General features: G+C 36.3%; 6 protein-coding genes, 1 non-coding gene and 1 pseudogene across 13 annotated transcripts; 5 read left to right on the top strand and 3 right to left on the bottom strand.

The window, feature by feature from the left end:
• Nucleotides 1-15,852: 15,852 nt before the first annotated feature.
• On the bottom strand, nt 15,853-47,607 carry LOC112044871 (protein decapentaplegic). 2 transcript variants are annotated; one of them, XM_052883655.1, is made up of 2 exons: nt 47,305-47,607; nt 15,853-17,131 (listed from the first exon to the last, which is right to left on the bottom strand). In XM_052883655.1, the coding sequence occupies exon 2, from the start codon at nt 17,112-17,114 to the stop codon at nt 16,011-16,013; it is 1,104 nt and encodes a 367-aa protein (XP_052739615.1). In that variant the 5' UTR covers nt 17,115-17,131; nt 47,305-47,607; the 3' UTR covers nt 15,853-16,010. The 2 variants fall into 2 exon arrangements, with proteins under 2 accessions (XP_052739615.1, XP_023936626.1); XM_024080858.2 differs by lacking the exon at nt 47,305-47,607 and adding an exon at nt 24,005-24,279.
• Nucleotides 47,608-48,910: 1,303 nt separating this feature from the next.
• On the top strand, nt 48,911-58,702 carry LOC112044859 (T-cell activation inhibitor, mitochondrial). 2 transcript variants are annotated; one of them, XM_024080848.2, is made up of 13 exons: nt 48,912-49,065; nt 49,146-49,266; nt 49,351-49,468; nt 50,459-50,594; nt 50,705-50,809; nt 51,398-51,515; nt 52,472-52,574; nt 53,798-53,889; nt 54,523-54,623; nt 55,361-55,507; nt 56,472-56,603; nt 57,160-57,304; nt 58,381-58,702. In XM_024080848.2, the coding sequence occupies exons 1-13, from the start codon at nt 49,043-49,045 to the stop codon at nt 58,465-58,467; spliced, it is 1,428 nt and encodes a 475-aa protein (XP_023936616.2). In that variant the 5' UTR covers nt 48,912-49,042; the 3' UTR covers nt 58,468-58,702. The 2 variants fall into 2 exon arrangements, with proteins under 2 accessions (XP_052739614.1, XP_023936616.2); XM_052883654.1 differs by lacking the exon at nt 56,472-56,603 and having other exon boundaries at nt 48,911-49,065.
• On the bottom strand, nt 58,566-66,347 carry LOC112044852 (kinesin-like protein costa). Its single transcript, XM_024080837.2, has 6 exons — nt 65,784-66,347; nt 63,736-65,663; nt 63,200-63,418; nt 62,452-62,585; nt 61,599-61,719; nt 58,566-61,044 (listed from the first exon to the last, which is right to left on the bottom strand). The coding sequence occupies exons 1-6, from the start codon at nt 66,058-66,060 to the stop codon at nt 60,925-60,927; spliced, it is 2,799 nt and encodes a 932-aa protein (XP_023936605.2). The 5' UTR covers nt 66,061-66,347; the 3' UTR covers nt 58,566-60,924.
• A 2,392-nt stretch (nt 66,348-68,739) lies between these two features.
• On the top strand, nt 68,740-87,354 carry LOC112044837 (non-lysosomal glucosylceramidase). 2 transcript variants are annotated; one of them, XM_052883653.1, is made up of 17 exons: nt 68,740-68,966; nt 69,053-69,240; nt 69,690-69,778; nt 70,296-70,476; nt 72,217-72,379; nt 73,127-73,253; nt 75,662-75,937; nt 76,829-76,949; nt 77,522-77,647; nt 78,493-78,603; nt 79,376-79,490; nt 79,958-80,087; nt 81,236-81,377; nt 82,071-82,286; nt 83,205-83,420; nt 84,317-84,546; nt 85,374-87,354. In XM_052883653.1, exons 2-17 carry the CDS (start codon nt 69,080-69,082, stop codon nt 85,604-85,606), a joined length of 2,637 nt encoding a protein of 878 aa, XP_052739613.1. In that variant the 5' UTR covers nt 68,740-68,966; nt 69,053-69,079; the 3' UTR covers nt 85,607-87,354. The 2 variants fall into 2 exon arrangements, with proteins under 2 accessions (XP_052739613.1, XP_023936584.2); XM_024080816.2 differs by having other exon boundaries at nt 81,236-81,563.
• Nucleotides 87,355-91,677: 4,323 nt separating this feature from the next.
• Nucleotides 91,678-126,518, bottom strand: LOC112044775 (phosphoinositide 3-kinase adapter protein 1). Of its 4 annotated transcripts, none has more exons than XM_024080741.2 (15): nt 126,331-126,518; nt 108,575-108,875; nt 107,152-107,399; nt 98,437-98,554; nt 97,449-97,675; nt 97,168-97,334; nt 96,530-96,674; nt 96,290-96,441; nt 95,760-95,892; nt 94,912-95,102; nt 93,503-94,346; nt 93,351-93,419; nt 93,173-93,270; nt 92,895-93,031; nt 91,678-92,781 (listed from the first exon to the last, which is right to left on the bottom strand). In XM_024080741.2, the coding sequence occupies exons 1-15, from the start codon at nt 126,332-126,334 to the stop codon at nt 92,592-92,594; spliced, it is 3,024 nt and encodes a 1,007-aa protein (XP_023936509.2). In that variant the 5' UTR covers nt 126,335-126,518; the 3' UTR covers nt 91,678-92,591. The 4 variants fall into 4 exon arrangements, with proteins under 4 accessions (XP_023936509.2, XP_023936501.2, XP_052739612.1 ...); XM_024080733.2 differs by lacking the exon at nt 126,331-126,518 and adding an exon at nt 114,387-114,542; XM_052883652.1 differs by lacking the exon at nt 126,331-126,518 and adding an exon at nt 109,446-109,485.
• A 3,677-nt stretch (nt 126,519-130,195) lies between these two features.
• On the top strand, nt 130,196-131,555 carry LOC112044827 (J domain-containing protein). Its single transcript, XM_024080806.2, has 3 exons — nt 130,196-130,354; nt 130,926-131,027; nt 131,206-131,555. The coding sequence occupies exons 1-3, from the start codon at nt 130,268-130,270 to the stop codon at nt 131,527-131,529; spliced, it is 513 nt and encodes a 170-aa protein (XP_023936574.1). The 5' UTR covers nt 130,196-130,267; the 3' UTR covers nt 131,530-131,555.
• Nucleotides 131,556-138,968: 7,413 nt separating this feature from the next.
• Nucleotides 138,969-139,173, top strand: LOC112045275 (small nucleolar RNA U3). Its single transcript, XR_002886795.2, has one exon. It is a non-coding gene; the product is annotated as a small nucleolar RNA U3 (small nucleolar RNA).
• A 1,757-nt stretch (nt 139,174-140,930) lies between these two features.
• LOC112045281 (small nucleolar RNA U3) lies at nt 140,931-141,153 on the top strand (annotated as a pseudogene).
• Nucleotides 141,154-144,179: the final 3,026 nt, after the last annotated feature.

The following is a 144,179-nucleotide window of genomic DNA, read 5'->3' as shown; positions in this document are numbered from 1 at the left end:
TTATTCAATCACAAAAAAACTCAAGTTAAAGGAAAAATAAACTATTTCTATATTAGTATTTTAATTAATAACAAAGTAAAAGTGGCAACCCTACTTGTACCTGTGCTAACGACCGCTATCTATAGTAAAATAATGCGCTTTGTAAGATCTATTACATTTGTTTTCTAAAATTAATAATTATATTTTCATCATCATCATCATTAACAACCCATACTCGGCTCACTGTTGAGCATGAGTCTCCACTCAGAATGAGAGGGGTTAGGCCTAGTCCACCACGCTGGCCCAATGCGGATTGGCAGACTTCACACACGTAGAGAATTAAGAAAACTCTCAGGTATGCAGGTTTCCTCGCGATGTTTTTCCTTCACCGTTTGAGACATGTAAGTAACTGAAAAGTTGGAAGTGCATGCCCCGGACCGGATTCGAACCTACGCCCTCCGAATCGAAGGCAGAGTTCATGTCCACAAGGCTATAAATGCTCCTTTTATATTCTTATACTTTCATTATTTATAAAATATTTCGGATTAAAAAAGATAAAACTTTACCGATTATATCATAGTACCAACGACTAAGAAGAGCGGTGAGAGCCCAGTGGATTATCTCTTGCTTCGATTCGGAGGGTGTTGGTTCGAATCCGGTCCGGGGCATGCACTTCGTACCTACTTTCAATTATGTGCATTTTAAGAAATATCATGTGTCTCAAACGATGGAGGAAAAACATCGTTAGGAAACCTGCATACGTAAAAATTTTCGTAATTCTCTACATGTTTCAAGTTTCAAGCTAGCAATAGCATTATTACCCTAAACATTATAAGAAGAACATTAGGTACTAACTTTAGGACCATCATGTGGAGCCGGCCTAAACTACATTACTTTGACATAAGTTTTTGCTTTTTAAATGGTTTTTTAGGAGTTATTCAAAAAATAAACAATCAGGATTTGCTTGAGTACACAGTTTTTCTTGATATATTAATATTTAGATAGCACGTTCTAGATTGTTTACTTCGCTACGGAATGCCTAATACACAAACATTGTCAAAGGCATCCATACTTTATAATATTATAAATGCGAAAGTGTGTATGTCTGTCTGTCTGTCTGTTTCTTAGTCCGTTTTTCACGTCAAAACAAAGCGACGAATTGACGTGATTTTTAAAATGGAGATAGTTGAAAGGCCTCTCTAACCTTTGTCTCTTTCTAACCTCCCACTTCCCTAAAATGGGGGGGTGGACATATGTATGAAGTATTCCACAGTTTTCAAGGTAGGGGTAGGGTAGGGTAGTGATAGGGAAGATGTGCACATAAATAAAAGCGAAGCTTGATCGGGTCCGCTAGTAATATATAAATGCAAATTTTTAATATTAATATATTTATAGAAATCTATACTGAATATTATAAAGCTGAACTGTTTCTTTGTTTTGTTGAAAGCGGTCACAGGAACTAATCGTACTAATTCAAATACGAGTATTCTTTTTGTGAAGGATGTGTGTTAGAGGAAGGCTACTAGGCTACATTTACGAAATATGGGAAAAAAGCGAGAAATAATAATTTATTGGGAATGACGGATATTATCAATATTTCGATCACGTGACCTGTCGACAGCAAATGTCATTCCTATACATTATTTAATTTTCGAAGCGTTTGCGATTGTAGAAAGAGAATCGTGCAACATGGCTATGTTGCACGAGTCTCTATAGATACAGGTCCAGTTATTTCATAATGGAAAGCTAAACAAAGTATTAAAATCATCTTGAAAACATTGCTGTTTGATATTTATACATAATAATATACTTACTTATAAATAATAAATTCTACGTTACACAGTATTTACGTACCTACCTGCTCTCGTAAGATTTCATTTAAAAAATTAAGTAGGATCATATATTAATTCAATTACGCTGACATGATTTATTACAAAATTATTATTAAACACCAAGAGAAAATTCATGTCACACTACTTTATATGTATACACCCAGGTACTCGTACAAAACTGTTTAATAAAAGTGTCGGACCACCTAATCATTGCCTTATAAATAATTCGTAAGTGAAACAACTTTAGTTGCGAACTGTGCTAAAAGCGAAGGAAGCCAATATCTATTAAATTTAATATCTGTGTCTATAGGTCACAACACTATCACGCAATAGGCCGAATACGCAACGCCGGTTTTGTGCCAAAAGGGACACGTCCTCTACGGAAGGTCGCCCACGAAACGATCAGCATTTTAAAGCCACACGTAAAAAGCTGGCAAGGTGAACTGTTAGACAAAGGCTCATCGCATACTGGACTAATTAGGCTTAACGTTCAGTGGAATGCCCCGCGGGCCACGGCGGTAATTGCGCGGCGCGCGCGCCAACAAGCGCATATGAATACTTCAAACAGAACTGTATTTTGTGGGATATTATTATTATTTATTAATTTATTTACAGGACACCAACAGGTTACAATAAAATATAAAGAAATAGGTATTTAACTTATGGCAATTGTTGCAGACCACTTAATGGTTGTTACAGCAAGCACTAAGGATATATAAGTAGGCACCTAATACAGATTTATAATAAATATAAATAAACTAGCGGACGCCCGCGACTTCGTCCGCGTGAAACTCGATGTAAACTTTCAACTACCCCTACCCAACTCTACCCCTACCCTACCCTTACCCTACCCCTACCCCTACCGTACCCCTACCCTACCCCTCCCTATCCCTACCTTTTCCTGAATTTTCTTCTGAATTTGCTATAAACCTTACGGAGCCCGATACCTTTCCAACGAATGCAAAACAGTGGAAATCGGTTCGTGCATTCTGGAGTTATAGCGTCAGGAAGGAAAACCCGACTTATTTTTATATAAATAAATAATAAATATACTTAAACAATACACATCACTATCTAGCCTCAAAGTAAGCATACAGAGTAGCTTGTGTTATGGGTGCTAAGATAGTTGATATTATAATATTAATGTACAATTATATACTACATATAAATACTTATATAATGTATAAATACACACAGACACTGGAAAACACCCATGCTCATCACACAAATATTTTCCAGTTGTGGGAATCGAACCCACAACCGTGGATGTAGAAAGCAGGGTCACTACCCACTGCGCCACGCGGCCGTCATAATGTACAAAGACGAACAATATTAAATTTAGATTAAAGTTAAACTACATGAAAACAAAATATATGTATAAGTATAAATATTTATATTGGAAATTGTTAAGCCAGAGTTTTCGAAAACAGATTTTTTTGGAAATTTTCTCTTGTTTATGGATCTCTTTATAGATTTACAATAGATTTTGTATCCAAAAAGCTGAGACCCTTTATAAAAATTGGAATTTTGGCTTTCAGAAGACAAATAATAACTATGACTTTTTAAGAAATTTATTCCGCTACGAATGAGCTATCGTTATAATTTTTCTTATATTCTTATGATTTCTATCAAGATCATCATCAGCAAATGACCATAGGGCTCTATTAGGGACCTCCAAACAACACATCCAATGCAACGTAGTATCTATGAAAATTTAATACATGTATTCTATCTATTACAATAAGTAGGTAAGTAAAAGTACATAATATTACACTGCTGGAGATTCCTATTCTATTTTCAAATTCAAGAATGTTCAAGCAATGAGACAATCCGGAAAATCCCGTACAAATGGCCACCACAACTAAGCCACAAGGGCCCGCAGGCACTATCGTTGCAAACAGAACTTTTGCCATAAGATTTATACATATCCGGATTCTCGCCGTAATAAGTATTCCTTAAATTTATTACTCAAAACAACTTCGGTTACCGCTAGCTTATAGCTACCCGTGTTCCTTGTATTTCAATTTAGTGGGCATGCGTAAAAAATGTACGATTTATTGTTTGCGACCGGCTCGTCTGGTTTTTTAACGAGAACAACTCATTAACTACCACTTTTATACGTAAAAGTGTCTGTTTTATGTGTTTAGTTTTTATAAAGACTTTTTTAAATAGAAAAAACTAGCTGACACCCCGCGGTTTCACCTACGTAGTTCCCGTTCCCGTAAAAAAACGGGAACAAAATATAGCCTATCACATCACATAAATAAGTGGCTTTTTTAGTGGTAAAAGAATTTTCTAAATCGGTTCAGTAGATCCAGAGATTACACCGAACAACATCAAAAACTTTTTCTATTTTTCCTATATTACGAGTATGTTAATTGGAAAAATCTGCCTCATCCAATAACTATATACTTAATGTACCGTTAACATTTATGTTATGTTATTAAGATCCAGAGAGACGATCGAAAATTATTTGAGCTCGGGTGTAAAATTCGATGATTAGGAAGATTTTTGTTAGTCACACACCTATTTCCAAATGCAAGTAAACATTCTATGGACAGAGCGTTTTCGGTGTTCATTATTTACGCTGAGTGCTCGCTGTCGGCCTTCGCTGGCTGCGAAGCAGGGGGCTTGCTGCCACTTTCACTCTGAGGGCGCCATGCAACTATGAAGAAACTACTTGCGTAGAGGTGGCATTGCATATGAAGTTGGTTTTTCAAACTTTTGTTTTTTTTTTCATAGGAGAAGAAAATCCTTAGCGTCTGAACCTGACTACTGATTAAAAACCTGCCTCAAATTAGACATTCTTACGAGTAGTACGCGGTGAAAATATTATGTATATAGGTATTCCGTCCAACCGATTTGTTGCAGTATTTTCTTTGACGAGATAACGTCTTTTATTTTTTTATTTTTAATTTTGTTGCTGATTTTTTTATTTTTTTTTATTTTATTTCATGATCAAACTACGCTACTATTATCTGTTTAGGTAAATTATTCGCTTGATACTAGAACAGGGAGAGATACCGCTATATGATTCGCTACGTCCTTCAATTTTAAATCGAATCCTGCGTTATCGCTGGATAAAGATATTTTTTCTTAATTAGAGACAAAAAGTTGTTGTTTCATATTGGGCATAGTTAAGAGGTAAAGGACCTTAAGATACAATGCCTGAAAACTTGATCAATCATTCGGGTCTTTCACCTTCAAGTAGAGGTTTTAAATATACCTAAGTGAACACCTACCGCTGTTCATAAAAGTACAGTATATACTAATATACTATTACTAGCAGACGTCCGTAACTCCGTTCACGGGATTTTTTTCCAGGATAAAAATGTAGTAATAGGGATCTATGGGGATTTTCACCACTTTCATAATTCGTTTATAGTAGGTTTATTTTATATAACTTTGACTATTTGTAGAGTCTCTATCACTGCATTAAAAAAAGAATATCGCGTGTCTCAAACGGTGAAGGAAAAATATCGCGAGGAATTCTGCATACCAGAGAATTTTCTTAATTATCTGCGTGTGTGAAGTCTGCCAATCCATTGAGCCAACGTGGTGGACTATTGGCCAAAACCATCTCATTCGAGCTCAGCAGTGAACCGAATATGGGTTGGTAATGTTGATGATGATTAATATGCCAGTATTATATTATAGATTTGTGTAAAACATGATTTTTCAAACTTCAGTAATATTTCTCTTTTTCCTCCAATTAAGTAGTATGACAGTAGTCTAAACTCAAGTAAAGCGCCTAACGCGTGCAATCATTGATACTAATCAAAGATGGCTGGAACTTTAAAAAAGTTACTCCGTTGTTACTTAGGTCAGACATTTTAGACGAAAATCTTGAGTTAAAATCTAAAAAAGACTTTTCTAGTTTGAAAAATTTTGTATACTCAGGATCCCCAATCCAAAGACTATATCATGATTCTCAATTGTGGTTGTATTTTATGAAATAAATTAAATCAATAAAAAATAAATAAAATCAACCATAAAGTAGATTGTTTATAGAATTATTAAAATCTACATAAAGGATAACGTATTTGTTTATTTTCTTTTAGTGCGCAATAGGAACTTATTTTAATTGAATAGGTACAAACGTATAGTACCTATTAATATAATGCTAACTAGCCGGACGGGATTCTTTGAAGCTACGTGCACGGACAGTGATTTAATTAAATGACATCCTAATTAATCTCAGACTAAATACATAAGGACTAGTATCGCATCGAAGTTCACGAACAAAATTTTCTGCCATTTTATAAGGAAAACGAGCTTAGATTTCATACATATCTTATACTAAACTAGCAGTTTTTGTTCGTTTTTTACACCATTTAACTACACAAAAAGGTATTTTTACGTAGGTTTTTAACCGACGGACACGATTGTAAACTATGAACCATCGATTCTATAGAAACAGTGTTTATAATCGCATAAGATCGTTGATCATATACTTTGACAGAAAAATAATGTCTTGTGAGGCAGGTCTTTATCTTATTAGTCTGAGTAATTAATACGTGCTATTAAAAACCTCTACATAGGCATGTCATCGCTTGTCATTTAAGTATTACAGGCGTACATAGAACATGCGTGAGCGCATATCAAAACCGGTATTGCGCAATATAAGGTCGTCGTCAAGGACGCAAGTTCGTTGCCAGAAATAAATTACTGTTTATGTCTGTCTAGTGCACACTGGAGCGTAGAGGTACTAAGCCTCCACATTCCTGCACGCTGTTTGGTACAGTTCAAACGATAAAAGCTTCCACTGCTGACTTGTTTGTTGAGGTGTATGAAGGCGTTTAGTTTAGCTTTTTTTTGCACATTTGCACCACGTTATGTCAAATCAAATTGACTTCCCTTTTTATATTTGTCATAGTTTTTAATGCCTGTTCTCCTCCAATTAGTCGGGAAAGATTGTGTTAGGAGTGGGTACAATAATAGTCCTGTGGCGAGTTTTGGACGGGGATCAGCCTTTTTTTAATTTTAAGTAGGCTTATTTTACACACATTTTGTTAAGTCAAGTTTATCTGTTTGTGACTCTATGCCGGTTTGGAAAGCAGAATCTACTGAGAGGAGGCAAAATCTTGTGGAGGAGTTGTGTGGGTCCTATCCGCTAAAATCCTCTCAATAACCTTCCTCGGCGCATTTTGGTTGTCTCTAATGCTCTTCCGAAAAAGGAATGATAACAATTCTATTACCGCGTATAACAGCTTGTGCCACTTCAAGCTGCTTTTCAGATTGCTATGATCATCATCATCACAGATTAAAAGCAATCAGAGATCCTATTCTCAATAACGAAGTTACACCTAGACAAACGTTTTCTTTCAAACCATTTCAAGTAATGGAAACCTATCTTGTGGGTCCATTGAGTAACTTGTTCGGATATAATGATAAATAGGTATAATCTGTAGTATGAACTCCTTTATTTAGTTTTCTTAAGATTAAACAGGGGCGTAGCTACCGGCGTATCAATGATACGGGGCCTCTGGTCTACAAGGCCCCTCACCTGTGAAACCAAAAAATATTAAATTTCATCCACAATCTCTCATAATCTGCTTCCATATAAAAACGGTCTTTTTCACTTCAGCAATGACAGTCAAAAAAAGCAATCTCGTATTTTCCCGGGTTAAGCAGACGTCTATAAGAAAGCTGGGAACATCCTACATCCTACATAGATCACTGACATGTTTGTTTTAAGCGAGCTTTTTGATTCTTTTGTGAGAAATCCTACTGATTTTGATACAGGGCGTGCCACTGAGATCAAAGAATATCTACTCGTATTATATATCTCTCTTTTTATATTAATCTTATGTACTGCATTCTATCGGAGCTTAATCATCAGATGAGGTCGTGGTCAAGTGCAATCCTGTCACCAAGAAATGCTATTTATAGAAGCTGTACGTAATAAGATTGTGGTTGAGGATAGAAATATTTAAATGCGGTTTTCCAGTAAATACTTAGCGTGGATCTCTCAGTCGCGGATCCGAGCGGCGGCCGGTTAAATATGTCACCACCGTTATACGAGCACGGCACCTACGACACGACAACTACCTACATACGAGCAGCTATCATAACACTATTTTTATTTCTTACCAGTGGACGTCTGCGCATTGAATTCGGGGTTTTGGGATAACTGTGTAAGCCCCCATTCGCACGAGAGTTTTTCTAACGGTCGTCAAAAAAGCTTTTAATTATAGTAGTCATGTTTGTAGTTAATAACAAAAAAATATTTATACCTTATGAAAATAAACGCGTCAATGATAAATTTAGATGCGAACAACATAAAACTACTCTGTATCATAATAGTTTATTCATTGCGGCAGTAAGAATTTATAATAAGTTACCAAAAGAACTTAGGAAAGAAAAGAATATAAATTGCTTTAAAAATAATTTATATAAATACCTAACTCAACAGGCATTCTATAGTGTAAATTAGTATTTAAGTTGATATTATTGTTATTTTCATACATATTTTAATTTTTTTTTTGTCACATGTTTAATCTTTTCCTATTATAATTGAATATTACATATTTAAAATGTACACACTAACTATTTTTAGTAATATAATTATAAAATGTTTACTTATAAAATTATTGTAAAGATGTAAATTTTAAATGTTATTTGAATCATTAAATACTTAATAAATAATTTGCATGCCAACTTGGCAAGATACATTTACCATCTACATCTAACGACCACCTGTATATATAATGCATGTATCTGCAAATAAATAAATTGATTGATTGAAGTTAAAAGAAGATCAATTTCCAACGCTCAAAATTTAAAATGCAACATTGCTCAAAACAAAAGTGTTTTAAAAACGTAGTCGTGTGAACACTTGTGAACATATACTTTGGAATGCATTTGAACGCTTTTTAACGTGCGTTAAAAAACTCTCGTGCGAATGGGGGCTAAGCGATAAATTATATACTGTACTAATTAATTTTGTTTTATAATTATAAACTCGCGTAATTATGATGGAATGTACTCTTATAATGTGTCATTTATGATTAATTAATAAACAGATTTTATTGTATAGTAGCAACAACATCTCTCGCAACTATGTCCGTGTATGTGTGAATTTCAGGTTTTCTCAAATCCCGCGGGAAACTATGATTATTTTACACTATAGATAAGTTACGTGCCTACAAAATAATCGCAAAAAGTGATCCGAATTTAGCGACTCCACTGAGCGCACACATGTACAATTTTGTGTTTACTTACATTATATAATCATGTATATCTAGTTTTTATACTTCCTAAACACACAACTCGACATTACAGACAATATTTAGGTATTAGGTAGGTGTGTAAATAACTTTCGTTGTTTAATAAGCGACTAAATGAAATTAAGACAATTATGCACATTCGTCCGCCTCAGTTTTGGTGAGCTCCATCTCAAGTATAAAATATCGTTGGCAGGAACTATGAAGTTTTTGGGCATGAAAGTATTCAATTACTTTCTATATTTTCCAGTCAAAGACCCATGAATCTCGGTCCAGCCGTTCATAAGATTAACCCGGACATACAAAAAGACAGACAGACAATAAAAAAAAAAGTTTTATTGTGTTGTATTTTATCGTGAAGCCTTGAGAAAACACAGTTGTATTTTGAAATACAAAGACAGACACTTTAATTTTATTTGTATATAGCGGACGCCCGCGACTTCATCCGCGTGACCTCTTGAACTCGATGTAAACGTTCCACCCCTATTTCACCCTCTCCTGTACTACCTACTTCCTTCCTACTCTACCTACCTACTCTAACCGTACTCTACCACTACCCTACCTTTACCCTACAAAGGAGATGGACCAAAATTGTATGGAGCCCAGGATCAGTCATTGTACCCTGGCGGAAATAAAAGAAAATATTTTTTTTTACTATTTTACAAATCTACGAATTTACTTTAATTCATTCTCCCCCAATGCAATTTAATACGGGTAACAATGGCGGATTGCTGACGTTTTCCACGCAGTAGTCGTTTTGACGTTTGCTGTCAATTGTCATATCATAGTTGCTTTAAGGGCGCCATCTTGATATAACTCAAAAACTTCGGTTTTAATTTTATTTATTTATTTTTATTTAGTTATATTTAGATTTTAACAAATACTCTGTATTTTTAAAATTTTAATGATACGGGGTACAAGAGTGTACCTGAAATGGACCATCTCCTTTCATCTGAATCAAATCTGGCTAACACAGGCTGTTATTCCACAACAGAAATGCTAAGTATTAGACATAGTATACAAAGTGTTTGTACAAACGGCAAATTGCCGATGTTTGTCGGAATTTTCCGTCAGTGGGTCTAACGAATTACCTGATGTGACGACGCCCTTACGGTGAAAGTAGATTGTTATTGAGGTGCGTACGAAGCACGTGGCGGCAGAGCGTGGCGCGCGGGGACTACGAAATTTTACTAAAATATTGTTTGGGCCGAAAGCCTACTATAGCCTGACATAACGTGACGGGTAGCAGCGACAGTGATTGTACGATTTTTGTGGTAGAGGAAACACCTCGAGCAGTTCTCAGGACTTGTGACCTTGGGTGTAGGTTTAAGGGATTCCTTTAGAATGCAACACTCACCTCCCCAGCCCGTCGTGATTTCCATGCCCACGCTAAACAATTTACGATAAATAAAATTTGACCACAAAACTTTATTGCACAAAATCACTAATGCGACTAGCAGCGTCACAGGTTTACGCTGCCTAACAAAGAACTGAACTCAAATCATCAAATACTCTTCAAAATACACCGAAATAAAGATTTTTTAAAGAGAATTTTGGTCTTTAGCTAAATGTTGCCATGAAGCTTAAGGTCTGGTTGGTTGACAAAATTCCTCGTGATATCCCGTAGAAAATATAATTTTTTTCATGTATATTTGAGGATCCCTTAAGTGTTATCAAGAACCCTCGTTACTTTAAATTTACGTTACCAATTATCACTATTAAATCATGACTTGATGATGATTGTAAACTATGCCTAATTGAAATATGTGAATTTTGACTTTGACTTTGTCTTATGACCTTAGGCGTTATAAGTCAAACTTGCTGCCTTTCAAAGTCACTACGGTCCAAACGCCATAATTGGCTATCGTACTTACCTATGTTAAGAGAGCATGGACTGACAGACTTTCAGCCACCATAAAATGAGAGAGGTCTGGCTACTTCAGGTTTTTGTTCCAAACATACTACATTACTACATATACAGTCGCATAATCGAAGATATGATATCTCCTTCGACAAACTATCGTCTCTCACAGGGACACAATATAAAGTTTTTGAACTAACTCCCATAAAAATCTTTCCAAGAGATTAACTTTTCATTTGATTTGGGCATTTTTTGTTTGCGTAATGTTCCATTTAAATAGTTAACACTGTCCTATTAAATTATTATAAGCCTCAACAGCTCTTCAAAGGCAAATGGGTCGAACTCATCACTGAGAAGTGGTGGTTCGAATCTCGTCCGCTGGACTATTGCCGTTCCCAGTTTTTCGACCAATAGGCTAGTTGACTTTTGGTCTTAAATATACTCAGAGGCACAATTATCCATCCATGACGCGCGATATGATGCGAGTTTAGAAGTTAAATTTAAAAAAAAAATAATTAATAACATTATATTTATAATTTATTTAAATAACTTTCGTTGTTTTATTATTTACATATAGAATGACAAATAAAATATATAAATTAAAACTCAGAATTACACAGTATATTAAATTTAAATTTATAATAAATAAAATAATTAAGTATAACAAATACACACCATTTTGTATTTTTTTTTATGATTTAAGAACAATTTCTTTTAATGTAATTCTAAAAATGAAGAACTCTCCATACAAACTTTCAACCTCTATTTCAGCCCCTTCTTTTTTATTCTATGGTCAAAAAGTACCCTATGTTTTGCTTCAAGGTCCCATTTACTACTACTAAAAGTCAACTTGATCGGTTCGGCCGTTTAACCGTGAAAAGGTAACAGACAGACATACTTACTATCGCATTTATAATCTAATATAGGTATAAAATTCTCGTGTCACAGCTTTCGTTGCCATACTCCTCCGAAACGGCTCGACCGATTTTGATGAAATTTTTTGTGCTTATCCGGTATCTATGAGAATAGGCCAACATCTATTTTTCAAACCCCTAAATCCTAGGGGTAGGGTAAAAGTAGGGTATGACTAGGGTAGGGGTAGGGTTGAGGTACGGTAGAGGTAATGTAGAGGTAGGGTAGGAGTAGGGTAGAAGCAGGGCAGGGTAGGGATAGGGAAGAAGTGCATCATAAGTCAAAGCGAAGCTTGAGCGGGTCCGCTAGTATTAGTATAGATATTATCATATTCAGACCATTATCCCATGTACTACGCGAAATTAATATTGTTTATATTACATTTGATATTAGTCAATTACCCTATTGGATAGGAATGGAAATATTGGTAATTTTTTTTTAATTTGATGAGATTTGGCAAATATTAATTAATAATATTTCATGCTTCGGTTGAATACTTTTCTTATATAGTTGCCTACTTATTTTCCGGCTACAAAATATTACCTACCGTGCTCTCTAATTTGGTATTTATAGTACCACCAGTAACTTTCCTTACAAAGTTGTGAACGTGTCCAACAATTTTATTACATAGGTTTATAACCTTTTATTGCCTTGGTTTCATTACAAAAAATATACGTAATTTGCGAATCATCTCTGATAGCCACGACTTGAAACGGTTTAATTGAATTCTTAACTGTGTAGTCGTTATTAAATCGTGTTTCACAAAATTATAATTTATATATAAAAGTAATAAAATAATGCAAGGAAAAACCAGTTTAATATGTGCATACTTGGAATATTTTGAGAAGAGGCCTGAGTTCATCGGCCGCGGTCGCCTCCTCCCGCGCTACATATGCGAGTGACAACTAATTATGCATTACACACGTTACCTTATTAACCAATCAGTATCACCATCAGATATCGACACTTTTTCTCAGAGATTTTAATAGACCTCATCAAATCAACACCTTTCACTTACATATTACCATATCAATGCATTCATACATTATTTTCGTCGCATTCCTTCTTACCGCTGCTCACTCGACGTTTCGTCGTAGACTTTTTTTTGGATAAAAACTTAAAATGTATAAAGAAATATTTAATTATTTTGCTTAATCTTAATAAACATAAATAAAATTGATAATGACGTTGGTAGTGCTAAAGTTGAAAAAGAAATCGTAAATTAATACCCTCCTAAATGAGCCGCGGCACAGTTTTTGGTTTTATTGAGAGGTTATTTATTTTAATTTGTGCAACATTGTTGTGACAGCATATTTAATGCACCGGCTATTATACTTGTATTGTATACATACGCGTGTGTGCCTACATCGAAAGGTATGCGGTATGCCGAGCATCGAAAGCTTGTGCTCGAGCTTACCTACTCCGATTCATTCGTAGCTTTTTGTCTCAGGGAATGCGAGTCGTCAGACTTTGGTCTGGTCCGTAAGACCAACAGTGCGGGGGGCCCGTGTCTTGCCCTTTTGTTTTTATACCCGTGCAAGAATGCAAAACAATTATAATTCCCCCGAGGATAAGTCGCCGCAGTCCTTGGGAATCGAGACCGTAATCACACACGATTTTCGTTCCCCCCGCTATCTCATTCGTGTTGCGGTTTTGGAAAATATAGGCTTAATTGGATTACAGTGGATTATTGTAGTGAGCTGTCAACGAAACCTTTGCTTAGTCCACATAAAACGTTAATGGAGGCGAGTGGTCGCGGAGAAGGACGCGGGCACTCAGCGGCACTGAAGCTGGCCAATCCATTTAGGTTAATTACGTCGAGATGGGGATAAATCGGCGTCCAGCCGTCCACCGTCGAGTTACGAGCGAGCCGACTATAAAATAAATTATACCCACTCCGTTCGCCTCCACTCGGTTTTTTGTTGGCGGCCACGGGAAAAAAAACAAAAGTAATACTTCGAGAGGACGAAATACGATGCAAAGACAAAGCTTAAATTTATCTACTGATAATATAGACGTAGGTCGGCGGGCGCGGCAGACGCGGAGTTACCGGGTGGCCGGCCAAATTATACAGGCGGCCATTCCTGCGTCCGGGCAAAAACATGATATATCGCCGCCTTGTGACGAAATATTTGAAATTTGGAGACCTGCCACACTCTAAATGGAATTCACTTTAAATATTATCTCCGACATTCTTTGTCGACGACTTTATAAGCGTTCGAGTGAAATTTTTCCCCGCAAGGTAGTCATTTCAATTTCAAATCTCGAGCACTTTGTCTTCATCGCTCGTACTTATTATTTATTTGCCGTTTTATTACGATTTCTTAGGGCATTCTATCAGTACTAGTAAGTACCTAATTTATTTCGACTACTATTTATGTAATCTGTGCTACGATTAGGAGCGCTCGAAGCTGTTAGCACAATGACCCATTTATAATTTTTAGGACGGATGTTGTGTCTAGTTGGTAGGTAGGTAGGTACGAGTAGATATTTAGTCATTCTTAGATCTCATTTTAATGAGTCGTGATCCTACTTACTTACGACCGTGGGTTCGATTCCCATAACTAAAAAATATTTGTGTGTTTTTCAGTGTCTGGGTGTGTTTATATACTACATAAGTAATTATAACACAGGCTATAAGTGCGCTTTGCGTACTTTGGGTCTAGATTGTTTAAGTATATTATATTTACTTTTATATTATAATATATTTATTTATTTACGAAAGGTTCCAAACGACTCCTTTATCTAAGTATCTAAATCTTGATGGTTTTAACAACTCGTTTACTCGAGTGAGAGTTGAATATAGATAGATACATGTCATAAACAGTGTTGCTGTAGAATAAACAGCAATACTCCATGAAAGAGAATATTTACCTCGTTTGCTGATTGCAGAGATAGTTTGCATGCAGAGATATGTCAATATGATGTAATCTTGATGTTTTAAGGGACAAAAGATCGGTAATTTACGAGAATTGAATAAAGCTTGCGACAGTCGTCTGCACAAGTCCTGGGAGCCAGCAATATTAGGCGGAATGTTTAACCCATTCTACTACCATAGATACCTATATGATAGCCAATTTTGAAGTTTGGAACGTTAGCTTTGGAAGTTAGCAGGTTTCAAGGGTCCAGATTCCCAACCGATCATCCCCAATCGTCTACCAGACCGTTCCGTGCAGGAGTATTTATACTTTTGGATACAGTTGAGGAGTACCTACTCTTCTGCGTAATGCGAGCATGAGTATTAGTAGGAGAGTATATTGTATAAACTCTTTACAAGTGGCATTCCTTCTTATAATTTCAGACATTTATGGTAGAGTCTTCAATTTAATAAGCCGCTACAGAACACGATCAAACGTTGAGGTGTTTTTCAATCCTATCGAATAGGATAAAGGAGTATCACAGGTAAATGTTGCTCATAACATCCTGCATAGGTACTCGTATTTTATATATGAATATCAACTACATTTATACCTTCATACAATCCTAAGATGATCTTGACAGACTTACATACTGACAAATCAATCCTGTTTTTCATTTGAGGTCGTAAAAAAGACCATTTTTGCGGTTAATTTTATGTGCCTACAGAGAGGTAAGTCTCAGAACTTTCAGTGCAGTACCATTTAACTAAACAATCTACAAGTTTTCAAGAATTCAAAATTATTTATTAGATTCAGTTTGAGAGGCAAAATTTATGAAAAATAGTTGGTATAAAACCCAGTAGTTGATCTATTCAACAAAATCATCATTTAGGTACATTTTCTTTTTATATACCTACCTACCTATTAAGGATGAGGTATACCTATAGCTGTTAAGCCTCGTGGGTCAAGGTGCTTGCTCTTCATTGTGGAACACACACAGCCATGCTGCTTGTCGGCAGAAATAAGACCTCTACCTGCTAGAGCTTTCTCAAAACTCCATCTACTGAATTTTTGCATATGTATTAGGTACTTAAATGAGGTTTCAAGATTAATTTTGTTTTATTCTTCATAATAGAGTTATCCATCTTGTATCTACTTGAGGTTCATAAATAATAATTCGTATAAAATATTTTAATCTTTTATTACATCGTTATCTTTTCAATAAAATAATAATTACACGAGTTTATATACAAATATATTATTTACAACTGTCGAGGCCACACCTATATGTACACTGGGTCCACGATATATCACTGGGTCCGCGCGACCGGTCGCGCCTTCGTCATCGGCAGCCACAGCCTACCACCATCATGTCCTGATAGTTTTTAAGCACCACATTGTTCACTTCGTCCATATATAACATAGATATAGATGAGAGTTGCGTCGGCACGCAGCACGCTTTGGGCACCGTCGCGGGGTTCACTGAGTTGACCAGAGTCTGCACTATCGCGTGGTTCGTGCCGTTGAGGTGGTCCGGCAGCGGGAAGGGGCAGTCGCCCTGGCAGTAGTACGCGTCGTAGCCGTGCGGGGCCACGATCCAGTCGCTCCAGCCCACGTCCGCGAAGTCGACGAACAGCGGGCGGCGCTGGCAGATCTCGCGCGCCTCCTTGCGGCGGTGGTGCGCGCGGTGCCCCCGCCGCTGCGCCGCGCGCTTGCTGCGCGTCAGCCGCTCGCTCGTCTCCCGCGACGCGCGCGCGCGCTCGTCCTCCGTGTACAGCATGAGCAGCGGCTGCGCCGTCCGCCACTCCTCCTCCTCGTCCGTGACGCGTCTGCGCACGCGCACGTGCGGGAACTTCGCGTCCCTGCTCACACTCGCGGCGTCTTCTTCTAACACTCGCACTAATAGTCCGTGATTATGTTTGGGCTCTTTGAGCCACCGTCGCGCCGCTCCCAGAGCGTCGGCGTTGACGATTCCCTCCCCGGGCCGGAGCGGCACGGAGTCCAGCAGCCGCAGGATCGGCTCGGAGTGGCCGCGGCGGCCGGGGCGCACCACGTCGTACAACAACAGTCTCTGTCTGCCGGTGGTGCCGACGGCTCGTTGGAACGAGAGGTCGGCGCCGCGCGCCACCTCGTCGGCCGGTACGCCGCTCACGTTGAAGAACAGGCGGAAGCGGTGGTCGCCGGGGAAGCGCTCGTCGAGCGGCGTGGGCGTGTGGTGGAAGGAGCGCGCCGTGTTGGCGGCGGCGGCGGGCAGCGCGCGCGAGTCGTACAGCACGCGCAGCGCGCGCGGCACGGGCGGCGGGCGGGCGCGCGGCGGCGGCCGGCGCGGCAGGCCCAGCAGTGCCAGCAGCTGCTTCTCGGCGGCGGCGCGCGCGGACTCGTCCAGCCGCGCCGCGCACAGCGCCACCAACGCGCACACCACCGCGCACGCGCACGCCCCACGCATAGTTCTCCGACACCCACCTGTAACCAAGGAAAGATAACGTTACATATTGTACTACTATCGTACCAAAAACGATAATTGTGTATTTGTCATTTTTTTTATTTTATATAATAAAAGTTTACTAATAGTAGAGGAATTTAGTAAAAGTGACAGTGTATCTACGATAACTTCTTTCGGAGATACAGGGACATCTTTGCAGCATTGACGAGGATCGCATAAAAACATACTAAATACGGTAGACACGTGACGTCACGCTCTTTTCAGATCATTACATTCGTATGGACGGGCAATCAAAATAGCCCATTGTTGTGACACGCCTCACTAATGGTAATAACTAATAAGTAAAGTCAGCAATGTTTCCAGAAACCGTTTGTCCGTTTTACCAGTTATTTAACAAAGGTCAACACTGTGTGCAGCCGGTAGTCGGTTTATCTCACTGCTCTGTTCCTAATAAATGCACCGTCACATTGTAATGTCGGCATGGCTACATACTCGTACACCGCATTCTAAATAAGCGAGCGAAATCACCATAACGGGCATTTACATTTATTTATGAATTGAGTTATTACTAACTTTAGTAGTTTCCATTTTGTTTTGTAATTACTGTAATAATTATAGTAATGTTAATTGTCAAGCATAATAGAAGCTACACTAATTTATACATGTTACATAACATGGGGTTATCTATACTTATAATAAATCTGTATTATCAATCCTGTACATGAAATACAATGGGATTCGCTGGATGCAGGTGGCTCAGTATCGTGATGTTTGGAAGTCCCTACAAAAGGCCTATGTCATGCAGAGGACGTCCATCGGCTGATATGATGATGATGATGATGATGACATGAAATATATTTCCAAAATAACTATCAGGGGGTGATTAGTGATAGGTAGATACTGATGCCAAAAATGCAATCAGTAAAATTGTTGTATGTCTGTCTGTCTGTATGTTCGTTATAGAAACAAAACCTACTCGACAGATTTTAATGAAACTTAGTGCAATTATTCTTCATACTTCTTGGCTGGTTATAGTAATACTTTTCATCACGCTACGATAAATAGGAGCAAAGCAGTGAAGGGAAATGTTTGGAAAACGGGAGAAATTACCTACTGCATTTTACAGCGATACTACTGTAAGGGCTGGATTAAAAAGGTCTAAGGGCGGACGAAGTCGCGGGCGTCTGCTGGTGTTAAATAAAATATCTAAATAAATATATTAAAAGTATAGATCTTTGACAGCTGAGTGAGTAATATAAGCGACAGTGGAAAAGTATACGTTTATACATCATCATCATTAGCAACCCATGTTCGGCTCACTGTTGAGCACAAGTCGCCTCTCAGAATCAAGTATGCAGGTTTCCTCACTATGTTTTTCCTTCACTGTTTGAAACACGTGATATTTACTTTCTTAAAATGCACACAACTGAAAAGTTGGAGGTTTATTCCGCGAATTCGAACTTACGCCCTTCGAGTTTAATGCAGAATATAGATAAATAAAGAATACCTATACATGGGTAGTTAATATGCGGTTCGTCAAAATAAAGCAATAACAATGAGATAAATTACATCATTCATTAGTATTTTTTCCTTGCGAGCTCAACAACTGGAGCGAGCCATATAAGGAGATTAACGACACTATGACATAAGAGTTCCTTATCCGTTCAAAGGAACCGTCGTGCATCATTACATCAATGAGTAATATTAGTCAGTTATGTGATAAACTATTTTCGGCAATTTTTTATGTATTTTTTAGTACTATCAAGTAACCATACAATACACAAGTTAACACCCTCTATATTCTCTCTAATCTATACTAAAATTTCAAAGAGGTAAAGTTTCTGGTACTGTAGGAGGTACTCGTAATCTCTGGATCTACTGAATCGATTTTGGAAATTCTTTTGCCACTAGAAAGCTATGTTATTCGTCAGTTTCGTAGACTAAATTTAATTCCCGTATTCTTATGGGAACGGGAACTGCACGGGTGAAACCGCAGGGCGTCAGCTATTAGAGTTATATAAGCAACTAACAGACGCCTCGCGATTTCACATCGTATTATTAACGTTTTTATGGAAACACAGGGTAGATTTACCCTATGACACTTTTTCAATTCAAAAAAATAAAAATAAAGAATTTTCCAAATCAATTAGAAGTAAAAAAAGTAGATTCAGTAGATGACTTTTTTGTCATAATATTAGTATAGATATAGTGTAATTTACATTATCTACATTGACTCAAGTCAGATTTAGGGTTAGGTTGGGGGATCATACCGAACAAAACGCTCAAGCGATTTAGCATTCCGTTCCTAAGCCGCGTAATAAACTAATCAGGACCATGTGTTGAATAGGAATCCTTTTTGGTAAACATATAGTCAATTAGAATCAGGTGAGATACGGGTATCAATCAAGCTTTAATTTCTAGATAAACAAATAAAACATTTGTAGCTTTCTTGATTTACTTATCTACATAATTATTATGGTGGTATGGGTTAGGGTTTTTACCCTATAAAGATACCTCTTTTATTGCTAAGAAGAAACATAAATCACCACAAAGGTTTGTTTGTTCGTTTATATTATACTTAATTAATGTTCTGATCTATACTAATATTATAAATAGATAAATAAAGTTTGTGAGATTGTTACAGTAAATCTTTGAATTTACTAAACCGATTGTGAACAATCTTTTACAAATAGAAAGCCACGTTATTTCTGAGTATCATAGGATATAATCTGTATTCCTACAGGAACGGGAACAACGCGAAATCGCAGGACTTCAGCTAATCCTACTAATATTATAAACGCGAAAGTTTGTATGGATGTTTGGATGTTTGTATGTTTGTTACACTTTAACGCCGCTACTACTAAAGCGATTTGGCTGAAATTTGGAATGGAAATAGATTTTACTATGGATTAACACATAGGCACATACTTTTTATCCCAAAAAATCCATGGTTGGATTTTGATGATATGAATGAATGCCTCGACTCCTGAACCGAATTAGCTGAATTTGGTATTTAGGTATATAATAGCCTGGATTAACACATAGGCTACTTTTTATCCCGGAAACATCCATGGTTCCCGAGGGATTTGTGAAAAACTAAATTCCACGCGGACGAAGTCACGGGCGTCTGCTAGTTTGACATAAAGTAAAAAAATGTCATAACTTGACTATACGACATTCATGAGGCGGTGGTGAAACCGACCCTTAATCTTTTAAGTTTTACGACTACAGAAATGTGAGAGTTATTTGTATGTAAACTTAACGAATGTGGAACGGGTGTTTGTTTGTTCGCTCCTCCGTATAACCTAATTGATTACACAAATGTGTTGTAACTTGTACCATTCACGGTCTGCTCATCGTCAAAGATATTTTTACTTGCAGTTCATTTATATAACGGTCAAAAAGCATGTCGTGGTCAGACCTTCGTTCTTTTACTAAAGTTGAAAGTTTGTTATGTTAGTTAGCGTCAGGGTTAAGTCTTATTAAAATAACTGTCTGGTTTAGGAGTGGAGATAACACTGACTGGGTACAGGTGGGAAATTTAGTTCCACGCAAGAAAAGCTTACACAGCGAAAGGGCATGACGGCTCGAAAGAAAGTTGAAGAAAAGCTCCTACCAAGCTATAAATCCTCCAATAAAGTGTACCTTTTGTTGTTTTCTTCCTTAATTTTATAATTTTACCAACTGACTCCCTCGTGGTTTTACCCACATAGTTCCCGTTCCCGTAGAAATACGGGGATAAAATGTAGCCTCTGTTACTCGCTGTTAATATAGCTTTTCATTTGTGAAAGAATTTTTTAAATCGTTTAGTTGTGAAAGAGTGTCAAACAATCATAGATATAATTTGGATAAGAGTATGCCAAAGGCTTGTCATGAAGCTAAATCTCTGAGTGTGAGAAGTGACTGAGAACTACGTATCTATTAAAGGAGTGTGAACTGAAAAACATTAATTGATTGACGAAGATCAGACTGTCACAGTCAAACTATAAAGTTTTTGCGTATTCCCGTTGGCTAAACACTTTTTACGCCGTACCGATACATAAACAAGAACTAATAATAGCTCCAGTATTGAATAATTTAAGGATAATGACAATTATTACATCATATGAGTCACATTTATTATACAATTGTTATATAACAGGCTAAAAATAATGAAACAATACATAATAGAAGCAGATGTACAGAATCAACTTAATGATTGTAAAATTATCGCACATTTGTTCAACATGACCTTTGATATGAACCACTAAGTACTATAGATATATGAACTCTAAAGCTGAATACACAATATCACACAAAATGTGTGTTAAATAATTGAAATGCTAGTCTTTACTTGATAGAAGTTACATATCGAATTTTAAGAAATTAAATATCACGTGTCTCAAACGGTGGAGGAAAAATCGTGAGGAAACCCGCATACCAGAGAATTTTCTTAATTCTCTTCGCGTGTGAAGTCTGCCAATCCGCATTGGGCCAGCGTTGTAGATTATCGGCCTAACCCCTCTCATTCTGAGAGGAGACTCGAGCTCAGCAGTGAGCCGAATATGGGTTGTTAATGATGATGATGATGACATATTGACTTTGACTTGACATATAATGATTAAATATAGATTGCACTTTAAAACATTAATTTAGTTTAATCACGGTATTCTTAAAGTTAACATTGTACTTAGATAATAATTAAAGATATTTTTTGTAAATCAAAACAAAACTATTAAACAATAACAAAAAGAAACAAATTGTTTGACGGCAGTAAGTTTATTTTGAAACAATCATTAACTTATTCTGAAAATAAATTACAAAAGCAGTTGTGTGGTTTCATAACTCTATGTCTCGCAGAGCATGTAGAGCCGTCGGTCATTCGATATGACATGAAGAATGAAGGGATAAATAGAGAATAATGCTACGAAATGGAGTTTGACTTGTGCATTATGACACTACAGATGAGATAATATAATAATTAGTTTCAAACATAATTACAGATGCAGAAGGAAGTTTTAAGCTATAAATAACAAAACTCCTACCAAGTCTCGCTACTCAGTTCTACTACCGTAAAAAGTTGTGTGATCATAAAGGGAAGTGAAGAAGAAGAACTGTTTAGTGAGATAAGTAGAGAATAAGGCGAATTAGAGACTTACACTTGTGCATTATAATGTGCACGAGAAGGGAAATAATCAAAAATAATATCACGTGTATAAAAATAATGGATAACAGGGAATAATGGGAAAAAGGGAATGAATGTCAATCTCTTTATGCTCTAGATATAGGTATGTATAGTCCCAGAGAGTGTGCATAGATATGTTCATATATCTGTATTAGTGAGATTTTGTTGTATGACAATTGGCTTAGCTTAATTCTTGTTAGTGTGAAATCAACTTAAAGGCTGCTATTTATACTTGAAGCCAACTACCTACGACTTCACGCCTTATAATTTGTTTATTTACTAACAACCGCAAAGCTTGTTTACTGTTTATATTGTGTACCTATTTACCATCTCAATAAACGTGTTTTATTAATTAATAGAATAAATTGAAATTTTTATATTTTTTTAACGGAAATGTAATATTGGCTACCGAAAAAATCAAGATTTAAATCTTATAATTCCCCTAAATCCTGAATGTGGTGAGTTAACTTAGAAACCACTGAATCTATTATAGCCATACCTTAGGCTTCCCTTTTAGTGTTCCTTCTATATGATGTTACAAATGAATTGACTAAAAAGGGTTTATTAATCCTTAATAGGTGCTAAAATTGCTTCTAAAGTGGGTAAACTTACGAGTATGTGACCTAATCCAGAGCACTTTACAATAAAATAATTTGTGTTCTATGTGTCCAATCTTGCTATACTTACCTATAAATCTACCAACATTTTACATACATACGAAATCTAGTTTTAAATATAACTGTATTTGAAAAGAATCCAGCGAGCTAGTTCAAAGCACACCTACTGTGAAAAGTGAAAATGGAATTTCCCATTAATTAATTGCTAAGGACATCCTCGCAAGTGGATAATATTTTCACGTTTTTTATAACTAGAACTCGTCATTTGTAAATAGGTGCATAATATGATAATCACAGAAAATATCGTTATTTAGTATTAATTCACCCATTTGTATTCATAATAATGGCACTAAGAAAATGCTAATCGTCGACATATAATTATTTTCTAAATATTGGAAGAAACTGAGGCTGCTTAAGTCAGCTGGTATCACTTGTGTTATTTATATATTCACGTTTATACGAGTAGTTTACTTATATAAGTTCTAGAAATCTTGTAAAATAAAAGTTTTTATCTACTAATTAATAAGAAATGATTTTTATTACAAATTGACGAAAGATGTTTTGCTTATCAAATGTAAATAAACATGAAATAAAAATGAACAAAATGTGTATAAGGAAAACAACACCGAAACTGCTATCAAGTATAGGCTCTATTATACAAGTAAATTAACGTTCAAAGGCACTTTCCAAAACTCTCAAGTAAAAGACATCAACGAGATGCGTATTCGTGAACTTACGGTGAAAATATTCAAAGTTTGTTTTGTTGTTCTCTGATTTATTGAAATTTTCTCTAACGTGTTTTATAATGATACTTAATAACAATTATTAATAGAGAATAAACCAGCATTAGAAATCAGTTTTATCATGATTTCACTAATAAAGTGGGTGCGACTATCTGCTCAATAGAAACTTCGTAGCAGTCATATTTTTTTGATGTTTACAATAATATCATTGATTAGATAGACGGCGAGTGGGTATATATCGAATACGTAGTTTGTTTTTATACTGTTTTGATCGCTCTAGCACGGTCGACCGGATCATGGCGTACGTATTTCGAAAATAATGCGGTCAAACCAGCCGCGGGCGCACGACCGCTAGGCTCTCTCACTCACCCGAAATTTTAACGCATCCAACGCCGATGGTCACACAAAATCCGCAATCCGTGATGCTGTGCGGACAGAAGCGCGCTGTCAGCGCTTCGGGAACAAATGGAAGCGCACTCGTTCACGTTCGAACCGTTGGCACATAACAACAGAGCGGACCGGTAACATAACTGGCGCGTGTTTTCGCGCGGGAGCGGTTGCGCGCGCGTGGTTTGGCGGACGGCGCTGCGGCGTTTGCGCGCATAGCGTGCTCACAGCGGCGCGGTCGCGGGTCGAATGAGAGGAGGCCAGACGCGGCGGCGTCGGGCCGAGCCGGCCTGGCCCCGCCCCCCCCGCGCCTCCCACTGCGCGCACTACCACCGCACTACCCCTGCACTACCCCCGGGCCCGGCTCCAGGACAGCGACATTACAACGCTACGTCATTTTCCTTTTCCCGAGCTACGAACCGGCAACTGCATTGGTGTAATTCGATCAAAACTAAGTATTGCCCACGAATGTGTTTCCATTATAGTAATTTTTTTTTATATCACGTGTCAAACGGTGAAGGAAAACATCGTGAGGAAACCTGCACACCAGAGAATTCTCTTAATTCTCTGCGTGTGTGAAGTCTGCCAATCCGCATTGGGCCAGCGTGGTGGACTAGGTATAGGCCTAACCCCTCTAATTCTGAGAGGAGACTCGAGCTCAGCAGTGAGCCGAATATGGGTTGATAATGATGATTGTAATTTTTGACAATCAAATTCTGTCAATTATCCAATTTTCCTGGTTAATGGTACTTTTTCTAAATGAAAGGAAAATTCATGATGAACAGTTGAGTAATTGAGGTATAAAAGGGTAACAAACCTAAATTCGCGTTTAGGTCTAATCAGTGGCGTGCACGCCGTAGATGCGAAAATGCACTGCGTATCCCGAAAGTTTACGAACTTTGACTGAAGAAGATTTTTTCCATTTTCTACAATTTGTACTATTAGTGCCTAGTTAAAAGCCTTGCGCACGCTATTATATTATGAAATGTAACCCAGAATAGCAGGAGCTAGACCCAAGTGGTAAATTTATCACCGTTAATTAATTTAACGTAAATTTATCAACTTAAGCTCTAAGCTTAAGTGAGGAAATCAAAAGCCATTTACAGAAAAGCGCGTCGCGCGGTTTTTGTTGAACAAGAGAAAATTATGCGAGATTTATATTAAGTTAATTTTTCATAGAAAATATTTATATAGATATAAGATAAACTAAGATTTTAATTCAATGCATTGATTTTATTTACAGTTTTTTAGAACAGATTTTAAAACAAGTACCTAAATATCTATCAGAAAAGGTTAAGCATCAAAAACAAAAAAAAAATTCAAGTTCTAGTTAAAAATGAAATAAGGTATTAAAAAAAAGAATACAAAAAATATTTTATTTTTATTTTTGAATGCTTAAAAGAGTATAGAGAGTAGAAATCTAAATAAATATTTCAATTAATTGAACATGGATTGTTCCGCGACTCTTAATAAATTAATAAATTTTACAAAAATATTTTAGAGGTAATTAAATCTTATATTACCTTTATAGTATTTTTTAAATCCATAATAAAAGTGAGTAACTCAGCATATAAAAAAAGAGTAGTATTTTTTCAAACATTTCAACTAACTTAGTAGATTATAATTTTAAAAAATATATTATTTTTTTATTATTTGAATTAATGGTACAAATTTTTACTTAAAATGCAAATTCGCCTTTTTTGCAATAAAGTTTTAATAAAACGAAAATAAACACTCATCTTACCCAAATAAAAAAATTGGAAAATGTCCAAAAAATCCAAAAAGCACAAAATCTTTTCAAATTCAAAGTCCATCAACACTAAACAATAACCGTAATGGTCACTTCGTCACAACTGAGGAATGGACTGACGGTTGTCACATTAAAGGCTTGTCGCAGAATCACTGAGCATTTTAAGTAAATAGTCGTAATTATAAGCCAGACTCTATGGCCCCGGCCCATCTTACCAGAGTGGGGGTAGGACTAAGATTTTCTAAGAACACCGCCCAACCGTTATGGCGTCGATAATGACAGTTACATAACTCACCCCCATCCCGTTGAGGGTGAATCAGCTTCTCATTTGGCTGGAATGACTCATGCATGACGAACTTTTCAAGGTCAAGGTATTTTCATACACAATCAGCATCCAAAACATACAAGTCCATTTTGTTGCGTAAGTTATTTAAATCGAAATGTTTTTTACGTATTATGTAGGTATGAAAACTCTCTAACTTGCAAAAACTATGAACATAAGCTTACTACCAAATACTTCGAACCATATAGATACGATAGTAACAAAGTATAAAAATGTAATATTTCTAAAATTACGAATAAGTTGTTTTTAACTAAAATTACTTATTTTGTTGTTCAAAGTTCTGTCGGTTATTTTATGCATTTTTTGGGTCTGGACATATCCTGCATATATAGCATATTCTGGATAAACAACAATGTATTTCTGTTTTTCACAAACCTCAAGGAAATTGTTTTTCCGGGATAAAAAGTATTTTCTGCCAAATACTTTCTATCTGACCATGGGGTCTAATAAATACCAAAATTAATTAAAATAGGTTTAGTAGGTCTGAAAGGTAACAGACGGAGAAACTTACAAACTTATAATAATAATGTATGTACCTAAATATGAGAGAACGTTTTTTTTTAAGATCATTTTTTGTATAGGTATATTTAAAACGTAAGTTAACTTGATTTGGCATTTTTTTTCAAAGTGTTAATTATTTTTCACAATCCTATTAGTCATAGCTAACCGTGTGTTAACAGATAAGAGAACAAAGTTACTTTTATCGCAAAAATTACAAAGTGTTTCCGTTTAATTTAATACCTTTGTTGTTAAGTTTTTCACGTTTTGTAGATAGGTAATGTACCCATCTAATTGCTTATAATCCCATTTCCTGTGTCAGGCGGTTTTGTTAAGGTCGTTTGTTTAATATTTTTCGATTTTGACCAACTTTTTAACCGACTTTCAAAAAGGAGGAGGTTCTACGTTCGGCTATAATACGTATATATTTTTTTATAGCGATAATAAGCGATAATTCCGTCATTTATGGGCCGATTTTGAAAATTATTTTTTGTTTTTAAAGGATTGATTACAGGGTGGTCCCATTTTGTTCATTATTCAATTACACTTCCGTAAAGTAACGTTTTAAGGTGCTGATAGACTTAAGCATTCACTTGTAACAGAACGTCGAGCGTTCGCCGTTTTTATATTTGTTGAACTGAACAACGAACCGAGCCAAGCATAAATAGAGACCTAATATTGATACGAACATCTTGATAATTCTAGCGAACGCTCTATTCGATGTTTCCATTCCAAACAAATCTGCTTGCTAAAATGTTCTCGTATTTTTCTGTGATGTAACATTCCCACGAATGCTCATTAGAAGTGCATGCTCAAGTCTGTCAGCACCTTTAGTATTGGATAGAAATATCCCATAAAAAATGAAAATTCAAAACTCGTTCAAGTAGGCATAGTTTACAAGCACTTTTAAAACGTCAAATACTATAGTAAAGCCTCTACCACCTATTTGTATATGAAAAATATAAATCCAGTACTTAGGACAGTCATTTTATATGTACCTAATTATCTATAGATGTATATGAAAGTATATATTTATAGAAAAACAGTTACCTGCGAGTCTTAACGATGAATGTTCGCTTTAACAATGATAGGAAGCTTCGTTCAGGTGGCGAGAGATTTTATTTTGATTATATCAACGCACGTGCTGCGAACAGATGGCTGAGAAAAAATATACCTAAGCCTCAGTTTTTCATTGAGCAATTTTTTTAGAATAAATGTTTCACTTTTTTACCACACCTAATCGTTGTATAACATCTTGAGCGGATGATTAATTTGCTCAAAAACTATTTATATTCAATTTTATTATTCGGTTTATATGAGCAAGAACTTTTAATGATATAAAATGATTATCCAAAGGGTACTTTGAGAACGTTACTTACGTATACGTACTACGTAGAGTTTGGCTAATGAAAGTAGAGACTAAAATCAACCGGCAAATTTAAAACAAAATAGAGGGCGTTCCTAAAACTATAGTGCAAATATTTAAGTAACTCAAGTTTGATAATTGCAGTTTAATATTTATTATATATGTGGTAATGTACACATATACGTTTTTTAATGATGATTAGTAGGTCTTTTTTTAATTTGCCGGGTGATTTCAGTCTCTACTTTCATTAGCCAAACTATAGTTATAGTCTGGCAAGTTCGTTGATGACACTCCCATGATATGCGGGCGACGAGGGGAAAGATTGCGCCGATGTGAAATCGTGCGTGCGGGAAAGTGAGGTGCATCAGTCGTCGGTTTTTCATTCATCGCTACACGCCCCCTGGCCCGCGCGGCCCATCGGGAGTGTTACGAACGAAGTTGCCAAGCTATAGTGATATTTATAATTAATTAGCTAAAGTTTATTTTAAGCTATACAAATTTAAAAATTAATGTTTTTTATGATTTTCATTTCTGTTATTTTCCTATCTAAGTAATGTATTGAAGGGACAATTTATATTTCAATCAAAAGTAAGCCTCCTGCTGGCCTATTTAGTATTTTGATCTTTATGATCAACCTATAAAATAAACATCAAATCAATTGACAGGATGTCATCTACTTACTGTATGATATATGATATGCATCGGATGACATTTGTTACATAGAATCTCAATTACGTATATGTTAACTAACCTACGTCAAAGATAGTGAATAAGCCTGCTGGTTTCCTTAATACACTAAAACACACCAATTTTGAATATTGTTGTATGAGATGATTAGCTAGCTTTAAAATACATACTTTCGAATCCTTAAATTTGTATAAAAGTTAATTGGAATTTGATTCATTAATAACTCAGTGGTAAGAGACTGACGACTAAATTTATAGAATTCGAACCCTGACCATTGGACTACTGGAGTACTTAGCTCCAATTCACACTTAGTTGAGAAAGAAAATATTAATCATGTAAATGTAAAAAAAAACAAAATATGTTAACCAGAAAAATGTAAGGACTTTAATTTCTATTTTTTTCGAACCCTGATGATATTAAGAGAAATACCATCAGCTATCATAAAAGAGCATTTAATTATAGAGCCTATTCACAGTATACACAAGTAAGTGCAGAACAAGTCATTGTAGGGACAATAAGTTGCTCTATACCCGCCTACGTCAGACATACCTAGTTCTTAAACCTCATATCCTTAAGTCTAAAAAGTATGGTGTCTTATACAGGGTGCTGAGTGCTGGCCCTCAACTAATTTTGATACAGGGCACGCTATGCCATGCTGAGCTCCAAAGCAGGAGGGGATCTTGGAACTTCTTATTGAGGTCATTAAAGTTTAGAGGAAAAGTTATAAATGAATATAAACGGAAGAACAATAATAACACGCGAAGCCTTTGAAACACCAAAGTTGTAAATATATAATGAGATTCTAACAACCCGTTCCAACAAACGAGTAGAGGTCAGATAGGCAATCGCTGTCAGTAAAAACTGATAATAATCTGTCAACTATATTGGTATATTAAGCGGACCCTGGTTTATAGAATTTTTGAATTATAAATCTTTTTAAAAAGCTGCTTCTAAAGACTAGGTAAAGGTAGTAAATATTTAAGGAAATGATGATTTTTTTAATTAGTTAAATATTTGCTATGCAGGCTATCCTACTGATATTATAGACGTGAAAATTTGTATGGATGTTTATTACTCTTTAACACCGCAAGGACTGAACCGATTTGGCTGAAATTTAAAACGAAGATACCATGGCTCCTGTGGGATTTGTGAAAAACTGAATTCCACGCGGACGAAGTCGCGGAGTATACATATAGTTACTTACTTGAAATAAATGCATATAAATATTGAATATTTTAAAATATTTATGTAGGTAGGTACGTACTCATAGTTTATTACTAGTTAGCTGAATACTTTAGTAGTTAATTGCCGTAACTTGCGTATAATTTTAATATCACAAAACCATACAAATGCGAGTCAGACGCGCTCACCGAAGGTTCCGTACGTATCTTTATAAATAGTTAAAGAATCGAACTTCGCAGTTTTGTGCCGAACTTTTCCCGATTTTCAGACCACCTGGTCTTTGAAATTTATTTACACATGGAACCCTAAAAATACCACAAACGTAGTAGTTCTAACATTGAAGCAAACATAAATATAATTTATCCAATGAAGGTAGTAAAAAATCGAGATCTGTCTGTTTTGCCCACTACCCATACTTTATTAATAATATATATCTATTATAGTCAAGGCGAAACTTAGTCGATGCAAGGTTATCTACATATAACATATACCTATTGTAGGTAATAAATAGCTATTACACACGCGTTTCTTTGTCTGGCTAAAAATTGTTACTTGACCAATATTTTCAGGACTACAGTTCGTGCGCATAGCAAGGTGCAGGTGACAGTTGTTTCACTCTTGAACGGTTGTCATGATTCACGATAATAGTACATATTATAAACGTTATAAGGCAACTGTCATCTGCACCGTGCTACAGCACATATAGTATATATATTAGTTAAGCAAAAACCGCGTTACGATCTGTCTGTCTATTTCTTCATTGAAATCACTAAAACTATACTAAAACCTAATTTTCTTGCGATTTTCTCAAATACTTATATTTCACAAGTTCTGCATAATAGCGAATCGTTGTTAAGCTACCAATGGTATAGCTACCAATATGAAAGTGTCACTGACTGATTCAGGACAGTTCAGTCCAGTAGTTCTATTTTTTTAACCGACTTCAAAAAGGAGGAGGTTCTCAATTTGTTACACAATAGTTTACCACTAAGGCAAGTTTTTAGAACTCCTAACCATCAAATGTCTTCTTAAATCAGTTTTCAATCTCGAGAGAAGCCGAGGCGGGTAGCTAGTTTAATATAAAGTAGGTACCAACAATGCGTCAAAATTAATGACTAATTTCACATTTAATGGAACTTGATAATAAAATTAAATTATAACGCCTTAAACGCAATCGCACTCGTAAATCTCAATATTTATTACAATCAAGCGTCCACACTGAAAACAAATTTATCGAACTTTCGAAGTACACAATAAAAATCCCGCATCGAGGGGTTGACCCTCTAAAAAGTAACTTAAAGTATTAATAATCCTTTAAGTTGCTGCATTTAAATTGCTGCAATTAAATTGCATATAAAGACAAACAACAGATTAACAGTGATAGGTATACTACCGTGCTAAGCGGTATCTTAAAAAAAAACATTTATTTGATTTTTTGTGCCATCGGTTAGAAAAATATACATCTAATGAACTAAACGTTATACCGGTATTTTAGTTTTAAAGTATAGAAAACTCCTTAAAAAAGTTTTTTCTTTCCCACTTTTACCTTAAAACTATGTACTTTTACATAACTTCAATTATTCCGAAACTTTCTGTCACTGAGATACCGCTTTTGCACTTAGCGCGGCAGTATAGATGATTGTTTTTGAAAATCGAACCCTCGGTGGATAAACATTAACGGCAGCAGATCCGTCACCGATACGATCAGCGATACGGCCAGATAAAGTCACCGTACGGCGCTAGTGCTTTAATAAATTCATGCTAAGTTGTCATAAGGCTGCATCCATTAAATTAAAATTACTGAGATTGCTTATCGCTCTTGTAACTTGCTACCGGGGCCGTTACGCGCGAATAAAGAACTGTTGTTCCTGTTTTTTTAATTCTTTTTTTGGCGCGTGTCTCTCGCGATCCGTTATACTTATGCCAGCGAAAGTTAGAAGTCGCTCGGAATTTTATACCAGTTTTTCTTGAGGTTCTAGAATTTTGGTTACTTATTACAAGTCAATATGTGCTGCGTCATTGCTGCAGATGGTAATTGCGGTCAGCTAATGAAATGAATAGCTTTAAATGATTATTTTCCAGAGTCACTTACTGATACATTTTTTTAATGATTAAAAACGAGTGTGAGTAATGAGTATGTTAAAGTAAATAAAATAAGTACCTACACACCTATGCCCTATCATTTGTAATATCCATGTCCTTAGTTGGTTTATTTTACCTAATTTGAGAATTAAGTTTATTTCTTTATGACAGTTTGTTTGTTTTCTTTCTTGCGAAAAACCGACGAATCCAAGCCACCCGACTGAAAGTTCTATACCTACATATGTAGGTAGGTCACTCCAGAAACCAGAGCAGCCTCAAGAGATGTTGTCTCCATAAGAATAGCAAGATAAATCACTATCTATACTTAATATTATAAAGCTGAAGAGTTTGTTGGCTTGTTTTTTTGTCTGAACGCGCTAATCTCTGGAACTACCAGTCCGATTTAAAAAATTCTTTCAGTGTTAGATAGCCCATTTATCGAGGAAGGCTATAAGCTATATAATATCTCAGTACTCTTACGGGAACGGGTACCACGCGGGTGAAACCGCGCGGCGTCAGCTAGTTAAAAATAAGTTAAAAAGAACAACAGTGAACATGAACAAGAACATGTTTGTAAAGTCAAGTTTTGACGGCCTCTGTGGCGCAGTGGTATGCGCGGTGGATTTAATGGCGGAGGTCTTGGGTTCGATCCCCGGCTGGGCCGATTGAGGTTTTCTTACTTGGTCCAGGTCTAGCTGGTGGGAGGCTTCGGCCGTGGCTAGTTACCACCTTACCGACAAAGATGTACCGCCAAGCGATTTAGCGTGCGATGTCGTGTAGAAGCCAAAAGGAGTGTGGATTTTCATCCTCCTCCTAACAAGTTAGCCCGCTTCCATCTTAGATTACATCATCACTTACCATCAAGTGAGATTGTAGTCAAGGGCTAACTTTTTTAAAAATAAATTAAAATAAATATACTTAAATAATACACATCACTATCTAGCCCCAAAGTAAGCATACAGAGTAGTTTGTGTTATGGGTACTAAGATAGTTGATACTATAATATTCATATACATTTATATACTACATATAAATACTTATATAATGTATAAATACACACAGACACAGGAAAAAATCCATGCTCATCACACAAATATTTTTCCAGTTGTGGGAATCGAACCCACGGCCGTGGATGCAGAAGCAGGGTCACTAACCACTGCGCCACACTGCCGTCATTAGTAAATTACTTGTCCTCCCTCCGTGAGTCGTATTCATCATGTGTGAGGGTCGACCAGGTCCGCACTACACTCGAGTCCACAGTTTACGATGCTCTTCGCGTAGCCGGAGATAGGAAAGAATGGCATACCATCCTAAAGACAAGGATTAGAGATGGAGGTGGTCACGACCCTCACACATGAGGAATACGACTCACGGAGGACTTGTAAAGAATAAAAAAAATACCGAGTAGGTATAAGTAGTAGTAATAGAGCATTACACGACGAAGTATGGCGGAGCCATGCCGTCTGCCTCCCACGGCCGCTCGCGTCCTGCGTTAGTCACCAATTCTCTCATGTACGTAATTAGTCCATTAGCACGCACGCACCGCTCAAATGCTCAATTAGATCAACGACCGTCGGGAATAGCTGCGACACGAGAGGATTACGTCCCCCGGTTTCAATGGAACACGGCAAATATAACATTCACAGATATCTTGAAATCAGCAAATTACTGACTGCCTTATCTAAACAATCCATCAAGGTTGCTCTTAAAAAGTCTTTAGGATCACACTCGTTTTAAAGGAAACATCAATTGTATTGACATTGCAGCAATGATTATTTTATACTATAGATATGTTACGTGCCTACAAAATCACCGCAAAAAGTGATACGAATTTAGCGACTCCACTGAACGCACACATGGACAATTTTGTGTTCTCTTACATTATATATTTATGTATTTTAGAATTTAAACTATCGTGAGTGTTCATATTAATTGATTATGAAACACGGCTAATACACGGCTATATTTATGTATATATTTTTTTTACACTTCCTAATTGTAGATAGAATACACTGTCGACATTGTAGACAGTATTTAGGTGTTATGTGTTAAAATAACTTTCGATGTTTAATTAGCGACTAAATAAAATTAAGACAATTATGCACATTTGTCTGCCTCAGTTTTGATGCGCTAGTGCCATATCTCTAGTATAAAATATCATTCCATTGCAGCGGTAAATATCATGAATTTACCACTTGGGAAAGGAATATCTAATTTATACTTTTACCATATGGATACTATAGATATTAAATTCTTCTTAGTAGTAGCCTAATTGAAGCATACCTTATGATATATATTATGGCCTAGTGACAAGTGAAACTAGACCATTTTCGTCACGCCCATATAATAGTTTGTCGTCTACGTTTCAATAGATTAGTGTATTGTTTAAAGGCTTACAATTAATAAAGCAACACTTTGTTGGCATATGTTGAGAAATACGAGAATTATACTGTTTATTATTGGTAATTATTTAACGTATAATTACTGGCATACTTACCTAAACGCGACTTTTTCGACGGTTACAACGTATAAATTTATTTTTATTTTTTTTATTTTACTTTATTCCCTTTTTAAAATTTTCTTCATTCATAAATTATGAGGGCTATATAAATGCATTATTGATAAATACGTGTGATTACTTAGAAGTTTTAAACAATACAGTACAATTAAGAAATAAGCATGTATGATTAGGTACACCATACTGCTTTACATCGTCCCAGGAAACACAAACTAACTAGATACTTATTCAGTGTCAGGAAGTGACCTCTGATTTAGAAAGGTGAAATAAAAAATCTGTACCTTACTTATACTGGATTAAAACGCGATGGTATTACTATAAATAAGTCGAACGGCCTCATTCGCGAATTGCCGGTTGGAAACAGCGTTTCCGGAGCCATTTTCCACTCATCCCGTCAGCTGAACACCTAATGTACAGCTATTTTATGCCAGTAACAGTTTGCCCGTCTTTCCCAACCCACTTACGTCTGTCTTCGTCAGAGACGTAACATAAAGGAAATCTGGGTCTTAGAAATTTTATTTAAATCCAATATTAAGTGTTTTACAATTTGTACTTTCGGCTTGAACTGGTTTGTTTACTTTTCAATGTTAGATAGTTTCTGTTAGCTTTTATATTACTGTTCGTTTTATGCTATAGAACCGTATTGAGAACAATTATTCATAAGCAATATATTGTCAATGCATTCCGACGATTATAAAGATAATATCTGATTGAGATTCTAACAATAAGTAGTTATGTCCATTGGAATTCTGTAACCGCAGATCTTTATAATAGAACATGATAAATGAAAGATGTTTATACTACTTATATAAAAATGTCTTTTACTTTGTATGTTATATAATCATTTCTTTATTTTTTTACAAAATATATATATTTTGAATCTGAAATTGTTTATTTCCCTCTAAACGTAAAGCGTTAGCTCGATTTATGTGAATTTTAAAATTTGTAAATCTCTTGAACTTTTAAGTTCAAGTTATATTGAGGAAAAGGTTTCCCCTCGTACCAATTCCAAACACTAATACAATAGGTACTTCTGCTTATTATTCGTGTAATAATAATCTAACTAACGATGCAAAAATGAATTTTCAGGTTTTTTTGAATTTGATATAACAGATAAGAGAAAATTAATTATTATTTAACGAAGCTACATTTCATTATTTGTTTTTAAAAAAACCTTGTTTTTATTATCTAAAGATACTTGATTATCATGGTTTGTTGAAATATATAAACAGCTATTAGTAAAAAAAGATTTTGTTTTTATAACACTCGTGCAGAAGTGTTATGTAAGTGCAGCCTAAATTACAAAGAACAGTTTAGATTCATATTTCTACCAATTAGGTTTCCATTTCACTTCCCTGTAACAGATTGTGGGTTTAAGCGTTTGTAATCTTTATGCAATTAAAAATAGAGTTCCCTTTAGGTTGTTTGTAAACTAAAATCGCATTGGTAGGTTCCGATTGCATTGGCAGAAGCCTACAAATGCACCGATATATGCAAGGATATCATTATGTGATAAAGTCAGCTCGGTTTCACGTTGAAGGTCGTGGACACATTCCGGGAGATCAGCAGCGAGATACGCGGTAATCGACGCATATTTATTGAGATTATAGATTTATCTGATTGGTAATACGCCATTCTGTTGATGCAGATTATAATTTATAAACGTCTGTCAATACGTAAACAACTGCTTCGTTGGACTAGTGGTTGTCGACTACTGATCATGAGCTCCTGGATTTGAGTCTTGGATTTTTCTTCGTTCAGGAAAATTCTCAGTAGCAGCCTGGAGTTGGAAAGAAAATAGTTTTCAAGAACATTAATTTAAGAATCAGGGGTCGAGAGTTTTATTCAATGAAAAGTTAGCTTTTCTAAGCGCATCCTACCGGTACGCTTAATGGCTTAGCAGTACCTAGGTAGATACGTCTTTATTAAATATAACTAGCCAATTAGACATCCAGCATAAGAAGTCCATACAAACGACAGTATTATAGGCAAGTAGACAAATATTGTAAACCATTTAAAAGAAAAAAGTTAGAACGAACACTTTTCTTACATTGAAAATTCAGCACCTCCCATACATTTTTAACAGCAACTTTGTAACTACAAAGAGTAGACACAAGTTTTCTAACTATTTACAAACCTCATTATAGTCTGGTCAATTTAAACATTCGAAGTTACCTAAATTCCCACCAAGCTGAATATCGGTAAGATTGTTATAAATACAAGTGTTTAAAATGTTATGACACTTCAGTTACAATACATTTTTTTACAGGTCATCTTATAGAAAAATAATTATTGCACTCACAGTTTCTTTTACAAAACAAATAAAACATTATTTATAAAAATAGTATCGTAATACATTGGTAATTTAATCATTAATGTTTAACAAAAATCAGATCTTTAAAATATTAATTACAACGGCTAGGGTTTTTTTCAAAACTAGTTAAATTTGTTTTTGATAATTAGGTGGTATATCTACAATTTGCGTTTTATCAATTAAATTCGAGGCACCCTGTATATTTCTGGGTTTACTTTATTTTATGGAGGCTGTTTGTTAGTCTAAGCTCTTACTATAGGTAGGACTCGAGCTCAGCAGTGAGCCGTATATGTTTATGATGATTATGATCAAAAATAAGTGCTTGCAATTTGTAAGTTGTACGTAGTATCTATTAGTAAGTACATATTACAAGTAGCTCAGTAAATAAGAAGAATAGGTACAAGCAAACCGAACATCATCAAAGAACAAACTGTTTTTGTACTTTACCACGAAAGGAATTTTGTGAAAGGAAGTTTTAAAATAGCGGTTAATAGGTAAAGTAATTATTATCTATCCTCCTTCCTTAAAAAGTGGTAACAGTAGTTCCATTATCATCGGCTTTGTTGACGTAATTAGTGTAACGGCTTAGTTTCACTGTTCTCACGGTTTAGGCAAGTGCTTGCCTGATCCTTAGTGAAATACTCTTACTCGTACCTCGTGACCTCGTGATAGCCCAGTGGATATGACTTTTGCCTCCGATTCCGGAGGGCATAGGTTCGAATTCGATCCGGGGCATGCACCTCCAACTTTTCAGTTGTATGCATTTTAAGAAATTAAATATTACGTGTCTCAAACGGTGAAGGAAAAACATCGTGACGGACGGACAAATTTGGAGGTGCATGCCGCGGACCGGATTCGAACCCACATCCTGCAGAAACGGAGGCTCTATCTATCACGGCTCTTCCCGATTGGTCCCATTTAATTTTCATGAAAATCGACTTAGTAGTTTTGTGTTAAAATCAAAATAACTGAAATACGTCTTTGAAGTCAGTTCCATTTTTTATGTTATTTTTAAACATCTTATTTTATTTTATTTATCTAATACTCTTTATTTGTACACCACAATGATTAAAAAAAGCGAAACGGAAACATAAGAAAAAGTAGAATACAAAAGGCGGCTTTATCCCTTAGTAGCGATCTCTTCCAGGCAATCTTGGGCTTAGGAACTTATTAGGACAAGGTGGTGTGTACGTAATAAAATATACATTAAACATACCAATAACTACACACTAATACATAAACCATATTACACAAATTATATTTAATTATAAATAACGTAAAATAAACTAATATATTATATATATAATATGTTTATGGCATAAATATTCTAACAAAGTAAAAAATAAATATAATATCCTTGATTAAAATTCACCAATTTTTGAGGAAAATTTTCTACGGCGGCAGATACATGGTTAGTTATTAAGAAAATCTTGTCGAAATAATAAATTCTTATTCCGATATCCAAGAAGACAAGACCGTCTGATGTACAGGGAGTCATCCATATTGTACCAATAATAACCTTGGAAAACTTGTTATGCTAAACATAATATCACAAACTAGAAATAAGTTTATCAGGTATACTCACTATACGTTTCACACACAATAATATTCACGTACCCCAAAATAAGTCGAAATTAATAGCTCTACCTACTTTATAATTAAAGGTTATATAGGTATATAATACTAGCAGATGCCCGCGACTTTTACCGCGTGAAAATCGATATACACTTTCGACTAAAATATTTTTGGCTTCAGTATCGATTGTTTATTGCCCTCCAGTAATGTTCAAAATATATTCAATGCACAGAATAACAATAAAACTGTAACTGGTCAACTGTTCAGTTTTATTATAAGTATAGATATATATATATATAGATAGATATAGATATATACTCCATCAATATATAAACGTTGAAGATAAATATATTATTCGTTGTTTGAATATTTGGCAAGATGTGTTGTTGCACAGAAATTAAATGGCTACAGTAATTGTGCTAGTTGACTTATAGGTACGAAATTGAGATTCTATAAAAAATGTCATCCGGTGTTTACTGGTGGATATCACACAGTAGGTAATTGACATTAAGTCAATTGATTTGATGTTTATTTTAATAGGTCGATAATAAAGACCAAAATAGAGAATATTCCATTAGAATTATACTGGCCACACACCCAGCCTTCAAATGAATGCATACCTACAGCTTGGCAACTTCGTTCGTAACACTCCCGATGATCCGCGCGGACCGGGAGACGAATGTAGCGATGAATGAAAAACCCACGATGCCCCTCACTTCCCCGCACGCACGATTGCACACCCGTGCAGTCTTGCCCCCCGTCGCCCGCATATCATGAGAGTGTCATCAACGAACTTGACAGACTATAGCTTCTACATTTGATCCCCGCCTGGGCCGTTTAAGGTTATCTCAATTGGTCCAGGTCTGGCCGTGACTAGTTACCACCTTACCGGCGAAGGCATACCGCCAAGCGATTTAGCGTTCCGGTACGATGTCGTGTAGAAACCGAAAGGGGTGTGGATTTTCATCCTCCTCTTAACAAGTTAGCCCGCTTCCATCTTAGATTGCATCATCACTTGCCATCAGGTAAGATTATAGTCAAGGGCTAATTTGTAAAGAATCACACTAATTATAAAGCGAAAGTTTGTGTGTAAGTGTGTAAGTGTGTATGTTTGTTCCTCTTTTACGCTGCGGCTACAGAAGCGATTTGGATATTTGTAATGGAAATAGATTTTACTCTGGATTAACACATTGGATACTTTTCATCCCGGAAAAATCCATGGATTCCGCGGGATTTGTGAAAAACTGATTTCCACGCGGCGTAGAAAATAAAGCTTAAAAAAATTGAAGTATTTGCCTGTGATTTAAAATGTGTTTTCTCACTATATACAAACATCCTTTTCTTATTTTTTTTGCCTGTCAGTTGGTCTGTTTGTCGGGGCTTATATCTCGGACGGCTAGACCGGTTTTAATGAGGCCTTTAATTAAAGATAGAGAAAGTTATTAAGTATCATACAGGATATTTTTATCCCGAAAAAATCAAAGGTTCTTGCGGGTTTTGTGAATAACTGAAAACACACGGATGAAATCGTGGACTTCCACTATTATTCTGGTATATATCTTTACAATATTATGACAGTTACTTAAATTCTTGTTATACAGCCTTAACTATTAAAGGTTGACGCTTAACATCGGGCAAAGTGGAGAAAGTTCAGTCGGAAAGAGGGCCCGGCTGGTACATCGGAACAACAATTAGAAAACAAGATGAAAAGTTGCTTGTTTATAATTGGGTTGATACTAAACCGAAATAGAAATAGGTCCATTTATAAGAAGCACTAAGTATGACCTTTTACGTCAAATATTTTGGAAAAATAGATATGTCACTATCGCATCCAACTTGAAGCGCATAAAAGTGGCTAATTGTCTTAATTCCATTTAGTCACCTTGTAAACAACGAAAGTTAATTAAACAACAATTGAAAAACAAACCCTTTCAAACAAATAAATAACTTTTCAAATCGGTTCAGGCCTCTTCGAGCAATCGGTTAACATACATGAAAAAAAGGATTCCGACGAATTGATAACCTCCTCCTTTTTTTTGAAGTCGGTTCAAAATTCAAAATTCATTTATTTCAAGTAGGCTCAGTTTACAAGCACTTTTGACACGTCAGTTGACTATTTGTAAAGATTCTACCACCGGTTCGGAAGGCAGGTTCTGCTGAGAAGATACCGGCAAGAAACTCAACAGTTGCTCTTTTGAAAAAAGTCATACAGTATTACAATTTACATTTGATAACAATTAAATTACAATTTCTTATAGTTTTATTTCCTGTGTGAAGGTGGAAGCTGATCCAATGGCCTCCAAGCACCTTTGTCGTTAAGGAACTCATCAATAGTGTAGTAACCTCGACTAAGTAAATGTTTTTTAACACATTGCTTAAAGTTGTGCATTGGCAAGTCCATCACAGTCTTGGGGATCTTGTTATAGAAGAGTACACCCAAACCCACAAAAGATTTTTTAACTCTTTGGAGACGATGTGCAGAAATAACTAACTTATGCCCGTGTCTAGTAAGACGTGGGTTTAGATCTCCTTTTCGTTTGTACAAATTAATATTTTGTCTTACATAAACTATACTGTTATATATATACTGACAGGCTACTGTTAAAATGCCTATTTCTTTAAACTTTTGACGAAGGGACTCGCGTGATTTTAGTTGATATATTGCTCGAATTGCTCTTTTTTGAAGTACAAATATAGAATGTATATCAGCAGCCTTGCCCCACAACAAAATACCGTAAGACATTACGCTGTGAAAGTACGCAAAATAAACAAGTCTAGCTGTATCAACATCAGTAAACTGTCTTATTTTTCTCACTGCAAAAGCAGCTGAGCTGAGTTTACCTGACAGTTTTTCTATATGAGCACCCCACTGAAGTTTAGAATCCAAGGTCACTCCCAGGAAAACTGTGGAATTCTCTATTTCTAGTGTTTCACCATTGATCATTATAGACTTATCTAATTTTATAACATTTGGTAATGAAAACTCAATACATTTAGTTAAAAACAATACCTAAATATTGTCTACAATGTCGAGTTGTGTGTTCAAGAAGTGTAATGAATATATACAACGTAAGTAAACACAAAATTGTGCATGTGTGTAGCTAAATTCAGATCACATTAGGCACGTAGCATATCTTATAGTATAAAATCTTTGTTTTACGTAGGTACCTAATAGTGACTGCGTTAGTTTTGGTTATTATTATTCAAATTGCCATAAAAAGGATTTCTAAGGTACATGCATTATAATCACCACTTTCCTTTATGGGTATAATAATGACACACCTATAACCACAATAAATAATTTATATTATCATGCAGAAATCTGTCAGAAAACAATATAGATAGAATAACGAAAAGCCTAATTTTGTCTAGATTGTCGTGTTGCTTTCTAATTATTATTTGATGTGTAACGAAAATTTAGCTGTTTCGTCATCTTTAACAGTTTTAATTGTGAAACACTGCACGGGGCTTCATCATTTATTTAAATTATGTGCTGGTATCGGTAGCTCGCGTCCGCAAGACCGGTCCACGCAACACACTCACACACACATTATAGACAAACTGTTGATAGAAACCTGCTGGGAGCCTGGGGAGGATTGCTGAGGCAAAGCTTAAAAAGGACTTCTAATCTATGGTTATTTTAAAAAAGGAATGATACTATAAATGGAATGCCCTGTGCAGGATAAAAATAGCTTGAGGAAATAAATGTACTGCAAGCAAGCGTCTATTAAGATTTTCAGTTTGAGGAAAACGTTGAAAGATCTGTTGAGTCGTAATTTAGCTTCCAAGATATTACCACACATACTAATGGGTAGTTAAATAAAATATGTGAAGGCCAGATCTTAGGAAATATGACCTAACATTCACAATAACGTGGCTTTCTAGTGGTAAAAGAATTTTCAAATTAGATTTTGTAGATCAAGAGATTACTTACAATACCCTAAAAACTTTACCTCTTTACAATATTGATAAAGATGGTGGGCAATTTTGGTGTATAAACCGTGGCTTTGGGAGGTTGTAGGTTTTGAGGGTCCAGTCCAGACCTTCAAATTTCCAAGTCCAAAACAATGTTTTTTTATTTTTCATGAATTAACTTAAATCATGTCCTCATTCGCCAGACACTTAGCTTTATATTAGTCTAAGCTAGAGATCGTTAAATTCTAATTTAACCTCAAATTCTAATATTTCTTAGCTTTGTTACAACCTTTCGCTATAGTTCCTTGAATTCTGATATTTAACCGTGTTTTCTGAAGGATTGCCTGATCACTGATGACTCATCGAAAATTACGGTTTATTCCTTGACGGTTGAGAGTTTAAATTCTGCTACCCCCAAATTCCACTAACTACTAACATAGCTTACTACAGTGCCCCCCCCCCCCCTATGGTAAGAGCATGTACTGACATAGTTTCAGCTTTATAGTTTACGTAAAATAGCTTATCGTGGCCGTATCTGGAAAGGGTTCACGTCTGAAAATCATTGCTGCATACTCTTTTGTATTTGGAGTTTTTAAGGCTGTCAACAACAACACAACATTTAAAACAAAACATTATTTTTGATTTAAGTAACTAACAAGTTTATAATATTTAATTGTTGTATTGGCAACACAAAATATGTGTGGCAAAACGTAGAAATAAAAAATAAAGTTCTAATAGGTAAAGTTTTAATCGTGCCGCGTTGCAAGAACCGGCTCATGACTAAGGGCCCCGTATAGGTTCGAAACTATACATACTCCGACGTTGTATCACGTTGTATCACGTGTTTATAATCAATTAATATAAATAATATTCACGATAGTTTGAATTCTAAAATAAAGTTCCTTCCTTTCTCCTTTCCTCATATAAAATACCGAATGTCTGGGTATCACAGGCTCAATGTATTGTAAGAAAAGAGCGCGGGGCGGCGCTAGTGAAATCAGCAACCGTGAATTTTAACAGCCTACTGATTGCATGCTTCGGTGGTTACCAATCCAACATAGCCGTGTCTACTTTGTCAGTTTATGTAGCTGCCTATTTACTTTACCCACCGATTATCTATTGTGCTCAATAGATTTTATTTTTATTTTATTCTTTACATGTTAGCCCTTGAATGCAATTTCACCTGATGGTAAGTGATGATTCAATCTTAGATGGAAGCAGACTACTTGTTAAACTTGTTAGGAAGATGGAAGATGAAAATCCACACCCCTTTCGATCGCCAAATCGCTTGGCGGTACGGTTTTGCAGGAAGGGTCGTAACTAGCCACGGCCGAAGCCACCTACCAGCCAGACCTGGACTATTGAAGGTATTAAACAGGTATGATCTATTAATACATACCTATCTAAATAAACTGTATGAAAGCCTGATATTTTTTAAAAGACCATAAATACTCGTAGTAACTTTTTCTAAGCAGGTTTTGTAATCTATAAGAACTTAAAACAATTGCTATTAAATTAACGATATGTTTGTTAGTTCAAGCAATTTTCAAAAACTACTGCCTGATATTCACGGAGTTTACCCACAGTCTGGAGAAGTCTTAGGAACCTACTTTTACTTCGTTTCGTCGTTATAAGGAAAATATATCAGGAATGCCTACACAAAAGGAAAAACATATCCAAAAATACCGTATCTACAAAATCGTGGAAGTATCTATCAGTATTAAATAAAAAGAGGTAGAACCTTGTACTATGGTGTACTCGTAGATATTTTGTAGTAGAACTTTGGATACAATTGAAAGATCAATTTCTTAATATTAATTATTCTATAAATAAAAAAAAATTTCACAAAAAAAATCTCCAACTATTATCATTGTCATCAACAAATATCATCGTCGTCGATCAGGGTCGTCATTTTAACACCTTAAGATACAGTTGTCCATCAGTTTTTACAATTAAAAGATGTGCCTGACTGCCTGCCTAATAGCTACTTTAGCTTAACGACTCGTTGAGCGTCTTCCATTGCTAACTTCGGTTCTTTTCCTCATTTCCAATTCAATCCCGTAAAGGTACCCACTCGGAGCATATCTCACCATCTCCCAAAGAATGCCTCTGAAATGACTCCAGAGCATAGCTTTCTCCATCGACCGCTGTGTGATTCTGAGACGACTCTAAGCTTTCCTAAAATGCCCATAGTTAAGGCACAATGTGGCTTTCTCATAATTTAAAATGAAGAAGGAATTATTAAAAGGGTTTTTCTAAACGCATTCTGGTTTGCCTACTATTACAATTAATAAATATAAAGTTTCTTCAGTTCCTCTAAAGATTTCCTCAAATCTGATTTAAGACAAATAAGTCTATGCATATGTTATTTTTGCAGAAAGAGATCAATTTTTAGCTCTCTCTGTTGACTATTAGTGACACTGGAGATGAATAGAATGGGAATTAGAATATGCTTCATTTAGTCTAATAGTCGGTAAATGTCGGTAAGTAACCTTAAAACCTGAAAATTTTCTGACTGCATTGGTGGCACATGGTCACCATGGTGGACTATTAGCCGGATCCATCTCATTCTGTGAGGAGAATTGTGCTCAAAAGTGAGCCGATTATACGTTGTTAATGATGATGATGATAGTGAAGATAGAAAATATTTAGGTATTTAAGCTTAAGCTTACCTCTACCCACAATTTGTATTGACGTATGACCACATGGAATGTTAATTTAGAAACATTAACAAACATGAAGCAGACGATGTGGTGCCCCCGTTCCTCCTATTAAACGTTTAATTAATGACACAATAAAGTCGAGATGACCTCTGCATGCTGTAAGTAATCCTAGAGACCGCAGAGGTCAAGACCACAATCTGATTTCAGAATAGCCTTATTATGTCGCGGTTTTACTGTCGAAACCTTCGTTTAATTTTATAAGAGGAACTACAATTTTAGTGTCCCAAAGTTAGTACGTCAGAAGAAAACGAAGTCGAAGTCTCTTTGGACTTAAAATCCATTGTCGAAACCTTTGCTGTAATTTTATGAGAGGAGCTAGTATTTTAGTCACGGAATTAATAAAAGTGTTAAATGTATATTCAATCTTAGTTTGAAATTACAAGAACAAGTAGAAGTTTTGTGTGTGAAACCGTTCAGTTTCTTTGGAATTTGTGATCTATTGTCGAAATCTTCGCTTAATGTTATGAGAGGAGCTGGTATTTTAGTACCCCAAAATTACAACGACAGAAGAAAACCGTTCAAAGTCTTTTTTGACTTTGAGATTAACTGTCCAAAATTAAATCTTCGTTTGAAATGATGAATTTGCATTTTAGTATCGCGAAGTTAAGACGACAGAAGAAAATCGTCCAGTCTCTTTCGACTTTATATTAATGAGAAGATTCAGTATATTGCTAGTGTCCTAAATATACGATGCCAGATGAAAACTGTTCAAACTCTCTGAGTGATTCACCCGAATAGATCGGTACCACAGAACATGAAAAACGCTAAAGTACCTATAACGACTAAGTACGCAGTTTTGTTCACACACCGACAATTCTGTGACACTTCAAATGAAATCGACATTATCAGCATACTGGAATGGCTCACTATGCTTCTGAAAGGGGGTCTCTCTTGGGTCCTTTCTCAAAGGGGGATTAAGAGTCAGATAACACCACCAACAGGCAACATCCGAACTCCACGCTGCCACTGAGAATTTCTCAGGAGATAGAAAAGCTCAATATTACGTAGCCCAACCCAAGAATGAAGGACTTCACTATCGGAAGCTACATAGTTATTTACTAGACCAACGACGCAAATTGAATCTACAAACTTTACTTTGTTAATTTGCTAAATACCATCTAGATAAATTACTACGATTGTGAATTTCATAAAAAATTCATAGTAGCGTGATGGGGCTTAAAGGAACATACAGCTTATCGTCTTTTCAACCCATATTCTGCTCACTGCTGAATTCGAGTCTCCTCTCAGAATGAGAGGGGTTAGGCCAATACCACCACACTGGCCCAATGCAGATTGGCAGACTTCACACACGTTGAGAATTAAGAAAATTCTCTGCTATGCAGGTTTCCTCGCGATGTTTTCCTTCACCGTTAGGTGCATGCCCCGGACCGGTTTTGAACCCACACCCTTCGGAATCAGAGGCAGAGGTCATATCCACTGGGCTATCACGGCACATAGAGCTTATAGATAACATAAAAGAGTAGCTTGATTAGTGACCATATTTTATTGGAAAAGTCAATTTTCTTCAGTTTGAAGGCACATAACATTTTAACAGAATTACCAAGTTTAAATTGATTAATAGCGTTTGAATTTTAAGGGTATTACAAAGATATAAGTATGTAAAAAATCGGTAGCTATAAAAATTTCGATATTCAAGCTTTGTTTTTAAAAATACGATAAGCAAGTAAAGCACTTGTAAAGATTTTTTTTAAATATAGAGTTATCTAATCTATTTATGATTAAAAACCAGCCAGTGTCCATGTGACGTCGTTAGGTTTGTGGAGACATAACAGGTTAGACTAGTTAAGTTGAGATAGAGCTAAGAAACAGTTTTAGCACTTACTATCAAGTTATTTTAAGTAGATATTTTCTTAAAATGGTTCCTACTTAAGTAAGTAATTATTATTCAAGATTTCTCTTTTTATATTTAGGTATGTGTTACCTACCTAATATAATTTGAGGTATTTAACCTGATAAATGGAAGGAATAATTTAAGTAAATAATGACAATGAACTTAATAAATGTAACATCTAGCACAAAACTTAGGGCAACGTTACTTGGTACCTACGTTGCCCTCAGTAAGATGCAGAAAGTCCGCGCACTGGTACCTTTAGTTGGTTATGTGATACTGACTATAGAAGATGTTTCAATTCTATGAATTTTCAATGAATCTATAAAAGCTTATATCATAGTGTTAGAGCGGTTGAATCTCAAGTGACGATTACGCAAGTAGAAATTCATACAAACGCGAACAGGTTAAAGCGTAGCAGGTATTCTGTCGCCTAGGCGACTGAGTCAGAAGACAGTAGCATGTAACAGAGTAACGTACGTGGATCATCGCACGCTGTGCTGCAGGAGAGCGCTGGGGCGGCGGCGCCGGCGGCTGCTAGCGGAGCGCGGTGGAGCTACGGGCGCAGATCGAAAGTTCGATGCGAGATCGAGCGCGCATATGTAAATATCGGCACATTTACAAGCGAAAGGGTTCACCAGAGCGGCGCACTAACGCAGCGTTGCGCGGGAACCAGTCCGGTGAGATTCCTTCGACGTCCGATAGAAAAATGTCGATGTTCCAAGAGCATCACTCGCACGAGTGACTGATGCGCGACGCGGCCGCCACTCGACTGCCGACTGCCGTCTGCCGCCCTGCGCCTGCCGCCACTCTGTTGGTATAATTATCGCTTAATTACTGAACTCGTCTCTATAACAATTATTACGAGGCAGCTCGGCAAGTGGCAAGCGCTGAAGGCTGGCGGAGGACGCGCGGCGGCGCTACCGCGTCTGCGCGCTAGCGTTGCGTCACCGCGCACCGTCGCACGCCGCACGCCGCACGCGCAGCCTTCAGATTTAATCTCGGCTAATCCAATGCTCACCTGTTACTCTATCAAACGTTAACCTCCAACCTGTGTTGAGGTGGGTTAGATATTTTGCTCAAACAGCTTCAGAACATAAATGTATTAACATAGCAAAATAAGTTGATTTTAGAATCTAAACGTACCTACAAACAGAACAGTAGATATGCTAGTAAATATCTATATCAGAATTCTAATTCTGTGACACATACTTACTACACGTGCAAATACGAAAATATAAACACAAGAAAATGTATAAACTAGATAAAATTCAAAATCTGTGTTATTAAATAAGGTAAGTATGTAAGTGCGTAAACTAAAATATTATACCTTCTTACTTACTAATAATGTAATAGTGCAAACCCTTATTTAATTTTAGGAGGGATGATTTCCAAGATACTTGCAAAGGGCTCTTTAACCAAAATAACTTTAGTTTGGTAAATGGGTAGGTACTCAAAATAGAATAGAAACTTATTTTCAGTACATAATGGTGACCTATTTTAGGTGGTACCACAAAAAACATAATTATGTACAAGTAGTGATTCTTACAAGATAGATCAATGTCGGTATTCCTTTGCATTATATCAGAACCTATTGTTCTGAAAAAGTTTCACGTTCTTGACAAGAAACAACAAGTTTTGTGTAGCTGTAACGTAAAGCTAATTATATTACCTAATTATTAGGACATTACTACCTTAAAAAAATAGTTTAATTTACCATCATATCATGCATTTTGATGTTTGGAACTGGCATTAGAAGTTTGAGACAAAATTAAGGCGTATTTCTACCGGCTATAGTCCCTTTGTACTACTTTAAACTTTTATCCTATTTGACCAAATCGGGTAAATTTTTGCAAGCCTAGGAAGTAAATTAAACTCACAAATTAGTTATTGCAATTAATTTCGAAATATCAGCCAGATCTAAATTTGAATTCGAGAGAATGAAATACTTTTAACTGAAGAACAAATAAAAATGGGCGGTAGTTTTAGGAATAAAAACATAATAATTCAAAACAGTAAAACAAAATACTCTTGTCTATGACTAAACGTCAAATTGTTTGTATTGTCAAGTGTCAGTGTCGCTGTCAACGTCAATTTGGCAGTTGGTAAATTGTCAAAGTACAGAAGAGAAGGCACACAAAATATACAAAACATGTTTTTGATAAAAAAATAGTGCGCAACTCGTTCCTTTCTAATTTAAAACAACACATTGTACAAAATGTATTGCCGCCTGAAGATACAGTATGCTATTTATATATAATAATCATGATTTATAGGTAATTTACTAGTTTCAAAAATATAACCAAAAAATTTCTTTTTAGATGTTGTTGTGTAGGAGGAATTCTTTGTAGATCCCTGAGTTCGGCAGAAATATCCACTGCTTTAAGACCTTTCTATTTTAGTGTTCACCCGGATTTATTTGGAAAATACCCAGAACAAAGGGTAAGTTAATTATATAAGTACCTACCTATATAGTTTTAGTGTGTGGACAAATCTATAAAGATTGTATAATATTCTATATTCCAGAAAATTAATGAAAATTCTCTGCAACAGCTAAGTGCTCTAATAGAAGCTCAGCAATCTAGTCACAACATGTCTGTACCAACTCTTCCATTCTATTTAAGACAAAAGGACAAGCCAGAAGGTATTTACTTTATTTTCTTATTTATCTTGTACCTTAATCCAAAAAATACTTTGTATGCAATGTATGCAGGTCTAAATTCTGTAAGTTTTGTATGACACTTGTATAAAATGTGGACAACAGATTGGATTTGAGTTTTGAAATATTCATAGATGGAACCGTCTTGAAATACAGGGTGCTGGATGGCATTTCCCATAACTCTGGGGTTCTTTACTCAAAATTAATTAAAATTGTTGTGTGTTCAAATGTCAATGTGTTCAAAGATCAAGTGTTCTAAAATTAATATTTTCAGAGTAGGTAAATAATATTTCTTTTGTAAGTAAATAGATCATAAGATATTACCCAAACATTAAAATGCAAGGATTAATAAAGGTGTGTGTTACGGAATTATTTGAATTACTTTGTATAAGAACATAAAAAGTTTTGTAGTTATGCAGTTTGGCCCCTATAAGTGGACTCATTAACACCTTGAAGTTATGGGAAATGCTCCCTAGCACCTTGTAAAATATAAATATGCACTGTGATGCAACCAATAATGGCCAAATCAAATCTTTAGCTTTATCTTTCTTTGTGATGCTGATTAGCAATATTTTCGACCCGCCGTTAATTGTCAATAATATGTTTTTTGTCTTTATGATACATCTCTTGGCACACCTCTTAGAGCGGGGGCTGATGATGCGTTGCGGCGGCGGTGCGGCACTGTAGCGGTGTTGCTGCATCGTCTTACATAGAAATATCTGTGGCATGTCACACGATGCGCTCCGGCGCCGCACCGGACTTGCAACCACCGAGACGAGGCGGGGAGGGGTGAATGCGTTGCGACGTCGGAGCGGCACCGCTCAGTTGTTTATGCGTCACAAAATTACTTTATTAACAGACTGTCCAACGCTACTACGGTGCCACTGCGACATAATAACGTTGCGGCGCCGCACCGTTCATGTGCCCTCACTCTTAAAAGATCTACGCACATAAATTGTGAAATTTAAATTTTAGGTAATTTTAAACTAGTTAACATACAACTGAACAGCAGAGACGTGAGAGAGACAATAGTGAAAATCTTAAATGCCTGTGATATATCAACAAGTTTTGTAGATAAACTACCAAAGAGTTCACCTAAACCACATTCCAGGTATTTTCAGCCATTTATTATAAAATAGAAGATTAGTATAATTTGTGCAAATATATTTTTTAATCTATTAACCAATTCAATTTTAATTCAAATTCTATTTAAATTTACAGAAATATTGATTTTTCGAAAGCCTATGAACAGTACACAACAGAATTTGAAAAAGCAGCAGAAATTAAAAGAAAAGTTGAAGAAAAAAAGGCCATCACCAATATTATGTATGTACACCAAAACCTACTCTTTTTAATAAATTATAACAATTTCATAACAATTGGCTTCACTCCCATGTAGCTTTTTCTTCTGAGAACAACTTTTTCTGGATAAAAATATAAAAATATACACCTTAAGTTCTTTTCCACTACTGTTTAGGCACAAGATGCACACCACGACATATCTCTGACAAGAGAAAGATGAACGTATATGTATAATAGCGGCATATACAAAAATATCGATTTCTCTTCCATTGCAAAGGGATGAAGAGATTGTGATTCTTCCACTGTTGGTCAACATTTGTCTTTCTCTCATCTCGAGATATTTCATGGTTATAGCACACATTTTAAGCTGAATTCCGATTCTCAGAAGAGACCCTCTTAGAGAGTTGTTCTGCCCATTTCTTCTACTTCTGACTTTGGGCCCAACAGGCAATGCTTCTGCGCTGAGGTCCCATTAAGGAGCCTATGACACACAATCAGAAAAAAAACACATCTTAAACTTATTGTTATGCAAAACTTTATGATAAGCTGCTGAGTAGTTATATATAGTCATCTGAGACTGAACAATCTTAATACATAAACTAAATGTTTCAGAGAATGGATCTATGAAAATAGTGATGTCGCGAAAGAGAAATATGAATCTACAAGAGCCACACGAGATCAAGTTAAAACCCTTATAAATAAACTCTGCAAAACATATGGTATAAAAGAAGTTGGTAAAGCCTACATGAGTATATTTTTATATGTAATCTAAACATTTATATAACTTAGTCAGTCTGTTTGCATCAATTATCTACTGAACAGATTTTCATGTAGTTTTAACCAATATATTGATTCATGAGGAAGGTTTACTTAAACATAATTTGTCAAGGTTTTGTGTAAACTGATTGTGATAATATGACAATTATTATTGAGTGTCCAAGAGCTCCAACAGGGCGAAGTCGCGGGTGATTGTAGCATATACTAATAAAATATAGTAGAAATTGGATCTTGGATTGGGGGACTTCTTTCATGAAAAGGTCTCTACTTATATTTTAAAATGTTTACCAAAATTATATGTCACAAACCATTCATCACGAAATCTCAAAATTGGCTTGGTGTACAAAGTTGAAATTTGGCAGGGAGGTAGTTTATAGTTAGTAGATGTCCGCTAAGTTAGTTTTTACAATTCCTGAGCACATTGTAGACAGTATTCAGGTATTATTATGCTAAAATAAGTTTAGTTGTTTGCTACGCGACGAAATGAAGTTAAGTCAATTGGACGACTTTGAAACCTATTTTTTGACGGCCCCCGTGGCGCATTGGTATGCGCGGTGGATTTACAAGATGGAGGTCCTAGGTTCGATCCCCGGCTGGGCCAATTGAGGTTTTCTAAAATGGCCCAGTTTGGCTGGTGGAAGGCTTCGGCCGTGGTTAGTTACCACCCTCCGACAAAGACGTTCCGCCAAGCGATTCAGCGTTCCGGTACGATGTCGTGTAGAAACCGAAAGGGTATGGATTTTCATCCTCCTTCTAACAAGTTAGCCTGCTTCCATCTTAGATTGCATCACCACTTACCATCAAATGAGATTGTAGTAAATATTAATGAAAAAAACCAAGTCTGGCTGTTACTTTTAATTCGTCCAAAAGCCCACAAGGCCTGTTTAACTATTCAAATTTAATTTTTAGGTTAAGTATGACAGTGGATGGAATATCAGTCACATTAGAGGTGCTCTTCAAAGTCTTGCGTCGATGGCATCGCAGCATACTAAACATATGGGCAATTTAAAAGGTTTGTGATACTTTAGTTTATGTTACTTTATCATCTAAATCACACTATAATTATAAAAGCGAAAGTTTGTGTGTAAGTGTGTATGTTTGTTCCTCCTTTGTTCCGCGGCTACTGAAGCGATTTGGCTGAAATTTGATATGGAAATAGATTTTATTCTGGATTAACACGTAGGAAACTTATATTTCATCACAGAAAAATCCACGCTTCCCGCGGGATTTGTGAAAACTGAATTCCATGCAGTCAAAGTCGCAGGCGTCTGCTAGTTAAATTATTAAAAATAAAATATTTGATTGTTTGTTTGTTCGTGGCTCGAAAACTACTAAACAAATTTTGAACATGTTTTCACCATTAGAAAGCTACAACTTCACCAAGTAACATGGGCTTTATACCCGTATTTTCACAGGAACGGAAACTGCGCGTAATCTCGTAATCGTTGTTTTCTGAACTATTACTAGTAACATTTCAAAATTCAAAAATTCAAAATTTAAAATTCATTTATTTCAAGTAGGCTCAGTTTACAAGCACTTTTGACACGTCAGTTGACTATTTGTAAAGATTTTACCACCGGTTCGGAAGGCAGGTTCTGCTGAGAAGATACCGGCAAGAAACTCAACAGTTGCTCTTTTGAAAAAGTCATACAGTATTACAATTTACATTTGATAACAATTAAATTACAATTTCTTATAGTTTTATTTCCTGTGTGAAGGTGGAAGCTGATCCAATGGCCTCCAAGCACCTTTGTCGTTAAGGAACTCATCAATAGTGTAGTAACCTCGACTAAGTAAATGTTTTTTAACACATTGCTTAAAGTTGTGCATTGGCAAGTCCATTCAGAAAACTACGTCTCAAAATAGCTTATGTAAACTAATCCTACTTGAAATAAACTAATTTAGAATTTTGAAATAGTTAGTATTATTAGTTTTGAAATAATACATTCACTATAATGGTTTTTAATTTAAATTTTTACATTAATCAAAATTCAAAATACCAGGTTAACAAAAACTTTTGAATGTCTATGTAAAAGTAAGGCTAAGTTTAGAAGAGATTGTTTTTTTGTTAAGTATTATAATTTTAATTTACATAGCACTTCTTTATATAACTTATAATTTGCTACTTTTATATATCATTTTGAAAATGAACATATTTCCTAACCCTTACCCTTCCGTAATTTTTTTTTTTTAATACTATGAGTATTTGATGTTGGTATTTTGTTTTTTTTTCAGCTAGAACAATAGCGTTAGGTCAATTCACTGGAGTCAGTTTAGATGGTGATGTGTATCTTAATATTATTGACGTCCGAAATGAGTGGCTTTCTGTGAGTTATCTATCTATCTTTTCTATGTTTTTATAATAAGAAAGCATAAACCAAATGTCTACTTATACATACTTATAGTCAGGGATCCCTAGAACATTTTGTACACCTGATTACTAACCAGGTAATTTTTCGTGAGTTCATCTTGATGATTAACTATATTTTTTATTAACGAAAATTCTTGATTCTGGTAGCTAACTGAGTTACCAAAAGGAAAATTTCTGAGCGTCGGAACGAGATAATGTACCACGCAATTTGTGGGACAATGTGGCTGTTAAATTGTATAACTATTAATTAAGCAACGGTTAACAAAACAGTTGATTAGTAACAGCTTTTAATAACCTCGTTATTGATACAAGTTGGGAGGAGGGTAGAGTAACAAAAGTTGTTACTAACCAGACTTTTTTTACACAAAAAAACTTCTGAATTTTTTTTTCGACCAGTAGTCTGTCGGGAACTACTCAATTGATTTTCTTGCGGTTTTCACAGGTAGGTTAAGTGAAGTCTAGGCTTTGTTTCATGAAAATTGCATATAAGGACAATGTTATTACTTATTCTGATTATAAATAAGTTAAATATTTTCAAGGATTACATTGTACAGTGATACTAAACATAAAACTGCTTTCTATTTTACAGTTAATAAAGAAAGTCAGTCAAGAAGACAGTGCCTTAATAGAGATTCCAAAATATGAGAAAGCCTTATCCAGTATACTAAGGGACATACACATATGTAGGAGGTAAGAATACAATGAAATATTAATTGATTATGAAACACGGCTAAAACTCACGTGATATAAGGTCGGAATATGCCCGACTAGTTTAGTTTAGTTAGTACAACCCAAATGGGGCCCTTAGTCATGAGCTGGTTCTTGCAATGCGATGCTTATGACAAAGGGCCCTGTATGGGTTCGAAACCATTACAACCATTGCATGTAGTATATAGTTTTATTATTGCTAAAATCAGCTATTCTAAGTATATGCTACCTTTGGGCTAAGTAGTGTGATTATATGATTATTATTTAACATACAAGTTAAAACAACGCAAATAAGTTACTTCATGTTTTACAGTGACATATCTATACTAATATTATAAATGCGGAAGTAAGTCTGTCTGTCTGTTACCTTTTCACGGCTAACTGGCTGAACCTATCTAGATGAATTTTGGTATTATGATAAATGGAACCTTGGAGCAGAATATAGGATACTTTTTATCCCTAAAATAAAAAGAGAAGGGGGTGAAAAAGGGGTTGAAAGTTTGTATGAAAAGTCATCCTTTTTCACAGTTACACTTTCAAAAATTTGTTTTGTAAATCATAAATAAATACGAAATATAATGTAAAACAAGAATTTTTGAAATTCAATTTCTGAAGTGGTGAAATAGGTATTGTAAGTTTACGTTGATTTCCACGCAGACGAAGTCACGGGCGTCCGCTAGTATACCTATAAATGTATGATAATTTCTTCGTTTGTTTAGGAAATTCATGCCGAAAGTGTCTGCAGCTCAATATTGCAGCCATCTTAGACAATTAATTACATCAATAGGAGACTTTTACGGGCATGGGAGGAAAATTCCGGAATCTGTGCCAGAATCTCTCAGCAAATACGAAATAGTTGTTGAGCCGTAAGTATTATCTATTTCTATACTACATAGATTATTCTGATTATTATTCTGATATTCTGACGACATCAAGCGAGCCGCAGTGATTCGCTGGATGCAGGTGGCTCAATATCGTGATGTTTGGAAGTCCCTACAAAAGGCCTATGTCCTGCAGTGGACGTCCATCGGCTGATATGATGATGATGATGATACTACATAGAGCCATGATAGCAGAGTGGATATAATCTCTGCCTTCGATTGGGAGGGTGGAGGTTTGAATCTGGTCTGGGGCATGCACCTACAACTTTTCAGTTATGTGCATATTAAGAAATTAAATATCACGTGTCTCAAACGGTGAAGGAAAAACATCGTGAGGAAACCTGCATTCCAGGGAATTTTCTTAATTATCTGTGTGTGTAAAGTCTGCCAATCCGCATTGGACCAGCGTGGTGGACTAGGCCTAACCCCTCTTATTCTGAAAGGAGACTTGTGCTCAACAGTCAGCTGAATATTGTCATAAGAGATGCTAAGATCAAGTGGTGCCAGAATTAAATTACTTAGTACGAACGTTCAAGACATGGCCAACCAGTCCTAAATATTCTTGTAGAGAATAAACCTGATTAGCCGTGATAGCTAAGTGGATATGAATTCTGCCTCCGATTCAGGAGGGCGTAGGTTTGAATCCGGTCCGAGGCATGCACCTCCAACTTTTCAGGTTTGTGCATTTTAAGAAAGTAAATATCACGTGTCTCAAACGGTGAAGGAAAACGTCGTGCACACCAGAGAATTATCTGCGTGGGTGAAGTCTGCCAATCCGCATTAGGCTCGCGTGCTGGACTATAGGCCTAACCCATCATTTTGAGAGAAAACTCGAGCTCAGCAGTGAGCCGAATATGGGTTGATAATGATGATAATGATGATGTAACCTGATTCTATAATAGTAGTAACTGTAAAAGAAACCTTGACCCAGCAGCTGATGATATTCCAGAGAGGCGGGCCCTCTGATGGTGTCTCCCACGGGGCAGTTCATCACACCCTCCTCTTGTCCAGCGGAGGAGCTCATCCCGTTCATGGCCAACCATCTCGACGAGGCCATGTTACTTCTCACAGAATATAGCATGTAAGTATATTATTTTTATCGATAGATACTAACCTCCGGCCGACGGCTCGAGCATTGGCGGATATTAAAATTTGCCATTCTGTTCCATTTTTAAATTCATTTTTATAAGTTGTCCCCTAATGACCTTTGAAATTTATGTCGATACCCTAAATCTCGAATCATTATAATTATTAATTCGTCGTTATCAACCCATATATGGCTGAGCTCGATTCTCCTCTCAGAATGAGAGGGGTTAGGCCAATAGTCCACCACGTTGGCCCAATGCGGATTGGCAGACTTCACACACGCAGAGAATTAAGATAATTCTCAGGTATGCAGGTTTCCTCACGATGTTTTCCCTCACCGTTTGAGACACGTGATATTTAATTTCTTAAAATGCAAACAACTGAAAAGTTGCAGGCGCATGCTCTGGACCGGATTCAAACCCACACCCTCCGGAATCGGAGACAGAGGTCATATCCACTGGGCTATCACGACTCACAAAACACAAATATACCCGTATATATTGGGTCATGTGATTTCTCTAGTCTTTGATATGGTCTCACATTTGTTATAGTAATAAACACGTGGAAAAGGCGCTCCATAAAGAAGTCAAGGAGAGATTTGGCCTGTTAGAGCTGCAAAAGGATGACAGCATCACTCCTGGGCTAATGATCATGTGCTGTCAGAGACTGCTCACTCGAATAGATAAAGTGGGAATGGTAAGTTGTTTTGAGTGTAGATCGAATTACAGAAGAATTAGTAACTCAAGAAAAAATAAATTTTTGCTTATTTTTCGATCGTATTTAATTGTCGATCGTATCTGTCATTCCCATACATTTTGTTAGTTTTCGAAGCGTTAGCGTTTGTAGAAAGAGAATCGCCGTGCCACATTACTACGGGTACTTTTCCACCAGAGATTGTGCTATGCTATGGATGCCTACTATCGATACATCGCATACTCGTAGCTCGAGCTGCGCGTCTTTGCTTTGCGCCGGCGCATCGTCCTCGCACACCTACATAGCTTAGTGTAGGTGGAAACAAAACGGTCACATATATTAATAATTTTATAACTTAGCATAATGGTGAACTCGCCATCCTCACAAAAACGTCAAGTTTATGAGGATGGCTATTTATGTACCTAATTATGTACACATTTTGTACAATAAAATAAAAAAAAATACTTTATTACACTTTTTGAAAGACATACCAGTTGCTTCATGTGGTAGTTTTTAACCGACTTCCAAAAAGGAGGAGGTTCTACGTTCGGCTGTATGTATGTTTTTTTTTTTTTTTTTTTTTTTTTTTTTTATGTATGTCCAGCGATAATTCCGTCAATTATGGACCGATTTTGAAAATTCTTTAAAATTTTTAAATTAAAATAAATTAAAAATAAATTCTTTAAATTAAAACATCACTGTTAAATTAAAATAAAATAAAAATAAATTCTTTAAATTAAAACATCACTGGCTTGGCACCGCCTTCAAACTGATCAGAAGGTAGCACATAGGTAGGATGTTATTTTTTGCTTTTTAGTTAAAGTTATTTTTTGAGTTGGAAGTCGGTTGAATTTTTTTTATTAAAATTTTTATTATTTATTATAAACATTTATGATTGCATTGCAACCAAGCACTAATTTGTTACGAAAAACCTCAATACAATTACAATAGCCAATAAAATAACCAATCGCGAGGGGGGGGGGGAGGCAGCTGCCCCTCTCCCCCTGCCCGTACCTACGCCCATGGAAGAGGACATTTTTCAAGAATTTTAATTTAAGTAATATATGGTTTTGTTTCAGAAACTACATGGAAACATTTTGTACGTCACACACTACTATTCCGTGCTATCAGAGGGTGTGTTGTGTATACCTTGGAATTTCAAGTGACAATAAAAACACCGTTATTATCAAGATAATGAGTTTATTGACAAAATCGAAATATTACTAATACATATTTACATCGTCTATACAAGAGAATTTATTACAATATTCGAATATTAATTAAGTTTATTTAGTAACTAGCAGATGTGATGAAATGTCTAATTCAATTAAAAACAAAATATTATGTATATAGCTTATAATATAACATTTACAAATAGGTACAATAAATCAGTCTAATAAGCTCCAATAGTTTTAATTATATTTCCAATTGATGCAATAATTACATTAAATATTAATCACATTAAATATCAAATTATTTTCTAATATTCAGAACTACACAACAAGGGTCAGTTTCACCACCTTCAGATAAGGGTCTGATATTGCAGTGTACGTGTATAGCATATTCACGACATTTTTTTTCACTAAAAGAAAGCTACATTATCAAGGAGTAACATAAGGAGGGCTATTTTTTATCCCCGTATTCCCACGGTAATGGAAACTGTGCTAGTTGGACATAAAGTAAAAAAAGTGACAAAACATCATTGACCTTTATAATAAAAGGACCCATAATCATGTAGAAAATTTCACTTAAAAACTGGCCAATTTTGCTTAGACAGTCTTAGAATTATTGGTAAAGAAAATTATACCTGAAGGCCTTTATAAGATAAAATATAGTCCAATATTCAATATAATCCCAAATTCAGAGCAAATTCAACCTTAAGGATTGAGTTTAAGGTTGAATTTGCAAATGCGATTACTTGAATTGAGTGCCAAGAAGTTGAGTTTGGCACTCATTGAATGGGGACGTTTTTTGGTCGCTGATTGTACATCTACTTTTAATTGGAGATCGATGCAAAATATAGATTATCTGACATTTATCGGAAGGTGAAACTGACCCTTAATAATTTAAATTCGTATATTCGATGATTATATTATGACTGGCAGTAATAACAAATGCTACAACAATGAGCATGACTTTTTTAATACTTTTTATTTGTAAAAATCAAGAAAATTAGATACTTTCAATATATAAATAGAATATATTTTGTATTCTTCTTCATTTACATTATGGCATAGATCCCAGTCATTATCATTTTAATATCTGAGTGATTGTTACACAGTTAAATATTATCGACCTAAAGAACCCGCATAGAAGCACCATAGTGGTTCTAAGCTCACCTTTTCTATTATGGTCCTGGGCTTGTAGTTATGTGGCACGTCGATTATCTTTCTACAAACGCTAACGCTTTGATAACTTAAAAAAAATATGCGAATGCCAGTCACTATCGACGGTCACGTGATCAAATTGTCGATCGTGTCTGTCATTCCCATACATTTTGTTAGTTTTCGAAGCGTTAGCGTTTGTAGAAAGAGAATCGAAGCACATGGCTAAGGCCCCTGTAATAGCCATTGTAAAAAGGTTAATGATAATACGAAAGCCGGGTAATTGTGTAACTTGATAGAGTCCGTTAGTTACGCCTAACCAAAGAAGACCGTAACAATTCTTTTAACTATCAATGTTCGTAACTCCACCATATATAATTTTAAATCGCCAATAAGAAGGGCCCGTGTTCTTTCAAAGAATACTAAGTACACAATTATTATATTGAAAATCTAAAGATTAAAATTTCTTTTTTGAAGGAAAATTGGAATTTTATTTTAAGAAATCTAATAAATTATGTCTCTCACATAAAATCTTTGTGTGATTAGAATATTCTAGTAACTTGAAAATTTCAATATAGCTGATCACAGAATGCCGAATGATTACAATATCGCATCAAACCTACCCCTATATAGTCTAAAATTTTCTACCCCTATATAGTAATTTTTTTCCTTGTCTTTATCAATGTCGTGCACTTCATACTTCATAGTTGCAAAAATGCTCTGGCTACCCTAAATTCTCGATTAAGAACCTATATCCGGGGAGAAGTTTGCCATTTTGTATAATCTGTAATTACAGTGCATACCCTAATTAAAAGCCTTGTGCACGCCACTGAATATAGTAAGAAATATTCTAGTCTGCTCTGAAGTTGCGACACACCGAATTGCGCAACTATTATTAATAGTTCCCCGCTGGAATATGGTTGTTGTACGGGAGCAATACACCTCGTATTCAAAGCAAAAATGCTCTGTCTACCCTAAATACTCCATTAAGAACCTATTTTGTATAATCTGTAAGTACAGTGCATACTCTAGTTAAAATCTGCCACCACGCCACTGAACATGTTAAGAAATATTTTAGTCTGCACTGACGCTGCAACACACTATTTTGCAACTATTATTAATAGTTCCCTGCAGGAGTATGTTTTTGTACGGGAGCAATACACCTCGTATTCAAAGCAACGAAGATTGCTGCATATTACTAGTAAAGAAATAAATCTGGTCGAAAACAAGAAGTAGAAATAAATATATGGTGAGAACTAAAATAATGTTGAGCGACAAACATAAAAAGATGAGCCAATATCAGTTTTTCTTGTTCTGTTGGACGATCACCAACTTGTTCTTTTCCTTTGTAACTTTCGCCACTGGTATGTTGGTAGCGGGCATGAGCTGTCTCAGGTTCTGTCTGGGAATTACCGGAGCCTGAAAGGATAAATATTAATTTTATAACTTATCTATCTACATCTAAATAAATAAAACTCAAAGGTACAGCCCAAACCACTGGACGGATCGGGCTGAAATTTGGCATGCAGGTAGATGTTATGACGCAGGCATCCGCTAAGAAAGGATTTTGATCAATTCTACCCCCGAGGGGATAAAATAGGGGATGAAAGTTTGTATGAAACTTTGTCAATTTATCGGCGATTTGACTGAAATTTGGAATGAAAATAGATTTTACTCTGGATTAACCTATAGACTATTTTTCATCACGGAAAAATCTATGGTTCCCGCGGGATTTGTGAAAACTGAATTCCACGCGAACGAAGTCGCGAGCGTCCGCTAATTAATACTATAAAGAGGTAAAGTTTGTGATATTGTAGTTGTAGTATAACCAATTCTCATGAAAATTAAATGGGATCAATTTTATACTATACTTTTACAAACAAAAAAAGAATTTTCATGATTGTTTAATAAAAAACATTAAAAAAATACAGTCGGTTTAAGTCGGTTAATGAAAAATAAAAAATAATAATTACCGGTGGATTCCTGGCGAGTTGCCGCACGCGATCCACCAATCGCATCGCGTCGTCCGACGTCTCCGAGTCTGTCGTCATGCCGAGCATCAGCGCCCGCTCCGCGTTGCCTCCATCTAGACACCTGTTCACCAAACCAATGTGGTTCTTTTATCTATAAATCTAAATATCGACGGCAGAGAGCGAAATTGTTGTTATCCACAAACTATGAAAAAAAAAAATATTGTACTGTTCGAATCAGAGAAAAAAACTGCTTCAAATGGTCTGGGTCACGTAACTCTACGATGAATAGTTATAAAATTAACATTAAAAATAGGTATTAATTTAAATGCATTCAAAAAGGTGTACAACCTTTTTGAATGCATTTAATCGTAAGTTACAATAAACGAGAGATAAATGTCATTAATTTACAACATTATGTTGGACAGCCCTATTTCAAGAGCCTAGAACCAAGTATAACTGATTACGTTTTTTGTTTTCCTTAAAAAAATGAATTTCCTTTGAACCAGCTCCATACAACTATAGTGCAATTACAGCGTTTTAACATTCTGTAAAAATAATACAAAATGTCATAGTCAACAAAATTTAGGCAAATAATAGAATGACATTTAAGTGTTAGACTGTAAAGCAAAAAGTGTTACGAACAGCTTGGCAAATTCTTTCGTAACACTACCGATGGACCGCGCGGGCTGGGGGTAGCGATGCCCCGCTCGCACAATTTCATACCCGCACAGTCCTTCCTCTTGCCACCCCGCGAGCACGACTTCACACCCGCGCAGTCCGTTCCCCCGTCGCCCGCATATCATGAGAGTGTCATCAAAGAACTTGCTAAGTTATACTAATACTGTGTTGTCACCTGTGCGGTAGAGGGCGCGCGCGCTGCGCGTGTCGCCAGGCGGCGGCGGCGCGCGCTCTCCACGCCGCGGCCTCCTCCGCGGCTTCGGTCGCGCCTGCTTCCAAGGCCGCACATGCTCCTCGCAAATCAACCACCTGAATGACAATTGACAGATCTATTTATATGTAAGTTTTACTTGATTATTATTTAGTATGTGTGGGTTAACGTTTTAAAGCTAACTTGAAGTCATTTCCTAAAGTGCATTTAGACACTTGCATACCTTCAATAACAACGAAAAAGTGCTAATCTTCAAGTCTGTTCTGAACATGATGCATTTGGTTGAGAGGTAAACAGAAACACATCCCAGCATGGTTGATAATTAAGCTGCACAGTACACATTAAGTAAAATAATAGTACATTATGATATAAGTGAAAATTACAGCCAAGGCGATATTGCAAACTCGAGCCGTAGGCGAGAATTATCAAGGAGCACGTATGTCATACGATGTTCTTTCTATAACACGTTAAGAGGAAACACACTTTCTGAAAATGAATTTGCATCTTTGCCTGATTTCCATATGATATTGAAATTGATGAAATAAGAGATACTTTACGAGCATATGTGATATAAAGAAAATTGTGAATTTGACAAGGAATTTGTCTGTATTATGAAACCTGTGATTAAGTTATTAATTTCAGCTATAGGGACACCATTAACCTAATTGTTTACATTTACTTACATACTAATTATGTTCACAATATGGTTTACCTTCTGAAAATATCTATATAATAATGTCTTCATTTCATCGTGTGACAACTTATCCAGTCTAGCCATCAACATTTGCTCCCCTCTACTCCTGGAGTCCTTGTTGTCTTGTGAGTCGGACAGAGAGGCTGACGGTGACTTGCCACATATCAAATTATTCTTATATTCTATTGCAGTGTCAATTGCTTCTATTGCCTCTTCACATTCAAGTATCTTGCGCTCCTGAAATTAATAATATAAAATAATGTTTATAAAATAATATAAAATATTGTAAATATATAAAATAATATAAAATATAGTTTGGGACAGTGTTTTTATAAACACTATTCCTTATCCAAATAAGCACAATATTCATCACAAGTATTTATTATTCAAGACAAAGACATTCGCCACACATTTGTTTTTAGTCTTAGGACTGATTGCAGATTGGCAAGGTACTCATACCATCCTGTTCTATTTAGACTTCCGTGGACAAAGTCACAGGTGTTAGCTAGTAATTAAATATTATAGAGACATTGTCAAGAAGATTCAATTCTTACCTCAGAGTCTGATAATGATTTGTACATTTTCCTCTTATGGCCTAAACTACAGCGTTGTTCATGTAAACATTCTCTTGTTTTTCGTAAGTTTTTTATCTCTTTTCGTAACATCAACTCTTTTTCTTTTGATAAATCTAAATTTGCTAGATCATTATTTTTCTCCTTTAAAATACTATCTAACTGTGATATCCTATGAGTGAAATGTTTTATTGAATGTGTTTTCCTGTCCTTCGTATCAACAGAAGACTCGGACAGCTCATCTAATTTTAACTTATCTTTAAGAAGTTCTATGTCTAAAGTATTTTTTCGCTTTTCATCCTTTTTAATTTGCCTCTTAATTTGTTCTATTTGTTTCTTATAAGTTTTTAAATTTATTTCATGTCTTTTGATTTCTCTCGTGGTATCATGTTCTGTTAAGCTGATGTCAACTTTTTCTAGATATGCCTTATTGTTTTTTTCTGATGTCTTACATAGATCATCAATCAACCTTTGTTTGGCTATACAAAGATTTATTAGTTCTTTCAGCTGTGTTTGACTACTACTGATTTCTTTTGACAACTTTCTAGCTAAGATTTGTTTTTGTGTGTATTTCTCTTTAGTTAGTTTATACTTTTTACATATTTCATTCATTTTTGGAGAGTCAATCATCTTAAGTAGTTCTCTTTCAATCAACTTTGGTTCAGGGTCTATTTCTTTTTTGTGAGATTCTATAATGATTTTCTGAGATTCTGGTGAAATTGCTTTAGCAGCTACTTTTCTTAGAAGCTCCAACTGAGCTCCAGAGATACTTTCTCCAGGCTGGATAGTCCTTCTGCGCCCAGAATTAGACTGTGATGTCATAATAGGTAATGATTGTGATCCACTAGTTTCTGAAATAGTTATATCATCAGAGTCAATGTGATTCAAGTATTCTTCACACCTGTCAGCAAATAATTGATCATTTTTCTCTCTGAAATAGTCCATTAATTTTTCAAGTTTATCTTGGAAAACTGTCTCAGAGTCAGAATCTTCGCTGTCAGATTCAACATCTGACTCACTCGGCTCACTAGGTTCTGTATCTTCTGCTATTCTAGGTAGACCTTGTTTAGTACCTGTTTCCTTATTGTCAGTAGTCATATCACTATTTAAGCATTCATCACACTCAGCCTTCAAAAACAGCCATTCACTCACTTGGTTCATATCAGTTTCAGACAAAGATTTTGACTGTAAAATTTTATTAAAAAGCCCTTCAGCATTTGATACTAGCTTTATCCACTGCGTAGTAGCAAATTGTAAATTGAATGCATTGTCTGTTGGTAAAACACCTTTGTCCGAATACACAGGTGTGTTATTGTCAGCAAACAGATTTACAGTTACAAAATTCTTGATACCTCTACAAAACAAGCATAAGTTGAGAATTTTCAGTGTATCTTGATAATCGTCAGGCTCTGTACTAATACATCCTATGACCCAAGTGAATGCTCTCCCACCAAACGAGTCCCTTAGCATAGCGGTCAATATACATCTATCATAGTTTATTTGTTTGGGTGGATTTCCAGACACTAGTTCCTTTATAATATTCTCTAATGCAAATAGGCCTGGTTCAGGATAAGCTGCCAAGTCACAGAAGCTGGCGGTAGACATTCTGTGGTTGAGTATACCGTTAGTTCCCACCCATTTTTGTTCCATACTAACGGTGAAGACAGTATGGTTGTTTCCGAGACATCTCTGTCGCCATCCCAATTGCAGGTACTGGAAAGCCTCTTCTACATTTGTGCACCTCACCAAACCAGCGCCCAAAACATCAAATATGTTATTATTTACTACTTGCATCCATGTAATGTGTAATATATACTCTCTTTCTGGCATCTGACCCAGTCTATGGAATATTTCTGATAAAAATCTGGGAACTATCCCTTGATCACATTCACTGTGGATACATTCAAAACCTGAAAATCAAGAATAACAACGATTAATTACAATTATTCAGCAATGAACATAGGTTCATTGAAAATGATAATGATGAATATAGTTCAAAGTAATATTAATTTTATAAATGTCAAACTCACCTGAGCCAAACAAGGTGTAAGTTTTACCAGACTTCGGTTGCCCGAAAACAATAACAGACGTATCGCAACCATCCAGAAAACAATTTATTTGTGGTATCATAAAAGAATTGAACAGATGGGCTTGTGTGCAATCTACTGGCAGTGCTCTGTTTACGTGAAACGTTTGACCACTCTCTGTTATAACAATTTGCGTTACTGGATTACTAAATATGCACTGTAATGAGTCTGCAAGACTCGGAGGTTTAAGCCGAATGGCTATTTGTACTGGTATATCCATTGTAAAGTTATTATACGAAGAAGTTTTACAAATCTTCACTTTCTTCTCACGTACTGTTTTTCACATAATAAAATAAAGTTCATTGTGCATTTATTATAAAATATAAAGCCAATACTGACATTCCATGTAAAATTCGATTCTTTAGCTTTATTTTATTCTCAGAAACTAAAATTAATTAATAAACACAAACTGACACAATCGAGACAAACATCTTTTTTTTGTAAATAACCACAGATCAAGGAACATATTTACTCAGGCCACAGATTAATTAGAATATACCAAAGAATAATCACATTTCTTTGGCTCTTATAATTTATATTTTTTATGTAATTGTCGTTTAGAAATTGCTTTTTAACCGACTTCATTAAAGTACTTAATTAACCATAGATTTACGATTCGGTACAAGTACATTATAATTTTATGTAGGTAATTAACTATGGAGTTTCAGCGCACCCTTTTCACCAACAAAATTGTTAGTCATTTTTTGATGGAGACGAGATAAACCAAGGTACACTCACACTTAAAAAAATAGTTACCACCAATGTATGTTACCACATTTGCGGTGAATCGCAATGTATTCAACTATACCGAAAATTTTCTTAGAAGTCTTATCACCAAAACAAACCCGTCTTGTCACTAAAATCACATATTTCACTTACGTTATACGTAATTTCTAAAGAACAAAGTGTCTAAATCCTTTATTATACGCATACAGTACGAATTACACCAAAAACTACACCGAATTTACGATTTATTCACATTTATTTTCTGAAAAACAAAATCACAACGAGATTAATTTGCACAGCTTAACTACGATTACGGCAATTTGACATTTCGTAACGCTAGATTGTCTATGAAAAGCAAGGATGGGTAAATAACATCGAGCGTTAACTTATCGATAAATGATAATGAATGATTCTTTAATAATTGATATGTTGTTAGTTTAAAGATGGGAAAATGAAATATTTTATAATCATTTTATTTTAAAAAATAGTTTTTTAATAAAAATGTTATACAATACATATGCTCACGTTATTCTATAGCGTAAAAGATATCTTACGAATAGTAGCATTATTCAAACACTGGTATGGATAACATTATCTCAATACGATTTTTAATAAAAATCGTCAAATCAAGATTTTAACAAAAACTAGCAATGTAAATTTAATTTGCAAAATGCGCGCGATCAGCTGTTTTCCAAGAGGTCAAATAGGCAGGTCACGACTAATAGGTATCTATCTATACAAAGTCACAAACAAACTGCGCGACGTTGTATTGCCGACCGCCGCCGGTGCCGAGGAAAATAATTGCTATCTCTCTCTAACCTAAGCCGCGCGGCGTGGTTAATAGGTATTTTCAAAATATTGAAACTTTAGGTCCTTTCGCTAGACGCTACGCTATTTTTTCTTTAGTTCGTGTTCGGCGGTCTGTTGACAAACAAACCAAAATTCAAAAACCTTTGTGTATGTTCTATGTTATGTTAGTAGTGATTTTCTGTAACGAATACTCATACAATTGTGTCGTTTGTATTGTGTGTGTTTGTGTGTGTTGACTGAGAAGTCTTGAAATGCTTAGATCAAATCAATTCAGTACTCATGAATATTGTACCTACTATGACGACAGAACGTCTCGTAAACGAGAAACAACCTGAAGTAAGTTAATTACCTGTACCTAGTTAAAAACTTGTAAAGTATAAAAAATAGGTATTAGATAGGTAAGTATAGCCAGCCGATTTGCTGTCGATGCGTACGTACCTACTCGTACGTACACAGTAGATTGCGGAGCGTTGTTATCGCATTATTCGCTGTACATTGCGTGCTCAAAATTTTCAAAATCTGAATTTTCTCATTTCCCACGTAATTGTTATTTAAAATATCGTTGTGGAAACTAAATTTAACCTCTTCACGCAGTTTTCGGTATTATGTCCCTTACACCCAGTATGTACGTGGATACGTGCACACTTTTTTGAAGTATAAGCAAATCTTGGACGTTAGTACGTCCCCAAAAGATTAAAGAAAGAGACGGCCGCGTGGCGCAGTGGGTAGTGACCCTGCTTTTTGCATCCACGGCTGTGGGTTCGATTCCCACAACTGGAAAATATTTGTGTGATGAGCATGAGTGTGTATAAGTATTTATATGTAGTATATAATTGTATATTAATACTATAATATCAACTATCTTAGCACCCATAACACAATCTACTCTGTATGCTTACTTTGGGGCTAGATAGTGATGTGTATTGTTTAAGTATATTTATAATAATAATAAAAAAAGATTACCCCATTTCTTAACCACGCGTACCCATAGGCATAAACCGTGCACCGTTCACCGTTTGTGACACGTGATATTTAATTTCTTAAAATGCACACAACCGACAAACGTTACTATACGTTCCCTTTTAAGATAACGTAGTATAGTAACGGATGTTTTAGTTTAGGTATTTCAGTTATAACGATACCTACTTGATATCGTTCCGATGCCCGCCGTTAACTTCTCAACCCTACTGATTGTCTTTGATTCATAGTCGGCCATTATTGTTGTGTAAAAAAGTCATCTAAGTAAATTTCGAATATACTTTCATTTTATCATTAGGCTCATAGATAATATACTATTAGGCCCGTAAAAGCTAGAAGTCAGAGTTCAATAAAAAAAAACACTTGTCATTTGTCATGTGTTTGTCATTGTCAGAAATGTCAATCGGTAGATTTGTTTCAAGTTTTCAACATTTTTCAAGAATTCAAGGTTTCAGGATTTTCTTTTCACTTTTCAGTTTCACTGCTAGTTTCATGTTAGCGTAACGTCGAAGCTACCAATAAATAAATTGTAAAGCAAAAATACAGTAAATCACCGGCTGTGCAGGTGCTGTTATTACAATACGTAACAATCTATCCATCGGGAAGTTAGAGGTACACCAACAACTGATAAAATGATAAGTTATCTTTTAATATTAATATAAATTTGCACAAAAAACGTGTAATTATTATCATTACAGGTTTATTTAATTTTATAACATCCAAAGATGGACAGTGAGACTACTGGTGATCAAATTGGTGCGGATATGGATGAGCCACCTAAATTTGGTCTCAAACTTATGTTAAATCATGAATTTCCACTTAAAAGCAAGCAACTGATCATACCCAGACCCAAACAAATCTTTGAAATGATGCCTCTTTCAGCAAGGTTAGTTCAGAATAAATAAATATATTCAGACAATACACACAATATCACTATCCAGCTCCAAAGTAAAGGTAACCTGTGATATGGGTACTAATATAGCTGATTCATCTTAATACACATTTTTACATACTGTATAATTGGTTCAGAAGATAATGTTTATATGACCCCATATACACTGTTCTGCTATTTATTATGTTTCTTACTTATAAAACTACTAAAATTGTGAAAAAGAATAGTGTGTATATTCTCTTACCATTTAAAGAAATAAATTACTTTAGCTGTTTCAGAGGAGTATGACCACAAACAATGACAAACTTTTTATATATATTTGATTTTTGTAGTTAATGTACGAATCATTACATAGAATGTTGGTGGGGTTTTTTTTACCATTATTAAAAATTTTACTATGTGTATTAAAAATTTGAATTTGTAAATAAATAATTTTCTTCTAGGTATTTTAAATATTACTTAGCAAAGAAAATACAAAAAAGACGGCCTATAATGGATTATGTTCATATGATTTCTGCTCAAAGGATGTATGGTATGTCACATGTAATTAGTAATATTTTTTAATAAGTAAGTAAAACCTACATTATAGCTATTAATGGCTAAGAATTTTTTTTATTATAACAGACATATTGAAAATTGTTAGAACATAAAAGTTTTATAGCAGTTTATGCAACCTTGTTCAGAGAAGTTTACTGCTTTGTAATAACTTTTTTACTACCTACTTAGATTATACTTTTTTAACACTCGGAAATCTATTGGAAAATTTTCACTCGAACTTTTTTAATATGATTATTTTTTATCTATAACAATTTGTTTCTTCCCAACTCTGGGTTGGGAATTTTTTGGAAGGAACCCAGGAATCTGATTCCACTTGTGATAACCACTGGACCAACAATGCAAATACAAGCTATAGTGTATTGAAAATATAAATGTAAATTTTTAATTAGATTAAAATTTAATCCGGATATTGCTTCTTTGATGTCTTAGAGTTTGTTTCTGATTAAATTTCATGTGTATAAAACTCCAATTAAATCTGTTGACCTTTTAAGGTTGTCCCATTGGAGGCATAGGGGGTGGCACAATCGGCAGGGGATTTAAAGGGGAATTCTGTCGTTTCCAATTGTACCCTGGCCTTTATGAATATGTCACAGTCCCAGAATGCCAGTTTATTGTAAACATCAGAGATGCCAATAAAGAAACCATTTTCCAGTCAGTTTTATCTACATATAAGTAAGTTGTTTATCTATTGTCTTTTGTAATGATTTTTGTAGTAATTAAGTTGTTAAGTTAATGTTATAACACTTATAAAATAGAAGCCTAAAATCAGAAATATCTCTATCTCTTGCACTGTGTTGGGAAGAAAGAGATGAGATTGGGACTTCTATACTACTATTGGTTGGTATACACAAGATGTGTTGTTAGTGGCATGCTAGCTATACTGGCCATTAGACAGAGGTGTACTTAATTATAAAAAGGGCCTCTTACTTTTAACATTAATTTTGCTTTTCACAAAAATATATAACATGGAAACCCATGTCAGTCCTGCAAATGATTTCAGTCAGTTGCTGATGAATGGCATATTTTTGAATGCCATATCTTTTTAAATATTATGATAAATAGTCCTATTCCCCAACTAGTCAGGAATGACTGTATTAGGAGTGGGTATGACAATAGTCCAGCAAAGCATGGATTGATCCACCACCCCTTGGTGATGAGTCCGGCTTCTTTACCGTAGAGCTATTGAGGCTTTTACATTGCAGTCTGTATATATGGAAATTTAATGATTGTGTGCTAAGCAACAAAACATGAAATATATTTATAAACAACATGCAATTGTTATGTGTACTGTGGAAATAATTGTTATGCAGATACAGATTTCACTAATAAAGTAGTAGTACATAGTAATGCAGGACTTTTACTGATTACAATAGCGATTGTAGAATAATGTTGGTTTTTTAGGGTTCAGTACTGTATCCAAAAGGTAAAACGTGACCTTATCACTAAAACTATGCTGTCCGTCCATTCATCTCTGCTGTCAATCTTTCATAAGGCTGTATGTCATGAGCAGTGATAGAATTTTCATAAATGATGACGCCATTACAATAATAAATCCAAAACAGAAGAAAATAAATATTTTAGGGGCTCCCATACAACAAACGTTTTTATAGATAATGGCAAGGAACCTTTTGTGGGCGAGTCTGATTCGGACTTGCCTGTTTTTTTTTATAATTGACTTGCTATAACTACAATTTTGATAGAAAAAAGTGATGAAGTCTAAGTTTGAGTACACTTGCCTAGTAGCCTATTAACTCTGAATTTTACGTACGAAGTTGCCAAGTTATAGTGTAGTGCCCCGGACTTCAGGGGCCCTTACGTGTAAACGCAAAAAATAGTAGCATGTAATCTACAATCTCACTTACTCAGGTACTTCCCGGAAAACATAACACTACCTAGATAGTTTCACTTTAAAACAAAATAACAAAAGTAAAATATTTACTCAAATTTATTATTCACTCAAAAGTTGGAACATCCTATAGGTTTAGTACTGTCATATTTTATTTTAAGGCAGCGTTTTTGTTTATTTTGTGATAAATCTTTACCCTTAATTTTTACCTATTGTGGCCCTCGATTAATTTTGATACAGGGTCTCTCAAAGGCACGCTACACCACTGGTTAAAATATATTTTTCACTACTCTTGCTCAAAAATCCCACAGCGGGGCTAAACAAGCATTTCAGGCTCTAGGGGCTAAAGTAATTTTCTTTTTTTAATTTTCGTCTGTTATGAGTACTATATTTTATTTTCTCGCAATCGTAGTGAAAAGCAGAGTGTAACACGTGGGGCTAAACCCATTATAAACTCGGTTTCTATTTAGGCGGCCCTCGCCTTTGTCTCTAGCCCTAAAAATACCTCGTAAATAATGGGTCTTTTTAGCCCCTTGTATAACAATCTACTATTATTACCATTGTAGCAAACCTAAGAAAGCACCTCAGTCATGGGAATGGAACATAAATGGTTCTGACTGTGAATACACTGCATTATATCCTAGAGCTTGGACGACTTACGATCTCACAAAGTATGGCATCAAGTTGGTTTGTCGTCAGATAACGCCTGTCATACCCCATAACTATAAGGTTAGTTCAATTAATTAGTTGCTAATAACTTCATTCATGGTTTTTAATGCATCGACGTACCGCCAATCGTTTAGTTTAGCGTTCCGGCATGATGTCGTGTAGACTCCTCCTATAACAAGCTAGCCCGCTTCCATCTTAGATTGCATCATCACTTACCATCAAGTGAGATTGTAGTCAAGGGCTAACTAGAATAAAAAAAAATCAACTAACAAAAAGTTTGTTAAAATAGTTTCTCAATTTTTCAACATTACAATTAGTATTTAATTTTAAAGAAATTAAATATCACGTGTCTCAAAACGGTGAAGGATAAACATCGTGAGGAAACCTGCATACCAGAGAATTTTCTTAATTATCTGCGTGAGTGAAGTCTGCCAATTGCATTTGCAATTGCGCATTGGGCCAACGTGGTGGACTATTGGCCTAACCCCTCTCATTTCGAGAGAGATTCGAACTCAGCAGTGAGCCGAATATGGGTTGATAATGATGATGATACAGAAGTACAGTACATTACACATTCGCGTACCTATATAAGTACACATACAATATTTATACGTTGGTTATGTTATGATCAATTATACTTACCTACAAAGAAAAATTTAAAATCAGCTGCAAAACGAATTGCAAAATTTTATGCGTTAGTAATCTGCATATAAAAAGAATTGGTATGGTTGGATTCTTTAAAAATAATACACTCGAAACGCGCCAAAAAGACACGTAATTTGTAATAAAGTGGGATTTGTTTTCCAGGACAGCAGCTTGCCGTGCGCCGTATTTGTATTTACAGCTAAAAACGTCAGCAACGAACACCGCGATGTCAGCATCACCTTCACATGGACAGAGGTTCTCGGGGAACCAAATAAAAAGAAAAATATTGGTAAGTACCACAATATAATACTAAGGACATTAATCATTATCAGCTGACGGCCGCGACTTTGTCCGCGTGGAATTTAGTTTTTCACAAATCCCTCGGGAACCATTAATTTTTTAGTGGTAAAAAATAGCATATGTGTTAATCCAGGTTATAGTCTATCTCTACTTCAAATTTCAAGTGATTCGGTTCAGTAGCCGAGGCGTGAAAGAGTAACAAACATTCAATTGAATAAATGATGAATGAATGAATGAATCATCCCTCAAGTCGTCAATCCCGATCATCATAATATAATTTACATCTAAAAATGATGCATTGAAGCTGATTCCAAACTCCAAACTCCCCTGTAACGAGATCACTATTAAGGTCAATAAATACTGTTAGATGTGTCATGAAAAAAGCGGCGCTCAAAAGAGGAAATTTCCATATCTCAATGTTAGTTGTGATCAACAACGAACTTTATTTAAAACAATAATACCTAAATATCTTCTACAATGTCGACTTGTGTGTTCTGGAAGTGTAAAAACTATATATACATAAATAAATAAAGGAATTAAAGACAAAATTGTGGAAATTTGAGCGCACAATTTCCACAATTTTGTCTTTAATTCCTGTTCTTGTTTTGTATCCTATTATTCGGATCACTTTTTGCGGTGCTTTTGTAAGGACATAAACCGATCTATAGTTTAATTATCATTAATTAAAGCGGATAAAGACATCGAAATCATCATATCGGCATTGGGAATCAATTTTATATTCAGCAACGACCTACTTACGTATACTCAGTTAAATGTGGTACGATCGCGGTAATTAAAAAATGCAACAAATCTGTTTGTTTGCAACGTACGAAAATAGTCCTTCGAAAATTGGCAAATCTCCAGCCTAGGTACAATTGATGTGTAACAACTAACAGTGCTTACTCAAACCCACGCTCTATAGCGTAATCTTTACACGTAATTATGCTAATTACCGACCGACCAACGATTTAATTATCGAATTGGTTATCAACTATCAAGCATGAATGGTTTATTGTAAAAATTTTGACCGATCGATTTTGTTGTTTATTTCCTTTGTAGTAGAGTATTTTATGCAATGGCATTGGGTATTATGTTAATAGGGAAATATTGCAGGTGTTTTCATTATCATGATTTTACTGAGCGGTTAAATTACGTCAACATTGTAGCAGTATATTTTTTTTTAAAGATAAGACTATATATATCTTACAATCATGAACTTGTGCATTTTATTGATAAGTCAAGTGGACAATGTTATTTTCGATTATTGGCATTGTTTCGACATAGATATGATGTACAACTTGAGATTTAGATAAAGATCTTTTAGGATATTTTTTGGTTCTCTTTACTTCGAATTAAGAAAAATTTAGAGTGAGGATTTTTTTGACCCAATAGTATGAGAGGCTAATGATGATTATTGTGACAGATGACTTGCTCTTTTAGCAACTTTGGGTTGCTACTTAAAATAACTTGCAAAGAAGACTTATAGGTTGGTTCTATAATTATGAGGTACGCTTTTATCTAATGACGCGCATAAAAGGCCCACTAGAATTTGTTTAAGTCGTGATCCGTAACCGTAAGTAGAAAGTAGAACTATGGAGAGAATTTACTGAAATATATTATGTAAGTAAAAGAAAGTTAATGGATGTCTGGTATTAAGTCGAGATTCGCTGCCCTGGTTAAATCGGCCAGGATCACATGCGACCAACGACATATGTTTTGCAGAGCAATAGACCAACTCCAGCCAATAGCCAGCCCAACCTGTAATACCGCTCTCACTTTCATTGCGTTGGAAAGAAATATAGATGGGACTGGGACAACTCCGCCGCATTGGCACGTCATTTTGTCCATTTTTCGTCACTTGGTCGCCACCAGGGTTAGGTGTAACAATATGGTATATGGTAGTTTTAGCAGAAGCTTTAAAAGTAGACTTAACAATGAGAAAACCAAAGTTGAACAAAGGTTTCACAATATGTGTCAGGACAACTTAATTAACAAATCGAACTGTAACCTAAATAAGACCCTAGAATGACAGAGAATGACCTTGAGTGGAGTCACGCACTTGTGAACGCTGTGTGTAGGGTTAAAGACTTTAAAACTATTTAACACTCCCCTTTTCCACTCACAATTACACTACAAGAAATGTGTGACGGACGACACGCGCATTTTAAAGCCGACCGTACGACGTGCGCTTTATATCGCAATTCGTTCCCGCCATCCGATCGCTACACCGCTCTAAATTCCAACACGTTACGGATCGTAAATCTAAATACCAACACGAGATCGAGCGACGTCACATCCATCTCAGACTACTATTTCCTACAGTATAATAATATAATCCTAATGAGTATATTTTATACCTATAATAATAAGTTAGTTAATTTATGTTTTATTTTTCAGGCAAGTTAGATTTAGAAAGATATGCTGAAGAACTTACGTGCGGTGTTACGCTGGAACAAAAAATAGCCGACCAACCATGCACCTTCACCATAGCCAAGAAGAAACACGAAAACGAGACCATTCACGAGGCATATTGTCTATGGAACTCAGCTAAAACTTCTGGTTACGTTTGGGAGTGTTTAAAGAAACATGGCAAGCTGGAACCGGATCCCAACCAATCGGCGAAGGTTACTGAAAATAAGAATGAAAAGGAGAAAAGTAAAAAGATTTACAAAAGTGAGTAGTGTCATGAATTCATGATCCTGCTAATATTATGAATGATGAAAGTTTGTCTGTATTTGTTTAGCCTGACCATGAAAATAAAAATCGTGGATTGGGGGCACCACAAAAAAATTTATAATAGAGATAATTATGTCACTAGCGCGTCAAAACTGAGGCGAACAAAAGCGGCTAATTGATCGCAATTCAATGAGTCGCATAGTAACGAATGTTATTTAGACAAATTATACCTAAATATACATATACAATGTCGAGTTGTGTGTTTAGAAACTTTAAAAACTTATAAACGAGTACATTAATATATAATGGAATTAAACATAAAATTGTGCATGTGTGCGCTCAGTGGATTAGCTAAAGTTAGCTCACTTTTTGCAGTTGCAGTGGTATTTTGTAGGCACGTAACAAGTCTATAGTATAAAATATCGTTAGGGCGCCGCTAGTGCTTTTATCCATACGCGCTTATTGCTTGGCAACTTTGTTCGTAACACTCCCGGTGGTTCGCGCGGGCCGGGGGGCGTGTAGCGATGAATGAAAAACCCACGATTGATGCACCTCACTTCCCCGCACGCACGATTTCACACCCGCGCAGTCTTTTCCCCCCGTTGCACGTATATCACGGGAGTGTCATCAACTTGCCAGACTATAGTATGATTGTAGAAGAAATTAATTCCTTTTTCTTTCCGCAATAATTGTAAAATTTATTTATAAAGAAGACAGATTTCATTTGTTTGCTATGAATAGGCTCTGAAACTACTCAATCGATTTTACAAATTATTTCACCAATGGAGAGCTACGTTATCAGCATTAGTATGTATAGTCTGCTAGTGTCAAAATATTTTAAATTAGCTTTGCTCATTGACAAAACCATACTTTTTTGTTTTTTTTTAGATGATTCTATAGCTTTATCGAGCACAATATCTTTGGATCCAGGGGGATGCAGTTCAACTGAATTTTGTCTTGTATGGGACATGCCTATTATAAAATATAAGGACTCAAAGATACATAAAAGGTATTGCATTTGATATCTATACAGTGAAAAGTAATTTAAGAATACTGGGGCCGGGCTAGTAATTTTGGGCTAATTTTAACTTAACATTATTTCTCGATAAGCATATAAAGCTGTTGTTCCATTTCATTAATATCTATTTAGCAAACTCGGGTTCGGATTTAAAAAAAACTCCAATTGTCGAACAAAGTTTATAATTCAGAATCCTGAGTTTGCTAAAATCAGAAGTGGGATATGTCTAGAGTATAAGGTATCGCTATGCTATAGTAGCTAGCTTTTACTATTGGGTACAAGTTCTTTATCCCACTTCTGAAGTCAATGTCACTTCTGTTAGAAAGCCCTATATATTTAACCCCGTATTCCTACAGTAACGGGAACCACGCGGGTGAAACCGCGCGGCGTCAGCTATTCTCAAAATAATTATAGAAGAAAAAAAGTAAAAAAAAAAAATAAAGCTGTCGGTTCAAAAATAATAATATGAATTAGGTTTAAGACGATGCTGTTGTGTTTATAATAATTACTATAGGATAAAGAATAAATAAAAGAAAGTAAAATAGTTTTTTCATGTTTTTCAGATATTATACAAAGTATTTTGGTAGTGATGGAATAGCGGGTGCCAGCATAGCTGCGTACGCTCTTAGGAATTATGGGAATTGGGAAAAGCAACTCGCAGAGTGGCAGGACCCTATATTAAATAACAGGTAGGTCTGTAAACCCCGGCCAAATAAGTTTAACCAAAATTGGTTGTGTGTACAGACGTACAAGACCCTATACTAAATAACAGGTAGGTATAAACCCCGGCAATAAAGTTGAACCAAAATTTTAGTGACAGTGGTACAATTTTAAACAAAAGTTTAGACGCGTGACCTGTGGTAGCTCGAAGATGAAGATGTGAAATCATTGAAAATTTTATAAAATCGGATCATAAAACACGCTAAATCTACGCAATCAACCATAATTCACGCTAATCAAGACGTGTAAGGCGACTTCGGGTGAGTGGGAGCCACGCACGGAGTGATGCCCAAGCTGCCGCGCCCCTACACAACCGGTGATACCTAAAATCTTATATTGCGCAGAGTAACGCATGATGTTCCGAAACGTCATAAAGATCTGACTATCACCTCACACAAAGTATAATCCATCTCTATTTAATATTAAAAAAATATTGTACCTGGATAATCCATGGTTCCGGCGGAATTTGTGAAAAAAGCAGTTGCTGGCGTCCATTATTATCTATATCTATACTTCTATACTATAATATATAGCTATATAATAAATAATATATAGCTGAAGAGTTTGTTTGTTTGTTTGATTGAACGCGCTAATCTCAGGAACTACTGGTCCGATTTGAAAAATTCTTTCAGTGTTAGATAGCCCATTTATCGAGGAAGATTATAGGCTATATATTATCCCCGCACTCCTACGAGAACGGAAACCACGCGAGTGAAACCGCGCAGCGTCAGCTAGTTAAGATATAAAGCTCTGTTCTATTTTAGCGTGTTTTGATTTGAGTGTTTGGGTTACAAGATTTTTTTTTCTTTTCCAGTAACATACCAGACTGGTTAAAAAGTGCCTTAATGAATGAGCTTTACTTCATAGCAGACGGTGGGACTATTTGGTTCGACGTCTCCGACGAATTCCCTGAGACTGACCCGAGGTAAGTTTATACTACTCTTAATAGGCTAGTTGACACTTTTTATAAAATGGTCTTAAATTTATCATTATCGTTCTACTAGATTGAAAAAAAATATCATAGTTATTGAGGCGTGATTACATAAAAATTTCAATTTTTAAATATTTATTTGACAATACGAGCCAAAACGCTGTCGGCCATGGTGGTCTATATTTCAACTGTGCGGACAAAAATATTAGTTATTATATATTTATTATGACTTTTAGTACATCAAGTAACATTGTGACGTCACAAAATAGACGACAGCGTTTTTGACGTTTGGAAAATTTTAAAAATACATGATTTTTAAGTTCTGAAAGAAATATATATTGTACACATTCTTAGCCCTCTGATAGTCGTATAGTATTATCACTTTCTAGGTTAACAAGCGACCGAAAACATATCTCTTGAAGAGAAATAAACAAAATGAAAGGTAGAGTGATATTTCCGTCTCCGCCGCTATAGGTTGACATTTCTGTTTCTCTCGTCTCGGGATTGTGCACATCTTAGGCCTACTGATAGTCCTATAGTATCATCACTTTTTAGTTATTAGTGTAAATAACGGTCTGTTAGTCTTAGCAAGCGACTACTAACAACAACATATCTCTTGAAGAGAAATAGACAAAATGTCAACCAACTGCGGTATCCCTGAATGCGCTGCTATTGGTTGACATTAGTCTATTTCTCTCTTTTCATATTAGGTCATCTAAATAACGAGGAGAAATACATTTTCTCTAGTTTTATTTATTTATTGCAGACACGAATTTGGTGTGTTCGGATACTTGGAAGGCCACGAGTATAGAATGTACAATACGTATGATGTACATTTTTACGCATCTTTCGCGTTAGCGCAGTTGTGGCCCAATTTGCAGGTAATTATAATTATTGGAATTATAATTTGCAGTTAATTAAATTCTTCTTCAGCTAAATCAGCAAGTACAAGTCATTTTTGCTGGCAAAGGATTTTTTTTTCATTTAAAGATTAAGAAAGATTTGAGCCTAGATTATGAAACTGTTGCATAATGGGGGCTATTAAAATACAAGTGCATTTTATAAAACGAGAGAAGTGAGTTTTATAATAGAGACATAAGAGTATTTTAATTTTTTTTTATCAAGTTATCTGCTGTTTCACATCCTACTTTATGTAATAAATATTGTAACAATATAAAAAATACTGAATAATATATACCTAGATAGATTTACTTAAACTGACTTTCTGAATTATTTTAAAGTCTTGGTGAATACTTGTTGTTAGAGCAATTAATTTTATGTATTTGTTATGTATCAAGCTTGTTTTGCAAAATATGTTATAAATAATAATTATTTTATATTTCTGTAGGTGGTATTACAATATATGTACCGTGACTCGATAGCGCTAGAGAGCACCAAGCTTAGACAATCGCTATACGACGGTAAATCCTGCAAATTTAAAGTGAAAGATACAGTTCCACACGACTTGGGCGATCCGGGTAAGTTATAACTTAATATGGTATGCGTCAGTCTTATATCGCATCCTTATATTATGACCTGGCCAAACTTATTCATTGATAAATGTCATGAAGTAGCTTTCTAGTGAAGTGCGAAGTTGCAATATCTCGTCGATATCGACAGTCTTACCACTACGATTACTATTAAAATGCAAGGATAGATAAAGTGTTACATGGATAGTCGAAATTGTTTAAATTACTACTTTGTATGAAAACATAAGAAGGCTCCGAGTCACACAGCGGGCGATGGAATGAGCTATGTTAGGGGTATCTCTGCTGATCGAATCAGAAATGAGGAGATCTGCAGAAGAACCAAAGTCACCAACATTGCTCAACGAGTTGCGAAGCTGAAGTGGCAATGGGCGGGGCACATAGTTCGAAGAGCCGATGGACGTTGGGGTCCCAAGGTGCTGGAATGGCGACCCCGCACTAGTAAGCGCAGTGTTGGTCGACCCCCCACCAGGTGGACTGACGACATCAAGCGAGTCGCAGGGATTCGCTGGATGCAGGTGGCTCAGTATCGTGATGTTTGGAAGTCCCTACAAAAGGCATATGTCCTGCAACGGACGTCCATCGGCTGATATGATGATGAAAACATATAAAGTTTTTTTTTAATTAAAAAAAAATGTTATGCATTTCGGTTCCTATAAGTGGACTTGTCAACACCTTGAAGTTACGCAAAATACTCGGCATCACCCTGTAAAGATATGCGTTTCTAAACACAATTTTTTTGTCCAGTATAGTCCTTTGACATCATCCAATTCATTAGGAAGGCAGCAACGTGTTGTCGTCGACCACTACAATACATAGTATAAAAGAAAATGCGTGCGTACAAAGTACACATGTCAGAAGTGAAACTTCTTTCTTCTTTCTTTCTCACTAGCTCTCTCCCACCTCTCACTCCATAGCACTGTGCGTGCGCGACGTTCGCTCTGTCTCACTTTTCTCTCAATCTTTCTCACTTGCTTGCTCCCTACTCTCACTCCACGGCTAGTTGCTTCATGCTACGTTCGCCCTGTCTTACTCTCTCTCAATCGGTCTCGATCGCTCTCTCTCCCTTTTTCGACACTTCCGTTGCATACCCTCATGCGCCTAAAGAAACTTCAAAAATGTTTTGAATTCTTATTCAGATGGTCTCCCATTCACGCAAATAAACGCGTACAACATCCACGACGTGTCGGAATGGCGCGACCTCAACCTCAAGTTCATCCTGCAAGCGATGCGCGACTACCGCCTGCTGCGTGCGCACAGCGCGCCCTTCGGCAACGAGAGGTACCGCTCCATGGCCTTCATAGACGACGTGCGGGCCGGTACTGAGGACGACCTGTACTCGCGCGCCACTGGCCAGGCTGACGCCGACTGCTCGCCCGACCGCTCGCCCGACCAGTCGCCCGAGCCGTCGCCCGCGCCGCCCGACCGCCCGAACGGCGTCGCGGATATATTAGACTTACTCTACAGGTACGTAACGATCCTTAGATCTTCACCATATGTGATAATTTCATGAAGAGAAATAGATAAAAATCATACTGCTATTTTGCTATTCATTGCTTTGGTACGAAAAAGATGGGACTGGAACAACACCATTGGACGAAATTTTGACTATATTTCTCTTCACTAGTCGCATGTTATCACCTCAGATAAGTTACGGATAACTCAGTCACTAAGATAACTCAGAGTTTGTTAAAACTAGAAAGATAAAATTTAGTATGGATATGTATATTAATTTCGTCTATTTTTTTTTTGGGTTCCTTTCTTACATGCAAAGTGAGGAAGAATTTTTCATCGTTTTTTGTATTGCATAACTACTCTGCGCATTGAACGACAAGCATTTGCCGGTTTAGTGTTTGTTTCATTACAACACTGAATTGATATCATTCTATCATTGTAAAATCTAACAAACATAAAAATAAATTGTAAGCTTTTGATAATAATTTGTGATTGTTTGATGTTAACGTGTTGTTACAGGAGCTCAGAGGTGGTAGAGGAGTGCGGGGAGCGGATAGAGACTCGAGAGCCAGCGGTAGCGGTGTGGGACTCGCGGCAGTACCTCACGGAGCTGTACCCTGCGTGCGCGGCGCTGCTGCGACGCGGTGTCGAATGGGACAGAGACGGCGACGGGCTCATTGAGAACGGAGGATTCCCCGACCAGACCTACGACGCCTGGGTCATGACAGGACCTAGGTACAGTGTGTTTCTGTTGTCTGCTCATTACTCATCGCGGCAGTACCTCACGGAGTTGTACCCTGCGTGCGTGGCCTTGCTGCGACGCGGCGTCGAATGGGACAGAGACGGCGACGGACTCATTGAGAACGGAGGATTCCCCGACCAGACCTACGACGCCTGGGTCATGACAGGACCGAGGTACAGTGTGTTTCTGTTGCATGCTAATTACTCATAGAACTCGCGGCAGTACCTCACGGAGCTGTACCCTGCGTGCGCGGCGCTGCTGCGACGCGGTGTCGAATGGGACAGGGACGGCGACGGGCTCATTGAGAACGGAGGATTCCCCGTCCAGACCTACGACGCCTGGGTCATGACAGGACCGAGGTACAGTGTGTTTCTGTTGCATGCTAATTACTCATAGAACTTGCGGCAGTACCTCACGGAGCTGTATCATGTATCCTGTGTGTGCGGCGATTCTGTGGCGCGGCGTTGAATGGGACAGGAGCGGTGAAGGGCTTATTGAAATCGGGGGATCCACCATCTAAAATGTTAAGTCAATCATAAGCATTCTTGATCTAAAAGAAAGTTTTAGACAATGTTCTAATAGCGAAAAGCTTCGACTAACACCTCAAGAAGCTTATCCTTGACTTATGGATTAAGGTTAGATACAGAAAACACTAATGCTTGATACACTATATGTAAGGATGTTCTTCGCTCTGAAACCCTGACCTACGGTTGCATGAGCATTCTAGCACTAATATTATGTGTGTTCCTTACTGAAGCAATTTGGGTGAAATTTGGAATGGAAATCAATTTTACTCTGGCTTAACACATAGGCTACTTTTCATCCCGGAAAAATTCATGTTTCCCACGGGATTTGTGAAAAACTGAATTCCACGTCCCCTAATCTAATTTCAATAACATTGCACATTTCAGCGCGTACTGCGGTGGGTTATGGGTGGCGGCAGTGAGCGCGGTGCACCAAATGGCCCGCATCCTCGGTCTGGAGGAGGACGAGAGAGAGTTCTCGAAGATGTTGGAGCAAGCCCGCAGCTCCTTCGAGAATAAGCTGTGGAACGGCACGTTTTATCGGTTCGACACTAAACCCTCTAACAGGGACGTGGTCATGGCAGACCAGTTGGCTGGCCATTGGTAAGTTTGGGGAACACTTTTTAGAGCTACATAGTCAACAAGGAACACTTATAGTTGCACCATGTCCTTATAATTACGCCAATCAAGTGATAAATTTTGGGGATTATTCCCTACGTGTAAACTAAGAAAATTTTCTTTTCGTGTATCTCACAATGTAAGGTATCGTTGGATATTGTACGTGTGACAGAAATTATTTTTCAATTAAGGGATCTATTTGTTTATTTTCAAGGTTTAAAGGGTTAATTTTATCTACGGAACAACATGCACTTGGCCGTTTTTTATTTTAAGTGACGGCACATATGTTTATCTCAATCATCAATCAAAATTATTCATTATTATCAGCAATTTTAATCGACCATTATTATCTGCGTACTGCAGAACCAGGTCACATATATTAGAGGAGATATATAGCTTAGCGACACAACGGCACTAATGCAAAAAATGCAGCTTAAGGGTTCTAGGGTGATAATGATGTTTAACGATTTAACTTTTTGATTATATCAGATGCTAACGATGAGGAGCGGATTAGACGGCTTAACATTATTTTTTTTTATGTAATATAGGCTAGCGCTTGACTACAATTAAGCCTGATTGATGGTAAGCATTAATGCGGTCTAAGTTGGAGCGCGCTTACCCAGAAGATGTCTATTCACTCTTGCTTTGAAGGTGTTTAAATTATAAGTGTAACACAAACGCCGGGAGGGTATTCCAAATTTATGCTGTACGAATTAAAAATGTGGAATTTTAGAATTCCATGCTATAAACGCGGGGTTTAACACCACTAACTTCCCTACAATTTGTCATTACTGAACATTTCTTAGAAAAAAGAAAAGCTCTGTACTCTACATCTGTATAGGCTGATAATGTCGATTGTCTTACAAGATTTACTTATCCAGGTTCCTCCGTTCGTCCGGTTGGACGGATCACGTGTTCCCGGAGGAGAACGTAAAGAAAGCGCTGCACACTATATACGAGAACAACGTGATGCGTTTCCTGAACGGTCGCATGGGCGCTGTGAACGGGTTCGTGCGTGGAACGCGCGGACACGTCGACACCACTGCGCTGCAGAGCGAGGAGGTCTGGACCGGGGTCACTTATGGACTCGCCGCTGTCATGATCTATGAAGGTAAGGAAGGATAAATAATTAAAATAAAAAAGAATAAATTGCTGTTCATTGCTGTTTTGATTATTTTTATATCTAGATTAAATTTCAATTTTCCCAAGTTAATTATCAGCACATGGTCGTCATTTTGGTTCAGCTTGTCTTCCGACAAAGGCATCCTCTAACGATTTCTACTATGTCCTGTGTTTTACGGTACGAGTCCTTGTTGGACCCGCTATATTCTTGACATATTTCTGAGCCTCTATTTCTTTTGCTGTCTCTCGGATATCATTCTGTTGTTAATCTGAACAATTTTTCCTGTTTCTTATTATATGCTCTGTCCATTTCCACTTTAGCTGTTTGTAGGTAGAGTTTCACTGATTACTAACCGTTAAGTACACTACTCGATTCGAAGAGCTCGACTAAGTCCTGGAGTGTAAAAAGGCGCTTCCTGTTCGAATCTTGAATCGCTTTGAGTCTTTTGGGTCGACGCAAAAATTGTCAACTATTGGAAGTTTGCACGACGCGAGGGAGAGTTAGTTCTACACTATCTTCGATCTTTTAACTTAGCGAGTAGGGTTTTGAGGTTAAAAGAAGGAGTATACACAACACCCACAAAATAATAAAATATGTTAAAAAAGTTCGTAAAGAGAATAAAGTCATTTCACTTCAGAAAAAGAAAGAAAGATAAATTTTTAGATGAACCTTTAATTCATTGCTGTTCGACAATATGTTTTTCTATATCTCGTGGCGCACATCTTGGGCCACCTGAAAAGTGCCTATTGATAGTGTGTGTGCTATGATGTTTATACTTTATCCTCTGCATTTTCAAATTGTTCTCTCGTTTCCAGGAATGCACGAGCAGGCCTTCGTAACGGCAGGCGGGTTGTACAATACGCTGATGAAAATGGGATTAGCGTTCGAAACGCCGGAGGCTCTATACGAAAATGGTAACCATCGCTCCGTGGCCTACATGCGGCCGCTGGCCATATGGTCGATGTACCAGGCCATATTGGCCAGGCCATGCCCCCCCGCGCCTGTCAACAATGGCCAACCGCACCACGCCAAAGAGAACAACTTATAGTGCTAACAAATGTCTATCAAACACAAGACTTAAAAGTTAATAATATTAATATCCTCATATCTCTCCTTCAAAAGTTCTGATGTGCCAAGTGATTTTTATGTTTACCTATATATAATAACTAATAACAAATGTTCTCGAAGTAGTTATTAAAACGCATTATCGCGATACTTCATCAGTGCGTTGCGTCGTTGTTTTCATATATTTTAAATGACATGCCACATTAAAGCGTTGCATCGTCGCAGTGACGTTTCAACGGCGTTGAGACGCCGTTGTGACGACATACAGTGTTTTATTTTAGAATTTAAACTATCGTGAGTGTTATTCATATTAATTTATTGTGAAACACGGCTAAAACTCACGTGATACACTTCGGAGTATTTCGACTAGTTTCGACCCCATATAGGGCCCTTAGTCATGAGCTGGTTCTTGCAACGTGACACGATCCAAACTGCGACGCAGCGGTGCGTGCTGATGGGTTGAATTCACTTGTTTTATTGTTGAAACTGACTGTGCTTCGTCCGTAGTCGCAACGCAGGTGTGACAATGCGTTGATCCGTTGCAGTGACGTAACGCAACGCACTAATGAGACGTTTCTCTAACAGAAACCCTGCCCGCGAGGTATATGGTTGGGGGCTATAATTTTTTTTTTTAATTTCTTGGTTTTTTTTTATTATTATTTAACAAAACTTACACATTGAAATGAAGCCTGACCGTAGTGCAACATAAACCTGGTTTTACTGTTATAATAGTCATCTTTGTTATTGACGATTATTATTATTCAATTGATAAGTATCATTGCAATGAAACTCAATGTGCTTTCATTTTATGAGATACAATTTCTTAAAACGCCCAAATTTATTTATTAGAAAAAAATCAAGTTATTAATATAATAAATGGCCTAATACTAAAGTATAAAATGCCCTTACACTAATATACTAAAGTAATATAATAAAATTATGCATTGCATGTAAATGGTAAGGTCCTCTGACCTTGTAGAATTACTTTCCTTGTAATTTCCTCTAATTTAATTTATCGGAAGTTAAGAAATGACATGTGTACTTTATGGTCCTTATTTGAAGGGCTTATTTGAAATGGGATGGGTGATTGTAAAATCATTTGATGCTGTACATTTTTAAACACATGCCCATGATAATAACCAGTGAATTGAGCAGTTGACATTTAACAAATATAAAAAAATAATTAAAGGGATTTCAATATTTTTTTTACAATTATTTTTATCAGAGTCAAAAGTGGATTATAAAAAATAAGAAAACCACTGTCGACCAAAGGTTATGATTCACAACATTTGTCAGGACAACTTAATTAACAAATCATACTGTAACCAAAATAAAACACTAGAATGGCACAGAATGACCTTGAGTGAAGTCACGCACTTGTGAACGTTGTGTGTAGGGTGTAGGGTTAAAGACATCTATGATAGTTAACTTTTCCACTTAAATCACTCTCCCCGGCCTATCCCAAGTAACCCATAAAGAATATGTATTTCTTCATGGGACAAACAGACAAGTAATGTGGACGGTTCGACGAGAACACTGAAGCCGAGCGAACGACGAGCGCCTTATATCGCAAGTCGTTCCCGCCAACTGATCGCTACCCCTTTCTAAATCCCTACTTTTTACGAATTAAGTCGCGCCTCCTAGCTTCAGCACGAGTCAACACAAAATCGAGCGACGTCATATCCGTCCCAGACTACTATCTCCAACATTATATTATTTTTAAAGTTTATGTTTATAATAAAATATAAATTGATGTCAATACGGACCTTCCGTACATGCTGGTTTCTCTACGACAATTTTCCATTCACAATATATCGAATAATATTATTCGATATATTTCGATATATTCGATATATCAGTTATCGACCAATAAAATTGCGTCAAATATGTAGGTCGCTTCAAACGCGTGTAACCATCGCTTACTTGTGACTTATACTTTTTTTTTAACCGACTTCCACAAAGCAGGAGGTTCTACGTTCGGCTGAATGTATTTTTTTTACTTTTCTATAGTCAAGTAATTTTTTATATTTTTCAATAGACTATGTGAGCTTTTAGTGACTGTTTTTTTTTTAATTTTACCAATTATTCTCGTTAATAATTTTATAATGAATAATAAATAATAATACAATAATAAATTTTATTTCTTACAAAGTAGGATGTTTATAGGAAAAAGAAAGAATTATTTAAAAAAAGAAAGTCCATGAGTTATCAATTATGTATTTTAAATCAGTATTTCTAATCTACATGATAGTTTATAAAAACTATGTTAGTGTATAGACATGGCAAGTACATTTAATGTATATAGAGTGACAATAGTGTAATAATAATATAGTATTGATATTCTATTTTCGGAAGAGGGTATTGCTTTGGGTCTGTTGGCAGGCGTTGGACAGTCATTATATTTTCTATGGAGTATCATGCGAAATCATATCCCCAATAGGGATGATGACAGTTTTTTAAATTATATATAAATTAAGAGTATGCTAATAGTAAAGCAATTTTGTAAAATTAACAGGGTATCTGCGATCATTACTTTCGGAGCTACAGGGATTTAAAGGGTCAGATTTACGATACTGCCGAAAATGGATCCCTGAAAAACGCCCCATACAAAATGGTACGAACTAATGAATCGTAGGTATTATTTGTGCGTTTATGTTTATAGTTCATATAATAAAAAATGTCACATTTAATGTAAGGAAGCTAAAAATGTATGAATTTTCATCTAATTACGATAAAAGATTTTTAATAGATTTTGAAATTTTATAAATCAGTTATTATTTCATTATTGCTTCTTATGTATAAATCAGTTAACATTGACCTTATTTACCCGAATGTATCATAAAAATCAATATATTCAAACCTAGTCATCATCCCCATTGGGCGTTGCCACTTAATTTCGTTCGGGTCAACCTTTTGCTAGAAACCTTTGTTGATATTATCTTTATTGAGTTTCTCAAAGTGTTGGGCGCACTAGTGACGGGTGATAGGCTCGTTGATACTTTTTTTGAATCGTCTTAAATAGGTCATTATCGTTCTACAAGATTGAAAAGAAAATTCATATTTTTTTGAGACGTGAATACATAAAAATTTCAGTTTTTAAATATGTTTTTGTCAATACATCTAGTAGAACGATAATGAACTATTTGAGACAATTTAAAAAATAAGTGTCAACTAGCGTATTTATGTGGATACAGACTCTGGTCCAGGTGACGGTAACGGGGGATCGTACGCTAGAGATGGTGAATCCAGCCCTGTAAGCTTAGTGGTATTAAAACTTAAGAGTAATTCGACACATTGAAACAGAGTGTTTGTGAACTCAAAATATATCGCTCAGTGGGCTAACTACGTGAGTGTACCAACCAGATGCACGATCTAGAGCCATTATAAATTATTATATCACAAAAAATATTTGAAAAATCAAAATACATTAGTTCTTCCTACCTATTTAGAGTATCTTGATTTTTTCTTATCTTACCTTTTATAATTCTATCAAATTATCTTATGCAAAGGTAGATTATAATCATTTTGCTGGGATGATTGATGATGATTTCGCATGAATTAAAGAAGTGCTTTGAACAGCACTAGCTTAGAGCACGATACCAATGATACATGTTATTGCGAGTGATATTATTACACTCGGTATACGATCAGTCCATTGTGACGCGCACGCCCATCTGTTAAAGCACAATATTATAGTCTGGCAGGTTCGTTGATAACACTCCCGTGATATGCGGGCGACAGGGGGAAAGACTGCGCGAGCGTGCATCAGTCGTTGGCTTGTCATTCATCGGTACACGCCCCCCGGCCCGCGCGCAACATTGGGAATGTTGCGAACGAGGTTGCCAAGTTATAGGTTTCGCAAGCACAAGTGCTTTAAAAAATGTTTTTCATTATTATTATTATTATTGATAGCATAAATAAATTACATCGAAATAGGTTACTAAACGTACCTAAGTTATTGGTACAATACGGTGCGTTATGTTATGCCAAAGACTATTTTTATATAAAGCATACTGAAAAATTTGTTGCTTTACTGTGAATCACATTTATTTAGTCTCAGTATAATTTTTGTCATTGTGATATTTTGACACTATCACCTACTGTCGATGTGCGATGCAGACACTGCTTTTGTCATTGCGCCGCCAAAAAATACATTTTTAACTACAAAAGCCAGCCGCGCATTTTCTTCTCGACTGAAACATATATGTTACTGTGTAAAAAATCATGAGCCTGGCATTTGATTGACTACACAGCAAAATGAGAGGTCAATCGTTTTAAGAATTATCAGAAGCCAGCCGCGCATTTTATTTTCGACTGTAACATTATATGTCACTGTCAAAAAATCATGAGCCTGGCAATTGCTTGACTACATGGCAAAACGAGAGGTCAGTCGTATGAAAAACTATCAAAAGCCAGCCGCGCATTTTCTTTTTGACTGTAACATTATATGTCACTGTGTCAAATAACGACGAGTCTGGCAATTGCTTGACTACACAGTAAAACGAGAGGTCAATCGTATGAGAAACTATCAAAAGCCAGCCGCGCATTTTCTTTTCGACTGTAACATTTTATGTCACTGTGTCAAAAAACGATGAGTCTGGCAATTGCTTGACTATACAGTAAAACGAAAGGTCAATCGTATGAGAAACTATCAAAAGCCAGCCGCGCATTTAGTTTTCGACTGTAACATTTTAAGTCACTGTGTCAAAAAATCATGAGCCTGGCAATTGCTTGACTACACAGTGAAACGAGAGGTCAATCGTATGAGGAACTATCAAAAGCCAGCCGCGCATTTTCTTTTCGACTGTATCATTATATGTCACTGTATCAAACAATCATGAGCCTGGCAATTGCCTGACTAAACGGCAAAACGAGAAGTCAGTCGTCTGAAAAACTATCAAAAGCCAGCCGCGCATTTTCTTTTTGCTTGACTACACAGCAAAACGAGATGTTAATTGAGGGACTATTACAAGCCAGTCGCGCATTAACTTTGTTATTTAAGCACTTTTTAAAGCCGCCCTGGCTATAAATTGTAAACGTTTTTTTTTAAATACAGTTTAATTTTAACTACAAAAGCCAGCGGCGCATTTTCTTTTCGATTGAAACATATATGTCACTGTGTAAAAAATCATGAGCTGGCATTTGATTGACACGGCAAACCGAGAGGTCAATCGTATGAGGAACTATCAAAAGCCAGCCGCGCATTTAATTTTCGACTGTAACATTATATGTCACTGTCAAAAAATCATGAGCCTGGCAATTGCTTGACTACACGGCAAAATGAGAGGTCAATCGTGTGAGGAACTATCAAAAGCCAGCCGCGCATTTTCTTTTTGCTTGACTACACAGCAAAACGAGATGTTAATTGAGGGACTATTACAAGCCAGTCGCGCATTAAGTTTGTTATTTAAGCACTTTTTAAAGCCGCCCTGGCTATAAATTGTAAACGTTTTTTTTTAAATACAGTTTAATTTTAACTACAAAAGCCAGCGGCGCATTTTCTTTTCGATTGAAACATATATGTCACTGTGTAAAAAATCATGAGCTGGCATTTGATTGACACGGCAAACCGAGAGGTCAATCGTATGAGGAACTATCAAAAGCCAGCCGCGCATTTAATTTTCGACTGTAACATTATATGTCACTGTCAAAAAATCATGAGCCTGGCAATTGCTTGACTACACGGCAAAATGAGAGGTCAATCGTGTGAGGAACTATCAAAAGCCAGCTGCGCAATTTCTTTTCGACTGTAACATTATATGTCGCTGTGTCAAAAAATCATGAGCCTGGCAATTGCTTGACTACACAGCAAAACGAGAGGTCAATCTTATGAGGAACTATCAAAAGCCAAACATTATATGTCACTGTGTCAAAAAATCATGAGCCTTGACTACAAGCAAAACGAGATGTTAATTGTACGAGGGGCTATTACAAGCCAACCGCGCATTGACTTTGTTATTTAAGCACTTTTTAAAGCCGGCCTGGCTATAAATTGTTAATTTTTTATTTTTAATTACAGTATAATTTGTTACAATTTACAAAGTTTTATTTACGTCTCGATCTCATAGTTTACTGCCGCACTCGATGTAGAGGGTAGGTAATAAAGAAAAACATTTGATTTTTTACATTTTTTTTATTATATTATGTATACTGTATTGTAAATGCATTTCGGGATGTTAATATATAACAAATTCTTTCAAAATGTTGGTTTTATTTCATATATATCTATATCGTTATAGTTTTTTAAAATGTAAAAATGTATAGAACTTACAAACATATTTGCTTTTCGTAATGAAAATTAAACATTATTATTACGATATAACTTTAATAATAAACAAGTTGTGTAAAAATAAATAGAAATGCTTACAAAATTGCCTAAATGTAAAAAATATGTACAAATATTTACATAATTGTTGATTTAGAGAATGATTTTCAGTCTTCACAATTATTCGAATGTTATTTTTAATTTTGTTTGGCTTGAACCATCTCTGTATGTAACATTTTGTTACTTGGAAGTTGTATATTGTATTAATATAAAAAAAATGAATATTTTATAAGACTAGACTTCGGTAAATTATCGGTGAATCGAATTATCCAATACCGCTAACTTGTAATTAAACATGCAAACAATAACACTGCTTATCCATATTAATAGGTAGACTAAATATGGTTTGTTGTCGTCATAATATTGTCAACCATTTAATTCGTCTACGGATAATAACAATTTCAAACAAATTACGCGGAACCATTCAACAAAGGCAGTGAAACAGTTGAGAGGAAACTATGAACAATAGATTCTTTGAATTGAAACAATATTCGTTTGTTCTGTTATCTTCCACCCAATTCTGTTTGTTACTTACTATGACATAAAATTTCCTTAAAAAGTATTTTCGTGAAATTGGCACTAACTAATTAAATCCTACGTGTTTTGAAACCTTAAATTGATCTAAGCTGTGGCATTTTTTGGTCTATGTGTGCGTAGCGGAAATATTCATATACATGTGCGCACCGTCGCGATCGTCGCAGCGGCTCGCGACAGATCTGTCGCGTGGAACGAAGTTCAATCGCAGGTGTGTTGAGTTCGTGTCGGAATCGCAGTCCAATCTTTCTCTCGAGGCTGAAGCTTCTCTTTCAACTATCGTCGCCATGTGTTGAGATCTATTGAATAAAATTATATTTGTTTAAACTGTACTACTATTCTAAAACTGTTTAAGTATGCAATAGTAATAACCGAGTCATTGCAGTAGTTCTTAAGTAGTCATAATATTTACCTATTTTCGTGTTTCGGATGTCCAAATGTGGTAAATTGAGGACATCCGTTGAGGGGTCGCGGCGGCGGCGGAATCAAGTAGTCGTCAAGGCGATTGTCGCTGTCGCACGAATTCATTGTCAAAGTGCTCGCGGATATCTAAAAATAAACGAGTAGTGTGTTTGATATAATAGCTCTGTGTTCCGTTGGAATGGAAAGAAGTTTCTTCTAAATCGACACATTAAACTTAAGAGGAAAATGCACAATTCCTATTTAGACTTAAAACTCATTGGTACTTACTATGGATCTAGCTTTGTCGTCTAATTCGGATTGGACACTATTAGTTTCCCCGACACTGCCGCCGCTAACAGTACTCAACCGGCCCGATGACGAGGAACCTGATAAATAAAACACAACTCCCATAAGTATTAAGCATCGTACAATGATAAAAAGTTTGTTTAGTTAATCGCAAACTTACTGTCACTCAAACTACTGTTTGGCCTTGTGTTTCCGTTTCTTTTTTCAATCGTGTTTGTGCTATCATGATCTAAAACAAAGGGACATTGATATAAAATGGTTCTTGATATTTGATATTGACATTTGTTTTATGAAAATATTTTGTATGCTTACGTTTGTTTTTGCTCTTAGAAAACATTTTCTTCACCCTTTCGAAGGGTGTAGGCCTTTTCAGGTTATCCTTTATTTTCTGCTGGATCTTGTCATACTCATCGCGCATCTTATTCAATTGCTCCTGTTTCTCTTTGAGTGACTGCTGTGTCTCATTTCTATTTCTCCACTCCATTACCAATTTTTCGACTTCAGAAATAGTAAAAACGTTGTTTTTGAAGTCGTTAATGATTTCAGCTAATTCTTCTTGTCCCGTCGCATCTTTACCAGACTTAATGCTACCGCTATGGCGGATGTCTTTGGTATTTAAATTAACTTGACTAATATCACTTGTGGGAGTGTCAATATTAAAAGTCTTTGACTCTTCGGTGGGGGAATAAAGGAATATGTCCGCCTGATGCGGTAATAGTCTTGAACTGTTAGCGTATAAATTATTTGGGCGGAATTTTGGGCTTTCTACTTTTATATTCGAAGGTTGCACAAGATAATCGTGTTCGATAGCTTGTTGGATTCTATCAACCGCGTTGTCGAGGTGCGCATGTAATGCAAAGTCGTTTTGGTAAAATTGTTCTTTTACTTTCGGCAATTTTAAATTGGGTCTCTGTTTTTTCTCCTCTTTCTTGGCTAGAGTTTCTTCCAAATTCTGAGTGCAGGCTTCGCTGAATGGATCAGTTAAGACTTCGCTTTCCGAGTCCTTGATATGTTCAATATTTGGAGAGTCGACGGTGTCAGTAGTTTCAACTATGCAAAGTTCTTCTTGATGACTGTCATCTTCTTGGTCGTCTTCTTTGTCGTTGTCGGACATATTTTTTAAGTAGTAGTACATGTTTGAGAACTCATTTATTTTCTGTAACAAAAAGAGACCCTTATTGTACATTTATATTAATATTATTCAGACATACTTAAGCAACCTAAAAGAAGTTAAACGGTAAGTAAGAATTTACACTCTTTATACAATGTTACATTTTATAAGCACAACCAATTAGAGGTTTAATTTTAAATGTATACCTATTACCTACGCAATTAATAATTACCCCCCACAGTTAAAACTTTTATTATTTAAAATTCATACATTCAAAAAGATCATAAATGTGTCAATTCGTGTTTTAAATTGTTTGGAAATCGGTCAAAAATGGCTGAACAGATTTGATTGCCGTTTTCACTGATATTGTGGCAAGTGAAGCAACATCAAATGATTGTTTTTTTTAATTTCCTCAAATAGTATGTCTTGCCTAATATTTTGATACTCACAACAATGATGGGCAAGATTGCAGACAAAAGAGGAGTAGGAAGAAGTCCTGGCTACGTAATATAAGATACTGGCATAAAGACAGACGGAGAACTTTCCCGCCTATGAACAAGTAGAAGACCTTCAGTAACGGAGAGGCACTTTAAGAAGTCACAATACGTACAAGATGGTCGGCCAGCATGTCAGCGAGTCGGTGATGCTTGTGGTCGCGTGCCAAGTCTGCGGGCGCGCGCTGGCGTACGTTGCGAAGGGCCACGGCTGCGCCGCCACCTGGACACTCTAGCAGTTGCCAGCATACGCGCTCCAGACCGAACCGCGCCGCCCAGTGCAGCAGAGTGGGGTACTCCTCGCCGCCTGCACATATGAGAACGTTTGCCGTAAGTCAATTAATTATATTCGTTTATTTCAAATAGGTAGGCTTAGTTGAAACGTCAAGTTGGTTTGGGCCTAGTGTACAGATTGATCTGATATACAGATCTGGAACACACCTTTAGTTCTGATGACAACACAATTTAACCATCATCAACATCTATACTACCCATATTCGGCTCACGAGCACGAGTCTCCTCTCAGAATGAGAGGGGTAATAGTCCACCACGCTGGCCCAATACGGTTTGGCAGACACGTAGAAAGTTAAGAAATTCTCATACAAATTCAACGTGGCTGTCAAAAAAATGTCGGATTTCATATTGTTTAGGATTATGTATTAAGTTGTTAGATTGCACCATAATGTTAACCTTGTAATAATTAATTATTAAATGAATTAAATTTAATTCATCAGAATCAAAAATTTTACTCAATAAAACATATATAAACAAAAAATAAATAAACCTATTTTTCATTACAAGTGACTTTTTGCGCTGTCTTGGTCACTCGTAATATTAGAATAGCACGGAAATGAAGGTTATTCCGGAAGTCAAGGGCCTATTACCATAATGGTACAATGTAACGTACACTTTTCGCCCTCTTTTGTCCCTAGAGTTGTATCTAGTTTCTAGGTTAAGTACTCACTTGACATGTCCGCTTTCGGGTTGTACTGCTCTGTGGATGAGAGCAAGTTAAAGTGTGGAGGAATATTTTTCTGGAAAGCGTTCAACATCCAACTGTCTAACTGTTCTTTACTAGTTGTCTTAAATCCTAATGTCTGAAAAAAAACAAAGCATTTTAACTAATATGGTCAATAAATGAATTTGTCTGTCCTTTGATTAGATTTCTGTGATAATCTTAATTTTAGGTGATCTATTTTATTATGGCTATTTTGCTTATGTGTGTCTGTAAACTAAATGAACGCCAGCACAGGGGTAACACTTTGGTCAACTATTTAGTGATACTCGTACATGGAAGGGCGTATGTCGTCGAAACCCGTTTATCGAAAAACCGTTGCTTAGCAGGCACTCACAGAGGATAATATGTGTCTGCATTGCTGTCGCTCCTTCAGTTTTACACACAACGGCGCTTGTCTAAAGCTTCTTTGTAGGTATACCCTCTAACCAAAGCAAATAGTCAAAGAAACCTACATATGCTAAGATTGGTTTTCTTACCTGGCACATAAATTCTAAAGGATGATCGGAAGCTCTCAATAGTTGATCCAATTCCCTCAATCGACTCTCGCATTTGATTTGCCTCCTCCCCAACGACTGGCCGTTCTTGCTAACTCGCACCCAAACTAACATCGAAACTTCCAGACATGATTCTAAGACAAAAAATATAGTTATTATATAATTATTGTTATGTATAGCCTCAAAATGTTACAACAGTTGAAATAAGCATAGCTTTTGTACCTGGTATATCAAATTGCAATGTGTATGGATTCCTTTTTTTGAACGAAGGAATGTGAATGACCTCTCCTTTTTTGTCAACCATTATTTTTATACTGTCTTCTTCCCTAATTGGATCGTTGAGAAGCGCTATCACTCGACTTTGACCCTGGTGTGATAAGAAATAAATATATTAGATAAAGTTCATTATTATATTTTATACAGGAAATATTCTTAGACCAAGTTATTTTATACTATTTGTAAATACACATATAAATTATTAACCTAGTGAATGCTCTTGATATGCGCACTCTCACCTCATATAAAACTGTACAGTTCTTTTATGTTTTTTTTTTCGGGAAGCATCAGATTAAGTGAGATTGTGGATTTCATTTTAATAAATTTTGCTTACACAAGTAAGGGCCCCGTATCATTGATACGGCTGATACGGCGGTATTTACGCCCATGGACCCTATAACCAATTTATTTAGACTTTGGTTATGCAGACACATCACTAAATCTCTATTGTTGATTCTCATTCTTCACCTACAAACAAGAAATAATGTTCTTGTTCTAGCTCAAGCTCTTTGTCCGTTAGTTTAAACCCTCCATAAGATATCATACGGGTACACACAAGTAATAAAAGTTTTTGTTATTCTTACAATTTTCACTTTTTTCGGCACAATGGAGAAGCTCGTGCGGTCAGTGGCAGTGTCTTTGCAGTCTTTAGTTCGTAGAATACCAACGGCAGCGGTCAAAAACGTGTCCACGAACGATGTGTCTTTTTCTCGGACATACATCATCTGCCATTGATCTATTGAGGGATAATCTGCAACACATTTGTTTATTTTAAACCTCGAAAGCTAATGCTAAAAATCTTCATGTATGTTTTTAGATACGAAAATAATTTATAATGAGGTTTTAATAAAAATAGATGACCTACCTTCACAATTATTAGCAACAACGTGATTCTTTTCCACGCCAAGAAGCATGACTAACACTTTATCGACTTTGAATAAATTCTCAGAATTTAGGTCTTTCTTTAATTCCGTCATTTTGGTTGCGAGGCTAGGGCATAGTATCACTATTTGTAATTGAGCTTTGCAAAGTTTATCTAATTTCTCTTGGGAGTCTGCAGACATCAATTCTTCAGCAGTTATTGGTGTAACTCTGAAATAAATAATTAATTTAACAAAAATTGTAATAGTACGAGTACGTAATGATGCAATCTTCATAGTTTACACAGCAAGTATTGTACGGTTTCATTAAGCTAATTCTGAAATTTAAATGACAACGTCCGGTTTAGTTTCTGCCATGAGGAATTTAGAAACACACAGGAAATTAAAGGCAATATAAACGAAAAGTACATACTCTTGTACTTATACGACTACCATCCACTACTATCATGAACTATATGTCAGTATGAACTTTTTATCCTACTCTACCTAGGCTCAATATCAATATAATTTCACAGGCATCTTCGCTTAGTTTATTTTCATTATAGGTACCTATATAATTTAAATAATTTAAAATCAAAAGTGTACGCTTTTTTCGCAAACAGTACCTACCTAAATACTTGTATATTTACAGTTGTTGATCCAATATTCTAGAATACCAATTGATATTCCAAGCATGCAAAAAAAGAATTTATCTACAATCGATGAGAAAATAATGAATATTCGAGTATTCTAATTAGTATCTCATTTATATTCCCCATTCAACCAACAATAATTCAAATATAGCCTTAAGTTAAGAGCAACATAAATATTAATTCCGTAACTCAATTAATAAATTAACGATGTTTGCTATAACTGATTTTACGTGCCTCGTATTTTACGAGTATTAAAACCAGTAAGTTATAAGATTTCACAAAGTATGAAAAGAATTAATAAATTAGCTCGTCATTAAATAATAATAATTTTATGTATTACCTATAGTGATGTCTGGCCCGTTGAGACATGATCTTATCAAAGCTAGCCACAAGATAATCAGACCATAGCCCGCTTTCAGGGGACGCAGAACTCCACAAAATAGCTATGTCTTCCATTTCTGTAACAAGTATATCTACATATTATCCAAAATTAACTTTAACCTGTAAAAGTTAAACATAAACAGCATTTATAAAAGACACAAAATGGAATCCTAATATATTTGGATCAACCGGTGTGACTGAACTTTTCTGAAACGTTTTGTTGTATGTATGCAGTATTGCCTCGCAATTTATGTTATTCAAATTGTATAACACTGGACGAATATATTAAATTATAGGTACTAGATATAGACTTCGATAGCAGGAAGAAATTATTGTTTCTAAGAACAATATATCGGGACTACGACGTTCTCCCGGCTCCTTTATTATAGTTGACATCTTATCTAACAAGGAAGTACCTTAAATATATCAGCTTTATGACAAGAAGATTGATAGTATCATAATGGAGTATGTGTAAAGTATGATTGCTAACAGTTTGTTATAATGTACCGGATTAATTCTGAGAACTTTTTAGTTTATAAAGTTCAAAGAAGATCATAGGGAAGGAATATTTTTCAACAGAAGTGTTTCTGGAAAGGAGAATAAAGTAGCCGCTTTGTCCTGAATTACATTTATTTATAAGAATAGTTATTTTGTATGAAGATCTATATTTATTAGATTTCAAACGCTTTTAGTTTTCTTTTTTTACCAAAAAAGTTGTGGGTTTCTGTGTTTTATAATTCTCTTTATTCAGTTTCTTTTATAAATTTTTAGAAATAGCGGACGCGTGAAATTGTTTTTTTTCGGGATAAAAAGTACAGTCTACTTAGATTAGATCTACTCCAGGGTCCAATTTATCTTTAGACTAAATTTCGTCTAAATTAGTTCAATGGTTAGCCGGGAAATGATTACGGAAAAACACTTATTTTCAAATTTCTTATATATCTAAGTATGAAAGTATGGATTAATAAACATTAGTCATGGCTTTTTTCATTTTTGTCATACTTATTTTTTTAAATTGCATCCATCAATCCGAGTAAAATAAACGTTTGACGATGAGAGGAAGTTGTCAAGGGATAATCAAGGCATGAACGATGTCGTTCACTCGATATCGAGTTAGGTCGTTGGCTGGTTCGTAGTTCACGGGTCATCATAAAGCTCCACACATAACTTTTACGGGCGTACGGAGGCGCTTTGAAGTTTGAATCGAATAGAGATTCTTTCTTGTTTTCAATCAGTAGATTGTAGGTATAGTATGTACAAATCGTATTCTTTTGTTCTATTCGGTATTATGTTTGGAACTGGATTGTTGTTATTAAATTGTGATTCGCCTGTTTTTGCTTTATGTAGAGCTTTTGTTTGGAAATCTGTTGTTATTTATTTGTTAATAGCTTTTACGTACACAGTATTATTTGATTCAAAAACGTGAGGCGTAAAAGGGTGATATTACACTTTTTTGTTTAATTACATAATTGTAATGACTTTTATTATGCAGACGGAACATTAAAACTTGATTATGTTTTAGTATCTTGTAAATAGCTATAATCACTTGAAACAGTTTTTTTAATTGCAGACACACACTTAAATTTTATTTATATGTAGTATGATGATGATATGTATGTACAATTGTACATATTGAAGAATTTTACAAAATATCGGTACGGTGTATGGTATTTTATGTGGTGGTATTAATTAATGGTATAGTAGGTACCTATAAAATGTGAAGGAAAAACATCGTGATGAAACCTGCATATCAGAGAATTTTCTTAATTCTCTGCGTGTGTGAAGTCTGCCAATCTGCATTGGGCCAGCGTGGTGGACTTTTGGTTTAACCCCTCTCATTCTGAGAGGAGACTACAGCTCAACAGCGAGCCGAATATGAGTTGATAATGATGGTGATGAGTACCTATATATGGTATAAACTTAATTGCGGTGTTATCTTCATTAAATCATGTAGATCAGGTGACTGGATCAGGTAGACGTTTTGAGATGCCGATCGGTGCGGATCGGTGTTATTTATAGCAATCTCTAAGTATATGAAAACAGATATCTTTAAAAATACAATCAATGCCTTTGAAACTGCAATGCGCAGTTCAGATGATGAATCGCAAAGACATCTGCTCACTGCAGATGCACGATCCGTAACCTGACCGGCGACCGCCTCTCTTAGCCCTCGTCTTACCATTAGACCGTTTATCCTTAATGCCACTTGAAATCAATTAATACAATTTAAGACATACATTAATGCATGTAAAATTAGACTTCAAAGATTGATTATTGATTGTGATTGCGTATATTATAATCAAAGATTTATTGCTTATATTCAATTGCAGACGTATAAGTAACTAAAAACATGATTAGGTAGATTGTCTATTTCATACTTTGACAATTTGCTTGTTAATTTTCACATTTTAGGTAAAATTAAAGTATTCAGTAACTACTTCGACTTTGTCCGCTCTTACACCTCCTTATTCCGGCCCACTGGTAAAATCCGATGTTAGCAGACGTCCAATAACTATTCAAATAAAATTCAAAATTCATTTATTTCAAGTAGGCTCAGTTTACAAGCACTACTTTATACTTTGTAAAGATTCTACCACCGGTTCGGAAGGCTGGTTCTGCTGAGAAGAAACCGACAAGAAACTCAACGGTTGCTCTTTTAAAAAAAATACAATTGAAGACAACATTACAATTTCTTATAGTTTAACTATAAAATACCTCGCTGCTAAACATTATCTTTGTGAATGTGTCAATTTATTCCGATATTTCGTGATGACCTATTGCTTTTATACATTTAACTGTTAACTTTACTAGATAACTTTAAAAATACAATTAATTAGCTATACTTATAATTTGAAAAGAATTTTAATTTAGAAATATACCTACTTCTTGTTTTCCTTCATCGTCTGACTTTCTTAACCTTTCAGAAGCTAAAATCGATTAAATCTGTATATTTTACTTGGTCTGAAATGCTCGTTAGACTCAGAAACAGGCTTAAAAAAACAACTCCAAAAAAAAGGTCACTCCGCCCCAAAAACACATTTCTACCGAGAGCACAGCGAAATGAAAACACATTGGCCGTTAAAGTTTTTATTGCATCCAACACTGCATACGCATGGGCTGCTTACAAAATATGCTATGCATCGCCCGCGCCGGAAACTCATACGGATTTATACTTGCCCACCTCTGCCGCCAAATGAAGACCCAACTAAATGTAATATCCGCTTCCTAAATAGACAAACGTCTATCAGTGTGGCTTAGAATAACTATGGGCGATTAGATGCAGCGGTAACGTGAGGATATAAAAGGTTATGTAGGTATAACTGGATAGCAACGCGGTCGCGTTTATTGAAAACATTTTTATTTTCTTTATTGCATTGAGGTTAATTGCGACGGTTTTTATTTAGGCTTTTAATTGTATTGCCGGCTGCCGAGAAATGATTTACGTTCTGCTGTATAGTATGTTTAGAGCTATGTATCTACGTAATGGCGTGATGGGAAATACTGTTATGTCATGTCTTCAAAATAGTTTTTAATAAATAAACTCTGTAAGAAAGGATATTAAATCAACAATGTTATGATTGAAGGAAGAGATAATTTACAACATTTAAAAGGAAATATAGGTATGACTAATTATTATTATTGTTAATTGTCCAATTGTTATAATTATCACAATAAACGAAAAAAAATATTTAAGGAATGTGTAGGAATGTTTAATTGTAAAAGTTGCAATAAAGTAAAATAATGACAAAGAAAACTCAAAACATGGCAAACTAGAGATTTCAATGCATTTAGAATTGTTAATTTCTGGATACAGAAATATTTAGATACTATCCATTTCTTAAATACAGAGACTATAATGCAATATGCCACTCTACATTATAGTGTGGTTTGTAAATATCTTCATTGACTATTATTTCATCAATTTGAAAACAATTAATTTATATTGTTAAAGAAAATTCAAATGCGGCACGTACAGTATAAGGGATAGAAGCCATGTGAGCAAATAGACGCGCGTCTTCAGTTCAACGGCCGAAGTCTTTGATGTACCGGCTGAAATATCGCAGTTTCCTACTACAGTTTTACACTGTGTCAGTTGCCTTTTTGATCTACTGTTTTCCCTTACGTGTAATATATTGGCCCGCTGTTTATTATTGTGAAACACTTCCGATAACTGAAACCTGGATAGTTTACCTTTATGAGTGAAAACATCTGTTGCAACCAGAACTTATACTCCATCAACCATTTTAAGTGGAAATTAGAGAGGGATGTAATATTAAACGCATAATCTTTTGACATACCTACAGTAGTTGTTTAATATTCTTAGAAAATTTTCATTAGATTCTGATAACCAAACACAAATATAGGGCACGTAAGTTTTTTTTAAATGAGATAAGCATTCTCTTGAGCACGATGTTATCTGAAGGTAGATTTGGCTTAAGGTGGAACGCGCTTTTTTAAGTTACCCAAGTTGTAATCGGTGATGTTTTCATGAAACAAATGTTCAACCAACATCTGATACTCAACATCGGTCCATAAATAGTAATTTTATAAGTGCTTTAATTAACACTCTTTTAAATAATAAAACGCCGTTTCAATAGCAACATCTTCTTATCCAATTGTATTAAAAACATTAAAATTTTAATTAGTCTTAGAATTTAGTCATGATATATTGAAAATTATTAAAGTAGATATGGTTTTATTCTTTCTATCTTACTTGTACGATCTTTCTTTTACTAAGTAGCCTGGTTTATATTATAATTACCAAAACAAATAAGTGTTGTTACTTATGATATCAACGTATCTGTTATGGTTGCGTTTAGCATGAACTGTGAGCTGGCGGCTTCAGACAATGATTCATAATATCAAAATAAACGTTTCCTTCTCTATCTGTGCCTTCACTTCTTGTGCTTAATCATTCAAATGTTACACTTTCTGACATCAGAGGCCAATTAACACAGTTCAGAATCACCATTCTTTTTTATTACTCACACTTATAACTCATTTTATTGAGTAAGAAACTGGCTCAAACTTCGCACGGAAATCATCAACCTGAACGTTAATGGTCTAATTCTTCTGTAGCAGCAGCTTTAAATTAGCCAATTAACAAGTGTCATTTGCGTCTTCACTATTATTTGAAACTCTTGGATATTCCATCCTTGAATATTCTATTAGACGTCGTGTAAATTGTTAACATTCATCGTAGTAGCTAAGTACAATTGACAATTTTATTATCTTTTTTAACTTTTTAATATTCATCGATAAACTTGTGAGATCTATTAATTTGAAATGCTTCCGCTGTGTGTGTGGAATATATTCTCGATTCTGAGGTAATACAACAAAAAAAGTTTTATACGTTTCATGATTCAATGTCCCTTTTATAGATTCTTAATGTATTCGAATCAGCCTATCACGGAAGAATTTTACTGTTTTAGGTAATCTTGTAACTTAGCATGAATACAAAGTCAACAACTAGTAGCCATGTACGTATGTGCTAACACGACCATTAACTGAATACTTAAGGCCTATTATGTGGTTATTAAAACTCCTATGCCCACGCACCTGACATATCGATTAGCTACGAGGATAATTATTTTGATTTTTAGGACGTGCTTGTATCGAAAAATTGTTCTTCAACAGTCATGATGTAGGATCAATTGTCCCTTTGCGAAGGCGAGGTTACATTACGAAGGATAGTTTCAAAGTATCTATTACAAATAAATCAAATCAAATTGATTTCAAAGTTCAAATTAAAAATTGACTTTAAGTTTCTTCAAAACGAGAACTTTTAAAAGTCCAAAGTACTTTTACATAAGTTTAAACATCTACAGAAAGCAACGAATCATGAATATCGTAAAGAGCTTTAGCTGCCGGAAGCCGAAATAAACAAAAAAGCTATTGGGGTGGAAAACCTTTAACAGATTTTCGACCCACATTCCCAAAATAGTACCTACCTAGAGCTGAAAAATAACACTTAGATATAAGTTTGATATAAACATCCTATCGCACCAATTATATGACCTGATTACCTGTCGAAGTGAAGAAAAGCAGATATCAGTATATCACAAAAATGAGGAGCTTATAAATTATAACTCATTCCTAAAATCAACTTTTTAGTTTGAAACAATGCATACAATACGAAGGAATATCATCATTTTTATGTGGCTGTCTGCGTCATCACAATTTCTAACCTAATTAACTGTTAAGCTATGATTCAAGAATATGGGTACTGATGAGCCGTTGAAAAAGCTGTCCACTATCAAAATTTTTCATTAAAGTATAATAAAAAGTTGTTAAAAGTTCGTCGAATGGACAATATAAGGAAAATAACTATAAATAACTAATTAAAATCAGTTTTACAATCGATAATACAGTTATTAAAGACATTTTTAAAACAGCTGCCATACAATGAACAACTTTTTAACGCGTAAACAGCGGATGCCATAAAGCTCGTTAAACCTACCTCTACCTTTCCACGGACACATTACTTAAGATAAAATACATATTTTTTAAAAATATTTTTGCATGCAAGGGATCTTTTACTCGAGCTGGAGAACAAAATAGGCGTCTACATTTATATTCCTACCGCGAGTACATTACGGGAGTTGCTTCGATGCATGTAAAATACACCATGTTTATTCTGCCAGTATTGCCACCCTGCATATGTAATGTCTACAAATCTCAAGAATGCACTGAATACACGACATTGACTTCTAATGCAACGTGGTAACACCCAAGATACTGTATCACACACTTTTCACAATGGTAAATCTGTTTTGGTAATGAATTTTACGGTGTCCCTTTGACGTTTCTTTCGGACGGACCTGCACATCTTCTAGCTACGAAGAATTTCGATTTGAATCTACTTTAACACCGTTTTGGAGAAAGCCTTGTTCGTAAAAGGAATAACAATGTTTAACAACCAAACCGATGTTAACATTATCACAAAGCTTAAAAATACTTCTACTTACTTAAAACATTGTTCAGGCAAAATACTATTAACCTATCTTGTAACTTTAAAGTTTTACAAATTAGTTAATTTGAAGTTAATTGTCCGTTAAAAACATATATGAACTTACTTGTTATCCCATTCGTCATTGTTTCATCACTGTTCTCCATAACTGATAACCTATAAAATATCGCACTTGGGCCGAATTTAAACGTATGCCATTTCACCAGCAACGCAAGGAAGCACTAGAATGTGTTCGGAATAAGCAAGGCTTGGAGCTCGAGCCCTGAGAAGAGAGTGTCGTGGAGTGAAGCGAAGACCGTCGATCGGTTCGCAAGTCGCGGACGCGCCGGGCGGCGGGCGCGGAGCTGCGCTGGCGTCAGTCGACACGATACGCACTTCGCATACTAAAAGCACTAAAACGCAAGCTCGTCGCCACAATGATAATCGCGACACCATCTCTGACGCCTAATCTCGTCGAACAAACTTGTGACCATTTTAGGACTGAGCAAATAATCTCTTGCAACGTTATCGGTCGCCAAATACGATGCTGTTAAGTGTAAACACATAAGCACGCCCCGATTGTGTTCCTTACGCGTTTGTTGGTAAATATAATCGCGGAATGCTGTTCTTGAAAATAGATAATGCTATTTATCTGGGACCTCCCAGATCTAAATAAATATTTAATGTTTAAATAAACAAAATAATACTTGAATACATATACAATCGTTATTCTAATATGTAGCACAAGAGAATTTCCCAAGACAATAATGAGGTCAAACTCAGTTTAAGAGTTCCCATGGCTATTTTCTGACCCCATCTTCAAATTATGCCCTTGGTGCCAAACCCTTGCATTGTTACTGAAGATACGCAAGTAAATTATTGCATTCAATCTAACCTGAGCAAGTGGTTCTAATTTTGCTTCCAAATTTCACAATAACAAGGCAAGTTAAATAAAGATTGTAACAGTCGGGGAAAAAGGTATAACAGAACGTAATATTAAAATTACTAATAAACAACACTCACATAAGCCAACGACTGCCTCGTCAGCTGTTTATAAACAAAATCAATTGGAACTGAAATGTTTTGCGTATTTTACGGCGTAATATTTTGGGAAATGTCAGTATAAATCAATATTGAGACCGTAATTACGTTCTTAGAGATCGTTTGGTAGGCGTTTGAGACAATGCGTTTTGTTATCTCCGTATCACAAAGGGTCAGAGAGTGCGGGTGCAACGCTCCGTATTGATAGGCGCCCTACGTCTAACGCATTGTTTACGACCATTTATCAAACTGTCCGTGTCCACGTATAATACCTATTTATAGAAATTAACGACCAAATTTTCCTTCTCATAAGCTGTAAAAATATCCTATTAAATGAATATTTTTACGTTGTTTTCTAAGACAAACAAAACAAGTTACAGTTAGAAAACAAATTCTAAATTAGTTTTTCCTGACACACATAGGTATAGTATAGGTATTGCCCATTAATGCACGCAGTATGTTATTTTCAGTCAATTTCCACGTCATGTCTTTCGCTTCATAGACAAGTTCAAAGTGCCAGGCTAAAATAACTTGCATATATTTTTTCTATTTTTCTACTAGGTATCAAGCTTTGACCTATAATTTTATAGCATAGTTAATTATAGGTACGTATAGGAAAGGCTGGAAGATTTTACAGTGATAATAACAAATTAACAACATGAATATGAATCTTGTGTTACTGACCTTTAAATGCAAAATGCTTTGGTCGTCTTCTTTTGACAGTCTCATCTTCAGTTTGATTGATCCTCGGCGGTGGCATTTTCGGGACTTCGCTCGGTACACTGGTGACTTCTCCCGTACCCGCTGATCCTGTGGCCAAGTACCCTCCGACTGAGTGTCTTCGCCGCCCTTGTAAGGGTATGGTGTAGAATATCTCCTCGTGCTCTTTAGAACCGTCCGAGGTCAGAACTTTTGCGCTTATTTTGCCTTTCCTATAAACAAAATTTTGATATTAATCAAATAGTATACGATTAGATGATTCTTTGGCTGTAGCGCGAAACATGTCGCTACGGTTTCTATGTAGAGATATTTTAACGACAGAGCATTATGAAACTAATATTTATGCACCAAAGTGCACGCATTTGATTGAACAAGCTCCGAAACTGCTGAAGCGATTTGAAAAATTCTTTTACTTTTGGGAAGCTACACTATCCCTTATTCATACAGGAACGGGAACTAAGAGGGTGAAACCGCGTGGCCTATGGCTTTTGTTAGTCTCCAACAAGATTTAAAAAAAAACGAGCTTTTAGATAAGATATTGTTGTAGGTAGCCTTATTCTGTGTTATGTTTTTAATCGACTTCCTGAAGGAGTTCATATGTCTGATGTACCTACTATTATGTATTATTTTTATTTGAAACAAGACGCTGGTCCAAATGGTACTGATCCTTTATTTATACTTTTTTATTTATGTTTGACGTCCACATTATTGTATTGGTCACTTAAACTTGATTTATACTAGGTATAGACACATTAATCATCTTTGTCCTGGCCTTTGCCATATGCTATTACGACATAATGATTTATATGATATCTCAACAATTTCTTAGAACCGACTGACGAATCTCAAATCTTTTGCTTTCAAATAAAATGTGAAAGGGTGATAAGAAGACTCTCTTCATAATTCCTTTTTTAAAAGAAAAATATTTGGCATGTCTAAAGAAATTTTTCTCTGCCCTTTTAACAAAGCTTGAACTTTGTTAACTTTTGTTTGTTTTGTAAGCGATTTATTCTTACTTTAACTAATGACCTCGTTAAATATATACATTTTAAAACAAAATACAACGGTTCCGTCTGTTAACTAATAACAACAATTTGCAGCTGGGAATTTTCTTAATTCTCTACGTATGTGAATTCTGCTAATCCGCATTGAACCAGCGTGGTAGACTAAGGCCTAACCCCTCTCATTCTGAGAGGAGACACGTGTTCAACAGTGGGCCGAATATGGGTTTTTAATGATGAATAATTTGCAATCGCTTTATCACTTATTAGGTTAAGGTACGTATCGCATTCATAAAGTTGGCTTACAGTTGCTCAATAAAACGAATTCTACAAACAATACAACAGTCAAAATAATTTGTATAAAACGCAGTATGTTTAATGCTTACTTAATCCGTGGCGCAGTGAACGTTGCTCTCATATCACCAGGTGCACAATCGCCTGGTCGCGGCTGACCTTTGAGAAACGCCTCAGCCTGATCAGGTTCCTTAGCTGACAGAGACCTCAAAAGGGCTCGAAACTCTTTTCTTCTAGGGCTTTCTGGTTCTCTCCTTCGAGGGGAGCTCAAGGGTCGACCTCCGTCCGCCCAAGCCCTGGCAGGAGCGGAACGGGAGAACTGTTCAGCTCCAGTGTTTGGGGCAGCATTGTCAGTGACGTCTTTGTCCGGGAACGCGAAGTACGATGGATTATCTGCAACAAAATGGAAACGAATAAAGGACTTACAGTTTATGAGACGAATATCTTAGCATTCCACGGATTCACCGTGCGGATGCCGGGTCCATCGCGTGGTAGAGAGAAAAACTCCGAGCAGAGTCCTGAACTTGTGACTACAGGATGTAGGGTTAAGGAATTCCTTGACGATCGATCAACACTCACTAATATACTATGAATGACGTATTTTCCTTGCTAATAGAATACCTTGTATATATTGGCCAAAATAAATAATCTAAACGACCAAATATTTGATGATTTATTTTGGTGTAAACAGCGAAAAACCCGCAAATCCAAGCGAAAGCGTCACCCAGATCCGACAGAAAATCCTATACGCACATTTCACCCCGAAACCGGAGCTTCTTCAGATGTTGAATCTACAACCTTCAGACACTAAAACATTTTTATATATTTCGCAAATAACGCCTGCTTATATACAATAGCTTATTCTTTTTTAATAATTGACGTTAGAAAATGTCGTCTTCCACAGACGAAAAATATTCCGCCTAAACATGGACAAGGAAGAAGTTTAAAAAACTGCCCGCCTACCTTCAGTAATAAAGAGGCACGCCATGAAGAAGCAAATCTCGATAAAGAGTAATTTTTGAATCCCAACTAACCGATGATCATGATCAATAGATCCGAAGCGGCGGCGCCGGTCGACCAGCGCCGTGAGACTGTCGTGTGGAAATTATCCAATAACGACAATGAACTAACGGCTGTCTATTACGTCCAGTCAGTACGGGCCGTAGACCAGCCTACTTTAGGCCGGAAAATGCGAATTGAAAACAATCTTCATCTACACATAAAGCACCTGGTCCACTCGCGGATTTATTTTTTATATTTATGTACTAGCAACGCTAGTGTCATCTTGGGATAGGTATAGATTATTACTAAATAATTTGCTCTATCTTCTAAGGTCCATTGAAATCGGTTTAACCGTTCCAGAGATTCGAGCTCGGACAAACAGACAAGACTACTTTTTTTAAAAATCTCGTTTGTGTTTCAGTATCGGTAGGTAAATAAATAACTAAGCACTTGAGGCAACACAGAACTTTGAAGCCCTCAGAGAGTCGTTCCGCCCATCTACTCTGCTTCTTCGGGCCCCATCAGGCGATGCTTCTGCGCTCGACCAAACCCCCCAGTGACGGCGCTGAGGTCCCATAAGGAGCCTACAGCACTTGCACAGCCAGAAAAAAAAAGTATTTTGAATCACATATAGACACTTCAATTTTATTTATATTTGTGCAATGTATTGATGGTATATGTAAGTATCATTTTATATACTTTTACACAAGTTTCGATTGTAAAAGTTCAAATTTCATTAGGAAAGAGCTTTTGATTTCAAGAGTGAGCTTTTATAGTGGATTTACTACCGACTCTAAAAGCTGACACTTAAAGCATCTCTTATCTGTGAAACTAGCCTACGGATTTATTATCCAGAAATAAGTAAGTAGAATTATACCCACTATGTACCTACTTCAAAACTATAAAAAAAAAATCAAAAAAAAAACGGCACCGTTTCCAAACCGATGAGTGGGTAGGACATAGGTACGATATAATTTTCAGTTTGGTACGTCTGTGTGTTTATATGTGTTTTATGAAGTTGGTTAATAAAAAAAATCTCTTATTTCGCTCCCTGGCGTGGGTACAAAATTCAACTAAACAGAGAACTTAAACATTTCACAAGTGCTATCAAATTCGTTTAGCACAGTAATAAGTGAACATAAACTATTACTTGATGCTTTTATTTAGTTGAGTTTTTGGTTAGTACCAATAGTTGAATCTATAATCAATACAATATAAATAAAATTGTAGATCTGTGATTTCAAAATAACTCTGGTTATCCAAGTGCTTACAGAAATTTACATGATACTAAAACATCATCAAACTATTTAAATTTTTTGTCTGTCTGTTAGTCCGTGTTAATCTATGGAACGGCTGAACTGATTTTAATAAATGTTTCACTGGAAGATAGTGGAGGTTATGGAGCAACATATAGGCTACTTTCAAATATTATTTAAACGGGTACATGTCACGATAAAACGACGAAATAATATAAGCTACTTTTTATCACGGAAAACTACATGGTTTCCGTATGATTTGTGAAAAAAGGGGCGATAGTTCCTAACAACCCGATTCCTACCGGGTTACCTTTTAAAAATCCATGAGTTTTAGGGATTCAAATAATTTAACGTATAGACTAAAAAAAACACATGAACGGCGGTTACCGACAAGAAAATTTCAGTCTTCGCTACTGCTATGTATAGAATATTTTATTGCTGCTAATGGATAAGAAGCCTTATACCTTTGTTCTTATACAGAATGAGTTCGATCCTCCTACACCTACTCAAGAAGAATGTGCGCAGCTTGCCCCGATAGTACGGAGTGATAAGCACGAATAGTTAAACATTTACACAATTGTATTACAAACTTGATTGTTGACATTCTGTGACGGACAGTCTATACCTATCTTGTTGACCACTTCTACATATAAAGTATTTTTTTGTACATTTTATGTACGTACATAGCTGTAGATACTTAACTATGACAAAATATCTACAATACCTACTTGAAAAGTTCTATTGTATGACTATGTTCGAAAAAAAACGGATCCTTCTTATGGTCATACGAGCAAAAGTCTCTATTGTTACAAAATTCCTTTTTTATTGAGTGGTTTTTTGCTACACTTAAAGTAAATAGTTTCCTTCGCCGATATATAACTACGAGTAGCTTGATAATAATATAATTACATAACAACATAATAACATATTTGTGTAAAATAATGTGTTGCAAGGCAACAAGGCAAGAGTGAATAGGCATCTTCTAGGCAAGCGCGCTTCATCTTAGACCTCATCATTGCTTTCCATCAGGCTTGATTGTGGTCAAGCGTAAGCCTATACTACATAAAAAAAAAAATAATAATGTGTTCATCTAACAGTGATCTTCAAATCCATAATTGATTATAGAGGATTCCTATGAGCTCTAAAAAACAAATTTTTTATAGGTATACCTACATTTTTACATTGGAATTACTTATACAGGATGCTGGGGAGTATTTTCCATAACTCTGGGGTTATATTCTTTACCGAAAATTAATTAAAAATGTTCAAGGAACTCTTAAAATTAATTTTCGGGGTAAATAATATTTCTTTTGTAAATAGATCTTAAAATGTGTCCCCTATACGCATCCTTATAATTATGACGTAGACAAGTTTTACGTATTTTAAAATGCAAGGATAGATAAAAAGGCGTGTGTTACATGGATAGTTGGAATTATTTGAATTACTTTGTATGAAAAATAAAAAGTTTTTATTTTTTAGTTAAATAAATATTACTTATGCAGTTCGGTTCATATAAGGGAACTCATCAACACCTTGAAGTTAAGTATGGAAAATACTCCCGAGCACCCTGTATAATATGTAATTTGTTGTGTTAATGACATTTTAGCAATTTTTTTTAAATGTACTATATGTTCAAATTCTGTATTCTTTCCAAAGTTAGTTTAACCCGCATATGTTAAGCACAATGTTCGACAATTTCCACAGGGCGGGATGAATTGTCCCTCGGGACAAGTGTAGCACAAAAACTTTCAAGTGATTTACAATAGCGGGGTTACACACGACCTAACGTATCTAATTTAATGGCGGTTAATATCGTGAGAAAGTATCTGATATTAATTATACAATTACTGCGTAGGATCTGATGTTATGGGAGATAATATCGTAAACCTACGCCGTAGGCAAGATTGATGGCTAGATTTAAATAAAACTTCTGAATCGAATGAGAGATATGTTTGTTTCTGTTGCTTTATTTTGATATTTACACATCGATATTTTAATGTGAATAACATATAACAATTAATATCTATAGGGATATACTAACTTTTTCCATTGTGCGAGTCATGCATAAAATTTTAATTCCATCAAAAAAATCAATCAATATATTGATAATGGGATAAACGTTGATATTTCCTGTAAGATTCTTTTTTATTTCGGACGTCAACGGATTTTAAATGAATATAGCATAGAACATACATTATTATATGTATATAACATATAATATGTCGAGTACAAAGAGACTTATCCTATTTCAATAAATAATTAATTACGAGTATTATTATTGAAAACGTTAAGTTAGTACATAGTTCGTTAAATATTTAAAACAATGAAGATATTTGTAGCAGATAATTTATGGTTAGATTTAGATGTAACTAAATTATATTACTTTGTAATTTTGTCCAAGCAAACAACAACGAACCGCCTACAAAGTAATATGTGTTCAAACTATGTAAAATATGCATTTATATAGTGAGAATTGCATATATCTAAAAAATCGGACATGTACTGCTGAGAAAATCGCAGACGATAAAACACAGAACCTCTTTTTTAAAGTCGGATGTATAAATAAATTATAATTCATATTTTCTTATAGGTAGGTAGGTACACATTTTGTGTTAGACAAATAAAGATAATCCATATATGTTTGTGATTATTCACGTTGAAAACAAATGTGAACAAACACAGAGTGGAACAATTCACGGCTGCTGAGCGGTGAATCAAGCGGGATTCTGGGAAAACAAGTAAATTGTGCCCAATACGCTGGAAGAACAAAATACTTACATTTTGTATAAAAATAATATATTATCGATAATTGAGTCACATAGTATTTATAGATTACTAGCGGACGCACGCGACTTCGTCCGCGTGAAACTCGATGTAAACTTTTAACTACCCCTACTTCAAATTGACTACGTTTTAGTTAGAAAACATATGTATGGGAAAAAGAAAAGGACTATTTTTATGGTTTTTCCATAAAAATATAATTCCATTCGATTTTTTCTCGCCGTAAAAACCATCCTAGAACTTCAGCGAACATTTAAAAAAAAGAATTGGCCAAATTGGACCAGGCGTTGTTGAGTTATGCGCTTAGGCACCAACGCATTTTGCGATTCATTTTTATATTATAGATAATATTATTATACCTACTTAAGTGTGATACAAAATGGAAACCTCATTTAGGGTACGCATTTTTATATTAGCACATATTACTGTGAGGAAACTTCCTAATTATTTTTTTAGCTCATAGTTTAAAAGGGTTTCTAAGCACTGCTCTGAAAATAACACGGACGCAACAAACTCAGGCGGCAAGTTAGGTTATCACCATCACATAACTATACAATCATACCTACTACTTCAAGTTAAATGCATTTATACATATCCACTATTTTTTACAAGATCCAGATAGTAGCGCGTAATTTAGAGTTAGTTTTAAAAAGAAATCATTTGCATTTGTTGGCTGAAAATATAACAGATATAATATGTTTTGATATTTATAAGTTTAAACTTAACTATACTATTCCACAGTTTCAACGTTAATTATTTAACGGTCGGTTATTTTTGAACAACACAATCTATTAAAGATGTGAGAAAAATCTCACCTAACTCTGTAATCGTTTTACGAATGAATACAAGTAATGAATTCACTTACTGGTGGCTCGCAGACAATAGTCGAACTGGGGTCCCATGGTTTCGGAGATCAACACACTAAGCACGACACATCCCGTCGACCGCGCGGCGGGCTCTGCGACTTTTGCGTCCTATCTCAGATCTCGATGCCGATGGGCGGGCTGCGCGCGCGCAGGTGGACCGGAGTAATCCACACGTGCTTTGAGGAAGGGAGCGTTTCTTAGCACGCGCCAGCAGGAAACGTCCCTAAGAAATCACGTATACGAAGGGGAGACTGCGACCAGATTTAATTTGAGTACGCTTGTGCGGCCATTTTGGTAGCACGCCAGCGTTAATGTTTGTAAATAAACGCCGTACATTGTTGATGTTGACGTCCATTCATATTCGGCGCGGTTCCGTTTACCTATTCGGTGCAATGCTCTCGCTCGTATACGGAATTGGAAACCAGAGTTGTTCATGCATTTTGCTAGATTACAATGACTACGATTCGTGGAAGTATATGGCGATGATTTGGCGCTAATTCTTCTGTTCTCTGGTAAGAGGATGATGATGTTATTTATCACAAAAATGTGTCGAGCGAGTGGTAAAGCAGATTTAAGAATCTGCTTTCCCACCCGACTGTAGAGTTATTACGAAATATTTGATTTTACAAATTTTTTGTTAGGTAAGTACTTACTTATCATAAATTCATAATCATCATTTGTTAATATCATGTTATATTTTAGTCTTAACAACTTTTAATTTATACCTTATTTTAAACTAAATGTTTAAAATTTAGCAAGAAACGGTGCATAATTATGTGGTGGTATTAAATTTCCAATCTCGAGTTTTGACTTCGCTTCGGTAAAATGAGAAGCGTGACAAGAAACGACATCTCGTAAGCGCTCGCAGCTGTCGCGTGTCGTATGCGAAAAATACAAGTGTACCTTGAATTCGGATCAACTTATTATTATTTATAGTATTTCTCATTAATTCTCATTTTCTGTTTTATATTTAGGAGAGAAGAGGCTGACTCATGAGGGCTCTGCCATACAAAATATTGTTTTAAACGTTGACCACAGATTTTGACACACTTTAAATTTTTTGACGGAACAAGCAACAACGATTTAATGGATGGTTGGGAATTGAAATACATTACGCTAACCGTAAGTAGAAAATCAGTGGCTACTGGCTATGGTGCATAGGATATGTGATCACCATGATCATCAAACATCATTATCATTATTATCAGCCGATGGATGTCTACTACTGGACATGGGCCTCTTTCAAGGACTTCCAGACTTCTTTCTATTAAGTGCACGCCACGTAGCGTAACTACACACTATACATGAAAGTAATCTATACTAATATAATAAAGAGAAAAGATTTGATTGTATGTTTGTTTGTATTGAAATCCGAAATTACTGAACCGATTGAAAATTTATTTCACTGTTGTGAAACTACACTATCCCCGGGTGCCGAAGGCTATTTTATCTCCGTATTCCTACGGGAACGGGAACTACACTGGTGAAACTGCGTGACGTCTGCTATTCTAAATAAAATTAGAATTGTTCAAGCCATTGATGATTCATGTCGTATTGAACATTAATAGAAGTTTCCACTCCCCTTTTTATCGACTGAAAACTCACTTTGAAAATATACAGTAGAAACATGTTTGAAATCTTTTATCTTTTACCTTCTACGATACTTATTATGCATTTAAACTAGGAGAGGCCCGCGACTTCCTGCATAGAACCCTTCCATAAAAGAAGAATCCGTTCATACATTTTTTTGTTATGTCGCAAAGTTTTCGTCGAAATATTCAGACGGGTTGAATTTTTCCCACACTTCCAACAATTATAAATTTCAACCACTTTACACCATAATTAGTCAAATTTTATAATTAAACCTTTCCTCGTGAATCACTCCACCTATCTTTTGGTGAAAATCCATTCATGATTTTCGAGTTTATCGCGAACAAGAGAACTTTGTTTTATAATTATGTTTAGATATGATACGAACGATCGACTAACTATAAATACAAAATTTTCCAAAAAGATCTCAAGACTCATTCATAAAATATTTTCGGTGCAAGTCACTATCAACGGCGTAAAAATAGCGTACGGTTATAAAATAGCCCGCTCTGTCAGACTGTGGAAGTAAAAAAAAATACACCAGATGTCGATCCGACTGTGTTTACTTACATCTGCTTGTAAAACAAAGCTCAGTTCTGTACCACCGAAGATTAACAATGGAGTACAAGGAAGTGAGGTTTTAAAAGATATCACTGTTCCGTTCCGTTATGATGGAAGAAAGTTAACCCTACTAACAATGCTAGTATAGTACTAATGTGTACTAAATCTAAGGCTTATTCGGATTAAGTACTTTAGCAGTTTAGTCGAGTGCGAACGATTTTTGGGCAGTAGCAAGTAGCTTAGTACGCTACTAAAACTACTCAACTAAAATGCTAAAGTACTGCGAACTAGGCTTTAAAGATACTCTTTTCTACTAAAACTAAAATGTTTCTACATCGATCATTGATCAATGAGCAAAATCAGCATCAGTTGACGCCTTATGTAGGGTATTACAAAAACATGTAAATTAGCGCACAGTTATTTTAATACACAAGTAATAAAATCAATTAATGGCAGGCGTCCATAGATCCGTATCGGACGCATCGAATGAAACGGATTTTAGTATTTTTTGTATATAAAGTCATATATAAAGTCATGCGTCCACTGATCCGCTACATATGGATCGCAACGAACGGATTTTATCTACCGTAAAATTATTAATTCGTTTGTGTCCGATACATACGTTGCGGATCTGTGGACGCCAACCATAATACAACTATTTACAAATAGGTTTTTAACAATTATTTTGGAAACCATTGTGGAACAGTTATGTGCTCATATAGCTCAAATATGAGCTATATGAGCAATATAAGCAATAGCTTATAAAGATATAAAAAACGCATATTTATATTTATTTTAAGCGGTTAAAGTTTCTGTTTGTCGCCGATAGCTTACTACTTCCTTGCAAAACTGTATCACTAGCCTAGAAGTAGAATAACGTGAAGTTGAATAAGTCAAAGCGAATCTCTGTCCAATTGTATACAGTTGCACTTCAACGGTAAACCGCAGAATCTGTAGGTACGCGTCGTAAGAATAAACAAAACCCGTCGTAAAAAAAAAATACCAAAACTCGTTATAAAATTAAAAACAAACTATTAAGTAAGCGAGATTCACAAAAGCCGCATGACAAATTAAGACATCAAAATAAAATCAAGTCTCGATGTTGGTGGGTTCAAAATCCGCGGGATATTTGCGGAATGCGTGCGCGTGTATTTGCGCTGCACGCGCCTGCATCGCCGCAAGCTGGGCTTAGGCTGAGCAATGGCGTGCACTAGATTTGTAATACGGGTATGCACATTAGGCACCATACGTATAAATTGTACAAAATGGAAAATACCTTCTCTAATTTCATCATCATCATCATTAACAACCTATATTCGGCTCAGTGCTGAGCTCGATTCTCCTCTCAGAATGAAAGGGGCTAGGCCAATAGTCCACCACGCTAGCCCAATGTGTATTGGTAGACTTCACACACGGAGAGAATTAAGAAAATTCTCTGGTATGCAGATTTCCACAAGTTTCTGCTTCACCATTTGATTTTTAATTCTTAATTTCCACACGTGATTTTTAATTTCTTTAAATGCACACAACTGAAATGTTTGAGGTGCCTCTGCCTCCGGAATATCCACTGGGCTATCACGGCTTTGTCTTCTTCTCTAATCTAATACAATCAAATACAGGTTCTTAATTAATGTCTCAAGGTAGGCAGGGCTTTGCATGTAAGAAATGCAAGCCACTAGCTAAATGTTGCAGACTTACTTATTTACCGTAGATAATAAAAAACAATTTGGTGTTGTTATTTGATAATAAAAACCTTATTTTGTGTTGTATGTGGTGTTCTTCGTTCGTATTTCGGCCTAAAATGATAACAAGGGGAGACTACAATTTGATCGGCGGTCTACATTTAAAAGAACCTACCTATACCACCTAGGTTATTAGGTATATTATTAACCTGAAGATTGTTTGGTTGACGGCGCTAATCTCAAGAACTTACTGTCTCAAGTTGAAAAATCCTTTCAGTCTTTCATTAATTAAGGATGGCTACATAACATCCTACTAATATCATAAATGCGAACTCACTGGACTTACTCGTACACCAAATAATATGGAGTGAATACGCAGGGTACATATGCTTATAGCACAATATACATATGTACTATGTACTATAGTCAAACGGAGGTCGAATCGTTCATCTTTCGGATTTTATGTCGACTGAACCGTGAACAAGTATTGTTAAGTCTTATTGATTCTACAAGCACGTACAAGTAAATACAATAAGTACTCGTACCTTTTAGGAAATTTCAGCAGAAGTGCCTATAGGAGTTAGAGTTGGAGGAGGAGAGAGAGAGTAAATAAATATCAAATATCTATTATAAAGTTGTTCTTAGTTTGATGAAAATCGGTTGAGCCGTTTAAAAGTTGTGGGGAGTGAAAGTAGGAAAGAATAACTCTGCAAATATACTCGAGTGGGGTCTCAAACGAAAACGCTCTGAAAGAGAATATTGATGACTTGATCGAGAGTGTAATTAATAATTTCATGACCTTCGGGGGTTATTCAGAATTTTCAATTTTAAGTTATTAATACAGACGTTGTTGAAGAATTTCTAGGTTTCTTAGTGTTAGGTTTTAAATTGGAATCGGAAAAGGGACGTGATAGCCCAGTGGATATGACTTCTGCCGATTCGATTTGGAGGGCGTAGGTTCGAATCCGGTTCGAGGCATGCACCTCCAACTTTTCAGTTATGTGCATTTTAAGAAATTAAATATCACGTGTCTCAAACGATGAGGGAAAACATCGTGAGGAAACCAGCCAACCTGAAATTATTTTCTTATTATTTTCTTAATTCTTTAGGAGTGTGAAGTCTGCCAATTCGCATTTGGCTAGCGTGGTGGACTAAGGGCTAACCCCTCTCATCCTGAGAGGAGACACGTGCTCAACAGTGAGCCGAATATGGATTGTTAATGATGATATTGTTAGGAACATTATGAAACCTGGAAATTGTTTTGTCGTCGTGGACATTGTCGTGTTGTCAGGGAAATTTTTATTATTAGAAGAACAACTCAATCTACAAACCTATTATTCAATAGTCTGGGTCTGCAAATAAGATCTTCAGATAAGATGTTTACATAAGACGAACGGCGTATTGGAATCATTGTATAGGATTTATTCTAGACAATGTAAATTTTTACAGCCATTTATAACATACGTAGAATACAGAATAAGGGTCAATAGACAAAGATGGGCATTATCGGATGGACGGCGACGACCACGGCTTAGATACAATTGGAAGCTTCCGCTTGTCGAATTAATTCCCTGTGCACATACGTGTACGGCAGGCGAGTTACGGGGATACATCGGCACATCCCATGCAAATATGACATTTATTATCATTAAGTTAAGAGGTGTATTCCTTTGCATTTATTTGTCAGTGTGGATATTTTAGCACGTCTCATGGAATACGCTATGACCCTTGTACGTTCGGACTACAGTGACCATGTATATACTGATGTAGCTAGCTCGTCTGCTAACTGCGTAGATTATATAGACTTTTAATTTAGTAGAAGTGTTTCGTATAAATCTTTGGAATAGCATTGCACAGTATGTATAATGAAACTCATGTTTCCTGGGTCGATTTCTGGTTTGTATTTGAATGGATTTACTTATTTGAAAAATTGTAGATACTTAGCACAGAATAAGGAAAGTCCAGAATGAGTCTTTACTAGCAGCGTGGTGAAGCCGGTGAAACCAATAAAAAAAGTCACACGTCTCCTTGACATTCACATGTTTTTTCATAATTTGTATTTCAAAATTTAACACAAACATCAATTACGTAAATTAATCTACTAATCAATAATAAAAAAATACTCTCATCTTATTTCTTTAGTTCTTGTGAACACTTTTTAAAATATTTAATAACATAAGACGCCATTCTTCTTGAATAATATAGAAAATTACTGATGCGACGCTTCGTGTCGTACTGACTCATCAATATATTCGTTTTTGAATTTTGTATTTATAGCGGTTACAATACCGTCGTGTTCCGTACGCTCTATCTGCCTATTATTCTATCTGTGGTACTTGGTTAAATTTTTTCATTTGTGTAAGTGCCGTAGGCTCCTTAAAAAGACCTCAGAGACGTCAACGAGGGTTTTGGGTAAGTCCAGAAGCATCGCATGATGAGGACCAAAGGTAGAAGTAGAAGGGCGGAACGATTCTCGGATAGATGGTGTCTCCTTTAAAACTCGGCTTAGGTTGCAGTTCTAAAAGGGAGGTATGTACATATAGACTAGGTTTAAGTTTGTCAGTGCTAATGGAAGGTAACTATGGATTTTAGACCATAGCATTGGGGTATAGGCTGTAGCAGGTTTCGAGGATGTACATCCTCGATTGTCTAATTATAAAACGTATTTTCTATATTTTCCACAAGATATCATGAGAAATCATGTTTTCGGTCGCCAGTCATTTAGCTTCGCGGCGACTCTTAGCTAGTCACTAAAGATTGATCATTGAAAGTATTTTTCAAAGGAATGCGAAGCTAAGTAATTAGCGAATGAGGAAATGATTTACACTTGGACCGGGTTTGCACTATTGAGACTTCCAACCAGCTGGACTAATTTAGTCAAGGATTTAATTTAGTCAGTCATCCATGGTGGAGTGTACTTATAATGCAGCCAATCGCCAAAAGTGGAGGAGCATTGCACAGAGCGTCGCCCATCGCTGTAACCACGACCACTCTGCCAAGAGTAAATGATTAAGAAGAATAAATTGTTTAGTGTGGGCATGGAGAACATGTCGGGCAGGGGGTTAATACATTCTGAAGGGATCCCTTACACATAAGGTCACAAGTCCTGGGACCTCGAGAGATGTTTCCTCTAAAACAAAATGATGGTATCACTGTAGCTCATACCCGTCACGTTATACTTGACTCTTATCTCAAGTGACGATGCAGTCAAAGATGGAAGCAGGCCTATTTAGAAGAGGTACAAGCTTATTCTACCAACGACATATGTCTATGTTTGACGGTTTCTACGCAGCAGCATACGTACGTATGGTATATCTAGCTATCGCAAGCTCTCGGTCTATTGTATTAAGTATGTCACATTTTGGTGTTATTGTGTAGTTGTGTTATTGATTTATTATGCAGAGAGTCTCCAAGAGATAAATAATTATTATAGTTCATTGTTTAAATGATTAATGATTGACGGAGTGGGTGTTATTTTGGGACCGGTCATTGAGTAGCTAGAAGGTAGTTTGTTCTGACTATATAATGTATCATCTATGGTTCTGACAAACCGAGGCGTCCAGTTGTGTCTAGTATTATTTTTTAACCGACTTCCAAAAAGGAGGAGGTTCTACGTTCGGCTGTATGTATGTTTTTTTTTTTTTTTTATGTATGTCCAGCGATAATTCCGTCACTTGTGGACCGATTTTGAAAATTCTTTTTTTGTTTTAAAGATTTTCATTCCAGGGTGGTCCCATTTTTTTCATGTCAGGATCTGATGATGGCATCCTGGAGAAATCGAGGGGAACTTTCGAAAATTGTAGGGACGGCTTGTGCGTTTGTTAGTGTTTCCATAAGGTATTTTAAACCACTACACTTTTATGAAGGTCTGGAGTTGGTCTGATGATGGAGTCGAAACACAGACGATGGAACTCCTCAACGGTTCGCAGTAGCTACCTTGTGTTTGGACTTGATAAATTTGTATTGATGAGAACTTTCCACCTAGATGGGTTGTGACTGTATTAGGGGTCTGGTGATGAAGACGAAGGATAGTTAAGGGAAGTCCTCAACGGTTCACAGTAGCTACCTTGTGTTTTGACTAGATAATTTTGTATTGATGAGAATGTGACTGCATAGGGGGTCTGGTGATGAAGAAGGAGGAGAGTCACGTTTCTCGATTTTCTGAATATTCATATTACGTGTGGATAAAGGGGAGTGAAATTTTGTATATGAGTTAAGGTAGTATTTTTAAAATTGGAATTGTAGGACTTAGATACTTATCATAAGAAAATAACGCTTCAACTAATTGCTTATTAATTTTTGTTCACACTCAGTAGGTGTGCTAACACTAAAAATTTAAAAATAAAAATTTTAATAAAAAAAATTCAACCGACTTCCAACTAAAAAATTAACCTAAACTAAATAGCATAAAATAACATCTTACCTATGTGCTACCTTCTGACCAGTTTGAAGGCGGTGCCAATCCAGTGTCATGTTTTAATTAAAGCCGTTTCTGAAAGAACCACAGAAATTTTGTAATTTAAACGGCTTAAATTAAAACATCACTGGCTTGGCACCGCCTTCAAACTGATCAGAAGGTAGCACATAGGTAAGATGTTGTTTTTTGCTTTTTAGTTTAGGTTAATTTTTTAGTTGGAAGTCGGTTGAATTTTTTTTATTAAAATTTTTATTATTTTCAACATTTATATCATTCGAAACCTTACCAATTACTGCAACTTATCTACTTCAAATGATAAATAATTTTGAATTTAAAAAAACTATGAATGAATTAACCGTTATATTTTTACAGAAAAAAAATATTCTTACTGAAAATGACTAGCAATACGGTTAGAAAATAAATTTGTTTCTTAATAAAAATAAGTTTCTTGAAGAAAAATATTTTTTTTATTACTCTTCTAAATCAAGATGTTCGACGGTATACTTACCAAAGCTAGAAGTATCATTTGAAGCTGTATTATTTTTTTCTGTTACCAACAAGCATAACAAACTAGAAAACAAACGAACAAACCAATCATAAGTCTTCAAAAAACATCGAAAATCGTTTTCTGTAAAGTCAATGAATATTGCTTAATGTTTTAACAAAGGGGCGTTCCAAAAATAGCAGCCTGTGTATTATTACTCCTTTACTCTGAAGTGGGAGAATAGGGAACTTTATTTCTTTATGTTTTTTACCTTGAAAAAATCAGTAGGGTTATTATGTATCTCGGTGTACCATCCAAATAATGAGTCGTCATTACATCCTTTTTTATCATGTTTTCGCTTATACAAAAATCCAACATCGTATTTCGACGAAATGAGACGAATATCTTAGCATTCCATGGATTCACCGTGCGGGTGACGGGTCCATCGCGAGGTAGAGAGAAAATCTCCGAGGGAATTCCTTGATATTATTGTAACGCACAGAATCCAATGAGAATAGCAACAATCGACCATTATTAACAGAACCTGCCTCGCTGGCCGTTACCCCTCTGGCAAAGATCAATAATCAATGATCTAACGCGTTTATAAAAACTGTTGCTATACAATCGATGTTTCATTGTTGTAATCGTTTTCGTCGTGTAAAGAGCTCCCTAAAAATGCCCGTTTGTGTAATTGAATTGCATAAAAAACAGCCAAAAACTTGTAGTTTAGTAAAAGATGGAGTAACGTGCAACAATAGAGTCCATAATCCGTGAGCCTATAGCTTATTGCCATCCCTGCCATCCTACATTTACGCGATAGGTCTACGTACTCTTTGAGTAAGTATTACGTCGGTCACCGGGTCATGATATAAAATCAATGAAGGTAACGCACAGAGCCCGGTGGGAAAATGGGAAGAATAGAAAATAGGTCATCCAGCAGACGACCTACATAGCTGCCCGCGATACAGGTAGGAACGGTCAATGTTGCATAATCAATAAACATTCGAATGCTGGATTCAATAGAAATACAACGTGAAACATCGAGTGTATAGCCACCTATACAAACTTAACGTATAATCAGAGGTGATTCGCTTAGTGATGTATCATTCTGCGTATGGATTTGAAAAATAAATACGGATGACGTCACTATCATATATTTCCAGTAATACATTATTTACGTAATTGATGCTTTTAAATACAGCAAACATTTTGAAAAACCCCCGCCATGAAATTATTAATTACACTCTCGATCAAGTCATCAATAAATCTCTTTCAGTGCGCTTTCATTTGAGACCTTACTTGAGTATATTTGCAGACATTCGGTTGTTCTTCCCCCAGAACTTTTAAACCGCTTAACCGATTTTCATGAAACATGTCTAAGTACACTCGCACATACGAGTAAGTCACCTTTCATACAAAATAAACTAAACTGAAATTGCTTCATCCGTTCGGGAGCTATGGTGCCATAGACAGACTCACTGGCAGACAGACAGACAGACATTTCAAAATATAACACCCCTCTTTTTGCGTCAGGGGCTAAAAATCTAGTCCTTAGTATTGAAAGATCTTCACAAAGCATTGCATTGACTGCAATTTGCAAGTGATTTGGTGTTTTCGGCTGAGAAATTGTGTTCTATAGGCTTTCATCTTGTTACAAGCTAATTAATTATGCAATAATGATTAATATTGTTAAAAATGATAATTTTAAAAGAGTTCCTTGCCGGCTCTTCTATGCAAAAACCTGCCTTGTGAACCTTTTACAGACTTAATAATATAGAATAGTCAAACTTGACGTTCCCAAAAGTGCTTGTAAACAAAGCCTACTTACTTGACATTTAAACTGATTTTGGATTTAAATCCTACTAATATTATAAACGCAAAAGTTTGTATGGATATTTGTTTGGATGTTTGTTACTCTTTAACGCCGCAACTGCTGAACCGATTTCGCTGAAATTTGGAATGGAAATAGATTTCACTCTGTATTAACACACTCATAAGCTACTTTTCATCCTGGAATAGTCCATGGTTCCCGAGGGATTTCTGAATAACTAAATTTCACGCGGACAAAGTCACAGCCGGTCGCTAGTTATGCATAAAAAAGTACGTAATTAATATTTAACAACAACACCTTTACCAAGCTATGGAAGATCATTCTGCGATATCTAAGTATCTACGAGTAGGTTTTAAGTTTATAGTAAGTATAGTACGTAGAATAATAAAGTGTTAATGAACGCATTGTTTCATCGAAACGGGGCCGTGGACAGGTTTGGCACGCGGGCTAACAGTACCTCTGGTACCTCCTTGTCAATGTCATGCGCACTTAGTAGGCTAATTAGATACGAAATATTAATTACTACCAGACACAAATTAAGCAAACAGTTGTATTTGTTCATGCTACCTGATTTTAAGGGACATACTAAGAAGATACGAAGGTATGGAAGAGGAATCGGAGGTTAAGGGGATATAATGTTTACCTATTCAGACTGATTTTTATGCAGCTGCGACGACAAATTGCTTGGCGGTACGTCTTTGTCGGTAGGGAGTAAACAGACAAGGCCACAGTTTTTAGCCACCAGAGCTAAGCTCATTTGGAAAATTAAAAAACCTAAAATTACACATGTAAGGATCTGAACTCAGAACCTCAATGTTAGTAAGTACTGCGTTAAAATATATATTTAAATAAAAAAATAATACGCGAGATGTATGTAGGATGAGGCATTAGGTATCACTTCAGAACAACGTGGACTGGACCGATATTGATCAATTTTTTTTGTGTGTGCACAATTTTTAATAAATTATACCTAATTGAAGCTTGAGCTGCAGTTGAGTTTATTTTCATTTACTTTTAACTTTTTTTTGTCATTCACGAATTTTAGCACATCAAAATATCTCAGTAAAAATTCATACACTAATTTAAAGCTAACGTTCAGACAGATCAACATCTGTCGGGTAAGCTATCTAGTAGATAATAGAAGCTATAGACGTACACTTTTGAATACACTTACCTATAGTCTATAAAGGATTAGTACCTAAGTGTATAACATTAAAGATAGTTAAAAACCACATTGAGCTCACGTACGCACATTAAATCCATCTCAACAAAAAAGTTAAAGGTTGAACAAACTTTTGGCGGGGACACGGGGCGAATAGAGAATGTGGGAACGGAGCGAAGGCATTGTTGTCATGCATTCATATGCCACTCCACTCACCCATCGCCGGGACATCCGCCGATACTTCCGCTGCCAAAGATGGTGGATCCTAACGTCTAGTTCGTTGACAGCGATGTCCCCGATACTGTATCATAACACCACACCAATATGTACCACTTTTGGAATTACTAACGCACACGGACAAATTAATAGCAAGGTGTAAACATTATTATTCTCTCCCAAGCGAACACACAGCCGCTGTGGCCGATGAGCTCCGTAAACTTACGTTTAGATCGTCTTCAGTGGCTATTTTTGATGCAAAAGTGTGTTGGGAGCTCGAAGCGCCAATGTCTAGAGCATGCACGGAATATGCAATGCCGTTCGCTGCCTTGATGTTAATGTTGGTTTCCCTGCTTTGTCTTTTTTTTTATTTATTTTATTTTGTATTTTTTTCAAGGCTCACACAAGGTAAAGAGTATCTGTATCAGTATGTGGCACTCCCTCCAAAACGGCTCTACCGATTAATATTTTTTTGTATATTTGGGATGCTTAAATAATTTTTCACCCTACCACCGACCAAATCGTAAATTTTAAGTATCGATTTTAATTATCACCATAACAATGTAACCTGACGTTTTTAAATTTTAAAATACCTAAATATATTTTTTTTTGATTTTAATTTTTATCGCGATTTTAGTTTAGTGTGACTGTACAAGATTTGCCGAGTCAGCTAGTAAGTAGACCGAGAATATGCGAGAGTCAGACTTACCTGATTTTAGGAATGTAAGTCAGACCAGTCTTGCTGCAGTTTTAGAGAGGCCCAGGCCAAGGTTCAGCTCACTGCTGAGCTCGAGTCTCCTCTCAGAATGAGCCACGTTGGCCCAATGCGGATTGGCAGACTTCACACACGCAGAGAATTAAGTTTTCTGGTATGCAGGTTTCCTCACGATGTTTTCCTTCATTGTTTGAGACACGTGATATTTAATTTCTTAAAAGAGATTTTGCTGGTAATCCTCTCGCAACTTCTACGGCGTACAGACTAACCAAATAGCTATTTGTTAGGTCATAATATTGATTCACTTTTATGCTGTAGTCCTTCGGAATGTTAGTCTCCCACGGCACTGTAAGCTCTAACACACAGGCTAGTTTTTATCCCGAAAAAAATCCATGGTTCCCGTGGGATTTATGAAAAACAGGTTTTCATGCGAACTGATTTGGAGCATCCGGTGGTCACTGGTGTGTATAAAACTGTAAAAAATATTTAAATAAAAAAATGAATTATTATACCGCGATGGGTAGCAATCTCAACATTGTACGTCAAGAGGGTTTTCGAGATTTCGTGACCTTTCGTGACCTTCTATATAAGAAAACCCTCACTATCCCCCGCCCAACATGCTCTCTATACCTCTCTAATAATTTAATACAAATACCTGCTTTTTATAACAATAAAATTTATTATTGTTAACAGTAACTCGTAGGAACTCGTAACACGTAAGTATAGTATTCATTTCTACATATAGAATTGAAAAAAAAATCCTAGTGTCTAAATATTTCAGAAATGTTTACCTATTTTTAACCGACTTCCAAAAAGGAGGAGGTTCTACGTTCGGCTGTATGTATGTTTTCATGTCAGGATCTGATGATGGCATCCTGGAGAAATTGAGGGGAACTTTCGAAAGTTGTAGAGACGGCTAGTGCGTTTGTTAGTGTTTCCATAAGGTATTTTAAACCACTACAACTTTATGAAGGTTTGGAGTTGGTCTGATGATGGAGCCGAAACACAGACGATGGAACTCGTCAACGATTTACAGCAGTCACCTTTTGTTTGGACTTGATAAATTTGTATTGATGAGTACTTTCCACCTGTATGGGTTGTGACTGTATTAAGGCTTGGCACCGCCTTCAAACTGATCAGAAGGTAGCACATAGGTAGGATGTTATTTTTTGCTTTTTAGTTAAAGTTATTTTTTGACTTGGAAGTCGGTTGAATTTTTTTTATTAAAATTTTTATGAGTTCTGTAATAGTAAAAGGGCCTCCTACTTTGTATCGAAAATCTTAGGCGTAAAACTAATATTTAGTAAGTGCTTACTTAAATACTTTTCAGCGGCCTTCAGTAAAGTTGTTATAGAAAGACTGAAAGCTTTTATAGTGTCTGCTCAGAAAACAGGCAATTTATCTAATTTAAGATTGCGACTTGAAGAGATCTTATACATTTCAAGATAAAACTAGGGTTCAACCTAAATATCAAGTAGCCTCCATGGCTTCATGGTATGAGGTTCGGACTCAGCTCCGAGAGGGTTCGAACCCACTCCTAGCACAACATTTCGAGATAAAACTAGGGTTCAATCTAAATATCAAGTAGCCTCCATGTCTTCATGGTAAGGGGTTCAGACTCAGCTCCGAGAGGGTTCGAACCCACTCCTAGCACAACATTTCGAGATAAAACTAGGGTTCAATCTAAATATCAAGTAGCCTCCATGTCTTCATGGTAAGGGGTTCAGACTCAGCTCCGAGAGGGTCCAAACCAACTCATAGTACAGTTTTTTCGACCAAATAGACCCTTTATTTAGTCGGAATATTGGTCATATTTAAAAAGACACGGCAAATATTCTTGAAATTAACTACTTATCTATTAACTGAACTTATTATAAGGTTCAAATTTTATAATAAGTTATTTGACTTAACTTGAAAATTCTTTACCACACACGAAAACGAACACATTTTAAAACGTACAAAAAACATTAATTGAACAATCGTGTGCAAAAGCAGCCTTATCGCTAAAGGGACCTTTAACAGACCTTTGGTGAGAGGAAAAATTATTATGATTCATAGATTTTTCATCATCATCATAAACAACCTACATTCGGCTCACTAATGAGCACGAGTTTCCTCTCAGAATGAGAGGGGTTAGGTCTTAGTCCACCACGCTAGCAAAATACGGATTGGCAGTCTTCACACATGTTGAGAATCAACAAAATTTTCAGGAATGTAGGTGTTTTTCCTTCACCGTTTCAGACACGTGATGTTTAATTTATTATAATGCACATATCTGAAAAGTTGGAAGTGCATGTCCCGGACCGGATTCGAACCCACACCCTCCGAATTGAAGGCAGAGGTTATATCCACTAGGCTATCACGTCTCTCGAATAATGAGTACCAGGTGGAAATAATCTAGAACCGAAGACATCATAAGGTACTGTTAAAGTACTAGCCATCTTACTAATGTGGCAGTTATTTAGATATTATAAAGAGGTTTGACATGGTTATTATATTCAGAAGTCAGAACAAGGACCCTATGAAAAGACAGAGAAGTGCCTCCTATAAATTTCATAGCAATCGCACCTGTTTGCGTACAGAAAATATAAAAGAACAGGAGCCATTTATCTCATAAGATTAAGCCATCCTTACAGACACGAGTATTTATAAAATATGCAAGCGACATTGTCCAATATTAAAAGATAAAAGGCTCTACTGAATTATTGATTTCAACATCCTGAGTTGCGCAGTATAAGCTTCGGTTACATTTATAGAAAAGAGATTAAGCTACTACTACTTCAGAAAATGTGTGTTGTTAGGCTAAATCGAGTTGATACATTGCTGGATTCACGTTGAAAATGAAAATTGAGCTTTATAAGCGAGCAATGTACGTATAACCAAACGTAGTTGTCAATTAACGTAGTTTATGCCGTTAGATTGTGTGCGTGAATGTAAATATAGAACGAAATTGTTAGTGTGTCATCTGATATACGTAAGTGTGAGTGAATGAGAGAGAACGTAGTACAGATTTTCTCGGAAAATTGTTATTCTGATTTGAACTTTAAAGCTATGAAATAAGGCCTATAAAAGCGTAACCACTGCTATACTCCGACTATACGTTGGCTGCACAACAGTACAATCTATCTACGCAGTTTGCAGAAATATTATCAACACTGAACACCTACATTGACATATTTTTCCTCAGTATACACTGGGGTTTCGATAGGGAGGGTCGTGAAAATGACCGGAGTGGACGAAATATTGAACTATCAAAAAAACCCTGAAGACGACTTCTATGGATTGCTGGGTTGTGATGAAAATTCCAGTGTAAGTTTAATTACCATTTGTTTGTTGTGATTTTGTGAAAATTTCATTTATCGATTTCTCTGAATGTGACCTTATTTAAGGCCGCGAGTGTTGACCTAGATCCTGGATTTTGCAAAAAAAAAAATTGTTTGAGCACAGCTAGATTTAATTAAAATTTTATTATCAAAATAACGAATCATTTATCAATTTAGCGTTCAAAAAGGTTCGTAGTAGAGGGTTATCGCGTGTTTTTGTTCGTTTGAGGTGAGGGACTCGAGCCTTTGGTTTGGGTGATTGGCGCTTTGGTGGTCAATACTATTATTTTTAATTTATTATCATAACATATTGAATTATCTTGGAGATTTTTTATTTAACCTTGATCTAATACTACTCTGCGTACGTTAAGATATTACTAACTATAAAACTTTACTACCATAAATTATTGTCATCTTAAGTTCCGAATTGGACCTGAACCAAAGAATAAACACAGAATGAACTAACACCATTCGGGATATTACACAATGCAATTTAAAATAGTTTTAGTAGCAAACCATAGTAGGCTAAAGTAATTAACTAGATTTTCTTCTTATAGGTTGAGCAAATAAACGCAGAATACAAAGTTCTGGCATTGCAACATCACCCTGATAAGAATGAGGGTGACAAAGAAGCAGAAGCGAAGTTCCAAAAACTAAAGGTATAAAATAAGCTACATTAAACTTCTACCTATGTTGATGTTTGTTTTATTGGTTTAGAGGAAAACCCCAGGGAAATCACGCGGACCGCAATACTTAGTATAATGTTGGCGACATAAAAACTTGTTTTGATTATTGGTATTTTAGTGCGTAATACTGTATTGTTTTTGTATATTGCAGGAGGCCAAAGAGACACTGTGCGACCCATCTAAGAGAGCTCTCTATGACAAGTGGAGGCAGAGCGGCATTTCCATGGGCTACAAACAGTGGCTCGGCATGAAGGAGCATATCCAGCAGTCCATGCACTGGTCCAAGCCCAACACTAAAGATCGCATGCTGGAGGACGAGTCCGGCCGCTCCTCTGGCCCTTCCAGCCTCGGGCCTACCAATGCGGCCGCTCGTCGGGCCTCAGAGGGGGGCGCCAATCTTTGGGGCCGTTGGGGTGGAGGCAACCAGGAACCCCCCTCTGAAGTCATTTCTAAATTCCGCAACTATGAGATCTAATCTCCTGCGGTAGATTGTTTTAGTTTTTAAAAAAACAAGAGATTATTTGTGCCCTGGTCTCTTGTATTTTGTTGCAACATCTATGATTCTCAAACTCCTTGCCATTAAGTATTTATAATTTCAATGAATGTACAATTAGGTTAATAAAATTAGTTGGTAAAATGACCTTTCAAAGGGCACAATATTCATCAAGTCAGCTCATGGAACAAGACGCTCGAATGTCACTCGATATATAAATGTTCAGTGTTTTTAAACTTTCAGTGTATACTTATCGGTGTTAGAGCCCCAGGTTTAGACGTAGGTTCTGTAGGTGTAACACTAGTAGCCTACCCTTAGCTTTAAGCTACGCACATTCCTAAAACATATGAGTCTGATTATTACATTTCTGCTGCTGTACGAGTATGTCGAAACGTTTACAAGAATCTCTATTATATTTTGAAGAGTTATATTTTTGATCCTCTTTAAGACTATTTATCTTACTATAAGTATTACATAACCCACTGTTTGGAAGGTGAAGAACTGGTAAAGTTGTGAATTACGTACAGGGTATTGTCGAGAGAGGGACGGTTTGTGTTGACAGTAATTAATTTTAATTAAACCTTGACAAATCTACTTCAACTGATATCATAGTGCATATTGTTTTGAATCTTCTCAAAGAAATATTTAGATAAAAGCCCCAGGTTGCTAGATGTAAGGATTTAGAGTATTAATATGTGTTAAATGTTTTCATCAGTATTTACTCTTTATTGGATGTTTTGAAATATTTAAATGTTACATTATTAGTGTAGTAGATTTGAAAATCTGATGGTTTAATATATGTCTACATAAATCTTTAAATGGATAAATATTATTTTTGACGTAATATCTAAATGGAACAATAAATTTTACTCAAAGTATTAGTGGACTTTCATTTCTACCTTTATACCTTTCTCCACTCTGATTTAAACGAAAATAACATTAATCAAAAAGGTTAGGAGTATCATAGAACAGTTGTCTACTGTCAGCATCCTACAAGACTTATTTCGGAGTGTGCTCAGTGTGTAGAGTAATTTTTCAATTTAGTTCCTCCTTCACCATAGGATTTCCAGGTAATGCAGTGTCTTGCACCGTTACGTGGTCGATATCCCTTGGATGCGTAGGTAGGATCTTCCTTCCTGATTTTGCCTGTTAAGCTGGAATGTCTTTACAACTTTCGTTTTTCCTCCCAACTGTATATCATACAATCGGTAACCTTAAATAGTGAAAAAAAAAACCTTCTAGGCAAGTTCGATTTATAGAAGGCAGCATCCCTCAAGTGTGCAACATCATCATTAGCATTCGGCTCACTGTTGAGCACAAGTTTACTCTAAGAATGAGGGGTTAGGCTTTAGTCCACCACGCTGGCCCGATGCGGATTGGCAGACTTCACACACGTAGAGAATTAAGAAAATTCTCTGGTATGTAAGTTTCCTCACGATATTTTTCCTTCACTGTTAGAGACACGCAATATTTAAGAACGCTATAGGTACCTAATAGGATTTAATTTCAATAAAATAACAACGACACTGCGTAATCTACTTTATGTTCTACATTTTGAAGATGATAAAAAATCTGGGTTGTCAATCTTTGTACCTTTTTTAAAAAGTTGTAGATCAAACCTTGACCTATTTTTTAGTAAAAATTTTTAGGTTCTCAGCATCAAAGTGCTACCTATGCATATTAGGTAGATAATGAGACCTTGCAAGCGTTACTTTACGCAGGTTTATTATGTTTCAAAGTGTATTGTATCCTCGCTTTTTAACGGAGAATGGAAAAACAGCAATTAATTTCTCTATTACACGTACAAAGTTTTGAAAATTACGAGATGAGGCCTATAACATAATTGTCATCACTAGAAATGCAGTAAGTGCTATATTAAAACGGGTATCCAGAGCTGCTTTTTCACAACACAGTAAAGAAAGGGAAGAGCGGAGAAGGGGAATGTTAGTTGACTGTCAAGAAGGATCAAGTCCAAGGCGTTTTTTTGATTTTTTTTTAAGAATATTTGCCATATCTTTTTTTATTCTAATACGACCAATATTTCCATTCCCCTCCAACTAGTCGGGAAAGACTGTATTAGGAGTGGGTACGATAATAGACCAATGGGGCGGGGATCGTACCACCACCCCTCGGTGATGAGTCCGACCGCTCTTACTGTTGAGCTATTGAGGCTTTTATCTCTATACCCGGCACGCGCACGGTAAATCCCGAATGGAATGCTAAGATACATATTTGTCTCTCTACAAAGCTAAGTAAAAAAAGTTATGGATTTTAGATAGAGCAAGGAATTCGGTCAATTAAAACAAGGTATTCCTACACCGATTCGTTTTCGTTTGAAAATATTTTTCACTCAACATGTTTATAAACAATAATGCATCTCTAAGTATGAAACACAAAGAAATTATTGCACTTAGGCGCAGGCGAACTGTTTGTTCATTCCGTAAATTCTTGCTACCAAAACAAACAGCGCGTGTCTTCGCAGGAAGCAGGGTAGATACATGGGAAGTATAATTTTTATGCAACCTGTTTTGTTTTTCAACACACTTAGTTACTAGGTAGGTACTAATGGAAAAATACATCTATCAGTCATTATCAACCCATATTCGGCTCACAGCTAAGCTCGAGTCTCCTATCAGAATGAGAGGGGTTAGACCAATAGTCCATTCTACGACTCAGCGACGCTTATGGCTCGCCGTCCGCTCTACACATAATCCGAGGGTTGTGGACATTTTGGGTCAGTATTGACTATAAATTAAATATCACGTGAATGAAAAACATCGTGGGGAAACTTGCATACCTGAGAACTTTCTTAATTCTCTGCGTGTGTAAAGTCTGCCAATCTGCATTGGGCCAGTGTGTCCCAAACCCCTGTCATTCTGAGAGGCGACTCGAGCTCAACAGTGAGCCGAATATGGGTTGATGTGGATGATGATTGATAATAAAGACAAATTGGAAACTTTTCCTGCACCTCTCCTATGCTCTATCTATGTCAATGTCTGCTTTATCTATCTAATACGTTCTGGAGCAGAATAGATTACTAGAAAAAATATGCAAATTGCTTGCAAAGATTTTCACAATAGAAGTAGAAACAATTATTAACCCCCGACGGAAGTGTGTTATATATTTGACGTCGAATATATAACACACTTCTGTCTTGTCTTACCACATATCGCAGGGTATTATTCTTAAATAATTGTGATGTGTGGCATAATGTAGTAATAAATATATTTTCTTTCTTTCTTTCTTTCTTCTGTGAAGTGTGTCTGTCTGTCTATGTGTGTGACTGTGGCATCGTAGCTCTCAAACAGATTGACCGATTTCCGTGCGATTTTACTTCACATAAAAATAAGTGTTAATAAGTTGTCATAAAAAATATTTGGTTTAATTTACCTTATTACTTAGGCAGTTTACAGGAATTGACTTTAAATAATTAATTAGTAAATAAACATATACCTGCCTAGATACACAATATACTTACACATCACTACTTAGCCCCAAAATAATCGTAGTTACAGATATAACCTGTTTTGATAGCGGATTTTATCATATAAATAAATAAATTACATATAAATACTTATACATAATGTACAAATGGAATGGCAACTCCGCAATAGAAAGCGCAGTGTTGGTCGACCCCCCATAAGGTGGACTGACAACATCAAGCGAGTAGCAGAATTTCGCTGGATTTTTTTTTTTTTATTCTTTACAAGTTAGCCCTTGACTACAATCTCACCTGATGCCTAGTGATGATGCAGTCTGAGATGGAAGCGGGCTAACTTGTTAGGAGGAGGATGAAAATCCACACCCCTTTCGGTTTCTACACAGCATCATACCGGAACGCTAAATCGCTTGGCGGTACGTCTTTGCCGGTAGGGTGGTAACTAGCCACGGCCGAAGCCTCCCACCAGCCAGACCTGGACAAATTAAGAAAATCTCAATCTGCCCAGCCGGGGATCGAACCCAGGACCTCCGTCTTGTAAATCCACCGCGCATACCACTGCGCCACGGAGGCTGTCAAATGAGGATGTAAGCATTTCAGGATCGTGATGTTTGTAAGTCCCTACAAAAGACCTATGGGCGTCCATCGGCTGATATGATGATGATGGTAAATGTATAAACACACCGAGACACTGGAAAACTGCTGCTGTGCTGATCACACAAATATTTTCCAGTTGTGGTAATCGAACCTACGGCCGTGGATGCAAAGAGCAGGATACTACGCCACGCAGCCGTCAATTAATAATTAATTAATTAGTTTAAAGGTCATGCATGTGCCATAGTAACTTTTATCTCCAAGATGGCCATATGATAGTTATTAACCATTCAGCAGTAATGAGACACAAGCCAGGGATTCTTGTCACTGGATGTTTACACTCCGTCTCCGGTTGCATCGTCGAGTGCTTACCGATCCGTCAGCCACTGTTCAGTTTAACGCCAACAGTTGGAAAGTGAAGTGATAAAAAACAGTTCAAATTTAGTATTGCACAAAATCAATCTATTTGTAATTTAATAATCATAAATCAATTAATACCGACTCTCAAGAGATCTGAATATTAGAGGTAGAAAACACGAGTATCAATAGTATATACAATTGTACCATAAATTGTCATAAATAGTAAGTAGTTATTTATAGTAAAAATACTGCGGATGATTCTACAGAATAAATAGAATAGAAGTATAGAAAAACATTGTAGCATAAAAATATTTGCTAGGATTTCAATACCATAGAGGTAAGCTTTCGTAATGCCTACCTAAACGGACTCTCTACTAGGTTAGGTTAGGTCGGACTGGGTTCTCGAATTCTCTATCAAGTAAGGCATATTCGTTAAATTATATAATTTAAATTCCTTTAAGTGCATCGAACAATTCGGTAAGTTTTTGGTCATATTTAAGTACGTAACGGCACAACGAAGGCTCTTATAATAAGAAAAATAGTAAAACTTTGACTACCTATAGGTATATACGACTCATAATCAAAGCTAAAAACAACACTTTTATTTATCCCTACAGACAAAATCTTTAATAACTACCGGTAATCCGTGTTTAAATCACTTATTTGAACTTTTTTTTCTACGTTTAATCTCCAAAGAAGTTGGTAAGTTTTGCAGGTAAGCGTAAACGGACAAACAATAGATAAAGCATAATAATTATAACAAAAAGATGAAAAGTCAAAATTATCAAGCTACATGATGTTAACTTTGCAGGATCGGTATCGTTGAATGTTGTATTTTTAATTTCTTTAAAACCAAATCGGCGGACTTATACCTCGGAGTTGCCTGTCGATTTTTTTCTGATTTAGTATATACTAAGTATACGTTGTTTTCATTATGATTAATAGTGAATTATGATGCTTGAACAAATAAACAGACAAACATACAAAAAATTGAGATATTGCTATTTTGCGGTACCTATCATATTATGATGAACTTACAACTCAAGTTTCCAAATAAAATTCTACCTATTTATTGTAAAGAGATAAAAATCAATAAGGTGATTAACACAAAAACAAACTAAAAAAATCTGGTAGGGAATCTTAATGGTTCCAAAAATTCCACACAATACCAGCTTTGAAGGCATCAAAAGAATTTTTCCGTGAAAATGAAATCCGTGTCCGCTACACGAGAATCATTACACTATTGACCTTATAACAAAGAGTCGTTAGTCTTTGACAATGAAACATAACACTACGAATTGCTGGCGTCTGAGAATTTCCACTAATATATAGATTGATAGCGACGGTGATATGCGGATATGACCTCTGCTTTCAATTCGGAAGGCGTAGGTTCAAATCTGGTCCTGGGCACGCACCTGCAACTTTTCAGTTATGTGAAGGAAAAACATTGTGAGGAAACCTGCAAACCTGAGAATTTTCTTATCTCTCTACATGTTTGAAGTCCACCAATTGGGCCATTGTGGTGAACTATTACTCTAACATCTCTCATTGTCAGAGGAGACCCGTGTTCAGAAGTAAGACGAATATGGGTTTTTAATGATGATAATGATGATATAGATTGAGAGCCTGTCACAGTCAGACCTTCGTGACTGTATATGAGCTAAAAGCTTGTAAACCCATGCACCATAAAATATCTAAAGTCAAAATATCAAAAGGAAAATAATACAATAAGTAAATAGGGCTAACTTAATCTTATAGCTATACAAATCATGCACATGCTATTTAAATAACAAACGAAAATAGTTAACTTAAAAACAGAGCTTTAAAGATAGTTCGCAATGCCAATATGGTTGACTATATAATAAGAAAATTTTTAAATAATCAAATACCATTTTAAGTTATAATAATGATTTCAAAATATTACAGTACTCCTATGTAGGAATGTGATATACCTAAACGATGTTTCTACTCACCGAATGCTCAAATTCTCTGCAGTCAACAAATCTTAGGGTCCATCATCACTACAATCAGGTATGTGCGCTAAATCTTAAAGTCAATACCTAATTATGTAAGTATATCTAAATACAGGTGTCAGGTAAAAAATAATGTATAATAAAAAATATTTTTAACAGTTTATAAGATTATGTTAAGGGTGTAATGATTTCAGAGAAATATTTGTTATATGTATTATATGGTACGAGAATATATGGAAGACCAGGAAGATTTGGTGAAGAACAAAATAGGACGTTTCACAGCAAACACAGTAGTGTGCAATGCTAAAGTTGGTCATGCATGTACTTACTTTGTTTGTTCTGAAATGCCCCTACTACCTACGAGGGAATTGAAGAATTGCAAGAACTACTACTAAAGAAAACGAAGCTGCAAGACAAAGAGTAATGTATAAACAACAGGAATGTTATGTACAGTATACTGTATAATTCTATATGTAACGTTTTTGTTGTCTTAAATTGCTCTCCATTCGTCATACTGAAGACACTAGTTGCTGCAGAGAGAACATACATATCACCATGCTCTACATGCTTCTACATGATATTACGATCCTCGAGTATCCCTTGCTTCTTCCATTCTCACCAATTATTTGCTACAAGTTCGTCGGTTTAGGGTACTCTTGGCCTGGCCCTTATGGAGAATGTCCTGGATTTGCTAAATGTTCACCTCGGCCTTTTAATCTCACACCTTATTAAATAGGACGTGCTCTTTGCATAACCTGCAAAGTGTTGCTCTTATTCGTTTACTGGGAAAAAGCAGGCATTTCGAATTCATCCTTAGCTGTACATCTACGACAAATACTATTATATTTAACTCGAATGCCAAACAGGTTGCTGCTCATGCGCAGCGTGATTTTAACGGAGTTCGCTGACTTGAGACTAGATGGCAGTGCACAACTAAACAAGTTGTTCGCTGACATATCACTAGATGGCACCGCACAAATAAACCGTAAAACAACATCACGGTTCGAAGATTCTTCCTCACGTAACGACATCAACCCGTACAACGAGCAACAGTTAAGACCTTACTTCATAGGATCATTTCTATAGTAAGCTCTTCACGAGACTCACACAACAAGTGAGATCTATCCAGCCATGTTGATGAGATGTGGCGCGGCGTCCTGAGCGTGAGGCGGACAATGGCTTAATGCCATTAGTCCTCGATGATCGTTCACCCAGGCCCTTCGGGGTCTGGGCGTGGGACGTTGTCGTTATCTGAGTGGCTTTTTGAAAAACCCCTATTAATAAAGTAAAGTAAACAACTATTAAAATTGTAGAGGATCCTTTTTACAATTATATCAAAACGTTCTCTTGTTACTCTTGTTCAGAAATGTTAATATTAAGAAAACCAGGATAGTAAATTACAATCACTTTAGCATATTTAGTAGAGGTGAGTCGTACTCGCTAAAACGCGTACTGAGTATTACGAGTACGAGTACGCCGAGAGACGCGCTCCAAAGACTAGCTCCACGAGTATTTAGAAGTACGGGCCATTAGGACCTATAGAATAGATACGTACTCCTAAATACTTAGTGGCCAGCGATTTTACATCATATTATCTGATACTAAGCATACATTAATTTCAAACGAGTTCTACACAGTCATTTGGACTAGTGGTATGTACGCAAGGTACAAAAAAATAGAATCCTGAGTTCGATCCCGGGTAACAGAAAATCATTTTTGTCTTTTTATTTTGTTTTTTTCAATTGGTTTCTTCAACTATTTTTGGTTTTTGTAATCTACAAAAAAAAGAAAAAAATTTGCAAACAAAAATATTTCAGTCATTAATTTCAAAATTTCAATTTAATTTTATTATTTAGTTATTTCTTTTAATATTACCTCATGATACTGTCGGGTTACATTAACTTGTTACTTTAGCGGATAAATAATCATACTAAAACAAATAAACATTATGTTTTTAAAATAGGAATTAAAATCAGGGACTCCAAATATTGGAGTATTAAGAGTATTAAGTGTATACTGCTTTAAAAAATCGGTCTTATGTTTGATAAAGTAAAGACAATTTTTCATCGGCAATGGGATGTCACTCACACATTCTTAAACGAACGCGTCCGGGAACGCGTCTCGCGATGTTTTGTCTGTTGGAGTATGAAGTGTTTATTGCGTTGAAAAACCGGTCTTATGTCTAGACAACAAAGCCTATTTTCTTTCGGCATTGATAGAAGTCTCTCACTCACACATTACTAATCGAACGCGTCTCTGAACACGTCCCCGCATTGGTTGGACCGTTAGAGTATTTGCGAGTATTGGACTCGCACTCTGTTGACGTCTTGCGCTCCTCGGTACTCGGTACTTCTAAATACGCTTAATACGTGTATAAGTCCCTGCTCCGTACTCGTACGCCATACGTCTTCCAACAAACCTAGTGTTAAGACCTGCTCCAGTATATACGCCTCACCTCTAATATTTAGTAGCTGCAGAGCCATGCTTATTTTTGTCGTCAAATTGCATTGCTGTGTTCCGAGTTCAAGGTGAAATTAGAGCCACCTAGGGCTTAGGTTCTTAGGAAGTGTTCCTTGTCTGTCCTGACAAGTGTTGCTTTTGATCGTTTAAGTATTAGATCTTTGCTTTATATCTATATATCTGTACCTTATTTTAAGTTTTTAACCTAAGATTATTATCAACCAGTAATTTAGTTCTCTATTATAAGAGTTAGAAAAACGTCCTCCTTACATTTACAATAGCTCCATCCAATAGAGACGTGAGTCAGCGGAATTAACTACACCAAGCAGTTTCTTGCTTGCGCGCGCGTCTTTGACGCAGTTCGCTAAAGTACCATTAGATGGCAGTACAATAACTAAACAGTAAACCGAGCAATGAATGTACACTGTACATTGCGCTTCGGAGATGTTCACTGACACACCACTAGGTGACACCGCACAATTAAACAGTAAAACGACATCGCGATTCAAAGATTCTTTCTCACGTAACGACATCAACCCGTACAACGAGCAACAGTTAAGACCTTACATCATAGGATCATTTCTATAGTAAGCTCTTCACGAGACTCACACAACACGTGAGATCTATCCAGCCATGTTGATGAGATGTGGCGCGGCGTCCTGAGCGTGAGGCGGCGGCGGCACCCAAAAAGCCCGCTCACAGGTTTGTTCCAGCGCCGGTGCCTACTACCAACGCTTGGAACAAGCCATTGTACGGAGCGCCTAACGCTCCTAGTGCGGCACCGGCTTCTCCGGTCGCCAAACAGCCCCCGAGGGCCGCTCCTGCGGCCCAACCCTCTCTCTCGGCCCCTCAAGCCTCGTCCAAACCTTCATACGCGACTCACTCCTTCTCGGATGTATTCCGTATGGAAGAATACGATCTCTTCATTGAGAAATATAAAGTAGACCCCCTAAGGGCAATAGGCGAGCACAGTATCATGCTCCGCGCGATCGAAAACTATAAAAATTTTCTAAATGGCTCACAACGGTAGATTAAAACCACATTCCCTGACTGTCGGCTTCTTCAATGCAGACGGGCTCACCGATAAATTACTCGAGGTCCGCGAATGGATAAGCGACCACAAACCGGACATCTTTCTGGTGCAAGAGACCTTCTTGAAACCTAGCCTTCGCGATCCCAAAATAGGGAATTACCTAATGATTAGAAACGACCGGACCACCCAAAGGAAGGGAGGTACAGCTATATATCACAGAAGGGCTCTTCACTGCACTCCTCTTGATCCTCCCGAGCTTACTAACATGGAAGTCTCAGTATGTCAGGTCAGTATGACCGGCCATCCGCCGATCACACTGGTTTCAGTTTACCAACCCTGCGGTAAACGTCTCTTAGAGAGTGACATTCAGACACTCCTCTCCTTAAGTGACTCCGTCATTTTGGCCGGTGACTTTAACGCTAAACATACAAGTTGGCTCAACGCTTATAATAACACTAGCGGCAACACTCTAAGAAGACTTACTGACCGCGACGATGCTAATTTCATTTTGCTCACCCCCGACAAACCAACACGTTACCCGAGACTGACGGACACACGAAACCAAACTCCGAGCGTACTGGATCTGGCACTCGTAAAGAACATCACTCTTGAAGTGAGTCCTTTGGAGGTGTTCTCGGATCTGGCCTCGGACTCGGACCACAGACCAGTTATACTCCAGCTTGGCCCCCCGCCCTCCACGACCCCCCCGACCAAAACTATAATTAATTACGGGAGACTGTCTGAGCGTCTCAAGTCCTTGGCTTCACAGCACCTAGATCAAATTCCTGACGAGATAGAAACGTTAGGCGAAGCGCTCGCAGCTTCTTCGAACCTAAATGGCCATATTCGCGAAGCAATAAAAGATTGCACCAAGGAGGTCCCTGCCTTCAGCAAGGCCCCCTTGTCGTCGGACCTACGGGCCCTACTAACGGATAGAAACGCACAGCAAAGACGCTACGAATCTGAACCGACCCGACAAAACGCGAGTCTTCTTTGGACTCTCGGAAGACGGTGCAAGCGTCGCTTGCGCTGGCGTTATGACAGACAATGGGACGACCGACTGAGAGAGCTCGAGCCATCGCACGTAGCCTTCTACGACGTGGCAAGATATCTCAAAGCCGACCGCCTCGCAGCCACCCCACCTCTCAAACGCCCTGGCCTGCCAAACGCGATCGAGGACATCGATAAGGCCGAATGCCTAGCCGACAGTCTGGAAGCCCAGTGCACTCCAAGCACTACGGCATTTGTAAAATCACACGCGAAAAAAGTGAAGTCCGAACTCACTTCTATCTTATCTCGCCCCCCGGACGGAGTCGAAATTACCCCTACGTCATGCGAGGAAGTCTCTGCGGTTATCAAGGGCTTGCGCAAAAAGAAGGCTCCGGGGCCTGATACGATTAGCAACAAAGCTCTAAAGCTTCTCCCGGTCCAGATAATCAACCTCCTGGTGAACATCTTCAATGTTCTCCTAGCTCACTGCGCCTTCCCAGACGCATGGAAAGAAGCCACGGTCATTGGCATCCACAAGCCGGGTAAACCCCGCGACCTCCCGACTAGCTACCGCCCAATTAGTCTTCTCAACACCATTGGCAAGGTGTATGAGATAATCATTTTGAATCGTCTCAAAGCCATTTGCGATGAAAAGCAACTTCTCATCAAACAACAGTTTGGATTTCGATGTAAACACTCATGTGTTCATCAAGTGCACCGCCTCACGGAGCACATTCTAACCGGTTTTAATACATTTCATAACCCCATCGCCACCGGGGCGCTCTTCTTTGACGTAGCTAAAGCGTTTGACCGCGTCTGGCACGAAGGCTTGATATTCAAACTAAACCGTTTCGGCGTACCAAACAAAATGGTACGCTTGCTACACAGCTTTCTGTCCAACCGCACCTTCAGGTACCGTATAGACGGCACTCTCTCTTCACCCAGACAGATTCGCGCAGGAGTCCCTCAGGGCTCCGTGCTCTCCCCGCTTTTATACTCGCTCTTCACAAGCGACATTCCCACCGACCACCCAGGCGTACACGTCGCCCAGTTTGCGGACGACACCGCACTGTACGCGACGGCAGTAAACCGGGTCCACATTAGAGCCCGCCTCCAGAAGGCGGTAAACATTATAGGTAAATGGTTCCGCCTTTGGCGTATAGAAGTCAACCCAGAGAAAAGCGCAGCCGTGCTTTTCACCGGTAAAGCGGTCTCCCGTCTCAAGTCCGGACTCAAAGAAGTCTCCCTTTACGGAGCACCCATCCCCTGGCAACGTACTGCCAAGTACCTAGGCGTTACCTTCGATAACCGCATGAGCTTCTCCATGCACGTTAACAAAGCGAGAAAAAAGGCCGCATACGTAATGCACCGCCTTTACGCTATGATAAATAAGAAAAGTAAATTGTCCCTCCGCTCAAAGCTAACGCTTTATAAAACTACGATCCGTCCGATCTTAACCTACGCTAGTGTAGTCTTTGCCCACCGTCCAAAAGCGACCCTTAGGCCGCTTCAAACCCTACAGAATCGTTTTCTGCGTCAAATCACGGGCGCGCCGTGGTTTTTACGCAATAATGACCTCCATAGAGATCTAGAATTACCGACAATAGCTAAGTACATGAAACAGCTCTCTCAAAACTATTTTGACAGAGCTGCCATCCATCCCAACCAACTAGTGGTTGAGGCCTGCAATTACACTCCCAACCTAAACGCTAACTGCAAGCAGAGGCGTCCCAAGAACGTCCTTTACGATCCAGACGATGACATAACAACCGACAATGCTTCC

The sequence above is a fragment of the Bicyclus anynana genome, chromosome 9, assembly GCF_947172395.1.
Source record: "Bicyclus anynana chromosome 9, ilBicAnyn1.1, whole genome shotgun sequence".
NCBI classification, from domain to species: Eukaryota; Metazoa; Arthropoda; class Insecta; order Lepidoptera; family Nymphalidae; genus Bicyclus; species Bicyclus anynana.
The sequence above is the reverse complement of the archived record's forward strand: the minus strand, read 5'-3'. Positions and strand labels throughout refer to the sequence as shown.

Excerpts from the sequence above, each read along its gene's own strand:
- LOC112044871 (XM_052883655.1), bottom strand. The coding sequence starts at position 17,114 with ATGCGTGGGGCGTGCGCGTGCGCGGTGGTGTGCGCGTTGGTGGCGCTG.
- LOC112044837 (XM_024080816.2), top strand. The coding sequence starts at position 69,080 with ATGGACAGTGAGACTACTGGTGATCAAATTGGTGCGGATATGGATGAG. Across the intron at positions 77,648-78,492 it reads GACCCTATATTAAATAACAG|TAACATACCAGACTGGTTAA; the intron begins GTAGGTCTGTAA and ends TTTCTTTTCCAG. Across the intron at positions 81,564-82,070 it reads ATATTAGACTTACTCTACAG|GAGCTCAGAGGTGGTAGAGG; the intron begins GTACGTAACGAT and ends GTGTTGTTACAG.
- LOC112044859 (XM_024080848.2), top strand. The coding sequence starts at position 49,043 with ATGTATTGCCGCCTGAAGATACA. Across the intron at positions 49,066-49,145 it reads TATTGCCGCCTGAAGATACA|ATGTTGTTGTGTAGGAGGAA; the intron begins GTATGCTATTTA and ends ATTTCTTTTTAG. Across the intron at positions 53,890-54,522 it reads TCCGAAATGAGTGGCTTTCT|TTAATAAAGAAAGTCAGTCA; the intron begins GTGAGTTATCTA and ends TCTATTTTACAG.
- LOC112044775 (XM_024080733.2), bottom strand. The coding sequence starts at position 114,423 with ATGGGACCCCAGTTCGACTATTGTCTGCGAGCCACCA. Across the intron at positions 95,103-95,759 it reads CCCGAAAGCGGACATGTCAA|GCGGCGAGGAGTACCCCACT; the intron begins GTGAGTACTTAA and ends TCATATGTGCAG. Across the intron at positions 93,271-93,350 it reads AAACAGTAGTTTGAGTGACA|GTTCCTCGTCATCGGGCCGG; the intron begins GTAAGTTTGCGA and ends TTTATTTATCAG.
- LOC112044852 (XM_024080837.2), bottom strand. The coding sequence starts at position 66,060 with ATGGATATACCAGTACAAATAGCCATTCGGCTTAAACCTCCGAGTCTT. Across the intron at positions 65,664-65,783 it reads TTACACCTTGTTTGGCTCAG|GTTTTGAATGTATCCACAGT; the intron begins GTGAGTTTGACA and ends CTTGATTTTCAG. Across the intron at positions 61,045-61,598 it reads AACTCGCCAGGAATCCACCG|GCTCCGGTAATTCCCAGACA; the intron begins GTAATTATTATT and ends TTATCCTTTCAG.
- LOC112044827 (XM_024080806.2), top strand. The coding sequence starts at position 130,268 with ATGACCGGAGTGGACGAAATATTGAACTATCAAAAAAACCCTGAAGAC. Across the intron at positions 130,355-130,925 it reads GTTGTGATGAAAATTCCAGT|GTTGAGCAAATAAACGCAGA; the intron begins GTAAGTTTAATT and ends TTCTTCTTATAG. Across the intron at positions 131,028-131,205 it reads CGAAGTTCCAAAAACTAAAG|GAGGCCAAAGAGACACTGTG; the intron begins GTATAAAATAAG and ends TGTATATTGCAG.